Genomic DNA, 144,179 nt, shown 5'->3' with positions numbered 1-144,179 from the left:
CGGGGGCTGTAGCCAATCTCTTCACCCCTCCGCTTTAATAGAAACACATTGATTTTTGTAATGCTGCAACGGCCAGTTCTATTTATCTCCAATTTGTTGCTTTTAAATAAATCTTACCACGAAAGCAAGTTTCCAAGCAGTTGGCCATGCCTAATCTACGCCAATTAGTAGCCCCTAGATCCAGGACACTGAAAGAAAAAACAAATGGGAGATTTTGTACTAAATATAGTAGGATTAAAATTCATCCCTTTAAGGGGCACCTGCGTGGCTTAATGGGTTAAGCATCCGACCTCGGCTCAGGTCATGATCTCGTGGTCTGTACGTTCAAGCCCCACATCGGGCTGTGCCCTGACAGCTCAGAGTCTGGACCCTGCTTCGGATTCTGTGTCTCCCTCTCTCTCTGCCCCTCCCCATCTCTCTTGGTCTCTGTCTCTCAAAACTAAATAAACATTGAAAGAAATCCATCTCTTGAAAACCCACAGCGCAACTGTATCAGAAGGACAGGGCTTGGTGTTCCCAACTGGCCCCGAGCCCGTGACCGCGTGTGCCGGGACGGCCTCGGCGGCTGCTGAAGTCACTTCACGCTCTATGCCCTTCACACAGGCATAGAGGGGGGTGAACTCTAAAATGTGACGAGCTGCAGGCCTCCAAAAAATAAAGCACCCTTTGGGGGACGAAACCATGGTTAAGTTCAACTCCTGAGCATACTGCCTCACCCGTGGCGCCGTCTTCCACAGGGGAGCTGTGATCCCGGTGCCCCAGCAGAGTGTAATTGCAGACAGCTCAGCAGTAGCTCAGCCTGAAGACTTCTCCCGTTACATAAGGGCTCAAGCTCACGGGCGGATGTCAGAAAAGATCCAGTTTGTTTGTCCCTGACATTCGGCGTGCAGGCAACCATCCTAAATGAGCACAGGTCAATGAACTGAGTGTGTACTAACTTCAGAACGTCGTAAAAGAAAAAGGGAGCACATCTGGCTAATAGGCAAAGCTTTTCGATGATGTTCTTTATCTGCAAATTAACTTAATAAAATCATCCCATCATTAAAATTAAGTTATGTTCATGTCTGATTGTTTCTTAATCAGCACTTCAAGAATTCAGCATCTGGCCTCATTATTGCGCGTGACTCTGGTGCACAGATGCGTTCTGAAGCTGAGGGAGCTTGTGATGATAATTATTGGAGTTGTATTATTTCCTATAATAGCTTCAAATGAGGTTTACTGCATGAACATATTCTGTTCATGAAGGCCACACATCTGTATCAATTTCCCAGGGTCTTTAACATTGTTACAATAATGCATTTCATTCCGGCAATTTAAGTGGAGTGACATAGTACTAATAGTAAGCACATATTTACCATGTGTGAGGCGCTTTGCTCGACTTGATCCTCATGACAAATCTTTGAAGTTAGAAAATTATCCTAGTTTCACATAAGGACACTGGGGCACAGAGGAACTCATTAATGCCTCAGTTAATCTGTATGTGTCGGAGCTGGGATTCGAACCCATGAAGACGGACTCCAGAATCTACATTCTTAATCACAGCACTATGCCAGCTCCAAAATCTTAGTAAGAGCCTGTTTGGTGTAGATCTCTGTACGCTAACAGCAATTAGTGTTGAATCAGTTTGGCCGCCGATAATGTTAACACGTTGTCTTTGAACTCGTATCTCATTCTCTACCTTTCCTCTGAGAGCTTATGAACGTTCTGTGATGCAAGCAAGAAAACAAAAACCAGAAAGTTAGTAGCAAAACAGGACTCTGAAACCGTTCGGGTTCATCAGAATGTCTCCATTATTCCCGGTATCTGAACCACAGGACTTTCAGGTTAATCAATAATATCAAACATGCAGTATGGAAGCTTAGGTCATTAAATCACAAGGCCTTTATCAACAATTTGCTTCAGTAGCTATAATTTATAGAATGCTTAATGTGTGCATTAACCATTCTAGTGTCTCCAAGTTCTGTATCAGAAAGCATTTAAATTATGTTATCTCATCTACCTGGACACATGCCATCCCTGAATTATACTTTGATAATAAACCTGCAACCATTATGCAAGGATCATTACAAGAGTGTTCGTTTTCAGTGATGCACTATCTTTGGCACAAATGGAGTAACGCGCCATTCACTATCCACGGCATTGTCTAATATGCCCCTCTCAAACAAGAATCGGTGTTTCAGTATCACTCACATTTGAATTCCAGAAAACACTGGTCTCTGCAGATGTGTTTGCACGTGTAATTTTAGCAGAAAATGGAACCTGTCATCCTTTTTATTCAAATTTTATCAGGATTAGGTTTAACTGCGTGTAATAGAGACCCAAACCACGGAAGCTTAACCTGATGGCTTGTCTTTCCCAGGAGGTAGGCAGCCCGGGGCTGCTTCAGCCACTCAAGGAAGGCAAAGTGGAGGCTGCTATGCAATGGCACACGTGGATTCCAAGACCCCCAAACCCTCTGGTACCGGGGAGAGATAAGAATGAGAGGGGGGAACGGCTGCATTGCTCCCAGGGGACCCAGCACAGTCTGCCCCACGGCCAGACTGTAAACTAGTAATATTTAACTTGCAGTAGGGGCGCCTGGGTGGCGCAGTCGGTTAAGCGTCCGACTTCAGCCAGGTCATGATCTCGCGGTCTGTGAGTTCGAGCCCCGCGTCAGGCTCTGGGCTGATGGTTCGGAGCCTGGAGCCTGTTTCCGATTCTGTGTCTCCCTCTCTCTCTGCCCCTCCCCTGTTCATGCTCTGTCTCTCTCTGTCCCAAAAATAAATAAACGTTGAAAAAAAAAAAAAACTTGCAGGCAAACAATCGAGCGAAGCAGCCCGCTTCTGCCTAACATGATGGGCCATCTCATCCAAAGGCGCCATCTCCAGTTCAGCTACAGTCCCCTTCCCTGTCCTCTAACCTGAAACCAAAGATCAAGCTAACCGCCCCGTCTTATGTAAACCACGGAAAGGGGGAGGGATTTGTCGCTGAGGAGAAAACCAATTTGCTAATGTTGATGCACTAATATATTCCTAACAGGGCAAAGAGCAAAACAGGCAGGCTGGGGAAAGTCTTCATTTCAGAAACTCTTCTCGAAGCCACAGTTGACGTTTACAACTTTCTTATTCCGCCTCCTGTGCTGTGTCCCCTCTGCCTGCTCCCCAGCTTCTCAAGGGTCTGTACTGTGTCGGAACGACCCAAACCTCACTCTCGCAGTGCCTACACTTTGGGGGCTGCCTTCCATTAACGTGAACCTCCGGACACGTGAGTCCCAAGGAAGTTTCCCAGGGGGCGCCCCGAGTTGCCAACATTTCTTACCCTCGTGGTGTGGCAGGACCTTGTTTCCCCTTCGTACTCAGGATCCAGATTCCCCCAATGATCGCAGTCCTTTCGCCCACTGCCCCGGGGACCTAACAAGCCAAAGGCGACCAGGTGGCATTCTCGACTTCCTCCCCAACTGGACCTCTGTTGCATCCCTCGGGAAAAGGTTTCCTCCCTGGGAATCTCTAACTTCTAGACCAGCGGCCCTTAAAGCTGTGGAAACAAGAAACAAACATTTCACAAGTTTTGTGAGGGGGGAAAGGGGTGGGCCCACATCGCATCTATCCCAATTTTTGGTCCCGTGGTGTCTCTCCGCGGGGGAAAAGGGACCGTATGTTGGTTATCGGTACAAGATACTGCATCTTGCAGGACAGGAGGGTTTACGTGCTCCTCCAATACCTGGCGGCTGAACCAGGCAAACCAGGGTGCGTCGACTTCCCTAGATCCTTTATCTTCTGGATGCCACACAAGCAGCCGGTCTCCCACGTTTGTTACTGGCTTAGGCCAACGCGAGTGACACAGAGTTGGCCCGGCTCCGTCTGTCTGTCTCTGGCGTCTTCATCAAGCACAGCTTAAACACATGCAAATGAGCACACACACTTGCAGTGTTTCTGGTGCGAATCCCGAAAGCTACATACTGTCTTTTTCTTTTGAAAGCTCCCCATCCCTCCCCCCACCCCCACTCTCTTTCTCTGGTGGGCCCGCTTTACATATGTTAAATCTGGGAAAAGATGTCATCAAAGGGAGAAAAACAGGTGGGGAAGGAAGAGATGAAAACACTCTTTGACAGTTCACTTCTGTTTTGCAGCTGCGAGGAGAGTCGCGGATTTGAATGACGTCACCTCCCTCAACAAGCTAATTAATTCTCCTTTTAAAACAAAACAAAAAAAAAAAGTCTCCTTCCTTCAATCAGTGTCAACAGCCAATTGCAATCTTTCATCACCCAGTGTAATAACACAAATGTTATCAAGGAAGAAAACAGTTGGACCGACAAGATTAGCAATTCACCCCTTCTTTCTTAATCTTGTAATCACACGGGATGCAGTTTACAATAATATACACCCAAGTTTGCCAGTAAATTACCCCATAGAGGCTGTGCGTAAATTCCCCATCATGTCATGTCTACTTTTGGCACAGAAGCACGTGTCTTCCTGTAGGAGACATGGGATAAATTAAGACCAACTCCTCAGAGAGCTTTTTCCTCATCCATTAACCACTGCGGAAGGTTCTTAATTATGTAAAGAGGGGCCTACTTGGGGGAATATATAACCATGGATGACATTTAGGGGCAACAGAAAACTGAGGCATCTGACAGTGACAGAAGGTATTTCGCCACTGATAAGATTAGCACTTTGCTGTCATGTGCTAGAAGACAAAAGGCTTCTTGCCTTGTTGGGATTAAACATTTGTTGACATGATTTGGGGTTTCCCCCCCCTCTGACATTTTGGCTATCACTGCTCAAAAACCATACTCTCTACCACCCCAGCGGTTGTGAGTGTAATGGGCGTGAATTTTAGACCACAAGCTGCATTGTGAAAGCAATGTCGCTTAGAACTGATCTAAAGAAATTGACTTAAAGAACTGATTCCCAGCCCCATTCCTGTTGGGCTGGTGGGTGTGTCTCATTCTCCATCTTGGTTATGGCTCCTGCATCTCCTTGGGGTTGAACAAAAAGACCCAGGAGGCTTATGTGATGTCTAGAGAATGGATGAGGGGTTCTGATCTCTGTCCATCCTTGGGTGTTGGGGTTCCCAAAGCCCAGTGACCCTGCAGTTCCAGTACCTGCCCTGGACACACTGTCTTCTTTTCCCCTTGGCTATGTTACTCTTAGTATTTCTCGGGGCCAAATGCCTAGATTAACCTCAGGCGGGGGAGCACAGGACCTGGAGGGGTAATGAAGGAAAAGACTGGGAAGGCAGAGGCGAACAAGACTCTGCAAACACCGTGCAAGTGCAGATGCTGTTTCTCCCAGCTTAGGAGAAGAGCGCTTGGTTTAGAGCCCTCTGTCTGCCCGATATTCTCCTAGCTTCCAAGAGAACTCTCACCTTCAACGTCACCTCAATCAGAGCAGAGTCCAGCTAGTGCCCGGTGTGGTCCGGGGGCCCCTCGGCTTCTGCTGCTGCATCCATACTTGACTGTAGACCTTGAAGGAGCATTTCTCCTTCCTGAGCAGCTAGAGGAATTTTAGATCTTTTCTGAGAGCCACACTTCCTTCAGACCCCCTGTATTGGGGAAACTAGAATACAATTCCTACTTTCCCAAAGTCCTCCTCCTCATCATTTCTGCCCAGAAGGACTTGCGATCTGTAACTGTAAAGCCCAGGAACGCATGAAGAAGCCAACCCCACAACCAGCCACCGTTGGGAGTCACACGCTTTCCACACAGGATCAGATCCTAGTTGTGTGAAAGAAACATCAAAATGGATGGGGCGCCTGGGTGGCTTGGTTGGTTAAGCGCCCGACTTCGGCTCAAGTCACGATCCTGTGGTTCGTGGGTTCGAGCCCCGAGGCGGGCTCTCAGTGCTGACAGCTCAGACTGGAGCCTGTTTCAGATTCTGTGTCCCTCTCTCTCTGCCCCTCCCCTGCTCATGCTCTGTTTCTCTCTGTCTCTCAAAAATATATAAATGTTAAAAAAAAAAAAAAAAAAAAAGGAAACATCAAAATGGAGTCAGCATTGCTAAGAGAGCCATTTAAAATGGAGCCAGGAGGCTATTAAGGAAGCCGAGTTTATGCACATCCTCACCTGAAAGAAAAGATAAACTTCAAAATAGAGGTCTCTGCCAAACTGCAAAGATCCCAGGGCACCAGAGGCAATGCTGCCATGTCCAGAAATGAACTTTTCTCTTCTACTTAGAAACAGACTTTTTGCTTAGTGATAGCCCTTAGCAACCAACCATGTAGAGATAAGAATAGATTCAGCTTGTCAACACCAACCGGAATTCCTGACATACAGTTTTACGTGGCTTTAGTGGCTTTAGTGAAAGTCTCCTCGTTGCCTTTATAAGCCCGCCTCTTTTCTCCCTGCTTTGGAACAGATTTTCAACTCCTGCTCATCTGGGTCTCCCAAACTGCAATTCTCGGGCCCCGAATAGAAGCCTTTAGTTTGCCTTCCAGTCTCGCGGCATTTCTTGTTCTACAGCAGTCAACGGGTAATACGACAAAATCAGAATATTTCTTAATGAAAACATATGTCCCCAATCTCCAAATCATCCTTAAGTAGCCAAAACGCCATCACCATAGATAATTTATGGAAGGCACTGCAGAGCTCAGCATGCTTAGTGCCTTGTGTTTGACAATCTCCCACCAGAAATGAATGGAAATATATCTATTTCCAATCAAAGATGCACACGCACCGCATGCTGAGTTCATTTCACACAACTAAGGCATAAATTCCACAAATACACTTTGTGGTGACAGCCTGCAGGCATTCAAAGGCTGGTGAAAAGTATGTTATGTGCCTCTGTGCCTCTGCCATTTCCAGGATCCAGAATGCCTGGGTAGATGTGGCTGGCATGGCCCACCAACCACCTGTCTGCAAGCAGAAATATATGATGAAAAATGAAGTTCAAGAATACGTGATCAATGGCAAGTTATTGATAATGGGCTCCAACGGATTAAAAATTCCTACTGTTTTTAAGTGCATTATTCTAATTAATCGTTGAGTACCATATTTCACAAGTGCAGTGCTTAAACTAGAGCAATACCAAGCTGTTAGAAACTTGGTACTAATTACCACAGTCTAATGCGGTAATCATGCTTACTGGTGATTCTCACCACCCAAGACAACTATTGAAAAATATTGGTATATTTCTTTCCAGTTTTCTCTATGCCTGCATATCATATACCAAAATGAGGATCGCGCTACATATGCAGTTCTGTGTTCTGTGTTATTTATTTAACACTGTTTTGTATGCATTTCTTGTATTTTTTTGGAAACGTGAGTTTTAATGACATCATGACGTTTTATTATGTGGATGTCCCGTAACTATTTGAACAAATCCCTTATTGTTGAACATTTCACATTTATGTTTCCAAACTTCTCAATAGGGACTGTATAAACATCCTTGTACATAAATCTGCCCGCATTAATCAGACTTCTTTCTTAGGATACATTCCTTGAAGCAGATGTATTGGTTCACAGCCTATGAACAGTTTTAGATTCTAAAAGATAAATGGCCAAATTTTTGTGGATCTAGACTGCACATAGTTGATTAGGCAAGGATTTTATAAACCAGCTATTATGTGCTGCAGCACGAGGAATACATTAGTGAAAAAAATCAACAGGGTCTCTCTCCTTAGAGAATTTATAGTTCACTGAAAGAGAGTTTAGATCTAACCTGAGAACTGAAAACAAGAATCTTTGTAGATTTCATGTTAAATTTCATGCAGAATTAAGAACTTGGCAGAAGGAAAAATAAGAACAAAATGAAAACCTTGACGCTCAGAATGCCACTTATGCAAATGACTCTAGCAAATGTTATTAAAATTTGCTAAGCATTATACAGCTGTCAAATTGCCCAAAAATTATGCAATCACCCATAAGTTATGTGTTCAGTTAGTTAAGGTTTTAGAGGAGTATTAGAAATTGGTTTAATCCCAAATGGTACTCAGCGAAATAAAAAAATAATTATTTTACTTCCACAATTTAAGAATGAAAATGAATACCTCACACACGTCCAATAAGTTGTCTAGTTTTCCAAAATGTTATCTAGGAAAAGCTCCCCAAAATGCTAGGAATGGGAAAATTTAAGAGGCAGAGTCTACTGGGAATTTCTGTATAATGTGATGGGTTGAGCTGACATGGACTGTTTCCCCTCTTGTTCCAAACCCATAGATATTTTGGGGAACAGTAACAAGGAAGGAAGGGAGGGAGGGAGGAAAGAGGAAAAGGAGAAAAAGTAGGGTAGAAACGAGGAGGACATGTTTGTAATATATTTAACCGATAATGGATTAATATCCAGCATTTATAAAGAGCTCTTGAAATCCGTAAGGAAAACACAAACAACTGAATAGAAGAACAGATGACATGAACGGTATTTCACAGAATAAAAAAACACCCAATGGCCCCTAGACATGAAAGGATGCTCAATCTCATTCCTAATTAGGGTAATGCATCCTAAAAGCAGAGCGATATATCACGTTACATTTATCAGACTGACATTGAAAAGTCAGAAAAAAGCCAGTGTAGACAAGGATTGGTACAGCTGCAAATTGGTACAGCTGACTTGGAAGATAATTTGGCATTCTCTTTTAAATCTGAAAACGTGTCTATACTAGGACCAGAAATCACTCCTGGCTATACCTATAGAGAAACAGAATAGCTTTCCCTGCCTTTACTGTGTTTCTTTTTCTTTCTTTTATCTGGCTTTCTGAATCAAATATTGATTGGGTTTTTAAGAACCTGCCTCAATTACAAGCAAACAGAGTTCTTCTTGAGGTAAAATTAGTGGCCCAAGCAAAACCTTTATTTAGCAAAACTCATGGTTAGATCAAGAATTTTGCCACAATTTACAAGGACTGCAATTTCAGGGAAAATTAGATTGGATCTTGGCACCTAATCTCAAAGATCCAGTAAATATAGAACTTAAATATTCCACAGTGGCAATTGAGGATATTTTTGACTTTGCATGTGGTAGGAATTACTATTTCTTATAGGAGTTAGAGAATTAGAGGTATGCATTAGGATAACAGAATTTTCAAGAGAACCCTATAAACTAGGGTGAAATTAGATTTGGGGCTTTAATGTCTCGGATTCTAATTTAACATGCTGCAGAATTCACCTCATCAAATTGCTGAACTAATCTCTCATGCCAACAACTGCTTGGGTTAATAAAAAAACCGAGAGCTTTTCACATGTTAATAAATAAGAGAAAATATAAAATCGGAGACCTTTCTCCTCCTTAAATGCAAGCAAGTGGTACGTGACCTTAGCTGAGCCACTGCGATTTGATGGAGGCATTCTAATTAGTGGATCAAATCGCTCTCATTTTACATAGTTCTTGTTCAACAAAACTTGCTGCGTATGCTTTTTTTTTTTTTTTTAAAAAGCAGTGATATACCATAGATTCTGTCTGGTGCTAGGCTGATTATTATACTGAGGAGTTTTTCTTTATGTGTCAATTTCACCATCTTTGTAAACAACTTCATTATCAACATAGCTTGGGATTGGAATGCTTGCATTAATCAGACACTTTAGGTTTTTACACACGACCACTTTTCAAAAAAGTCTGAAAACAAAACCATACGATACCTATGCATTTGGAGATCAAAGCAACATAGATTCAAATATGCAGTGTCTCACCAACACCATTGTGAGAAATCTTTAAGATGTTTAATGGGATTGGGGAGAAGAGACCATCTGATTCGTGTACAGCCAGGGAATTTTATTCTGCCGACTATGCCAACTGGTGAGGAGGAAGAATTTCCTCTGCCCTTCAAGGTCCTTCCGGCTGGATTAAGTATCAGATTGACATGAGACAGATTAACAGATGAAAATCAAATTTAATTTCCTAAGTGCAGGGAATCCACACCGACATGAGATTCCAAAGGCAGTCAGACAGAATGAGGTATATGTGTCATTGTGAACTAAGGAGAAGGGGGCAGAGGTCTGGGACTTTAAAGGGAAGGAATGTAATACACACACAGGAAGATGAAAAGGAATAAATGTTTGATAAACACATGTTTTCTGGGGCATAGACTTTGACCAGACAGGCCTTGCTAGGTTCCTCCCTGTCTGCCATAACCTAGTTTTATATCATAATGTAGTTATCTATGGTAATGGCTGTCTTCCTTGAGCCAGTCCTTTTTTTTTTTTTTTTCAATGTTTATTTATCTTAGAGAGAGACAGAGTGCAAGCGGGGTAGGGGCAGAGAAAGAGGGAGACTCAGAATCCAAAGCAGGCTCCAGGCTCTGAGCTGTCAGTGCAGAGCCACGCGGGGTGGAACCCATGAACCATGACACCATGACCTGAGCTGAAGTTGGACGTTTAACCCACGGAGCCACCCAGGTGCCCCAGAGCAGGTCCTTTACCTAAGTTATTTTTAGGCACTTGAGGGAGAGGTAAAGAGCTTTTGCTGAATCTTCTGGGTTTTGATTGTTTTTAACTCGAAAATAATCTTCATGCCAAAGTGGCCCATCTTGGGGCAGCCTTTCCTTGACCCCTACAAGAGCCAGGTCATTCTCTGGCTCTCATGCTACTTCTCCCCCACCAGGGACTCTGCTTGGCCCCTGCACTGTGAGAGAGCCCCCCTGACCACAGAGTTGTTTGCTGTTTGCTGACTTCCAGTAATGCCCTAGTTTTTATTTTTTCCCCATTCTCTTTTAGTTTTTGGCTTATTCTACTAAAGAGAAAAATATGATGTATATATAAATATATTATAAATATAAATACATATGTGTGTGTTATGTACCAAGATATGTATTATTTTAGTGACTTTTTCTGGACCTATTTTTATTGTTTTGTTTTCTATTTATATTCTTACCCTGTTTTACAACTTATTTAATCCTTGGGTACTTTGTCTTTTAATATTTATCATTACATGTCTTAATGTAACACTTTAAAAACACTTATTTTGAAATCTTATTAAAATTTTTTTCTTTTAGTGTCTCAAATGCTTTTCATTTAACAAGTCCAATGTGAAAATTTGTCTACTATGGTATTTCTTATTTATTCTTTTCTTTTCAATTTGTTTTTCTTCTTCCCAATTTCCTGGTTTTGAAATTCTTGTTCTTAAACTTTTAAGTATCTTCCTAATTTAATTTTTATCCTTCTATATTTAAATTATTTTATTTCTCACATTGTATTAATGGAAGTGGAAAAACTGACCTCACATAACCCACATGTAGAGTGATCATTTAAATTAGTATCTACACTAGGATGATTTGAGAGTGAAAGTGTGCCCCACTTATAATTTTGCTGGGACAATAGGCATAAAGTAAGACTGCCCCAAGCTGAGACACTTGATCACTCAACCCACAAGGGAATTTTTAGGTCTTCCCTACCCCAGCACTCCCAGGCACCATGAAACAGAATAGTATTTCTGGTTTTCCATAATAGAGCCTTCCTATCTTCCAAACTGTCTTACCAAAAATACTTCTAGAAGTAAAAATAGCTATGTTTATAGAGCATTTATCATTCAATAGACATTTTACATGGACAATTCTGGAGGGAACAGGGTGTAAACGTCCCCTGAAGGTAGATATAGCCTCTTTCCAAACTGAGACAGTATAGCTATTCAGTCTGCCCTTCCCCTGCAATGTGGGGTTTTGTGTGCTTCAACACAGTAGTCTCTGATATTCTTCCTGTTCGACTTGGGGCCAGCCTTGCCAACAATGTGATACCACACAAGAGGGAAAAGTCAGAAAAAAAAGTCTACTGGCAATGACTTCTCAATAGTCCTGGCTGACTTGACTTTATATATATGTGTGTGTGTGTGTGTGTGTGTGTGTGTGTGTGTGTGTGTGTGTATAAATACATATATATATACATTTATATGTATATAAATACACACACACACACACACACACACACACACACACACACACACCACCATAGGGAAGTGGCATTGGAGAGGACCCAAACAGGCTGTCCACTTGCTCTTTACCTTCCTCTAATCACATATTCTTGTGTTTATTTGTGGGTTGACTCTCCTCCCTTGTTGACAAAAGGAGTTTCCTGGTACATGCAATTCCTTCCCTTCATTATGAGGGACTTGGAAAAAAAGGACAACATACGACTTAGCCCCAGCAGGGCTTCTTCATAAAATGGGAGAGCTATGTTTCTGAACACCTTCTCTGACAGAATCCTACCTGGAGAGCTGCAGCCCTCTTAGATTGCCAGAAGTGCAGAGGGATCCATTCTACCTCCCCAAACAGATCTTGGCTGCCTCTGAGGAAAAGCTGGTCTCTTACAATAATTATCACTACCATATTTTATTGAATCTAAGATGTTATAAATTATAATATATAACATCATTTTATATTCCACCAAGAAAGAAAAATAATGCTGCCAATTCAACAATGGCATGCCATCAATTTTAAAATGTGCTTTATTTTAAAGATATTAAAATGCAAAAAATGTGCCTCCTAGAATCAATACTTTTTTTGCCTTCAATTTTCCACCACCTGATTATTAATTTTCTTCTAAAACCCACCATGGGGGATTGGGGACTTGAGGCTGGAAACCTGCAGAGTTTTGTACAACTGATTCATTACATCCCTTCACCTTGCCCCCATGCCACTCTCAGTTCTGTGAAGTGACATTTCTCTCAGTCCCTCCATGACTGAGCCTAGCAGTTGAAGAAACAGAGTTGAGTAAATTGTCTAAGGTCAAGATGACTTCACAGGTGAAAAGAAGAGTTAATACCTTTTCTTCTCAAAGTATTCCAAAAAATAGAAAGAAAGGAAGCCTTCCAAATTCATTCTATAAGACCGGCAGGACCCTGATACTAAAACCAGACGACGATACTACAAAAAAGAAAACTACAGGGCAATATCTCTGAATATAGATGCAAAAATCCTCAATAAATTATTAGCAAACTGAATCCAACAATACATTCAAAAAATCATGCACCACAATCAAGTGGGATTTATTCCAGGGTGGCAATGGTGGTTCAAAATTTGCAAAATCAATCAATACAATATATCACATTACAAGAAAAAGGATAAAAACCATATGATCATCTTAATAGATGCAGGCAAAACACTTGACAAGTTACAACATCCATTCATGACAAAAACTCTCAACAAAATAGGCTTAGAGGAAACATATCTCCATTCATACCTACATCCCTTTTCTACAAAAAGAAATACAGAAGTCATCCAAACTGGTAAGGAAGATGTAAAACTTTAGCTATTTGCAGATCACATGATACTATATATAGAAAACCCTAAGAACTTTACTAAAAAACTACTAGAGTAATAAATGAATTCCATGAAGTAGTGGGATACAAAATTAAAATATATAAATCTATTGTATTTCTATACAGTAATAATGAAATGGCAGAAAGAGAAATTAAGAAAACAATCCCAATTACAATTGAGTCAAAAATAATAAAATACCTAAGAATAAACTTAACCAAGGAAGTGAAATACCTGTACTCCAAAAACTAGAAAGCATTGATGAAAGAAATTGAAAATGACACAAATGGGTATTCCTTATTCATGAATTATAAGAATCAATATTGGTAAAATGTCCATACTACCCAAAAGAATACACAGATTTAATGCAATCCCTATCAAAATAACATTTTTCACAGAGCTAGACCAAATAATAGTAAAATTTGTACGGAACCATAAAAGACACCAAATGAATAGCCAAAGCAATAAAGGAGAACAAAGCTGGAGATATCATTATCCCAAATTTCAATATATCCTACAAAGCAGTGGCAATCAAAACAGTATAGTACTGTCACAAAAACAGACACATAGATCAATGGAACATAATAGCAAGTCTACAAATAAACCTATGCTTTTATGGTCAATTCATCTACGACCACGGAGGCAAGAATATGCAATGGGGAGAAGACAGTCTCTTCAACAAATGGTGTTGGGAAAAGTGCTCAGTTATGTGCAGAAGAATGAAAATGGACCACTTTCTTACATTGTACACAAAAATAAACTCAAAATGGATTAAAAATCTAAGCATGAGACCTGAAACATAGAAATATTTTCCTACATATGTCTCCTTAGGCAAGGGAAACAAAAGCAGAATTAAACTATTGAGACAAGCTTTGTACAGTAAAGGAAACCATCAACAACACCAAGAGATGCCTACTGAATGGGAGAGATATTTGCAAATGATATATCTGACAAGGGGTTAATATCCAAAAAACATAAAGAAGTTATACAACACTACAGCAAAAAAGACAATCTGATTAAGAAATGGGCAAAGGACCTGAATAGATATTTTTCTGAGGAAGACATACAGATGACCAACAGACACGTGAAAAGACACTTGACATCACTAAGCACTAGGGAGATGCAAACCAAAATCGCAATGAGACATCACTTTACACCTGCCGGAATGGCCAGAATTAAAAAAAAAAATCATAAAAAAAACCCCAAAAAACGTTGATGAGGATGAGGAGAAAAAGGAACCTTTGTGCACTGTTGGTGGGAATGCAAATTGGTGCAGCCACTTGGAAAACAATATAGAGGTTCTTCAAAACATTAAAAATAGAATCATCGTACGACCTAGTAATTTCACTACTGGGTATTTATACAAAGAAAATGAAAACAAGAACTCAAAAAGATACAGGTGCCCTGTGTTTATTGCAACATTATTCACAACAGCCAAGATACGGAAGCAGCACAAATATCCATTGAAAGATGAATGAAGAAAATGTGGTAATATACATACATATATATGTATATACATATACATACACACACACACATATTACACACACACAACACTCAAATACAGAGCACAGAGCACAAACTGGTGGTTGCCTAAGGGGAGCTAGGTGAGGGAATGGGTGAAATAGATTAAAGGAGATTAAGAGTACACTTATCATGATGAGCACTGAAAAATGTATAGAATTGTTGAATGATTATATTGTACACCTGAAACTAATATAATGCTGTATGGTAATTGTAATACAGTAAAAATATTGCCTGAGGTCAGAACCTAGCAAATGGCCGAATCAGAATTTGAACTCAGGAATTCTGACCGCGGTCTCCCATCACTGTGCCAGAGTGCTTCCCTACATATTTAGACAATGCTTCTACAAATATGTTTTTGTTTGAAGGGGAGGGTGGCACGCGGGCATTATGATTCTGTATTACATAGTCTACACTGGAGGATACCACAAGAAGTAGCTGCGTCACATTCAAGACTATTTAATGCCTGGAAATCTGGAGGATGTGGCCCACGTTTACACAGTGCCCCCTTTGGGAGAAGTGGGGAGAAATGTCTCTGAAGTCTCACTGTACAGAAAAGCTGTGCTCCCCCAGGCAACCATTTGACTTCATCTCAAGGTCACTGCGAATCCTGACACTATGGAAGTGATCAGGCTTCCTTTTTCACAGTGACTACTGGGAAGCTTACTTTTGTGACCCATCTCTAATAATGCGGGCTTGCATTTGATACGTTAAACACGGTCTCTTTTTCTCTTTGCCCTAATATCCTTACTTTTTCATGTTCTGTTGATGGAGTTGCATGGACCACAATTTTCATGGCCTCAAACCTTTTTGGAATGCAGTGGTATACAATACCGACATACATTTTCATGAGCTCTTTAAAAAGGTAATGCTTTCTAGAAATGGAGGTGCAGGTGTCCAGGTTAATACGGCAGCATATAAGCAGCTACCTATTCTAACTTCGCATTCAATGGATTCTGAAAGACAACCCCCTTATAAAATCCAAACAAAACAACAATAACAAAGGTAACTGGCACTAGGAATAAAATCTAAAGGTAAGCCCATATGCCCAAGTCCTGTTCTTATCCACTGCATGCAGCATCCTGGGGAGACCAGAAAGAAAAGAGAAGAGAAAATATACCCTGGGAATAGAATAAATGTTAGCAAAATGTTAACAAGTTCAGTCACCTGTCACCTCTCATTTCTTCTACTGGAATACAGAAATCAAGCAGATTCTTCCATTACTGTAGGACTATTTTCTGAAATATTCCCCTTCCCTCACTTTCCCTTTGGGCTTTTAGTGTAAGAATTCGACAAGGAGAAAATCATCATATACATCAACTGGTAGTAAATACTGAAACTACTGAAAAATCCAGAGAGAAATAAAAGAACATAAATACTGAATATAAGGCCGAAACAACTCTTGAAGATTTATTTGGCAAAAAGAGGGGTCATCGCCTGTAAACTGAGTCCTAATTAAATTTATAATTATGGGGATAGTAAAGGATGGGGCGAGGGGACTAAAAACATTTTAAATTCCACGAATCACATCAGAGTAGTGGAAAACATACCTTCCAAATCACTGCAAACGGAAAGAGCAAAATAAATAGCAAAAGACAGAAACCCACCAGTGAAACAGCAAAAACGCACAGTCTCAAACTCACCATAAAACATATAAAATGAAGTGACAGAAATAGGACTGCATTTATCTGCATTAAAAAGAAATAAAAATAGCTTTGCTTCATAACTGAAGAGGCAGAGACTCCGAATGAGTTAAAGAACATCCAACTGCATGGTTCTTACAACAGTGAGACTAAAATCAAATTACATAGAAAAAAATTAAAAAGTGGAATAAAATGTATCAGGCCAACAAAAATAAGAGGTGGCACCAATATTGTCAAAGGAAAGTTCAAAGCAAAAAGGATTCAACGAAACAAACAAGGATCCCTATATACTGTAACAAGTTGAAACCCGTAATAACATAATAATCCTGAGCGTTTATGAGTTGGTTAACATAACCTCAAAATTTACGTAGCAAAAAACTATTTGCTAAGAAGAGACAGAAATAAAACTACAATGACATGCTAAAATGCCAGTATCATCTATGACAGAGCAAGTTAATAAAGAAGATATATCTTAGTATAAATAATGTAATTAGTAAAATTGAATGTGTAAAGGTACAAAATTTTATACCACAGACTTTCTATTCGATACCATTGATGATTTTTTAATAGTATATTTATTTATTTTTTAATTTACATCCAAGTTAGTTAGCACATAGTGCAATAATGATTTCAGGAGCAGAATCCAGTGATTCATCCCCTACACGTAACACCCAGTGCTCTACCCAACAAATGTCCTCCTTAATGCCCCTTGCCCATTTAGCCCATCCCTCCACCCACAACTCCTCTAGCAACCCTCAGTTTGTTCTCTATATTTAAGTCTCTTATGTTTTGTCCCCTCCCCCCCGTTTGTATATTATTTTTGCTTCGCTTCCCTTCTGTTCATCTGTTTATCTTAAATTCCCCATACGAGTGAAGTCATATGATATTTGTCTTTCTCTAATTTCATTTAGCATAATACACTCTACTTCTATCCACATGGTTGCAAATGCCATGATTTCATTCTTTTTGATGACTAATACTCCATTGTATATATATATATATATATATATATATATATACCACATCTTTATCCATTCATCCATCGATGGACATTTGGGCTCTTTCCTTACTTTGGCTATTGTCAATAGTGCTGCTATAAACATTGGGGTGCATGCGCCCCTTTGAAACAGCACACCTGTATCCTTTGAATAAATACCTGGTGGTGTAATTGCTGGGTCATAGGGTAGTCTTAGTTTTAATTTTTTGAGGAACTTCCATACTGTTTTCCAGAGTGGCTGCACCAGTTTGCATTCCCACCAGCAGTGCCAGAGAGATCCTCTTTCTCCACATCTTCACCAACATCTGTTGTTGCCTGAGTTTAATTTTAGCCATTCTGACTGGTGTGAGGTGGTATCTCATTGTGGTTTTGATTTGTATTTCCCTGATGATGAGTGATGTGGAGCATTTTTTCATGTGTCTGTTAGCCATCTGGATGTTTTCTTTTGAAAACTGTCTACTCATGTCTTTTGCCCACTTCTTCACTGGATTGTTTTTTGGGTGTTGAGTTTGATAAGTTCTTTATAAATTTTGGATACTAGCCCTTTATCTGATATGTCATTTGCAAATATCTTCTCCCATTCCGTTGATTGCCATTTAGTTTTGCTGATTGTTTCCTTCACTGTGCAGAAGGTTTTTACCTTGATGAGGTCTCAATAGTTCATTTTTGCTTTTGTTTCCCTTGCCTCTGGAGATGGAGATATGTGGTGAGTAACAAGTTGCTGCGGCCAAGGTCAAAGTGGTTTTTGCCTGCTTTCTCCTCAGGGATTTTGATGGCTTCCTGTCTTACAGTTAGGTCTTTCATCCATTTTGAGTTTATTTTTGTGTATGGTGTAAGGAAGTGGTCCGGGTTCATTTTTCTGCATGTCGCTGTCCAGTTTTCCCAACACCATTTGCTGAACAGACTGTCTTTATTCCAGTGGATATTCTTTCCTGTTTTGTCAAAGATTAGTTGGCCATACATTTGTGGGCCCATTTCTGGGTTCTCTATTCTGTTCCATTGATCTGAGTGTGTTTTTGTGCCAGTACCATACTGTCTTGATGATTACAGCTTTGTAATACAGCTTGAAGTCCGGGACTGTGATGCCTCCAGCTTTTTCTTTTTCAGGATTGCTTTGGCTATTTGGGGGCTTTTCTGGTTCTATACAAATTTTAGGATTGTTTGTTCTGGCTCTGTGAAGAATGTTGGTGTTATTTGATAGGGATTGCATTGAATATGTAGATTGCTTTGGGTAGCATCGGCATTTTAACAATATTTGTTCTTCTTATCCAGGAGCATAGAATCTTTTTCCATTTTTTGTGTCTCCTTCAATTTCTTTCATAAGCTTTCTATACTTGTCAGTGTGTAGGTTTTTTACCTCTTTGGTTAGGTTTGTTCCTAACCAAATTTATGGCTTCTGATGCAATTGTAAATGGGATCAATTCCTTGATTTCTCTTTCTGCTGCTTCATTATTGGTGTATAGAAATGCAACGGATTTCTGTGCACTGATTTTATATCCTGCAACTTTGCTGAATTCATGGATCAGTTCTAGAAGTTTTTTGGTGGAATCTTTTGGGTTTTCCATATAGAGTATCATGTCATCTGCAAAGAGTGAAAGTTTGACTTCTTTCTTGCTTATTTGGATGCCTTTTATTTCTTTGTGTTTTCTGATTGCTGAGGCTAGGACTTCCAGTACTATGGTGAATAACAGTGGCGAGAGTCGATATCCCTGTTGTGTTCCTAACCTTAGTAGGGGGAAAGCTCTCAGTTTTTACCCATTGAGGATAATATCAGTGGTGAGTCTTTCATGTATGGCTTTTACGAACTTGAGGTGTGATCTTTCTATCCCTACTTTTTTTTGAGGGTTTTATCAAGAAAGGATGCTGCATTTTGTAAAATGCTTTCTGTGTCTACTGAGAGGATCATGTGGTTCTTGTCCTTTCTTTGATCACTGTGATGTATCACACTAATTGATTTGTGGATATTGAACCAGTCATGCATCCCAGGTATAAATCCCAATTGATCACAGTGAATAATTCTTTTAATTCATTGTCGGATCTGGTTGGCTATTATCTTGTTGAGAATTTTTCATCCATGCTCATCAGGTAAATTGGTCTATAGTTCTCCTTTTTAGTGGGGACTTTGTCTGGTTTTGGAATCAAGGTAATGCTAGCCTCATAGAATGAGTTTGAAAGTTTTCTTCCATTTCTATTTTTTAGAACAGCTTCAAAAGAATAGGAGTTAACTCTTTTTTAAATGTTTAGTAGAATTCCCCTGGAAAGCCATCTGGCCCTGGACTCTTGTTTTTTTGGGAGATTTTTGATCACTAATTCAATTTCTTTACTGGTTATGGGTCTGTTAAAATTCTCTATCTCTTCCTGTTTCAGTTTTGGTAGTTTATATGTTTCTAGGAATTTGTCCATTTCTCCCAGATTGCCCAATTTATTGGCATATAGTTGCTCATAATATTCTCTTATTATTTTTGTATTTCTGCAGTGGTGGTTGTGATCTCCCCTCTTTCATTCTTGATTTTATTTATTTGGGCCCTTTCCTTTTTCTTTTTCATCAAACTGGCTAGGGGTTTATCGATTTTGTTAATTCTTTCAAAGAACCAGCTCCTGGTTTCATTGGTCTGTTCTACTGTGTGTGTGTGTGTGTGTGTGTGTGTGTGTGTGTGTGTGTGTGTGTTTTATTTCGATATCATTGATTTCTGCTCTAATCTTTATTATTTCCTGTCTTCTGGTTTTGGGTTTTATTTGCTGTTCATTTTCAAGTTCTTTAAGGTATAAGGTTAGGTTGTGTGTCTGAGACCTTTCTTCCTTCTGAAGGAAGGCCTGTATTGCTATATACTTCCCTCTTATGACCACCTTTGCTGCGTCCCAGAGGTTTTGGGCTGCCGTGTTATCATCTTCATTGGCTTCCATGTACTTCTTAATTTCCTCTTTAATTTCTTGGTTAACCTATTCATTCTTTAGTAGGATATTCTTTAAGTTCCAAGTGTTTGTTGTTTTTCCAAATTTTTTCTTGTGGTTGATTTTCAGTTTCATAGCGTCTAAAAATACACATGGTATGATCTTGATCTTTTTGAACCTGTTGAGGGTTGATTGGTGACCCAGTATGTGATCTATTCTGGAGAATGTTCCATGTGCACTTGAGAAGAATGTGTATTCTGCTGCTTTAGGATGAAATGTTCTGAATATATCTGTTAAGTCCATCTGGTCCAGTGTGTCATTCAAAGTCATTGCTTCCTTACTGATTTTCTGTTTATATGATCTGTCCATTGCTGTAAGTGGGGTGTTGAAGTCCTCTACTATTATGGTATCATTATCAATGAGCTTCTTTATGTTTGTGATTAATTGATTTATATATTTGGACGTTTCACGTTGGGAGCATAAATGTTTATAACTGTTAGATTTTCTTGGTGGATAGACCCCTCAATGATGATATAATGCCCTTCTTCATCTCTTGTTAGTCTTTATTTTAAAATCTAGATTGTCTGATACAAGTATGACTACTCCGGCTTTCTTTTGGTAACCGTTAGCATGATAGTTCTCCATCCCCTTACTTTCAATCTTAAGGTGACTTTAGGTCTAAAATGGGTCCCTTATGAACAGCATATAGATAGATCTTGTTTTATTATCCATTCTATTAACCTATGCCTTTTGATTGGAACATTTAGATCATTGACATTTACAGTGAGTATTGAAAGATATGAATTTATTGCCATTGTGTTGCCTGTAGAGTTGAAGTTTCTGGTAGTGTTCTCTGGTCCTTGCTTTTGGTCTTTTTTGTTTTGTTTCATCTTTTCTCCTCTCAGAGAGTCCCCCTTAAAATTTCTTGCAGGGCTGACTTAGTGGTCACAAACTCCTTTAGTTTTTGTCTGGGAAACTTTATTTCTCCTTCTAGTCTTAATGACAGTCTTGCTGGATAAAGAATTCTTGGCTGCATATTTTTCCATTTCAGCACATTGAATATATCCTGCCACTCCTTTCTGGCCGGCTAAGTTTCTGTGGATAGGTCTGCTGCAAACCTGATCTGTCTTCCCTTATAGGCTAAGGACTTTTTTTCTCTTGCTGCTTTCATAATTCTTTCCTTGTCTGTGTATTTTGTGAATTTGACTATGATATGCCTTGTTGATGGTTGGTTTTGGTGAATCTAATAGAAGTTCTCTGTGCTTCTTGGATTTTGATGTCTGTGTCTTTCCCCAGGTTAGGAAAGTTTTTCACTATGATTTGCTCACATAAACCTTCCACTCCTTTTCCTTTCTCTTCATCTCCTGGTAGTCCTATGCTTTGGATGTTATCTCTTTTTAGTGAGTCACTGAGTTCTCTAATTCTTATATTGTGCTCTTTGCCTTAGTTTCCCTCTTTTTTCTGCTTCTTTATTCACTATAATTTTGTCTTCCATATCACTGATTTGCTGCTCTGCTTCATCTATCCTTGCCACTGTGGCATTGATTGAAGATTGCATTTCAATTATGGCATTTTTAATTTTGTCCTGACTAGATTTTACTTTTTTTTTAAATTTCTGCATAAAGGGATTCTATGCTTTTTTAAACCCCAGCTAGTATTCTTATTATGATTCTGAATTCTAGTTTAGACATCTTGTTTATATCTGTGTTGATTAAGTCCCTGGCTGTCATTTCTTCTGTTCTTTCTTTTGGAGAGAAGTTCTTTGTTTTGTCATTTTGGAGGAAGAAAAGTAATTAATAAAATAAAAAATGAAATTTAAAAAGATTAAAAACAACAAAAAAATCAAATCAAATACCTAGATCCTAGGTATATTTTGGTCTGGTTGTTAGAAGAAGTTCAACTGAATAGAGAAAAAAGGCAAAGAAAAGAAAATGAAAAAAAGGTAAGAAAACATTTAAAAATTAAGAAAATGTATACAATAAAACAGAATGAAATGAATTGGAGAAGGGAAAATAACATAAAAAATAAATTTCCAAAAAATAATAAAAAATATAGTAAAAACATTTTTAAAAATTTTTTATATAAAAAAGAAAGTAAAAATAATTTTTCTCTTTCTATATCAAAAATAAGAAAAGAAAAAAAAACACAAAACAAACAAAAAACCCCAAATAGATGGCCCAGTGAACAGAATAAAATCTGAATGAAATTACATCCAGTTTTCCCTACAAGTCAAACTATGAAGCACTTTATAGTGTATACACTAAGCAGACGGAGAGACTTGTGGTCCTCTAGGGCTTGGTTGGTGCAGGTGGATGAGGCGTGGTGTAAGGGCTCTGTTCTCCATTAGGTGGTGCTGCTTAGCTTGCTGGGACAGATGGGTGTGGTGCACATGTGCATGTGTGCACATCTGCAGTAGAGGTGAAAATGGCGTCTCCCAGCTTCTCAGTCTCTAGCATCAGAACTCTGTGGTCTCTCCCACAGCAATCAAGCACCCCTTCTGTTTATCTGGCTTCCGTCCACTCCCCACTTTTACACTGCCTGCCTCTAAGCAGTCAGCCTGTCAGGTGGCACCTCCCTTCTGAATTTTATCTCAGATGGGGCTGTGTTTCCAAACTCTTCACTTCTGAGGGCTGTGCAACTTGGGCTCGCTCCAACCCTCTTGGGAAGGGACTCGCTGAGCAATGATGGGACAGGATGCTGCTGGCTTGCCCCCAGGAACATTCCTGCAATCACGCTGCTGTAGAGGCTCAGAGGTTGTGGCTGGATGCTTGCCCCAGAATAAGTTCATGAGATCATGTAGTGGCAGAATTTCAGGGATTAGGGTAAATCACAACACACAACTCAGGTTAAGTTTCACTGCACCCTGGCGATTTTGTTCCAATACCAGCAATCGTGTTCTCAAGGGTCCACTGGGAGCTTTGCCTGTGGGGAGGCCAAAGGGCCTCCACTAACTGCCCTCCTAGCAGGGTAGCAGGGGAACTGCTTCTCCCTGTGTGGCCAGTGGGCCCCTCAGACCTCACTTTCAGCTCCTGGGGATTTGCCTCTCCCACCAGAGCCCTGCCAGGTATTGGGCTGTGGATTTTCTGATGATCTGCCCTGTTTATAGGGTCCTAATGATATTGAAACCCTCTCCTTTCTCCTTTCTCCCTTTCTTGTTCAGGCACTTGTGGGTGCTACCACTCTTTCTCTCCAGCTACTTTTGGGGGGAGTACTTTTCCTGTACTCTCCCGCCTTCTCTGTCCTCCTTCTGCAAATACTGCTCCCCACCCTCCGCAGTTTCTCTCTCTCCCCATTTCTGTGCCATGTACCTGCCGAGTTCTGGGGCTCAAGTTATGCAGATTATTGTGTTAATCCTCAGATCAGTTTTCTAGGTGTGCAATATGGTTTGATGCTGATCTAGCTGCATTTCAGGGATGAGAGAATCAGAGAACTTCCATACTGCTCTGCCATCTTGCCTCCCCGCCCCCCCCCCCCCCCCCGCCAGGCTCATTGATGATTTTTAAAAATTGAGTACATGCCAGGGCATAATGAACGTGGATAAAGTTTGTAAAATATAGTAACATAAAACATATTTTCATTTCTTCATTATAATTCACTGAAACTACAACTTCTAAGGAAAAAAAACCTCTCAAAATAACTGTCAGGCCAATAAAACCCCAAAATGTGATGATAGACCCTTTTGAACTGTACTATTCCATATGATAACCACTAGTCACATGTGGTTATTTACATCTAGATTAACTAAAAGTAAAATTAAAAATTCAGTTCCTTAATCACACTAGCCACATTTTAGTCTTTAACCATATCTTAGTCACTCCATAGCCACATGGAGCAGTGGCTACCATATGGGGCAATGTATATATTTCTGTGCCTTTCCATCATCACAGAAATGCTTTTAGAAAACAGAATTTATGATAATTAATGGAGACCAAATAGTTAATATTTAATAGACATAGCGCTCACAAGAATATAAAACACTAACATCTCAGGATAAAAATGTAACAAAGGCATGAACAATAATTCATAACAAGGAAATACTAACCAAAAATAAGCATACGAAGAATAGTAAACATAATCCAAATAACAAATCATTTGGCAATTATCCAATGAGTAGTGATAAAAAATTACAACACACTTTATACTAATTAGAGTGTGGTAAAACAGTCACTCGTAAATGGATGAAGGCAAATAAAAACTTTTGAGAAAATCATTCCAGAAAGCACCCCCCCCCCCCCATACTCCACAGTCATTCTAGAAATTATCACTCTAGGAGCAGTGGTTCTGAAATCTGGCTCCACCTTAGAACCACACTGGGGACTAAAAAAAACAAAAAAACAAAAAAACAAAAAAAAACAATGCCTGAGCTTCCATACCCACAAATCCTTATTTAAATGACTTGAGATGGAGCCTGGGCATGAGAGGTTTTCAAGCTTATGGCGAGTAAGCAGACCATGGTGTAGAGTTACAGAGATATGGAGTTATATAGAGATATAACCTCAGGGTCTGGGATGTAATAAAAATCTCATTTGAGTGCGAGGCACTTATGCCTACTGTTTGGTTTCCCATTATGAGCTGTACCAGGTAGCCTGTCCATGGAGTCTCTAGTATCCCCATGTGGTGGGAGCTCATCAGGAAAAAAAGACTGTGTGAATGTCAAGGCAGAGAAGGCCTGAGACAGTCCTCTAGCCCCGGAATGACACAAGGAAGAAGCTGGTTTATTACGTGCTTTCATGAACACAACAACGTTACATAAAAAAAGACGGCTGACATACCTGGAGCGGCCAGAATGAAGGGTTTCAGCAGAAGATACAGGCGTGGATGCTGGAGAGCAGGTAACAACCAAGGCTTTCATATTAATGCAGGAAACAGATGCCTCCTCCCATGTCTTGAAACTCTGTAACGTCTGGAAGTGGGATGCAATCCTAGGTTAAAAAAATAAATAAAGGGGCGCCTGGGTGGCTCAGTCGGTTAAGCGTCAGACTTCAGCTAATTATCTCATAGTTCATGGGTTCAAGCCCCGCTTCAGGCTCGGTGCTGATGGCTCAGAGCCTGGAGCCTGCTTCAGATTCTGTGTCTGCCTCTCTCTCTGCCCCTCCCGTGCTCATGCTGTCTCAAAAATAAATAAAAAAAACATTAAAGAAAAATTTAAAATGTTTTAAAATAAATAAATTTTAAAAAAGCAAAAGAGGAGAAATGGAAGTGATTGACAGTGTTCTGATCTGACTGAGAATAAAATAAAATTTCTTTCGCTTTGGATGTGGGCTTAAAATGAAAAGTTTATGGTCTGAGATATTCTTACTCACTACACATTATCTAGTTTACTCATCACAAGAATCCCAAACAGGCGCTCCTGCTTTAAGATGATAATGGTTTGATTCAGATAGAAAATAACTTACATTTCTAACACTTTTTGCTTTATATACTTTGATGTTATGTGATTCAGTTCATAAGGACTCCTGACTGTTATATCTTAGTAATGGGATGCACCTGGTTTAATGTAAAGGGTGTTTTATGTATCATTTAATGATTTTTATCCTGACTTCTTACTTTGATTATAATATATATATTCTGATTATTTTTTTATTTGTGGGATCTTACTTTTGATGCTTCTATAAGCATTTCTTTTATGTACCACTAATTTTTTTTTTTTTTATAGTCAGCAGGTGATCCAGGAAGGGAAGGAGGGAGGGAAGGAAGCGACAAAAACCCAATCACTGTAGGTTTTTTTTTTTTTTAACATCTCAGTAGGAGTAGAAAAAAACTAAAAGGAAATAAATGGTTTGAATAATTGATATCATTAAATTATTAAATCATTAAATCAATAAATGGTTTGAATAATTAATATCATTAAATTAATACATATCTCATTTTTTATACTCTAAAAAGAAAACTTCTTTTCTATACTTCTTCATGGTAAAATTCATAGTAAACCAGGAATTAAATGAGGAATTAAATGAAACATTTTTTCCAAAAAAGTTTATCTGCCAAAAATCTAAAGTAAATCTCATACTTAATTGTGAAACATTAGAAATATATATATTTTAAAACCAGAAGTGAGATTAGAATGCTCACTATCACTGTCTTGTATTCAACATTGTATTGAAGATCCTCTCCAGTGCAGTTTTTTAGAAGAAAAAAGAAATAGAAAGAAGAGAATAATAATAGGAATAGAAAGAAAGGGGGGACAAACGTCATTTTTGATGATGCTATGTGGATGGAAATCCTGAAATAATCTACAAAAGTGTTGTGAGAATAAATACCCATGATTTCTATACACCGTTCACAGAAAATATAATCAAAGGATATTCGAATTACAATAACCAGAAAAAAAAAAAGGTACCTAGGAGTAAATCTCAATCTCACTAAAGATACATGTGTCCTTTAAAGAGAAAATGATACAACTTAAAGAAATTAAAGAAAACCTACACAAATGGAGCATGTTTATAGGCAGAGATATCCAATATCATAAAGAAGACGAGCTTCCTCAAATTTGTGAATGAAGTGTAATCAACTCCAAGCCAGGGCATTTGCAGACTTTGAAAAACAAATTCTAAAATTACTTGGAAAAGCAAAATGCAAAGAACAGCCAAGATAATTTTAAAGAATATGAATATTCTTATTGTCCTACCATGTTGTAAGCCTTATTACAAATATATAGTAAATACAAGAGTAAGTTAGAGCAGAGAGCCCAAAAAGAGACCCAAGCATTTATGAAAACAATATATGAAAGAAATGGTTTTACAGATTAGAGAGAAAAAGGGATGGGACAACTGGGGAAAAAAAAATTCAATCCTACCTCATATCATACACAAAAATCCACTCCATGGAAAGTATAGACCTAAATGGGAAAAGCAAAATTAAAACAAAAAGAATTTAGAAGAATATCTGGGAGATTATGACTATGGGATTGGGAAGGAATCCATAAGATATAAAAATTAAACATGCAGGCCATATAGAAAAACACTGACAAATTCAACCATATTAAAAACCTTTATTCATTAAAAGATACTATTTTAAAATGAAAAGACAAGACATAGCTTTGGAAAAAGACACCTGTAATACACATAGTTAACAGAGAATGAATAACCAGAATTCTGAAATAAATCTTGCAAATTGATAAGAAAAATATAGTAATCCAATTTAAAACAGGCAAAACATAAATAGGCCATTCACAGAAGAGGAGCCATATGGGGCCACTAAACTTACAAAAAATGTTCAACTTCATTAGTAATTGGAGAAATTCAAATTATATACAAAAATGAGTTGACATTAACAGTCAATGGGCTAGCAATAAAAAGACTGTAAATTCCACTTACTAGTGAAGATGCAGGAATATACGAACTCTCTTAGATGTTGGGGAAGGTGCATTAGAGTAACCAACATGGGAGTATCTGGTAAAGTTAAAGATTTGTGGGGCCCCTGGGTGGCGCAGTCGGTTAAGCGTCCGACTTCAGCCAGGTCACGATCTCGCGGTCCGTGAGTTCGAGCCCCGCGTCGGGCTCTGGGCTGATGGCTCGGAGCCTGGAGCCTGTTTCTGATTCTGTGTCTCCCTCTCTCTCTGCCCCTCCCCCGTCCATGCTCTGTCTCTCTCTGTCCCAAAAATAAATAAACATTGAAAAAAAAAAAAAAGATTTGCATGCCATCAGTCAGCAACTCACCTCCTAGACAAGAATGTTTTTAGCAGCATCTTTTGTAATACGGGGGAAAAAAAGAAAAGAAAAGGAAGCAAATTTAGCATTAACAGGGAAATGGATAAACTGGTGTAGTCTTACAGTGGAATATTATACAACAGTCAGAAAAAAATTAAAACTAAAACAATACAATCTACATGGATTAATTCCACACATATAATGTTGAGTAAAAAGTTAATTGCTGAATATATACAGTATAATGTGAAGTGTAAAATCTTAGTGAACAAAAGTATATATTGTTCAGGATAGATACATATGTACAAAAGTCTTTATCAAGTTGAGGAAGGCCTCCTTGATTTCTAGATTTTTACCATAAGAAGGTGCTAGACTTCGTGAAATTTGATTTTTCTCATTTAGCCTCTTATTACAGTGGATTCCATTGGTTGCTTTCAACTACTGAACCAAGCTTGCATTCTTGGGATAAACCCCGCTTGGTCACGGTGTTATCATTCCTTTTATGAATTGCTGAATTTTATTTGCTAATATTTTGTTAAGGATTTTTTCATCTATATTCATGAATATTAGTCTGTGGTTTTCTTTCTTTGTACTGCCTGTCTGATTTGGTACCAGGGTAATAATAGCCTCATAAGTTGGACGCCTCCCTTCCTTTTCTTTTTTCTAGAAAAGACTGCAAAGAATTTGTATGAATTCTTCTGTAAATATTTGGTGGAATTCTCCAATGAAACCCATCTCCAATGAAGCCTGGAGATTTCTCTTTCAAAATTTAGTTATAATTCCTCAATTCAGATTAATTCTTCAATTTCTTTAATGTACTTTTAGGGTTATTCAAATAATCTATCTCCTAGTGTGTGAGCTGTGGTTTGAGGAATTGGTCTGTTTCATTTAAGTTGTCAAATTTATGTTTGTAGAGTTGTTTGTAGTATTATCCTTTTGATGTCTGCAAAGTCTGTGGTTTCATCCCATTTTACTTCCAATATTGGTAATCTGTGTGTGTGTGTGTGTGTGTGTGTTTTGTCAGTTTGACAAGAGTGGGGCTGTCAATTTTACTAATCTTTTCAAAGAACCACCTTTTTATTTTACTAATTTTTCTCTATTGTTTTCTGCTTTCCTTTTCAATTATTTCCGCTCTTATCTTCGTTATTTTCTCCTGCTTACTTTGGGTTTATTTTGCTCTTTTTCTAGATTCTTGAGGTAGGATATTCTTGATTTGAAAATCTTCCTCTTTTCTAATGTATGCATTCAGTGTCATCAATTTCCCTTTCAGCACTGTCTTAGCTGCATCCCACACATCTTGATATGGTGTATTTTCATTTAGTTTGAGGCAGTTTTAAATTTCCTTGAGAGGTTCTCATAGACCCACGGGTTAAAAAGGAGTATGCTGTTTAGTTTCCAGATGTGGGAGATTTTTCTGTTATCTTTCTCTTATTCTAGTTTGATTCTATTGTGATCAGAGAACATACGTTGTAGGATTTCAATTCTTTAAGTTTGTTAAGGTTTCTCTCATTGTTAGGTAATAGACCTCTCTGTCTCTGGTAGAAATCTTTGCTCTGAAGCCTACTTTATGTGATACTAATATCACCACTCCTGCTTCCTTCTGATTAATACTTGCATGATATACACAAACATCCTTTTACTTTTGACTGACTTACCTTGTTAAGTTTCAAGTGAGTTTTTTGTATAGCATATAATGGGGTGATGTTTTTTTAAATCTGTTCTGTCAATCTCTACCTTTAACTGGTTTATTTAGACCATTTACTCTAAAGTTAATTGTTATTACATAAGGGCTTAAGGCTGCTTTTGGTTTTTTGTTTTTGGTTCTCTATTTTCTTTTTCCCACCTTTGTGTTACTAAAATGTCTTAAATTCCATTTTATTTATCTATGGTGCTTCTTGAATGTAACTCACAAAGTAGCTTTATTAGGTAAGTATTAAGTATTACATTATTCATATGACTTACACAGTCTATCAGTGTTAACATTTTAAGAGTTCCAGAGAAATGTAGAATGCTTACCTCCATAGGTCCCTTTACTCCTGTTTATAGTTGCCTTAAATTACACATAACTTCTACATATACTGGGAACCACATCAGATGTTATCATTTTTCCTCAATCATCAAACCTAATTTAGAATACTCAAGATGAGAAGAAACTTCTATTGCATCTATCCTTATTTTTACTCTTTCTATTGTTCCTTTTTCCTTCCTGGCGTTCCAACTTTCCTTTTATCATTTTCATTGTTTCAAGAATTTTCTTTAGCTTTTTTTTTTTAGGATAGGTCTGCTGGCAACATAGTCTCTTCATTTTTCTTCACCTGAGAATGTCTTGATTTCTCTTTCATTCCTAAAGGACATTTTCACTAAATATAGAATTTTAGATTGATGGGTTTTTCCCTTTTAGCACTAGCAAATGTTGCTCCACTTCCATGGTTTCTGGTGGTACCATGATTTCTAATGAGAAATCCACTATTATTTGACTTGTTATTTCCCTATAAGTAAGATATGTTTTCTCTCTCATTGCTTTAAGATATTTTCCTTTGTCCTTAGTTTTCAAAAGTTTTATTATGATGTGCCTTGTTGCAAATTTATTTGGGTTTATCCTGTCTGGGTTTCATCATCTTCTAGAATTTGTAGATTTTTAGCTCTTGCCAAATTCGGGAAATTTTCAGTCATTATTTGTTTGAATACTTTTTTAGCCCCATACTCTTTTTTGCTCCTGAATCTCTAATGACATAAACATTAGATCTTTTCATGTAGTCCTACAGGTCCCTGGGGTTCACTGTATCTTTTAGTCTATTTTCTTCCTGTTGTGCAGATCAGGTAACTTCAATTGCTCTGTCTTCAAGTTCACTGAATGTTTTCCACCTCCATCCTTTCAATTTTACTGTTGAGTCCATCCGGTGAGTTACTGTGTTGTTCAGGTATAAAATTTCCATTTGGTTCTTCTTTATACCTTCCATTTATTTGTTAAGATTTTCTATTTCTTTGCTGAAATAGTCTTTTTCATTTTTTCCAATGTTTATAAGTGCTTCCTTCTTGAAGCAGTTACATGGTAGATGCTTGAAAATCCACCAGATCATTCCAGCGTCTGTTTCACCTTGGCATTCACATATGTGGATTCTCTTTTCTCATTCAGGTTGAAGTTTTCTTGATTCTTGGACATTTGGGACAGTATGTTATGAGAGTCTGGATCTCATTTAAATCTGTCTCAGCAGACCTTCTCTGACACCATGACTCATTCCTGCCAAGTGGACGTGGAAGTCTAAACTCTTTACTTGGCCTCTCTTGACCCTGAGGGTGGAAAAGGGGGAATTATGCCTTATTGATACTGGGGGGGGGGGGGTAGAGGTTTAGGGTACCCACCAGGCCTCCAGTGACACCACCTTGGCTTAGAGGAGGAGGGCACTCTGTACTGTTCTCCACATAGCCTCCTCCACTGATGGCGCAAGAAGACAGATCAGTGGTAAAAGTCCTGGATATCCACAGGACCTTCTCTGATACTATCCTCCTGGGAAGGGAAAGAAGTGCCTCATTACTATAATGTAGGGAATGGAAGTCCAGGCCCCTATATGACCTTCAATGACACTGTGGGAGGTGGCTCTCATTAATATTGGGTAGTCATGCAAGGGCTGGCTGCCCAAAAGAACTTCTCTGACATTATCGCAGCAGGGAGGAGAGGAGCCTCATTATAGCCAGAGAAGCCTTTGCTTACAGGGTAGGGAGTAAGGGTGGGGCCACAGTTTTATCCACGGTGTTAGACTAAAGTAGGCAGTTACTGTCTAAAAGTTTTCTGTCTTGCTAGGCTGCCTGTGTCCTAGTCCTTTAGCTAGAGAGAGGGAACTTTTTGCTGGAGCTTTTGTTGTCTTTACCATTAATGTTTTGGGACTGTAGCTTCTCCAGCACCCAGTTCGGGATATTTGAGCTAAAAAAAGAAAAGAAAAGAAAAGAAAAGAAAAGAAAAGGAAAGAAAAGGAAAAGGAAAAGGAAAAGGAAAAGGAAAAGGAAAAGGAAAAGGAAAAGGAAAAGGAAAAGGAAAGGAAACAGAAAAAAATAAAAGGAAACCCAAGGAACTCACCACTGTGTGTTACTCACGCCCCAAGCTCCGCAGCTCATCTGCCTTCTTCTATCCACCTCTCCATCTCCTAATGTTTGTTTTAGATACAATTTCTAGGATTTGACCGTACTTTGTGGAAGAAATAGGGACAAGTACATCTCTTCCATGTTGTCTGAAATTGGAACTGTTATTTTTATATCTTCTGGTATGTCTAAAATATTTCATAATAACTTTTTAAAAGGTCAGATGATCCTGGTGAACATTAAAATATCCCACTCTCTGCCTCCTTACTTCTTCAGAGAGGACTGACTCCCTTTTCCTGCTCAGCCTGTCCTTTTCTTCACGTTCTGCCCTTCCCTCCCACCCCACTCCTGTCCCTTCCCGCCAAGCCCAAGAAAAGAACTTCAAGCGGCTTCTGTTGAGACTGCTTAGGGCTAGGTGGAAGACAGACGCCAATAGCAAATCATGTCACATCCAAATGTGATAATGGGAGAAAGGGTTATTAAAGGGGGTTTTGATATTTTTAAAAGGGAAGTCATTAGAGGGTTTTGGGTATTTTAAGTATGTAACAATTAGTATAGTACTATATGAAAGCTCCTGTTCCCATGAATCATCATGTACAGAGGATTCAGAGAGGAGACAATATACCAATCCAAAGATGTGTTTCAATGTTTTATGAACCAGGATAATCTTACTGGCACATATCAGCTGAATACTAGCCTTATCTATAAGTACCCAGTGTTTTTTTGTTGTTTTTCTTTTTTTTCTTTCTTACTTTTCTGCAAACAGTAGGTAGTGAAACTATACAGATGATGAAAATTGTTTAGAAATATGTCTAATGACGAGAAGCACATAATCAGAGTCAGGAAAGGGTGAATTAAACAAATATATGATAGTTCTTATTCCTTCATATTGCTAAAGCAAGTCAAGAACCATGAACCATGAAAAAGACATGAATTAATTCCCTTTGAGAGATGCAGTCGATATCCTATTGGTCACAAGTTAAATGGAACTCTACAACACTTTCATAATCAGAAGAACAAAATATTTCAATCCCCCTAGAGTATACACTAATGTTCTAAATGGGCGCATTGAAATTTCAAAAGCAGAATCCCAGTTGGATATATCCAAAAATCACTATGTACATAGCAATGCAGAGATCTTGGGAGATTTTGCCACCTGATGTTTCAGAGCAGGAAGCAGCTGGAGAAATGATTAACAGCTTACGAGAAAAACTGAAATTACATTTCTAAAAGCTAAGAATAATTTACATGGAAAAAAAAGACACTACTCAGAGAATCACAAAAGAAATTGATTGAGAGAATTAAGGCATCCAGAACATTCTTTTGTAGGTAATTGGTTGAGTGGGAAACAGGATCCATGGCCAGGTAAGACAAAGGGATTGGACATGATCAGAACAAGTTTTACGTGTTAAGATCAAATGTCAACCACTGGTCCACTTGCAGCCCTGAGGGATTGGAGGGAGGATGAGTTTGGTGTTGAGACCTGGTTGACTGACAACTGAGGTCATCATGTGTCTTCTGTGTTCGACAGACACTTTTTCACGTGGAAATGACTGTTTATGTAGAACTGTAAAACATTAAGAAAAAAGACAGTACATGTAGTTAACCTCTTGGTACACTAAACAAAAGAAAATAAACATTGCAATGTTGTAAGCACCACAATATTGTTTAGAGTTAATTCAAAACAAACTACAGGGAACAAATGATATCCAAGCAATAAAAAATCAGAGTTTTAACATATACCCTGTGCATGGTTAGACGAGACTGGGGTTGTGTAGACTTGCCCAATGATCAGAAGGTTGCAAAAGTAAGTAATTCCTATGCTACTCTTGTATCCTGCTCATACCCTCTGTAACACTGCCTGGCATCATATTCTTTTACAATCATTCTTAACCAGACTTGGCACAGACATACAAATGCAGACATGCACCTATATACCCTGAAGTCCTTCCTAGTAAAATCTCATATACTGTGCTCTAAGGTTGGTCTGTTCACCAAGGATGAAGACAGCAAGGATGGGCCACGGAGCTAGGTTCCACTGGAGACTGTGGGAAGCAAGAGGACTTCGGAAGAAAGAGACTGAAGGTTGAGCATGGCGGCTGCTGGCCGAGGAAGTCGAATTTTCACTGGGGAGAAGCAGCATAGTGGGGATTGAGAAAGTGAAGCACGGTATTCTACAGAGTGAGAAAAATGGTGTGATCTATACCAAAAGATCAGAAAGACTATCTAGGGGGCATATGGAAGCAATCTGAATCACTGAAGGGAAATGGGCCTTTTTAAGGTATATTCAGAGCAAGAATGGCATGCTCCCTGAGATATTATGTTAGCAGAGGACCAAAAAAAAAAAAAAACAAAAAAACAAAAAAAAAAACCGGAAACCTCTCTCCTTGTTTGCTGTTTCTTCTTCCCCACATACCGCCTCCCCCTCTCTGCCTACGTGGAGGTATTTTTTTAAACTGGAAAGGGTGACAAAAACATCTTAAGAGAAGAAAGGCCCTGAAGAAGAAAGAAGACAGTAGAAGAAGCCTCCTTTCTAAATCAGTTCACATTTCTACACGCAGGTAAGTTGTATCCCACGGTGCTGAAATAACTCCAGAAGTGCTTTTGGAGTGTTTGGTCTCAAAGAATGCACGAACAGTGAGAAAAGTACTGGAGATAAATAACATTGCCATTTTTAAAATGGGAATCAGGATTTATAAACCAGTACACTTGACTTTAAACCTTAAGCAAATTCAAGTTTATGCAAGAAATGGTTGGTGCATTTAGAAAATACCAGAGTGAGTGGTAAGTGTTGGAAGGGATTTGCAAAAAAAAAAAAAATTATTTCAAATTAACTTAATTTCCCTTTTACTTGGGCAGGGGTCAATATATTTATAGCCCATAGGTCTGCAGTGTGTTTTAGCAAATAAAGTTATTGGAACCCAGCCCATGACCATTAGTTTGGTCCATACTGTCCACGGCTGCTCTCACACCACAACGGGAGGGTTTAGTATTTGCAGAAAAGTCTGATCCTTTACAGAAAACTTGCTGACCTCTGAGTTAGAAAACACCACTGAGATAGTCTGTCTTAATTTCTGCAAGGCATATATCAAAGTTTCTCACATAAAGACACTAGAGAGATATGATTAGGAATCACATGCTAAGTAGAATTGAGTCTCCAGAGACTTGTCACAGGGCACTACCCTTGGCCAAGTCCTGGATCCTATTGTTGACAGTGACTATGACAAAGGCACAGATAGCAAACATGCTGGTTTTACAGTAACCCATAAAGTAATAAATATGGAAGATGAATCAATATCCAAAATGATCAAATTAAACTAAAATGTGGGACTGAGACCAAGGTTATAAAAAGATGAAAATAAAAGTTGCATCCACGTAAGAAAAAAATAGATTAGATAGATAGATAGATTAGATGAAGGAAACCTGGTTTGGCAGTTCGTGTGGAGAAGATATGAGAGCTTAAGTGACCCAGAACCAGTCGTGTGATGTATTGCTAAGAAGACCACCCCAGAGAGACAATGGCAAGATGGCAGACGGGGAAGCTCCAGGCCCTTGTTCCCCCATGCATAACACTGACCGACAAAACAAGCGAAAACAACTCTGTAGGAGCTCTGGAAATCAGTGGGAGAGCCGTAGCAAGCCAAGTGAATGCCCAATCAAGAAAAAAGCCGCATTAAAAGCAGGAGGGGGGCACCTAGGTGGCTTATTCGGTTAAGCGTCTGACTCTTACTTTCAGCTCAGGTCATGATCTCAAGTTTTGTGGGATTCTGCTCCGACTTGGGTTCCATGTTGACACCACAGAGCCTGCTTGGGATTCTCTCTCTCCCCCTCTCTTTCTCTCTGCCTGCCCCCACCCAACACACACACACACACACACACACACACACACACACCTCAGTAGGAAATTTCAAGGTTGGTCTGTTTGTTTTAATTCACCTTTGTCCCACCCTCCTCCTGCGAAAAAGAGAGAGTAGAGCAATGTTCTGACCTGTCTGGGTCACCTAACTCGGGTTTCAGAGGGCCGAAAGTGGCACAGCTGGGATCTCACACAGGTGAAGCCACAGGAAGCAGTGGGCATGGCTAGTGAAAACCCACAAGGTGGTCGTGGGGAAGACAGACCCACGTTCGCCTAGCGTAAGAAATTACTACTTGAACGTCTTCCTTAGGCCCCAAGAAGAAGCTGGGGTGAGACTATTAGGGAAATTAAGACGTGAAACAGTACCTGTGTACAGCGGAGAATTGGAAAAAAAGTACACACACTGGTCCGGGAAAGGTACATGCCCGGAAAAGGACTGGAAAGACCATAAGCCTTCACACTGGGCTGACCCCGGGCTCAGAACACGCCCTGCTAATTAGTGACGGTCTCCTCCGGCCCTCAGTGCAAGGTGCAGAGTTGGAGAGGTGGCTGTTTTTTCAAATGCTCAGTTTTCAACCGAAGATCACGTGGCACATAAAGAAAGAGGAAAACATGGCCCATTCAAAGGAACAAAAGAAATCTCCAGAAACCATCCTGCAGAAAATTACCACAATCTTCTGCTCGTGTGTGTACAACGTTATAATCATAATGCCTGGTATCTAGCACTTTACTTCCTTCTCACACCACATCCAGAGGGCTTTCTTCTGGGCTCAGGCAGAACTTGGCCACCTACCCCAGGCTACAAATGGCGGCCCCGTGCCAGCTTGCAGGTCCTCCAGAATCCCCCAGTGTACTCACCGCCCTATCCGCTGCTCACAGAGTATAGCCTTCTATCCCAACACTGGGTTACTCTCTCCCTTTTTCACATCCCCTCTAGCCCTTCAGTCTCCTCGCACTGTTCCGGGTCTTTACTCGCTGTCATTCACGAACATTGCTATGCCCACAGACAAAAAGGCAATGCCCATCTTGTTGGTGCCTGGAGATACCCGTTCACGTGTGTGTCGAGGAACAAGGGGCACAGACGGGGTGACGTGGGTAGGCCAGAGCCTTAAAATCTAAAACCATCAGGATTCTGCCAGGTTCCCAGAGCAGGAGATGGGCCAGCAATCTGAAATCTTCCAGGTTTTTCTTTACCTTCACTGAAAGAGGCCTAAGTCACCAAAGCCCTGCCGCAGAGAGCACAGGCCCCTTGGCCCCAGAAGACCCTTGCGGGCAGTGTACTCTAAGCCCATTCTGAGTAGCCTAAGTAAGTGACCCTGGACATATTCCCGACCTTTCTGAACTTTGTTTCTCATCTCTAACAATGGGAGACAAAAACCCAGTCCACCTCAGAGGAGAGATTCTGGCTTAAAACACTCATTTAATTAAAAAAAAAAAAAGCAGGAAACAATGGGAAATAGATATAATTATAACATTAATATTTATATGAGAACCATATGTAAAATGACTCATACCTTTTAGGGTCTCATCTGCCTCACTTTCGCTTATTCCTGATCCTACGTATGAACAAATGCTGCCCTCTGGAGGCTGAAAAGACATTTTTTTGGACCACGGATAGGCACGAAATAATGTAGAATAGCTCTTGATGATGTGGGACTCCTTGCCACTGAAAAATGAAAAGCGAATGATACCTTTGAGATGAGAAACTACCAAGGGCCATACAATCTATGCCTGCGGCTTCACTGGGTTACCGTTACTGGGTCCTTTCAGTAGTCGGTGCACATCCCTGTCGAGCTAAAGTTTTCAGCGGTATCTGGAACAGGAGGAACTAGATGGCAGCGGACAGAGGAAACACTGTGCGTATTAGCATAAACTTCTCCTACAATCTACAAACATAACCGAACACCTGTTAAGAGCAAGGCATCGTGATGGATGCTGGGGTGTTCACAAGATGAGCAAGACACAGATACTAATTCCTAGGGCTTCGGAATCAAGTGCAGTTTGTATATGGCAGCTCCTGCTACTTCAAGGATAGAGGAGATGAAAGTGTATTAGGGGGGCCTGATCTGGATCACGCAATGGGCACACCCAATGCTAGTTTTGGGGGGCTGTGATTTTGTTGCCCTTTCCGGGATAAGGTTGGGTGGGATTGGGGTGTCCGATGTTCCTGTCTTTGGGCCAGTGCCCATCCTGCCACCAGGTTACCCCCCTTTGGGGTTCACCTGCTTCTCGGCTTCCTCCCAGGGGAGGCAGGTCCATGGAGGGGAGGGGAAGGGCTCAACATGCAGAGCACTGGGACGTAGCTGGGCTTTGCTGCTTTGTTCCCACCAAGATTCATCAGTCTTTCTGAATTTTAAAATTTATCCATTTGTGAATTAGCTTGTCTCCTGTCATTTGTAAACTGTCTTCTCCTCATTGATCTTTGGAGGATCTATCTTCCTGTTTGCCATATCAATTTGCGTGAATTCTACAGATTGAATGTTAACGCTTGTGTTATATTTTAAAGAGTTTGCTGTTTCCCTTTTACATGTGTTTTGGACTTAGAGAAACTTGAAATGTTTATAAAGTCAAAACGTACTCATCTTGTCCTCATTTTTTTTTCTTATTTCTCCAAACACATTTCCTTAACATTTTAAGCAACTTACTACAGCTGACCCTTGAACAATGTGAGGGTTAGGGGTGCTGACCCTCAGTGCAGTCGAAAATCCATGCATAACTTTTAACTCCACAAAAACTTAACTACTCACAGCTTACTGTTGACTGGAAACCTTACTGATAACACCAACAGTTGATGAGCACATTTGTAGTTTTTATGTATTATGAACTGCATTCTTACTCTTCCGAAAAAGGAACATAGAGTAAAGGTTATCAAGAAAATTATGGGGCGCCCGGCCTGGCTCGGTCGGTTAAACATCCGACTTCGGCTCAGGTCATGATCCGCGGTCTGTGAGTTCAAGCCCCACGTCCGGCTCTGTGATGACAGCTCGGAGCCTGAAGCCCGGTTCAAATTCTGTGTCTCCCTCTCTTTCTACCTCTCCCCTGCTTACGTTCTCTCTTAAAAATAAATGTTGAAAAAAATTAAAAAGAAACTAGTAAGAAAGAGAAAACACATTTACAGTGCAGTATACTGTACTGCAAATAATCCATATATAAATGGGCCCATGTAGTTCAAACCTGTGTTGTTCATGGGTCAACTGTATATACATATAATTAAAACTAAGTGATATCATATAGAAGGACTTATAATAAAAAGCGACAATCCAAGCCCTACCTCTCCCGATTCCACTTTTACTCTCCTGAGAGCCAACCATTTCTAACCATGTCTGTTTTTAGATATTCTGACAATAATCTTATTGCTAAATGTTACTGACCTCTTTTGACTTACTGGTTTTAAGCTTATCTTTGGCAGATATGGATTTCTGCTATGATCGGAAAGGATTCAGCTCACTTACTAACACTTCCCCTATTTTCCCCTCAAATAGCTCTATCACTATTTTCACTTCTCCCGTCTGTCAGAACTACATCTCCATGTACTGAATTTAAAATCCCCATTTTCTTGTTCCATCAACAACAGTTGATGCATATTAACTTTCCACCCCACCTCCTCAACTGTCATTAGAGCTCTAGGTTTCACTGCCAATGTTAATGAGATGAAGTTTTGTATTCATAGTTTTGTATTTTTATGATTTAGCCAAAGAACAATTTAAAATGTCGAGGGGAGCCTAGATGGCTCAGTCGGTTAAGCTTCAGACTCTTGATTTAGGCTCAGGTCACGAGTTCATGGTTTGTGGGTTTAAGCCCTGGGTTGATCTCCATGCCAAAAGCATAAGCCTGCTTGGGATTCTCTCTCTCTCCCTCTCTCTGCCCCTCCCCAGCTCATGCTCTCTCTCTCACACACACACACATACACACACACACACACACACACTCTCTCTCTCTCTCTCTCTCTCTCTCTCTCTCTCTCAAAATAAAATAAACTTTAAAAAAAACCCTAAAAAATAAATAAATAAAATGTTGAAAACTAGTAGGTAATTATTTACTGCAGAGCCTGGTAGTTGGCCATGATTATACTTTCTTATCTGCAGTTCCAATGTGATAACTACTATCTTAGCACAGAGTACATTTCTAGGATCAAATGTCAAATTCAGGGTGACCTCCACTCATTCACACATCACATTTAACTTACGTTCACATCTGGTAGTAGCAAAGGCTGACGCAAATTGGGTCTATTCAGGACAAAGCTTGTCATTTAATGAGGGTGTCTCTGTCTACCAGGGTGATATTATGATGGTAGCAGAGATCAAAAGTGTAGAAGCAAGTTTTAATGAGGTGTCCCCAGGAGTTCAAGGCATCCTTCCTAGGAAGCGCAGTCCAATTAGTTGCCTGGGTGTGTCCTTGACCCAGGAGGAAATGTAGTGGGTGACGTAGGCATACTGAGGGACACGTCCAATGTGAGGACACTCATGCTGTCTGTGTTATGTTTGAATGGCAAGCAGAGGCTGTAGCACTTGGGTGGTAGTCCACGGCTGGAATCCAAAATCAGCTTTCCCACCCTGGGCACAGACACCTGCCTTCTGCTTAACCTTTCAAACCACAGCTGGGGCTAGATGGCCCCAACGTTCCCAGGCAGAGACAGTCCAGGACGGAGCAATGTACCTGCAGCCAGAGTTCTGCTTAGAAGTGTTGGGTACTTGTTATCAACAGATAGAAAAGTTGAACTCTTTGTTTGAAGGAGCAGGTCCCTCTTATCAGCTTGGACCGAGTTCTTGGGTTTGTCTTTTTTTGTTAGACAACAGTTTTTGGAATCCCTTCACAGAATACTAGTCCCCCTTCAGGTAGATACCCATGCTCCTACAAGACTTTGTTTTCCGATCTCTTGCTCCCACATAAGGTAACTGAGCTTATCTAAGAAGCACTCCCTAAAGAATTGAGATCAATACTTTTGGATTTCCCAGTGACTGAGCAGTTCTTTCCTCTTGCAGTGGGCAAGTGGCATTATTAACCCTGTTTGGGCGCTTCTGTCTAGAAGTATAATAAACTGAGTATTGTTCTCCTAAATACAATGTTAGATGCATTTAGGTTTTATAGGCTAGATCTTCTATTCCAAACTATAGAAGCATAAAGATATTCTTCCTTATTTTAGGAAAAAAACACAATAATCCATAGATCTTATGGCCAAATCTCTAAAGTAATACAAATGTAGTATGTTGAAGGAAGCACAGAAAGAAAATATCAAGAAACACATCACATGGATTTTTAATACATATCATATTAGTTTGTTAGGGCTGTTGTAACAACATACTGTGAACTGAGTGGCTGAAATGCATTGTCTCACAGTCCTGGAGTCTAAAAGTCTCAAGATCAAGGTATCAATAGGACTGGTTCCTTCTGAGGGCTGTGACAAAGAATTCTAGGCCTTTCTTCTAGCTTCTGGTGGTTTTCTGGCAATCTGGTGTTCCTGGGCTTCTACATCACCCAAGCACTCTTCTGTGTGTACGTCTGTGTCCAAATTTCTCCTTTTTATGTGGCCATATTGTATTAGGGGTCTATCTTACTCTAGTATGACCTTATCTTAACTAATTACATCTTCAACAACCATATTTCCAAGTAAGGTCACATTCTGAGGGGGTTAGGAATCCAGCAGGTAAATTTGGTGGGAGGCAGGACACAATTCAACCCATAACACATGTTTTGGTCTCTTATTTTTGAAAAAGATTATGTGTGCATTTAAAGTACACACCAGGGGCACCTGGGTGGGTCAGTTGGTTAAGCGTCCGACTCTTGATCTCAGCTCAGGTCTTGAGTTGTAAGTTCAACTTACAGGGTTGTAAGTTCAAGCCCCACATTGGGCTCCATGCTGGGCTCCATGTTGGCCATGGAGCTTACTTAAACACAAGTAAACCTTTTAAAAAAAAAAAAAGGGGGGGGGGGTTACAGAGCAAGTTCTGTCTCTCAACAATTACTCTTCCTTTGTATCAAAGAAAGCACTAAATGAAAATGCTTTGAAAGACAGATGTAAAAGAAGTATAAAGAAATATCAGAGTTGAAAGACACGTCTATTACCACAAGTGAACATTCAGACTTGAGGGTAGGCCTGACCCACCCTTTTCACCTGGGGGACAGACGATGAATAAGCCCAGTGTAGCCTGTTAAGTACTCTTTTTCTCTCTCTGTCATGGTCTGAACGTGTCCACTCCCCTCCCTTCAATTCATATGTTGAAATCCTAATGCCAATAAGATGATATTGGGGTGGGGTGGGGGTGGGACCTGCCGGAGTTTGTGAGGAATTGGATCAGAGCCCTTATAAGAAGAGACACAAGAGCTCTTGCTTCCTCTCTCTGCTCTCCACCACGTAAGGAAGAGGCAAGATGGTGGCCATCTGCAAACCAGGAAGAGGACCCTTACCAGAATATGACGATGCTGGTCCCCGATCTCAGACTGCTTAGCACCCAGAAGTGTGAGAAATGAATGTCTGTTGTTCAAGCAACCCAGTCTACAGTAATTTGTTACAGCTGCCTGAACTAAGACCTTCTCTTTCTCACTGGATTCTCATCAACCTAGTGCACTAAAACTTCAGAGCTTGAATAAATCCTCACAGATCAACACTATCAAAGAAAGTTAACTTGCTAATCATAATACTAGGTCCCCAGTATCTAGCGAAATGTATAGGCTTGGAGGAACCATTTAGAAGGGATGGTTGTTTTTCATCATCAAGCTTATGAAAGGACATCCAAATGATACAACAATAGAACTCAGAAATAAAGGAAAACATCACTCATTCTTTAAACTGTCATTCTTATAATGATACATGCCCTTATAAAATATCCTTTGCTGTGGGCAGAGTTTTAAAATAACTTTTTAAAGTTATATTAATACTTCAAAATTGATTAAATGTTCACCATTGAAAATAAGGGAGAAGAACAAAGAAAATAAAAATTGGTCATAATCTCATCACCAGAAGATACTATTCGGATATTTTCAGTATTTTTTTTCCTATACATACGCATGAATATCTTTAAACCTAATTATGTTGGATATACATATGCATTTCAGTTTCAACACTTATTATATCATAGGCACTGATTAGTATTTAACTCCTTATACCTTAACTAACATTTGTTTTAACATGTGAGAAACTTAATTGTGTGTAATGGGCCAATTTTTTCCACTGACGAAATATTTCATCAAATCATCATGGATTCTTAATAGTCTTTTTAGGATATAAATATAAAATACATATCCAGTGCACACAATTTAGAAGGTACAGAAAAAGGATAAGAAGAAAATAAAAATAACTGATAATCTTAGAGAAATATCCACTGTTAATGTTTTAGCTCACTTCGTTCCCATCACATTTCTTGTCTATACATTGCCATGTATTCAGACACTCCAGAGAGACTGCCAAACCCACACACCTCGTCTGAAGAGTTCTCTACTTGGTTCTCTGTCATTGGTCTGTCTGGCCCGGCCACAGAAAATCGGATAAAGGGTGAGTGCTTGATATAGGTGCAACCAATGTGTAGACCAGCTTATTTCCTACAGATCTCTATTCAAGAGTGGCACCCCTGCCAGGTGGTTATTGACCCAACCAGCCAGATCTTTGCTTGGGAAGTTTGGATTCAAGACTGATGGAGAGATGGTCAATTGTAGAAATAGACGTGGCTGAAGCAGCAACTTTATTCTCTCTATTACAGAATATAATAGAATGCTTGCTAAGGCCAAGCATTGAATTCAGTGGGGGAGTGTCTGCTGTGGTCTATATGTAGTCTTCACCCTAACACATATTCAGCTTTTGAACCACACTTTGACACATTAAGCAAAGGAACCCTGAAATGCCCCCCTTTTCTTTTAATGTTAGACATCGGCTGGTAAACATTTCGAAACACAGCACTATATTAATCAGAGATGTTGATTGCAGATTACAAACACCAACTCTGGCTAATTTTAATATTTAAAAGAGAGTTATTGAAAAGCTATTGCATAGTTTATAGACTTAATGGAAAACGGAGAAATCACACCTAAAACCCAGGCAGGAACCAAGGTAAGCCAGGTACCAAGTTCACAGCCAGGTCTCAATATGGGAAGAGATTGGTAGATCATCACTGCTTGCACTCCACAATGGATGCTTGATCTTCCACGACTGGTGTCTTGAATAATCTCTAACTGCCCTGCATCTTTGTGTCACTCCCTTAAGATTTAAAATCCCAGAAAGAAGCTTTTAACCATATGAACACAGGTTATATGCCTGTGTCCTCCCTAGAGGGCCAGGATCTACTCCTCTGAAATTCCAGAGTGGACGGTGGGGGCCTGCTTCCCAGTTTTAGGATTTCTCTGAAGCTTAGGGATGAGTGCCATGATTTTAACTAATCATCAGAAAAGAGCCAATTATATCCAACAAAACTCAACTCACCTCTTTTCAGAATATGGTCCAAAGGGGCTTTTAAAATAATCTTCAGAAAGGTCAAAATTTTTCTGTAATTCGAAAGCTGTAAAATAATGTAGACCATTGATAATAGGTGCTGGTACCAGACCCCTGAAATCAGAAAAAGAAAACCTGCAAGAATTTTGTAATGATACCAAACATATACACATGTAATACCTAAATACTGACCAATGTTATCCACATGAATGCAAATGCTAATAAAATCTATTTGGAACAATGTACTATACCAACTGCAACATTTACTCCAGAGCTTGTCTTAAAACACTAACGTTATTACATTCTGATTTGTAGATTAAGCAAATTTGTATTGTTTTGAATCTTCCTTATCCATTAAGTCACTAATATAGGCAAATTATCTTCCTACTGATAGGACGTATTCTACGTATTCTATTATAAATCCTAGTCCATTTGTTATGTGAGGCCCAGCAATGTATCAACTGCTATTAAAACTGAAATAGATATTTCTGAATTTTGTTTACAATCCAATGCTTTGAAATGATACCAGAATAAAATATCTCTAAAAATGCTAATGTTATAATCTCAACTGAACTTTAGCGAAAAATATTTTTTCATCTCTACTAGCCTGTTTCCCCAGAGTGACTTGAAAGAATCATTAACCATTTTCAGCAAAAAAAATCCCGTCTCTATTCCCCTCAGACTTGCTAAATAGAGTTGCTGTGTGCAAAGTAGGCCAATTGCACATAAATGCATGCAAATTCAAAGCATCTCTCTGTCCTAGTATGACCCATTTGGAGCTCATATTTCAAACTGCTTAGTTGTCTATCCCCAGTGTTTTCATAAGCATGGTCCTGCTGCTGGTCAGAGGTCACACAGACCCCAGTTTTGATGCTCTGGAGGACACTGCCTACCTCCTGGCCATCACCCCCCTGGCCCTTCAGTAGAACTCCATATATACGGCACAGCCAATCTTTTGAACCAGATTATCCAAAGATAGCCTACTAAGATGGAGAAAATTCATCACACTTTTTGGATAGGTAACAAATAGACAAAACTTGGTTTCATTTATATTGGTTGAAGACTTTCCACAGCTTAAAATTATAGACAATGAAAAGAGCTGAAATTGAAAAAAAATTTTTTTAATGGCTTCTTTATTCTGCTTCCTTGAATTGCTGCATTCTAAAAAGCTTTTTTAAATGCTATAATTAAGGTCTTGTCAATGTTCTTACTAACTTGCTGAAAACAGGGACTTCACTTTATTTCTCAAATTTTCTAAAGTGACATAGAAAAGAGAATTCAGAATATCAAAACCTGTAACATTAAGGGGCGCCTGGTAGCTCAGTAGGTCAAGTGTCGGACTTTGGCTCAGGTCATGATCTCAGGCTTGTGAGTTTGAGTTCCTCGTCAGGCTCTGTGCTGACAGCTCAGAGCCTGGAGCTGCTTCAGATTCTGTGTCTCCCTCTCTCTTTTCCCCTACCCCGCTCATGCTCTGTCTTTCTCTCTCTCTCAAAAATAAACAAACATTAAAAAAATTTTTTAAATGAGACTGCCATTACTTAAAAAAAAAAAAAAAAAACAAACCCTGTAACATTAATGAGAAAATTGCAAACATTTTATAGCCATCATATGACCTAGTTATTCATTTTGAGTAAATATTAAAGCCTAAATACGCCTCTTAATACACAACAATTAGTAGTACAGTGATTACTATAGCCATAACGTCACAAAGACTACTATGCAGAATGAACTACATAAAGCCTTTCATATTAAGAACTGAGAATTCATAGATTAATAGAGACAATAATTCCCACCCTCATGGAATTTGCAGTTTAATATGGGGAGGATGCATTAAATAAATGACTTCACAAATAATTAATTACTATTGTTTTGAGAATCGTGATGGACAAGAACAAGATATTCAGCAAGATATAATTAACCTTCAGTCATGAACAGCTTTGGTGAAGGCTGATATATGTATTCAATTCCACCTGAAATACCATTTTTTTAAAAAACCATCAGTTTCTAGGAGCTATGAACATATTACATCTTTTATAAAAATATATAAATGAAAGGAAAATACCACTTATAGAACCAGGTTTACTACTCATTCACCGGATCTACTTTAGTACAGAGGCCCCCCGTTAGGTTGATGATCTGGGATTCATGGGGTCTATTTGGATCCTAGAGAATCAAGGTAAAGATGCCCAGGTGTAAATAAATGTGATAAATCACTACCTTTGAAACAAAACGGTGTGATGAGGAGGTATCTTTCCCATCAGGGCCTGCCGGGCTGTCTCATATTGTCTCTCCATAGAATCTCTTTCCTAGGCAAGAAATATGATGAGAAAAAAATTATACTGCTGGTAAAAATACGTCAGATGGTAAAAGTACCCATAATCACTGTCTTCTTACAAGAGATTGTCAAATATGTGGAAAGAAAAAGGGAAAGAAGGCCTAAATAAACAACTGGTATTGGTTCAGTGGAAAGAAAAAAAAGTTATAAATAAAAAATAGTTTTATGAAGACCACAGTTTAATGTATTGACTTTATTTGATATCTAAATAATAGTGTAGCAATTTCTTATTAATGTTTAAACATATTTTTTTTTATCTTTCCCATGAGATTATCTCTCAAGGATATATATTATTATTGTCTCTTTAGTCTTCCCAGATCTTGGCACACAGAGTAGTTAGCGGATGGGCTAAGTACGACCCTGAAATAGGACAAAGCGAGAGGTCTTTCTCCCATGTTTCACCATCACATCACCATCATTACATACTTAACCACTGGATGGGAATACAAAAACATAAAAGACACAATCTCCACATTCAAAAGATTTATACTTTGGTGGCAAAAGGGGATTTAAAAAGATGGAGAAAAGGGGCTCTTGGGCGGCTCAGTTGGTTAAGTGTCTGACTCTTGATTTCGGCTCCGGTCATGATCTCACGGTTCATGAGTTCAAGCCCTGCATGGGGCTCTGTGCTGACAGTGTGGGTACTGCTTGGGATTCTCTCTCTCCCTCTCTCTCTGCCTCTCCCCCACTCATGCTCTCTTTCTCTCCCTGTCAAAATAAACTTTATTAAAAAAATTAAAAATGAAATAAAAATAAAAAGATGGAGAAAAAAGTTAGCAATGCTGTTTTATAAATAGTACATGTATCTACATACAGATTATCTAACAGAGTGTGATCTTTTTAGCAACTGTCCGTTTACAGGATTTGCTCACTTAAAGCAAATCTGACATATAAAATTCTTAATTTACAGGAAAGATAGATTAGCAGGTGCTTATTTGTTTTACATAAAAGACCCATTTGTAAAGGGATTTATAATAGCATTTGTTTAAACAGCAATCTTCGCTTGCAGAAACTTAATATGAAATAAACCTGTTTCAACTTTAATGTCACTCCCAGCCTCCTCTCTACCTTGATATTTAGTTAAAATCCCATAGGAAATGACAACAAACCAGTATTCCAGTGGAAGAATAACTCCAAAGGCATGGTCGTGAGCCCACACCTCCAGGCTAACACCTAGTTTAGCCTTGGGGGCTAGCATCATATCAAGTGGTTGCATGTGTTTGGGGGAATTCTTCAAGAATCGATTTTTAGGGGTTAAGTTGATGTGATTCTAAAAACACCCTTGAAAACTGTTTAAATAACTCCATAAATACACCTAAATTGTTTCATACTACTATAAAATTACTATATATTGACCAACTTTGCTGTACTATTCACTCTCAGGTTATTTTGTTATTATTTTTCCTCAAATTATCTCTATAGCAGCACATATATTTTCTATTGTGGTTTTGCTTTATACCATCTTTATTTTTTTTTCTATATCAATTAGTGGTTTAAATTATATCATGACTAGGAAGATGACGTACCAGTGGAAGCACAGTTTGGATCTTTCAGAATTCCCACACAAAAACTAGTTACAGCAAGCAGACAGCAAACTAAAAAATATATCAAAATATTTACAAGAAAATTAGGCGGCAAGATACCCCTACAACCCCCAAATAAAGGTGATCATAGCCGCAACACCGCACGGTACCAGTGTCCGTGTGAGAGGAAGCCAAAGGAAGCAACAGGGGGACTAAAAGAGCTGAGAACAGGAGAACTTCAAAATGGTCAAAAGTATTCACTGGAAAGAAAAGCAGCACCATTGGGCGCCACAACTGGAATACAGGGGGGCCCGTTCTCACTCCAGTAGTGGGTAAGGATAAAGGGTCCACAGTGAGTCCTGTAGGAGCTGGATCAACTGTGACTTTTTTGTAATGTTTTTATATGTTTGTGTATTTTTGAGGGAGACAGAGCAAGAGTGGGGGAGGGCAGAAGAGACGGAGACACAGACTCTGAGGCAGGCTCTGGGCTCTGAGCTGTCAGCACAGAGCCCGAGGGGGTGCTCGAACTCACAAATCGTGAGATCATGACCGGAGCCAAAGTCAGATGCTTAACCAACCGAGCCACCCAGGTGCCCTTCAACTGTGACTTCTTGACACTGACCCACTATGGTTCTTTTCTAACACAGGACCCCACACTAAAGAAAAGCTGATGGGAGCAGAATAAAAATTAGTTAGGACAGAGGAAACAGAGACAAAGAAAAGAGAACATCTAGACCAAAGTGGTGGAGGGGAACAGAGCCAGGAAACCCCTGAAAGAAGACTGCTGTATATTTTAACACAACTTGAAAGAACCATGCTTCCTTATAAATGTTTGAGAGAAGTAATTTCCCATAAAAATGAGAAACTTTTGGGACGCCTGGGTGGCTCAGTCAGTTAAGCGTCTGACTTCGGCTCAGGTCGTGATCTCGTGGTTGGTGGGTTTGAGCCCCATGTCAGGCTCTGTGCTGACAGCTCAGAGCCTGAAGCCTGCTTTGGATTCTGTGTCGCCCTCTCTCTCTGCCCCTCCCCTGCTCTAAGCTCTGTCTCTCTCAAAATAAACGTTAAAAAAATTTTTTTAAACTTTCTAGTAAAATCCCAAAGCTATTATTTTAAAAAAGAGAAAATGGAGAATAACACTTCTACATACAAGGAAAGCATGCTCATGAAACAGATAAAGTCTGTAATCTACCATTTCAAAATTAACTAAAAGACATTAAGGAAATGACACAAAACACTAAGGAACAAATAACTTACAAATTTTAAAAATGTTTATTTTGAGGGAGAGGGGCAGAGCAGAGCCTGACGCAGGCCTCGATCTCACGAACCACAAGACCATGACCTGAGCCAAACCACGAGTTGGACACCTAACTGACTGAGCCAGCCAAGAGCCCCACAATTTTTAAAACTTCTAAGTGAGGTGACAGAACTCAAGAAAGAACTAGAAATAGGGGGGGAGAAAAGAGTCACCTAAGAAATGAAAACTAAACCAGAAGGAATATAAGAGTGAATAACAGGCACACATAATGCCTTCAGAGGAACAGAAAGTGAATGAAGGAAATTTTTTAAACTCAAAAAGAAATGAAGAAAGAGGTAAAAAGATTCAAGAGAAGATGACAAATATTAAAGACAGGCAAAGAAGATCCAACATACACACAGTAAGAGCCCTTGAGAAAGAAACCAAAACAAGGAAACCCGTTAGGTCGTAAAAATTACAATTCAAGTCTAAAGTATGACAGATGCTCATCGGCAGGCAATGCTGTCCCCACAGCCCTTTCTGGATCTAGCAGAGAATAAGCCTCGACAACAAAACTAATAAAGACACTGGCCTGAGGCCTAATGGTAAGTATCAAGTGTGCGCATACTTGAGAACTAATACAAAATGAGAATTAAAAGGGAGCGAGCACATGACTGTGCATGAGAGTGTCGCTGTAGCCCCACCATAAACAAACTGGGGTGGAGAACATTTGCAAACAAAATACTTTTTTAAAAAAATTTTTTTTTCAACATTTATTTATTTTTGGGACAGAGAGAGACAGAGCATGAACGGGGGAGGGGCGGAGAGAGAGGGAGACACAGAATCGGAAACAGGCTCCAGGCTCTGAGCCATCAGCCCAGAGCCCGACGCGGGGCTCGAACTCACGGACCGCGAGATCGTGACCTGGCTGAAGTCGGACGCTTAACCGACTGCGCCACCCAGGCGCCCCTGCAAACAAAATACTTTTAACCGTTTTCTGTTTTTATACTGGGGGCTAGTAGCATTGGCATTGTCATCCTGAGACTCTTCTATACGTGATCTAGAAAAAACAAGGGAGAAGTTTAGTGACATTGGAGTTCTATCATCTCCCACATCTTTCAGAATCAGGATTCTCAGTGTGGAAGAAAGATATGTCATAGAGGAGAAGATGAGTAAAAATCCTCACGTCTTGAATCTGAATTGGAAATACTAAGTTGAACTCATGAAATATTTTATCTATCCACAGAAAAGGGCTAGAAACAATGACCACCCCAATAGCAATGAGCACTCTGTTCTTAGCGACTTGTATTACCATCTTCTGCTTAAAGGAACCAGAGCTTCTTGGAGAATAGGGGGGTTACAGGTTGGAGTAGGTAATGAACAAAAGAGCGTAGAATATCTGGTCCTAACAGAAAGCAGGACGGCAACCCAAGTCGACATAGGTCATGTTAAAGGACACAGGAGCCAACCTGAAGAGGCTCACACTGGCCAAAGGGAGGGTAATTTGAGTTTCAATAAGGTTACAAAATGCAGCGGGTGGGTACCATTCAATATGCACAAATCAAGAACAGAATGATCACAAATAATATTTAAAAATTAATTGGTCACCTTCAGAGACTAATTAATAGGAAACCATTATCTTGAAAAAAGCACTTAGACTGCTGATCCTATCTGACCTGTGTCACTTGGTGACCAGGTGGTAGAAGAGAGTAGCATCTCTTTGTAGTACTATTGCATCTGATAAATCCGGTGGATGTGGAAAGCGCTCTTCTTTTGGAGTCAAAACAGACATTGCTAAGCTGTGTGATCTTGGACAAGCTCCCTGAGCTGAGCTTCCTCCCAGTCTCGAAAGGAAGTGGTGTTTAGTGGATGCTGGTGCCCAATATTTTGTCACCACAGATTCCCCTTGTCAATGGCTTTCATACAGTCAGGTACTCTGTAGGACGGGACTGGCCTCGTCTGCCCCACGCGTACATTTGCTAAATGGGCTTTGAGTGAATCAATCATTCAGCAACTTCTTTTCTGGAGAATCGGCTCTCAGTAAGCCAGCCTGCCCCACGAGTGAGGGTGTTCCCTAAGAGAGTCAGAAGACCCGGCTGAAGAAACACACAAGTGAAGGCCACGTGAAGGTTGAAAATCGAGCTGCTTCTTTCTGGAAGGCAAAGATGTCACCACAGTTCCAGAGCAGAAAGTGTTCACCAAGCCATCATAACCTTCACGTATGCGTTCCAGGGAGCCAGCCATGGAAAAGGGGGTTGTGTCCACGAGGGAAAATGAGGTATAGTGTTATCTGACAAAACGCAAGAACTCTGACTTCTGTAATCAATAGTAATAAAGTGAGTCTTGTATAAACAAAAACCTCTCACTGCATAGGGTTTGTTATGTACTTTTTGCAGCAGTAAGAAAAGAGCTGTGCACCTTTTTTTCTTTTTTTTTTGTACTCAAACCTTAAACGAAAATTGTGTTTAAGAAGTAAGGTTGATCAAAATTTTATTTACAGTTCTCCAGGAATCTTTCAGAGAAGTTCAAATTAATATGCTCTGGGAGTCACTCGGAAAAGTAAGTACCATTTAAGTTGAGAAGAGAGAAGAAATAAGGCAACAAGGATTGTATAAGCAAGGAATAAGGAAATAAACTGAATACTTTATTACCATTGAAACTCCTGTGAAATTATGGTTATATTCATTGAAAGCATTTTATATTGATAAGCTATTTAGAGTCACAAGCAAGAAAAATGATGTTAGCAGATGTTTTTCAAACTTGAAGAACAAAGAATACTATTCTTCGACATTTCTTTGCTAACAAAGACAAGCCATTTGGGTCCCAGGGATCCCAGAGATGAGGAACAAAAAACAGCTGTCAATATATTAAGCAGAGGTAATACTGAGACTATCTCCATGCTCCTTTGGCCCATTTTCTACTCAGAGAAAGAAGGCAGTAGTAGAAGGGCTAGAGATACACTGACGAGAAGAGACTAGAGGGGTCTCTACCAGATGGAACATTCGGTAAGCACAGGGATGAGTTCTACTTCATTCTAGTGTCTAGAACAGGGTCTGTTCAAGCAAATACCTGATATGTACTGAAAAGCAAATCCTGATCCTATATACATGGTAGGAATTCGACAGATTCAAGACGTGTGAGAAGAACAGAAGATATATCAGTGAGAAGGAAGGCAGGGGAAGGGAACGCATTAGGGCAGGAAAGGGGAAGGGAAGGGAGCCTTCTGCAAATGGGAACGGACTGGATGGCTAGGACAGCAAAGGCTCTTCCCAGGCTTGCTAAATTCGCAATGACAGACTGAACCCAGCCTCCAACAACTATCACTCAGACTATGGACACTACTTGCACACATGGCCACACTTCCCTCAGCTCATTATTCCCTTTCTCCCAGATCTACATCCAGTGGGACAGGAAAGTAAATCTCAGGTCTTAATCGCTCCCACCCTACTGTGGCCTACTGCTGTGGTCTGGATTCCTCACTCTCTTCAAACCCTTCAGCCTATTGTGCAGTTGGACCTTTGGTTTTGATTGCAGCATCACCCTCGGACTACCCCCTTGTAGACTGCCCTCGATTTTTCAAGCTGCAGGAAATCCCACGCACCCCCAGAGAGGTTAAGTAACTCACTGAGGCTTGTCCAGCTAACGAACAAACAAATGACATTCATTCTACTGCACCAGGTGCCCTCCTAAACCCCACAAGTGCCAGCATCCCTCACATCTTTTTCAACCTTTACCACCTTCTTCCCCCTCCCTAGATAAGCACTCTCCCGACTTTATGGTACCCGCTTTTTTGTTATACTTTTATCACCTAAACACCCTAAGTATTATGGTTTACTATTGCCAATTTTTTTTTTCAAAAAAAACTTTTAATGTTTATTTTTGAGAGACAGAAAGAGCATGAGCAGGGGAGGAGCAGGAAAGAGCGGAAGACACAGAATCTAAAGCAGGCTCCAGGCTCTGAGCTGTTAGCACAGAGCCCAATGCAGGGCTCAAACTCAAGGACCACGAGAACATGATCTGAGCTGAAGTCGGATGCTTAACCAACTGAGCCACTCAGGCACCCCTAGTATTGCCAATTTTTAAAGTATGTATTAATAGAATCATACAGTATGTATTCTTTAGAGTCAACGATTCGTTGGCTCAACAGCATGTTAGCAAGATACATCCATGGAGCAAAGTTGGATCACTTTCATTACTGCACATATTTCACTCTATGAATATTCAAAATTTTATTCGGCCAATCTACTGCTAACGGACACTTGAGCTTCCAGTTTGGAAACTGCTATGCACAAGGGTACCATAAACATTCTTGCACACATCTTCCAGTGCCCACAGCCACACATTTCTTTTGGAATACCACTGCTGAGGCATAGGGTACAAATGCCCACCTATTCTCTAAAGGGTACAAAGTGAACCTTCTATCAGTTGTCTTACAAGAATTTCCACTGCTCCACATCTCAACAGTCAGCTCATAATTTCAGCACTTCTGGTTTATGCATAGTGGTATCTCACTGTGGCTATAATTTGCATTTCCTGATAATGAGGTTGCCTATCTCTTCACCTGATTATTGGCCATCTAGATACTATCCTTTGTGAAGAGATTCTTCCCTGAGCCATTTTTTCTTAATAGTTTATAAAAGTTCTTTATATATTCTAAATAAAAGCCTTTGGCCAGTTTTGGTTATTGCAAATATCATCTCCCTCTGCGTCGTTTGTCTTTTTTTCTCTTTAATACTGTTTTTTTTTAATTAACAAAAGTTTCTAATTTTAATGGTCCTCAACATTTTAAACGTTTAAACTCTTCCTTCGTAATCAGTATTACGTTTAAGGAATCTACACCTGCCTCAAAGTCATAAATATCTTCTTACCTTATCTTCTAGCAATATTATTGCTTTGTCTTTCACATTAACATAGATAATCCACCTTAAATTTTGTAATCACACCTTGTAGTTAGAAACTGTGCTCAAGAAAAGGTGGAGTACTTGAATACAGGGATGAGACAGAAAGGCGTCGTGTGCACGGAGAGTTTGGGTGGGTATGAGCACAGAGGAAGACCACTGTCTTCAACATGAGAGGGAAGGGGCTTCAGAGAAACAGGACCCAGAAAGGAAATTTCCACCTATCCATTACTGTCAAATGGCTCCCTTGACAGTTTCTAAAGGCGAATATGAACACATTATATCTACAGTTAAGAGACACCAAAAAAGCACAAAAATTTCTACTTTTTTTTTTTTTTTGAACAATTTACGATACAGGTTTTTGACAGGAAGTTGCAATTACTTTCTTCAATCCACTAAAAAAGGCTTCAGAAATACATGGAAATTTATGTTGGGAAAGTAAAATGAGGGAAAACAACATCTTCTCCAAAAGGTTACAGTGAAAGGTATGGGAGATCATTTACATGAAAGCCCTTTCCAAATTACAAATGTGTGTAGGGGCTACTTATGTTCTCTAACATAACATGGTAACATCTCTATAGGCTTCTGCTGTCATGTTGCTCCTTTTGCATTGTTAACAGCCGTGCAAAAGGTTAATAACCTAAAATCTGATAAATGCTTACAATTTAAAAATAGCATTGAATTCATAAGCTTTAAAAGAAAATAAGGCACTAAAAATAACTTTAAGCACATTCGCCCGTATATATGACAGCGTAGTTTAGTATTTTGCTAGTATTTCTGAAGAATGTAGCTGTCGGCTGTGGGGGGATGTGATTTGCTTCTTTGTGAAGCTATTGTTACATTGTATCTCTACCAGCTCCCACGGAAAAGATACCAGAAACTCCAGGCTGCAAGGGGTTTGAGCGATGTTACCATCCTGGATCGGTCACTGCCAACCCTCTAACACCATAGATGTTCCAGACCAGACCACGGATGCTCTAGATTACAGGGCTGAATGGTTTCTCAGGGAGGTGACTGCAGGTAAGGAACGACCTGGCTAAAAGTTCACGAGGCTCCTTTTGGCCCCAAGTGGTAGGTAACACCTGCACCCCTTCTCTATGTACCACCACCAAGGTGGCCCCTTCTACCCTCGCATTGCCTTTTTATCATATCCTTCCCTCTCCAGTTTCTCCATACTGTTCATTAATTTCATACTGACATGTTGGCCAGGAATTATAGCTAAGAACACATAGTGTGTGTGTGTGGGGGGGGGGGGGGTGTTCCCCCCGCTCTGTTCTTCTTATCCTCTCTTCTCACTCCTAAATACCTGAGTGCCCCTGACCAGACAAAAGCTATCTTTAATGAAGCCTGAAAGTTTTCTAACAGGTAAAATTCAGACTGGTCGTGTTGAAATAAATCATGAATACCCACTAACTGGCAGAGGGGTGTGAGTTTCTCCTTCGTGTGTGTGGGGTTGTTACAGCAGGACAGCAGAACTGGGATGCGAGCCGGTTGGTGACGCTGCCAGGACATGGACCCATCATGAAGGACTAAGTATGGCCAAGGATTTGTGTTCTAGAGTTTACACTATGGATACGCCATGTCCTGGGGACACAAAGGAGAACATACATTTGAAAATCTAAGCCCCAGGGGTGCCTGGGTGGCTCAGTTGATTGGGCGTCCAACTTCGGCGCAGGTCATGATCTCGCAGATCGTGGGTCTGAGCCCCGTGTCGGGCTCTGTGCTGACAGTTCAGAGCCTGGAGCCTGCTTCAGATTCTGTGTCTCCCTCTCTCTCTCCCCCTTCCCTGTTCGAGCTCTCTCTCTCTCAAAAATAAATATTAAAAAAAAGAAAAGAAAAAAAGAAAATCTAAGCCCCGACAAGCATAAAATCATACTATCCAAGGACAGGATAACAAGGGCAGAGAGAAAAGGGTAGACTGAGCTGAAAGGAGCTGGATTTCCCAGGATGGAAGGATCGAGGCTGGTAGGCTCCTCGTGGAGAGAGAGGAGGTAACTCCTCTTCCCCAATTTTCCAGGATGGGGTAAACCTCAAGATCCTTGAACTTGATCCAAAGGATGGGAGTGATCCCGGCTGCTAATGACTGATATTTGACTTCCCACAGATCCTGGTGAATGGGAACGATTCCAGATCTAATCTATTTTGGATACATATGATGTTTCCTGCACTTAAGTCTCATGACACGAATTCCTCTTTTTTTTTTTTTTTAACTTATTTATTTTTGAGAGACAGAGAGAGACAGAGCACAAGTGGGGGGAGGGGCAGAGAAAGAAGCAGACACAGAATCCGAAGCAGGCTCCAGGCTCCGAGCTGTCAGCACAGAGCCCGACGCGGGGCTCCAACTCATGAACTGCGAGATCACGACCTGAGCCAAAGTCGGATGCTTAACCGACTGAGCCACCCAGGCGCCCCAACGAATTCCTATCATTTATAAATGTTGGGAGTGCACCCACCCTCTGTGCCTTTTAAGAAGCCCTCATCCGTACCTGTGCCTTTTGCCCCGCCCCAGGTGACTGGACAGTTAGGTTCTCTTGCCTTCTACAATACGAATTCAAGAGACAGAGAGAAGTGGCCAGGAATTGTGAGCACACAGCCAAGAGGCCATGGAGAGTCAGGGCTGGTGTGCGTGAGAATGAGTTCATGTTATGTGCGAGGGAAGCCTGAGTGAGTGGAGGAGGCTGGCCAGGAGAGAGAAGACAAAAGGAGAGAGAAATAGGGGCAGAGATGACAGGAACGTGATGCCTCTGGAAGGCGGAGGAACCCCAGCGCCTCACTTTCTAATCCTAGCGCTGGTCGGCTCCTGTGAGGTCTATACCTCATCCATGCTCGTGACGCACTGTGAATCCACTCATTCATGTGTTTTATATGGAACGACCTCTTAGTGAAGCTGACTTGAATGGGTATCTGTGTCTTGTACCCGCAACACTGTCATTTTATGACTTAATCCAAGTAGGCTGCAGAGTTACGCCTGTATACACTGCAGCCTGAGACTTTTCGTCTGAAGTAACCAGTCTGATTCTCTTGACCTGCCCGCGGCTCTGACTTTAGAACGTGATACAATTATTTGCTTAGAACAGCCTAGCCTTGGGGCACTTGGGTGGCTCAGTCAGCTGAGACTCTGACTCTTGATTTTGGCTCAGGTCATGCATGATCTCACGGTTTGTGAGATCGAGCCCTGTGTCGGGCTCTGTGCTACATACAGCCTGCTTGGGATTCTCTGTCTCTCTCTCTCTCTCTGTCTCTCTCTCAAAAGTAAATAAGCAAACACTAAAAAGAGGAAGAGGAAGAACATTTTAGCCTTAAGGAAAAACAAAGTAGGACCTGACAACCAAAAGCCAAGTCCTGTGGAATCGGTGATGACGGCAGTGGCCATGATCTAGGCCTCTTCAGATTCCCAGATTGTCCTATGAAACTATTAGGTGGAAAATGAGCACAACCTAATTTCCATGCAGAGCCAACAACGCACTCCATACTCCCGCACACACTGATTTTTCTGGGTTGTCAAAGAACTGAACTGGGGCAGAGTCACATGACGGGCTTGTGTGCTACAAACTTCTACACCGTGGCCTCCTCTGAAGGCTTGGCGCGACAACACTCAGAAACTTACCCCAACAAGAAAGCGAATTTTCCCTCGAAATGCGTACTTCACCGCGTTTATTCTGTTGCAGTGCTTTTTCTATTCCTGTAACTAGGAGAGCTGAGTTTTGCCTGGGAAGCTGGGGAAAGGTAGTCACCAAAGCCACACTGGATGCCCTTTGTAGAGCCCACGTCTATTCTCACAAGTGTAGAAAGAGGCCAAACATTTGTCTTCAGCCAATACCAGAGAAGAACTTTGGCGAAAGTTGGTCTCAAAATGCCCAATCTCCTCCGGGCCCGACCCGTGTAGTGTTCAGTAGGGGCCCAGCCCCCTCCACCCCTCCACCCCTCCACCCCTCCTTACCACTGGGGTTTTTTTGGCTGAAAGTTTGGCCCACAGTTTCACAAAGTAGTTTCTGTCTGTAGCATCCAGGAAATCACACAAACTGGTGGCAGTGAGCTTGCTAGAAGCCCCTTCAGATTTCAGCTGGGGTGTCTCCACATCTGGGAGAGAAGGAACCAAGGTTTAAAAATCAAAGGCATGAAGTAAGAGAAGGGAACTTTCTGAAGGAAGAGAAATGCCTTATCTCTGGATGGGTCTAAAACACAGCAAAACTGAATATTGAAAGTCTGCGCATTTCAACCTGAAAAGTGAGATAATTACAGATATGTCTTAGAAAACAAGGTAATAGTTATCACTGATTATAATAAAGTCAGGCCACAGCACCTAGTAGACGTGCCTGGGAGTATACTTAGTGCTCATCAATGCAGGCATATAAAGGGCATTGAAGTAAACCTTGGCTCATACAATACCTTCCAGATATGTAACTGAGAAGTCACACTGATAATTACTTTCCATTCAACAAAATTCTTCTAAAGGGCTAGAAGAAAATAAAGCATGCAATGCTGAAAAGAAACTTAAAAAAAAGAATGCAATGGATACTGATGTGGTCACCACTTAACAGAATTTACTCATAAATAATGCTGAAAGTTTCCTTTAAAACATTAGAATGTCCAGCGACCTAGAATATAAAGCTAAAATTTTATTACCACTCATCTATAGAGAGCCTTAGTGTAAGTGCCTTTGGATATATACAAACATGAAAACTTTCAGGAATATTGCCTTAAAAATGCTAAAATAGGGGCACCTGGGTGGCCCAGTTGGTGAAGCGTCTCGACTCTTGGTTTCAGCTCAGGTCATGATCCCACAGTTCATGAGATTGAGCCTCGTGTTGGGCTCTGTGCTGACAGCTCAGAGCCTGCTTGGGACTCTCTGTCTCCCTTCCTCTCTGCCCCTCCCCCACTCATGCTAGCTCGGGCCTGCTCTCTTTCAAAATAGATAAACTTAAAAAAAAGAAAAAAAGAAAAAGCATTATTTTTTTTTTAAATCCTAAAATAAATGATTTCCACATGTCCACCGTCTGCTCTGAGCAGACGTGGGAAGTTCTCCTCACCCAGAGACAACAAAACACTAGATGATGTGCAACAAGAGACTTGTTTTGTACACATAGCGAAGCTGAGAAGCCAAGGAAGAAAAATTTCCTCGTGCTGGAGGTAAAGGTCCCAAGTCAAAAGAGTGGGAATCAATGTCAAGAAGTCGGAGTGCTTCGGGGACTGAGGGAGGCCAGTCCGTGTTCTTGGTGCAGAAGACCTGGGCTCTTTGATAAGGGGGGGAGCTGGAAAGGGGGCATCTGGAAGTTTCGGCCCACAGACCCAGGGACTGTGCTCGGACAGAGAGTCTCGCCTGGACCAGTGTCACCTGGACCGAGGGTGGAAACACCTGGGGGAAATCAGGCCTCTGATCGTGTGTTGTGTTGCATGCTGGTATGGAATCTGAACTCGAACTCCTACCAAATTGTGTGGCTATCGTGTGCCAATAAAATAAGGAAAAAGCTGTTGCAGATGAGTGCAAGTAATCACGTGGGGGACACTCAAGGTCCACACCCCAGCACCTGCCTCGAGTGAGAGAGAGACTCAGGAGGTGCAATGAATGAGCAAGTCTACGCCCAAAGGATTCCAGTCTTCTTCGTTAAATCTTCATGATGGAAAAGCCGTTCGATCCATATTTGTTGAGCATGTGCCAGACAGTGCTCTGGAGGCTGGGGATATAACAGTAGACAGAAGGTCCTGACCTGTGGGAATTACATTCTAATATTGGACACAAATAACACATCAGATAACGTCAGGTGCTAAGAAGTGCAACGAAGCAATGGGAAGCCAGATAAGGGGACAGAGTGAGAGATGGCACGATGGTCACAGAAGTCCTCTCTAGAGGAGCGACATCTGGACAGCGATCTAAAATCACAGGAAAAGCATTCAAGTAGCTGAGGCAAAACCATCTCACATAGAAAGGGGTGCTTTGTATAAGGACCCAGAAGCGTGCTTAACATAATTGAATAACAGTAAAAAAAAAAATCGACATGGCTGAAGCAAGAGGGAGAAAGTGGGGTGGAGAGGTTGGATCCTGTGTTCATTTAAAAGAAAGAGAGCCAGAGCCAGAGAGAAAGAGAGAGAGAGAGCGAGTGAGTGAGCTTGTTCCCTGATGGGACCCTAAGAACAGAGAGCATTGTGGAAAAGACCAGATGAATTTGAGAAAAGTTAAGATAAAAATTAAATAGAAGCTATATTCGTTGAGGTAATTTCCACAAAATTACCATATGTGTGTGTGTGTGTGTGTGTGTGTGTGTGTGTGTGTGCGTGAGAGTGTGTACACACGTACACACAACATACACACAGGCACTTGCTCAAAATACAGTATTAGTGTCAGGGTTCCTTTTTCTATCTTTCTGAGACGGAAGCAATCTGTATTATGGTGTGCGAACAAGTTAAGTTCAATCCGATGATACAATGTAGCTACAATTCCAACAATATAATGGCTTTATGGTTTCTCAATAATCAAACATTTGGGGTAACGATAATGTGTTTACATTCCTATTAAACTACATTGTAATGCCACCACTTTAATGACTTGGAACTCCCATAATGAAGAGTTCCATACAGTTCTTAAAGGAGTTTCTAATGTCTTAAGAGATCCTGCTTCTCAATTTAATATCTATGTGTATATTACCAATGTCATAACACCTTGCAACAACTCTTCTTAACATAATCTTCCTCAAAGTATCTAAATTAAAGACAACCTTGAGGCAACATTAAATCTATATATACAGTCCATAAAAACAACCAAGTTCTTCAGTATAAAGGTTAATTTTAACACCTACAATGAAGCACAACTGAATTCAATGATGCATGACAGATTTTAAAGTTATTTTATGGATTAGTATCATTATTAAATGCAGGAAAATATAAAAGAATTACCCGGAACAACCAGAAGTACATCTCAAATTAATTCTAAGTGGCTTAGACCTTGTATTTAGACTTCTATCCCTTTGCAGTCAAGTGAATTAAAATAATTTGCATAAATTTTAAAAGAAGCATAGAATCCAACCTAAATAACAAATGCGATGGGAGCCATGTACCTCAGAATAAAGCATTTTGAGTATATATTTAGTATCATATCATCCCATAGACTAAACAACGGCTTTTACTGCATAAAAGAGAAAATTAAAAATGTTGATGATCTGACATTACTGGCACAGAGCCATGTCAAGAGTAATAAAATTAGAATGTGGGGATCAGACAGTGAATATTTTGAGAAACAAAAACCCCTATTTTAATGGCCAATTTTTCTACATTCATAAGATTACTTATAGAGCAAAACAACTAAGTCCTTTTCCTGTTCAAAAATATGAGACTAAACACTTTAAATTATAAAGGTTTTAACATTTAAACGAGACCTTTGGGGAAAAAATGAATCAACACTAGAATTTGTCTCCTTTTGGAAACAATTAGAAATGCATGTCTTGGAGGGGCGCCTGGGTGGCTCAGTTGGCTGAGCATCTGACTTCGGCTCAGGTCATGATCTTGTGGTTTGTGGGTTCGAGCCCTGCGTTGGGCTCTGTGCTGACACCTCAGAGCCTGGAGCCTGCTTCAGATTCTGTGTCTCCCTCTCTCTCTGCCCCTCCCCTGCTCATACTCTGTCTCTCCCTTTCTCTCAAAAGTAAATAAACATAAAAAAAATTAAAAAAAAAAAAAAGAAATGTATGTCTTGGAAATAGGCTTTTTTTCCTAAAAAAATTGTTTTTAATGTTTATTTATTTTTGAGACAGAGACAGAGCATGAACAGGGGAAGGGCAGAGAGAGAGGGAGACACAGAATCTGAAACAGGCTCCAGGCTCTGAGCCATCAGCCCAGAGCCCGACGCGGGGCTCGAACTCACGAACCGTGAGATCATGACCCGAGCCGAAGTCGGATGCTCAACTGACTGAGCCACCCAGGTGCCCTGATAGGCTTTAATTTTCAAACAAAAGTTCTCAGCCAGATTTCAGTATCATTCATCTTTTCCCCCCACTCAAATGGGTTTTAAAAAATGTTTATTTAGTAACAGTGAGGGTATTTTTTAACAAGAATAATATATCCCTACCATGATTAAATACATACACATACATAAAATATAAATACTTGTAAAATCACTGTAACAGAGTCTCAATACGTAAATATGTAACCATTAAAAAGGCCAAAACCAAATTAAAGCAAAATAACCTGTGATACAGTATTTATTTATTTTTAATGAGACAGTTACATAATTTGTAGCGGAAAATTAAAGAAAATCTCAGTTCATTAGGAAGTATTATCACAAAAGTAAATGTTCTGAAAAAAGCGATTTTTCTAGGACAGAATTAAATCTTGAAAGTCTTGTCTATCTGTGCTTCCAAGAAAGGAATAAAAGCAACCAAAAGAAAGTCATTTCACACGGTACCCATAATAATTTTCCATAGCAAAATAAGGTTTTATAGTAGGAAGCTACCATCCCAGTCTAAGGAAGTCGAGTAATAATGTTCATGTAAAATGAATATACTTATTAAGATATTCTAACAGTCAAGTGCTCTTTTTTTCAGTTTCCAATCAAAGGAATAATCAGTGACTTAAACAGGGAACGGCTTCTGTATCAGGACAAAGCAAAGTATGTGAATGTGTATTCTCACTCAGAGAGAACGAGGTACAAAATAAAATGTTTCCTTACATTGAACTTCACACTTTCAAACCTCCTCAGTACAGCTGAACTAATGGACTCAGTACTTGCATCCTGTATTTAGAATGTCCTGATTAGAACATAAAACTGGGGTGCCTGGCTGGCTCAGTGGGAAGAGCATGGAACTCTTGATCTCAAGGTTTTGAGCTCCACGTTGGGTGTAGAGCTTACTGAAAGGTAAGTAAATAAACTTAAAATAAAACATAGGACAATAGTACCCTGAATTTCAGGGTTGGTTTTTTTTTTTTAGTTTTTTTAATGTTTATTTATTTTTGACAGAGAGACAGACAGAGCATGAGTGGGGGAGGGGTAGAGAGAGGGAGACACAGAATCCAAAACAGGCTCCAGGCTCCGAGCTGTCAGCACAGAGCCTGACGCGGGGCTTGAACCCACGGACAGCAAGATCATGACCTGAGCTGAAGTCGGGTGCTCAACTGACTGAGCCACCCAGGTGCCCCAAGGTTTTTTTTGTTTTTGTTTTTATTGGATGAGTTTATTGTGGTAAGTTTCAAGAGTGGAAACATGATACATAAGATCTGCATGTGTATAGCGTTTGGGCAAGAGGAAGGAGAAGCAGGAAATAGGAAAGAAACCTTCAGGGAGCTTGCATACACACGAAAGACTTCTCCTTTAAGTATGATGTTTGATGATGAGGATGGTGATGGGACTTCCACCCAACTCCACGCTCCAGCTCCTGTTAAGTGCGAGGTGCTTCCTGAAGGCTCATCCTTGAAGAACAACTCTTTCAAAGATGTTACTTCATTGGTCAATTCCTCTAGGAAAGACTTTTTTTGGGGGGGAGGGTTTTCTTCACTTTACTTTTCTTTGTCCAGGGAAACTGAAGGTCTTTGGATGGAGTAGCTTGTAGAAGTCAGTCTTTGTCTCAACCCACTACAAAAGGCAAACAAAACGCCTACAGTCTGGTAGTCCATTTCTGAGTCAAATAACGTGACAGCATTTACTGTCTAACCAAACTGAAACATAGAATATAAATGGCTTTGATTTTACCAATAAGGAAATAACAATAGTAAAGATAATAGATAACATTTATTAGCAGCGGGTGTTGTATGGAAGCTAATTTGACAATAAAGTTTTTTTTTTAAAGTTCATATCTGATACGAAAAAAAAACATTTATTGAGCATGTACGATGGGCCAGGTGCTATGAAAAGTGTTTCATGTGTGTATCACAAGTAAATTTCATAATAAGCTCAGAACTGGTGTTTCCCTAAACTCACTTCTCCAAGCTGCGTGTTAACACCCATGAATCTCTTGATCTCAGTTACATTTTGCTTCTTCCCAATATTATTCTAATTCTGTTTAAGCTCCTTAATTCGATCAAGGTTGTTTAAAGTTTTTTTTTTAAAGGATTTTCAGAGAAGACCATCCTTTTTGCCAAATATGTCCGCCTACTTTGAACAGTGTTGTTCAATCCAATTCATGATAAAATGCTATTTAAAATGTTCTTCCCGCTTCCATGTTAACACTAACACTCATTCACACTCTTACTATGTGCCAGACGTTGGTTTTCAATATATGAACTCATTCAATCCCCACAATAATCTCGAGGTAGGTAGCGTTACTGTCCCTACATGAGAACTTTGTAACTTGCCCAAGGTCACAACGCTAGATTGTATTAGTGCTGGAATTTCCAACAATTGACTGCTAATGTCGATTTATGAATTCCTAAGGTTACAAACTTAAAAAAAAAAAAAAAAGGCCTCCAGCTTTTGCTTATCTTTCCTGCACTCTCAAAACCAGATTTGGTGGTCTGACATCATTGATCTATCATCAACACAAGGAAATGGTTAGGCTTTTCTCCTCTTTTTTGAATGTCTGGTCAATAAAGAAAAGTGATTTCCAGAATTATGTCTTTCACATTGAACTGAGCTATTAATTAAATTCATTTATGAACACATTGTGCTAGGTAGTATATAAATAGTGCAATTATCTAAAGTGGAATTCGGGGCATCTTTTATGTTAACAAGATGATTTCAGGGTTGCCATGGAGCAAAAGGAAAGGGAGTCAGCTAAGTACTTAGTGCAGAAAACACTATTGATCGAGAGTTTTTTGGAGGTTTTTTTTTTTTTTTTTAAACTTTACCGAAGAATTTATTTTTTTGCACATGAAGTTTGGATAACATTTTCTCTGGGGTCTACTACTGACAAAGACCAAAACTGCCAATACACTGGATCCTTGCTATTGTCCCCGAGAGAATTCCGCAGAAATCATGTCAACCCATCCCACTTCACGGGGAAGCATCTGGTCAACAGCCTCCAGGAACAGCAGTGGCGCAGAGCTCCAGAGACCTCAGGGTTTTCAAAGTGCAGGTTGCAGCCTGAATATAGAATCTATTTAGTAGGTTACATATGACCAGCAGTGTGAAAAGTGAAGACTGGGGCGCCTGGGTGGCACAGTCGGTTAAGCGTCCGACTTCAGCCAGGTCACGATCTCGCGGTCCGTGAGTTCGAGCCCCGCGTCGGGCTCTGGGCTGATGGCTCAGAGCCTGGAGCCTGTTTCCGATTCTGTGTCTCCCTCTCTCTCTGCCCCTCCCCCGTTCATGCTCTGTCTCTCTCTGTCCCAAAAATAAATAAACGTTGGAAAAAAAAAAGTGAAGACTGAGGAGAACAGAAAATATCAGGGTGTATCACTGTAGTGAGGATGTTTTATACTTCTGTCTCCTACGTGCGTCTGTGTGTAGGTCATGATATTGTAAAATCTATTCCCGGTTATGGATTTTGGATCTGAAAGTTTGAAAGCCACTGTTCTAATGAGTACTAACTGCGTGTGATTTCCTAGTAGTAAGCCCTGTATTCAATGAGAGAGACTGCTGGGTTCTTCAGAGCCAGCCAGAAGAGCCAGTTGTAGTAAATGGATCATATCAAAAAGGGAACCTTAGATTTTATCCAGTGCAACTAATCAACCAACATACGGAGGCTTCCTGTACAATTCCCAGCACAGAGCCTGTAAGTTCTAGAGAAAGCCTGTTTGTTCCTTTGCGCATGACTTCTAACTTCTAGAAAGTTCTTCATTACGCCAGATTGAAATAGAACATAAGGTTGCTCTTTCACACGACAGATTTTCATATGTGTGAATTTAATTCTATATAACCTTTTCCGAATAAACACAGGTTCATAGACAATTTAGAAAATAGTAAACAGCATAAATGAGAAAATAAAGGTGACCACTAACCCAACAACCCAGAGCTAACAACTGGAACCATACTGGCTATACCTCCTTAACCTTTCTCCGTAATCTTGGAACAAATATTGCACTCTTCTCTATATTCTTCTGCAACATGATTATGGTGGCAAATAGCATCCTCGCATAAGGCTATTCCAGAACTTTTTTCCATAACTTATTTTTACAAATCTCAAATGACTAGACTATTTCCAGATTTTAGTATAAAGACTATTTCCAGATCTCATTATAAAGACATTAACGATGCTTCTACATCAATTTCTTCCCGATGGTAAGTCTTAGATTAGAATTACGAAGTTAAAGACAGTCAAAATTTAAAGGCTCTGAGGGGCGCCGGGGTGGCTCAATTGGTTAAGTGTCCCAACTTTGGCTCAGGTCATGATCTCATAGTTTGCAAGTTTGGGCCCCGCATCAGGCTCTGTGCTGACAGCTCAGAGCCTGCAGCCTGCTTCAGATTCTGTGTCTCCCTCTCTCTACCCATCCCCCATTCACATGCTGTCTGTCTTTCTCTCTCAAAAATAAACATTAAAAAAAATTAAAGGCTCTGACAGATATTGTAAAACTGCCCCCCCCCAAAAGTTGCACCCATTTACTTTCTCCGTGATGATATGGAAAGTGTGTTTACCCTGTACTTCACCAAGAACAGGCATTAATTTGTTTTCCATCTTTGCCAGTTTGGTATTCCCCCAAAATGTTGTTTTAACTTCTAGAAGGAGTGGAAGCTATATACTTTTTGACATTTATTTTGGCCATTTTTCTTTCCTCTTTTCTGAACTACCCCGTCATACCCTTTGCCCAATTCTCTTTTGAGGCTTGAAAATAACTGATTTAGTTCCTTGCATATTTGCAGACGGTTCTTATGCCCAATGGAACTATTATCTCTGTTGATCTGAATACTAGGTGCCGGACTTCCCTGAAAAAGCTAAAGACTGTATTAGCTAATAGTGACTAATGCTTGCGATGCTTTTGTTTTCCCATAGAGATCATTTTGCCGAGGAATATAGCAAACAGAAGTGATACGAGCTCTGTAAATATAGACGGAACATGACAATTCTTAGACAACTAAAAACCAGAGGTTTCCATTACACTGAGAAAGTCAATACACGCAGTAAAAACCGCTCACCACGGAGGAGTTGATGATCTTTTTGACTCCCTTCCTCGGACTACAAACGCAATGCTGCCCAGCTGCACTGAACTGGGACACTTTTATATACTAACAAAACACAAAACTTAAACCATCATGAACCCCGCGAAGGGAGCTAGAGCTCCTGTAAGTCAAACAAAGGGAAACTTGGCTTCTCATTTCCCTTTAGAACACTAATAAAAATGCAACCCCAGGGGCGCCTGGGTGGCTCAGTCGGTTGAGCGTCCGACTTCGGCTCAGATTATGATCTCACAATTCGTGAGCTGGAACCCCGTGTCGGGCTCTGTGCTGACAGCTCGGAGCCTGGAGCCTGCTTTGGATTCTGTGTCTCCCTCTCTCTTTCTGCTCCTCCCCTGCTTCTCTCTCTCAAAAATAAATAAAGATTAAAAAAAAATAAGAAAAAAAATGCAACCCCAAATGCTTAAGGAGACTCAGAACCAGTAGCCCAAGGAGAAAACCTAGTATTTTTCTCAAGTTCTCACCTAAGTGAGGTATTGGTGGGTGTCTCTGAAATGCCCCACTCACAGCTCATTAAAAAAGGGGTAATTAGGGGCGCCTGGGTGGCGCAGTCGGTTAAGCGTCCGACTTCAGCCAGGTCACGATCTCTCGGTCCGTGAGTTCAAGCCTCGCGTCAGGCTCTGGGCTGATGGCTCGGAGCCTGGAGCCTGTTTCCGATTCTGTGTCTCCCTCTCTCTCTGCCCCTCCCCCGTTCATGCTCTGTCTCTCTCTGTCCCAAAAATAAATAAACGTTGGAAAAAAAATTAAAAAAAAAAGGGGGGTAATTATCCTTTTTTTTCTACCTCCCTTTTACCATCTGTCCTCCTCCTGGATCCAATCCAAATACTTCCTCAATCTGTCCATTCCTGCCACAGTGCCTTATTTCAGGCCCTTACCGCCCTGTTAGGACTATTGCAATAGCTTCCCAGCCGTGCTTCCTACCCTCTGTATTGACTACCTTAAATTTATCCTCTATACCAAGTCTAGACACATGCCTCTAAGATAAAAATTTAACTATTCAACGGCTCCCCCTCGTTAGAAGATCAAGTTTCCAAGCTCGTTAGCGTAGCGCAAAATGCCCTTTGGATCTACCAATACCTACCGCCCTCCTGACATCCAGGTCCTTATAAGAAACGCCGTGCCTGCTCTTACCACCATGCTTAAGCACACGCTGTTCCCTCTTCTAAGAAACCATCGCTCTGTCCCATCAGTCTAATTTTGCAACCTTGATGACTTAGCTGAAAGAGGACCTCCTCTTGGAAGTGTTTTCTGATCCAATTCTCACGTCCCAGGCTGAATCCAGTGTCCTTTCTTGATATCCTTATGACATTCTGGAAAAGTTAATAAATGGGTTTGCCTGTCTATTGGACCCTAAACCTAGCCCAGCATGCTGCGAGGCCTCCTAGTGCCCGGATCACATGGTGTTGTCATTGACCCTCTTAGGTCTCCCTTGACAAAAGAGCTCCTTGAAGTGTCCTTATCATCCCACTATGTCTAGCAACTATCATAGCGTCTGGCACATAGTAGATGCTCGATCAACGTTTTGGATAACTGAACTAAATAAAAGTTATGACATGTTAAAAAAATTCCTTATTACTGTCATCTTTGACAAGCCAGATAAATCAAACGGTAATTATTGGTATAACAGAGGCTTTCCCAAGAGGATTTCTGCATCCTGGATTTTAAAAATATCAATGTCCTCTCCTGAACTTGAAATAATATTTGGCGTGCATACGACAGTGTGGACACGTGCCTCGTGTATATGATAAGAACCATTTCTCCAGGCATTTAGTCCTCAAATTTTTGTATTTTCTAAATACAGGATGCCAAACACAGTTTAGGATGCTGCTACACACATAGTAAGCGCTCATTAAACATCTTTGCAACTTTTTAGGAGCTAAACCTTGGGTTGGCTGCTTTGGTCGCAATTACCGTCTTCTGGGAATGTAGCCTCCGTATACCTGACAGGGGGCGGGAGTGCCTGACGGTTACATGTATGTGACCCTGTCTCTGGCCAGAGTAGATTAATTTAAGAATATTTAATTTAATTCAAGCCAGGCCCATCTGTCTTTCGCTGAATTTTTTTTAAATTTCAGGATTAAGGAACATGTAAATTAATCCTTTTCTAGTAGTGGGAGCTGCCAGATGTAAAACCAGATGTAAAATTCGAGACGGGGGCGCCTGGGTGGCGCAGTCGGTTAAGCGTCCGACTTCGGCCAGGTCACGATCTCGCGGTCCGTGAGTTCGAGCCCCGCGTCAGGCTCTGGGCTGATGGCTCAGAGCCTGGAGCCTGTTTCCGATTCTGTGTCTCCCTCTCTCTCTGCCCCTCCCCCGTTCATGCTCTGTCTCTCTCTGTCCCAAAAATAAATAAACGTTGAAAAAAAAAATCTTTAATAAAAAAAATTCGAGAGGTGTTGGCAGCTATGTTCCCAGCCATGAAACCGAAATGAGAAATGACGACAGTCCAGTCGGTGACAGAAAATACCGGAGATGACAGGAGTCCGGGTTTTTCGATAACTTGTCCCCACTCGAAGGCTCTGGTGCACCTCCGTTCTCCCCACGGTCTGCTGGTAGGAGATATTCCACTCCCTTCCAGTAGATTCCCGTAAGCTGGCTCAGGCTGGATTCCTGTCCCTTGCTGATGGTATGAGTCCTTAAAGAAAAAGTGATTCCCCTGAATGTTCTCCCCAGGAACCCTCTTAACTGATTCAACCGGGTGGTTTGGCATAATGAAGGCAGGGGCTAATTTACACGAGGTTCCTGTTCAGGGAGAGAAGGAAGGTATTCGTTTTGAAATACATTTCAAGCAAAAGTAAGTTTCAGGTAACACAAGCTAACGCAAATCTGAAGCTCTCATCTATCACGGTGTCTTATGCGTAAAGAACTTGCCCCTCTGCCCTTTCGAAGACGCTCACAAGTTAACTGTGGGTTTGGAATCTTTGCGGAAGTGACAAAGACCCAGAAACTGCGAAGGCTCTCTTTCTCGGAGCTCTCCTGCCGGACCCCTCGAACATGCAAGCGGCATGCGAGAATGTTCTCGTCTAGAAGTGAAGTTTCCTAAGGAGTAACACAAAACGTAATGGCCACATGACATTGCTTCAGCCAGAGTCGGCACGCATATTGGAGTTCATAGGAGTGTAGACACAAGGGCTCCCCGCTGACCCTAACCTTCGGGACCAGCTCTCCGGCTGGCACAGGGACACGACTGGCTGGTGGATCCCACTCTAGGGGCTGCCCTTCCGGACTACAACGGCAAGCCACAGGAAAGGCACACAAACGCACAGACTAAGAACCCAGTGGCTGGGACGGTGCTGGAGCCCACCCCCACGCTTACTGAGTGGCTCTGGGGATGGCTTAAACCTTGCTGCTCTGGCTGCCCCGAGCTCGCAGCCTCCCCTTCCGGCTGCCCGGCTCCTCGGCAGACACCCGATTCTGGGCTGCGGCAGAGCTTCTGTCCTTGGGTGCTCCCCCGTGTTTCTCGGTGTGTTTCTCCTTGGCTTGCCGCCTGGAGGCACCATCCCTTTGGACAGAACTCTCTCTGGTCTGACTGGGCCTTCGATGGGCTTGGGTCTCTCTGACAGGCTGCTGGGTGGCGGCCTGCTCTGGGGAGTCCAAAGACGATTCTCTCTTCTGAGATCTTCCCCTCGTATGAACCTCTTCTCTTCTCCCTGGATGCTCCCTGGGAGCAGAATCATCTGGTCTTGACTCTACAGAGGACATTGCACTCCGGAGAGGACCCCTGTGCAGTTGCCTGCCACTGAGGGTGGCTTTATTTCCTTGAGATGATCCTTCAGAATTCTTTTTCAACGATGGCCCTTTTTTGGACCCAGCTACCTTCTGAACCGGGTCATCTGGGGGGAGGCTGGCATGGGCCTTTTCCCTGGAATGATGCACCTTTCCCTGTTTCTCTTCTTGGAACTGGGGATCCGTAGGCAATGGTTCAGCGTGGGGTGGCTCAGGAATTTCTGGCACGTTGACTTTTCTTCTCTGGGCCCCCTGAGGACTCTGAGGAGGGCTAGGGTTCGGGTGATGGGGTACCTTTGGCGGATTCGGCTTACTCTGGGATTCTGGCTGCAAGGCTGTCTGATGGCTTCTAGGAGGTACCTTTTTCGGATGCCCTGGTCCTTTAATTGTCTCTCTTTGGATAGGGAGTTTTTTTTCCCTAGCTCCTGTCCGCTGCACCGGCTCTTGGTTTGGGGGTAAGGCCTGCACATCTGAAATCTTCTTGCTGGAGGAGCGGCCTGCTTTGGGGGCCTGCCTTTCCTTTGCAGGCCTCAAATCACGGTGAGCCCCTGTGTTGTGTGGCAGCTGCTGTTCGGAGAAGGGGGTGGGAATGTGCGGGAGCCTAACCGCCCGAGTCCCCTCTTCCTCGGGGGGATCGGGGGCGGGCTGCGGTGCATGCTCCTGGACGGGGGGACTGATAAGAGGGAGTTTCACCTCCCTGACCTTTTCTTCCTGGACTTGCTGAGGACTGTGGTCCTGATGGGGACTCAGACTTTGTGGTGGTTTGGAATGAGGAGGGCTGATGGGAGGAAGTTTACTGGAGTCTCCTTCCTGAGCTAGTGGAGGCCTCGACGAGGGAGTCACGGTTTGGTCTGAGGCTGTTCTGAAAGCTTCCTCCCTGCTGGGTGAGAGCAGTCTGGGTGTGGGCCTCTGACTCTGGAGCGGGGCGAGGACCCGAGGCTGGGGCAGCCTGGTGGGGGCCAGCCGGCTTCTGGGGAGCAAAGTCATTGGGTTGTCCCTGCCCTGGGTCTGTTCGATGTCTGTTGAGTCCTGAGGATGTGGCACTTCTGGGTAAGGAGTGCTGACCCGAACAAATTCTGCCTTTGGGGATCCCTCCACTGGAGGTTGCTGAGAATCTTCCAGAGGTGGTCCCGGTATTTTGGCCCCCTTAGGGTGGGAAGGGTCTCTCGGAGGCTCATGAGGGGCACCGTCGGGTGGCAGATTGGCTGACTCAGTTTCCTCACCCTGGGTTCTCTGGGGGCTGAGGGATGTTGGGTCAGACTCCTGTAGAGCCTCAGATGGCGGAGGGAGAGCGAGGGTGCCCTCAGCCTCCCCTGACTCCTCATCCTGGTCTGGCGGAGCTCTGTGCGCTGCAGACGGCTCAGGGTGCCGACCCGGGTCAGGGCGCCCTTGGGAAGGAGTGATGGAAGCCTGCCCTACGTAACCTGCTTTCTCCTCAGATGTCCGAGAGTCGTTTTCAGGGAGATTTGTAGTTACGATTTGTGAAGAAGGATCCGATTGTTGAACACCCCCTCCCCTCTGGTCTGGGGATAAGTCTCGGGCCTGCGGGGGAGGCTCGGCACTGACACGGCTGCTGGGAGAGAGCGCTTGGTGGGCGGCTCCCTCCTGAGTCGGCGCTTGGTCCTGGGAGGGAGCGGCGCTCTGATTTTCGGGGGCCTGTGCACGAATCTGCATCCCAGGGTGATGCTCGGTTAACTGGCCATCCGCCTGCAGCTTTGCCAAGCGCCTCGGGGATGGGACCAGGTGGGCGGGCACCCCAGAGGGGGTCTTCTTGCTAGAGGGAGCTCCTGCTTTAATATAAAAAGAAGTTAGCTAAAGGCATCTGAACACATACTAAGTAACCATGCAGCTTTAGAAAGAACAAAGAATATCTTTTCCTTCTCGGATGCGCATAGGCCCTTGGGAAGAATAAAATGACACATCCAGGAGCACTGTCACCGTGCCTTCCCCTTGGGGATACTAGGTGCCTAGACTCCTCTTACGTAGAACCTGGAACCACCGTAGTCAACCGAAATCATGAGCTTCAATAAATAAACATAAAGAGGCTCATTCACGGAACCAAACCTTACATCCAGGGCTGAGAGTGGCAAGAACAATCTTTAAGTGAATGGGATTTAAAATTTTCACCACCTTACGTGCCACTGCTGCTTGTGGGGGCTAGAAACTAGAGGATGGACATCTGAGCCGGGTGAAGTCCCGCTCGTGTCCTTGTCTAATGGCAGTCCCCTTCAGGAAACTGAGCTCCAGGAAGAATGATGTCAGTTTACCAATACCTAGGAGGCACGGGAAGCTGGACGGGCACTTACTTATGACGGAAGCCCTGCCGTAGTCTGGTGGCCCCTGTAACATCCTAGCCCGGTCCCAAGGACATGGCTCCGAAAGGCCACTGGTCAGAGGTGGCACGCCAGTGTGGAACAGCTTTGAAGAAACTAGTCCCCGCTCACTCTGGGGGGAGACCTGATACTCAGAGGCTGCAAACCAAGTCAGACCTCCAAGGCCACCCAGGGTGGTCCATCCCCAGAAGCGAACCAGGCTCCTGGCCACTGTTCCCCTCTCCTCCAAGAAGCAGGATGACAGCTTGGGATACTCTGGGCCCTCACTGAACCTCCTAGTCTGGGCATGTACCCCGTGCCTCCAGTCGAGCCACATCGTCTCTGGAGAGGGGCTGGGGAAGAGTGGGGACAAGGCAAAGCTTGCTTCCTGGTGGGGTTTCCGTGGGGCTGCCCCGCTCATCATTCCCGTCTCCCTAGTTGGTGACAGTTAAAAGTTAAACACAAATTTAGTCAAGAAACAAGGTCAAAAAAATAGAAGAACAGTGGAAATATCTAGAGTTGGCAAAGTCACAGAGACGGAAACAGATCAGAGGTTACCAGGGGCTGGAGACAAGTCATTGCTTAACGGGAATAGACTTTCTGTTCGGGAGGAGTGAAAACTTTTGGAAACAGGTAGCCGTGATGGTGGTTATGAAACACTGCGAATGTAGTCGAGGCCATTAAGTCATACACTTAAAATGGCTAATTTTATGTGTTTTGGGTTTTTTTTTCTTTACCACAAAAAAGTAATTTAAAAAAACAGAAAGATGTAAGAACAGCAAAATCCAATGCTAAAGGCTCTTTCCATTTGTAAGCCCTCCCGGTTTCCCAGGATCAGACATACAAGGATTTTTTCCCCCATTTTTACAATTTAACAACTCACATCATTTGGCAAATGATACCCTGCTCTTTATTAGAGATAAAGGCACCACTTACAGACTAGTAAATTGCTCAATTTCCCCGTTTGACTCATCATCACCATCGTCATTTTCCTCCATCATTAGTCGGAATTCTGAATAATGATTTGCAAATATAATTTTATTTTATGATCTCTATAGCAAGAACTCAGGGTGGCTTTTTAAAAGCTTTATTGGAAGCACCAAATAAATATTCCAGAAATAGGTTGTATAAAGACAAACGGAGGGGAAAGACATCCCTGATACTGAAATGTGAACAGAGTGAGTTTTTCCTCTTTTTATAAAAACTGTATTGTTTGCTCGGGATTTTTTTAGTCTTCATGCTTTAGAAATGAGTATTATCTGAATTACTATAGGGGAAAAAATAAGATAATCTGTACCATGGTTGATAAACATTTTTAATTAATGGTATATCTCAATACCTTGAGGTTTTATAATCACTCTGTAGCTCAAGTTTCTATTTTGTACGTGCATCTAATGGAGAAGCAATGTATTATTGCAATTATCTAAAAATATTTTTCAACTGGTATGATACAGGATTCCTGCTTCCTTGAAAAAAATGCCACTGGCCACCAAATTTCTATTTGTACTGAAGTCTAACATAAAGACAGTCTAAGCTAACTGGGGAAAACCTCAGCAAATTCTAAAATATTCCGTAATATTTTACATAGCTGGCTTTGTTTTTTAGAAATGGGAATTCGGGGCACCTGGGTGGCTCAGTCAGTTGAGCATCCGGCTACTGGTTTTGGCTCAGGTCACAAGCTCATATTCATGAGAACCAAGTCCCTGTCGGGCTTTGCACTGACAGCATCTCCGCCCCTCTCTCTGCTCGCTCGCTCGCTCTCTCTCTCAAAATAAATAAATCTAAAAAAAAGAAATGGCAGTTCGAAGTGATTTCTCTAATCAAATTAATGATCACTGGCAAAATTTTGAATACAAAACTAAGGCTTCCCATTTCTGGTGCAATTTTCTGATCGCTTGGACTGTCTTTCAAAGAATTCTTTTTATTTTCTTACCTTTGACAGCTCAATTATATATTGAAAAATATTCCACTCTACTAAAATGATCTTTTCTTGTAGGGGTCCCATATACATCCACGTAAGTAATGTATGTCTTTACGTAAACCTACCTAAACTACAGAACTTAAAATCAGAGTGACCCAGCTGAGAGCGGAAGCAAGATAGAGGGGTGATCCAGGCCTGTGGCGGTGACCCTGCTGGGGCTCTGGTCCTCCTCAGGGAGTCCTGACGTCATTTCCAGGAGGTTATGGTTGGGCCCCGCTCTCCTGTGGGGAACCTGTGAACGTCTGGCCCGTCTCCACGGCACGCACTTCAGAGCCCAGAAACTCAAAGAGGCCACTGGCTCTCCTCTTGAACCACTAGAGATCCTTTAACAGGTGACTCCTCATTAGAATCTTTAAATACTCACTTGAATAATGTCCGGACTTCACAAAGTCACTTTATGTGCAAGTTTATCCTTTTTTTTTTTTGAAAAGCTTATTTTTGAGAGAGTGTGCTAGCAGGGGAGGAGCCAAGAAAGAGAGAAGGACAGGGGGTGTGAAGCAGGCTCTGCACTGACATCAGAGAGCCCGATGTGGGGCTCGAACTCATGAAACATGAGAGCATGACCTGAGCCGAAGCCAGGTGCTTAACTGACTGAGCCACCAGGCGCTCTGTGTGCAAATCTATCCTTAAACCATAAAGTGAAAAAGGTAACTTCCTCCACAGATTAACTGTTTAAATAAAATGAGGTGTCCGGCTTCTTGACACATTATTTTCCAAAACACTAAACCTGCCAGGAAAACAGGGGTCTACTGAGGCCAGTGAATTGATACATTAATTATAAACCCTCCCATCTACGCTTCATTTAAAAAAATTTTTTTTTAATCTTTATTTATTTTTGAGAGAGAGAGAGAGAGAGACAGAGCGCGAGCAGGGGAGGAACAGAGAGAGAGGAAGACCCAGAATCAGAAGCAGGCTCCAGGCTCTGAACTGTCAGCACAGAGCCCGACGCGGGGCTCGAACCCTTGAACCGAGAGATCATGACCTGAGCCGAAGTCGGACGCTCAACCGACTGAGCCCCCCAGGCGCCCCTCTCCCATCTACTCTTTAAAGCTGAGACTCTATTAGTTGATAACTGAGAGACCCAGTTTCCGTTATTAAATGTATCGGAGAGGGATAACGTTTTAACAAGCTCTGTAATTCATACTTCTCATGAAATCGGACAGGCCTAACCTAATTGGTGCAAATAAATGAAGTTTCATTATACCCTCTACAATGGGAGTCTGTCTTCCCATGCACACATGATCTGGTCCACTGATCCGCAAACGGCACCTGTCCCCGAGAACCGGCGTCCTGGTGGGGGCAGAGATGGGAGCGCTGGAGCCCCACTGGCTGTAGAGGCAGAGTCCCGATCAAGCGCTACAGCTCAGAGGCGCCCTCCGTGCGACTGACTGACAAACACCCTCCCTCAGGTACTCAGAACTGGTCGGGCCGGGGAATGACTTATCTAAATCCCCGAGGGGCTGATTTCAAAGCCAGAACACCAATTTACTAATTTACAATGGGAGATGGGTCTGGCTCCGGGATAGGGTGGGGGTGGGGGGTTCTAACATAGGAGACAGCCCCCCCCCCCCCCCGACAGGGACAGGTCCACCCGGGGGACCGAATTAAAGATCAGAAGGTTGCTGGGTTAGCAAAGATTTAAAGCTGAGAGTATGATTTCCCCAGGAGAAACCTCCAATCCGGCTACCAAAGCCTCACGAGATGTAACGTGCACCTTGCCGGGCACAGCTTTCTAAAGGACCGGTGCCCGATGCGGAGATGGGAGCGGTGCTGGGTGAGCACGCCGACGTGCTCCTAACCGAATGTCCCCTCTTCTAGCCTGGGCACAGCCCTCCGCTCCCCCACTAATGCCTGTCTGCACACAGGGCACACTTCACTCAGCAGTAAGTTGTCCCCTGGTCACCTGTCTCCTCTGAGACACGCGGAGGGACAGCCTCGCTCTGTTTGTTACCTGCCGTTGTTACCAGTTTCACACTGACCTCATTCCAGAATTCCAGGGGGTACCTGACCTGAAATGAGTGTGTAAGATTGCAAAACAGCACAATTAGTTTGAACTCTGGCAAGATCACGGCCTGGCCTGCCTCAACCTAGCCAGGATACAACGTAGCCAGCAAAATCCTAACTGGGCAAGGAGTCACAAAGGCTACAGCACGTGAACACAAAAAGTTGCAGAGTATCTGCCCAGCAAGCAAGGGTCTCACATTAACATTTTACAGTATTTGCTCTGTGAATGCTCCTCAGTCCACTGGGGGAACTTTTTTTATTATTATCACTATGGTGGTACAAACACACAGACATAAAGTTTGCCATCTCAACCATTCGTACCTATAGAGTTCAGCAGTGTTAAGTATATTCACATCGTTGTGCAACCAATCCCCGGAATTCTTTTCATCTTGTGATTGTGAAACTGTGTAGCCGTTCAGCAAGGACACTCCGTTCTCCTCCCTCTCCTGGCCCCTGGCAACCATTCCATTTTCTGTCCTGATGGATTTGACTAGTCTAGGTCCCTCATAAAAGTGACATCAGATAATATTTGTGGTTTTCTGTGACTGGGTTATTTCGCTTATCAGACTGTTCTCAAGATTCATCTCTGTTGTACCAGATGTCAGAATTTCCTTCTTTTTGAGGGCTGAATAGTATTCCATTGTATGTATAAACCACACCGAGGATAGACCCAGAAGTGGAACAGCTACGTCATACGGTAATTCTATTTTCAATGTGTTGAGGAACCATGACATTGTTTTCCATAGGAGCTGTACCATTTTACACTCCCAGTTTCTCCACACCGTTGCCAAGACTTACTTTTCTATCATCTTTTCCTAGTAGCCATCTTGGTGCGGGTGAGGTGGATTAGGGAGAACCTTCCAAATGCACCTCAAAATACTCATGCATCAAAATTCTAAGTTAGGGCTTTAGAATTGCTGGATTCCGAGGAATTGTACTCCTCTACAGCCTATGTCGTTTGCTGCACATGCTCCGTGAGGCAGGTGGGGAGCATTCACTCCGCCTAGCAAGACAGTCCGCCGGAGCTCAGAACAGTGAACCAGCTTGCCCAAGGGAGTGGGCGACCAGCCTCACCCCCTCTGACCACACGCGTCCACCACACTCTCTGGTACGACATTTTGAGGACCGTGGCAACGCAAAGAAGAGGGGAAAGAAATCGACCAGATTGCCACAACGCTCAATACGAACCTGCCAAGCAGAACACCGCCTCAGCTCCCTAAGGGAGTCACACTTCTGGAAGGCTGAGTTCTGAACCCGGAGGCTGATCCTCATGTACCGTGAACCTCTAAGTCACTGGCCAGCATGTCCCTGAAGGACAGTCCCCTGAGTTCCACTATGGCCACTGAGACAAGTAGAGGGACAGACCCGGAGGGCTGATCCACACAGCTCGTTTGTGGGGACAATCACACCGCAGGAAGTGTAGGGATTCAAGAGTTAGAACCAGCTTTAGCCTGGGCGATGAGCACCCACAGAGCAACTCACAGATTTGTTCTCCTCTCCACGAAAACAAAAAGTTCTGGCACAAAAGGGACAGGGTAGTACCTGCGGTTGGAGCCAAATCCTTGGACGTTTCCTCGGACAACCCAAGGTACTCTCTGATGAGACGACTCAGCTTTTGGTAGGCAGCATCCAGATCATCTACAGAAAATGAGAGAAGGTACTTTTAAAGCAACAGAATCATATCTAAACACAGTCAATTTGCCACTGTTGGTGGTAATGATTTTTCAAGCTCCCTCTAACTTTATGACTATTGTCGTAGGCAGGATTCTAAGCCCCTAATGACACGTCCCCTTCATATAACTGCCTCCCGTGAGCAAGGGCAGAACCTGTGAACATGAAGAGATATTACTCCCGTGGTCATGTCGTGTTAAACGGCAAAACAGATTTTTGCAAATGGGATGAAGGTTACTTATCAGCTGAGTTTGGACTAGTCAGAAGGAAGACTACCCAGGTGGACCCACTCTTTTTTTTTTTTTTAATGTTTATTCATTTTTCAAAGACAGAGAGAGCACAAGCAGGGGTGGGGCGGAGAGAGAAGGGGACACAGAATCCGAAGCAGGCTCCAGGCTCTGAGCTGTCAGCACAGAGCCCGATGAGGGGCTCGAACTCACACACCGTGAGATCATGACCTGAACTGAAGTGGGCCGCTTAACCGACTGAGCCACCCAGGCGCCCCGGGCCTACTCTTAATCACATGAGCCTCATAAAGGAAGCCAGTTTCCTAGTGGTAGAAGAGGAAGGCAGAGGCTAGAAGCACGAGGAGAGTTTGATGTGTCATCACTGGCTTGACGACAGAAGGGCCCCGTGTGTAGGACGTGGGAGCAGCCTCGAGGGTGGAGGGCAACCCCTGGCAGAGAGCCCACGAAAGCAGCAGGGCCCCCAGCCCCGCGGCCACAAGGAACGGCAGGCAGTCAGCCAGCAGTGAGATTATACTCCGGAGCAGATCCTCCCCCAGTGACCTTACATTTCAGAAATAAAACCTCGCTGAAAGTCACTGACCTGCATTGATCACTGCGTCGAAATATCCTGGAAACTGCTGATTGATTTTAACATAAAGGTCCACTCTGGAGACAGCAAATTCAATCTCTAAACGACTGAATAATCCTTTTCTCCGCAAGTATCCTTCATATTTTTCCTTGTTCATGGGCACCACCAGGATATATCGAGGCTCAAAATAGGAATATTTCAAACTTCTGACACCCTGTTTGTTTAAAGAAAAGGTAATAAATTAGAAACAGATATACAATTTAGGTATCATTTTGGAGACATCTGACAACGTTGGCATAATAAGTAGTCTTACATTGAAGGACTTATTTGTATTATTAGCTATTATTTTCCTGTAAATGTCTCAAAGTCGGATTATTCCCCTTTGTTCATCAGGGGATGATGTATTGTTATTGGAAATAAAACAGCTCATTCTACCCGATTATCCTTTAACTAACCACCCTAATATACATGATGGTTCAGAAAGAAAATGGCTAGATACAAACAGGTGCATTCACAGCACTGTCGCATCCTCATTTTTTTAAAGATTTCATTTTGAAGTAATCTCCATTCCTAACGTGGGGCTTGAACTTACAACTCTTAAGATCGAGAGTCACACGCTCTAGAGCCTGGGCCAGCCAGGAGCCCCACTGCAATGTATTTCAAGTCTACATTTCCAAGAGCAGCCTTTCAGCGCCAGGAGATAAAGATCTTACTGAGAAAAAAAAAAAAACAAAAAAAAAAAACCGCTACTCTGTTACCTGTGCCTTCGCCTTGGGACCCTTCCTATTCCTAAACCAGCAACCTGGTTGGCTGGTTCCTATTGCATCTCACAGCTTCTACCCAGAGCAAGGGACAGCCAAGCTCAAGCCACCGTGCAGCCAGCAGGTCCCAGGGAGAAGCAGGGCTGGATGGTGACTGAGGCTCCCCGGCTCCAGCAGACTGCGAGCAAATCCTGCAGACTCCCTGAGCACCAGTTTCCTCACAGGTGCAACACAAGAGCCGTTCCAAATGAACTCTGAACTTCCTCCCCCCTCGATCCCATCATCAGTAGTTTAACTCAACGTTCAAAATCTTGGCTTTTAAACATTCAGTGGGGGAAGCAATACAGGCTCTTTAAAAAACAGTTTCTGTAAGCGTCAGTGACAAGAGCAGTTTGGAAAAATGCTTTCCCTCGGGAGCATCAGGGAAATGAGACCTGGTTTATAGAGAGTCGACCTCTTGGAAATGAGTCGGGAGGAAGAGGACAAAACAGAAGCCAGTGCCCAGAGAAGAAGGTAAAGGTCAGCAAGAGGTGCCAGGGAGTTTCTGCCTTGCCCGAGGAAGATGTTTTTGGGAAAAGAGGTCTTTTTTTTTTGCTTATTAGCATTGAAAGAAAGAAAACCTCCTTAAGGATGCAGAAGCAATCAACTGCGGAGAGGTCAGGACTGCAGGCTTTTGCAGCTAGAAAAATTAAAGGGCTGGAAGAAACATGGCCAGTCTCACTGAAGCGAGGCTACAAACCAACACCAGGAGCCAAGAAGGAATCACAGTCCCCCACTCGGCCAAGTCACAAAGGAAACCAGTTCTAGAGAAGGCTCAGCATCCACAGGAAAGGGCTGTCAGACCCGCCCAGATTTTGTTTTCTCTAAGCTTGATCTAAGGGTATCATTTTTGTAACTTTTTTTTTCCTGACTACAAAACTGTTAGACTGCTCAGTGAGCGTACCTTAAATAGACAAGCAATGGCCTTTAAAGATTTCACATGTTTAATAAAGCTATATATACATATTTTTTTTTAATTAACTAATTTATTTGTTTTTTAATTTACATCCAAGTTGGTTAGCATATAATGCAACACCGATTTCAGGAGTAGATTCCTCCGTGCCCTTTACCCATTTAGCCCATCCCCCCTCTCACAACCCCTCTAGCAACCCTCTGTTTGTTCTCTATATTTAAGAATCTCTTATGTTTTGGGGTGCCTGGGTGGCCCAGTCGGTTAAGCATCCGACTTTGCCTCAGGTCATGATCTCACGGTCCGTGAGTTTGAGCCCCACGTCGGGCTCTGTGCTGACAGCTCAGAGCCTGGAGCTTGCTTCGGATTCTATGTCTCCCTCTCTCTCTGTCCCTCCCCCGTTCATGCTGTCTCAAAAATAAATAAACGTGAAAGAAAGAAAGAAAGAAAGAAAGAAAGAAAGAAAGAAAGAAAGAAAGAAAGAAAGAAAGAAAGAAAGAAAGAAAGAAAGAAAGAAAGAAAGAAAGAAAAAGAATCTCATGTTTTGTCTCCCTCCCTATTTTAAAGGTATGTATTTTATTTTTTTTATTTTTTTTAACGTTTATTTATTATTGATAGAGAGATAACAGAGCGTGAGCAGGGGAGGGGTACAGAGAGAGGGAGACACAGAATCCGAAGCAGGCTCCAGGCTCCGAGCTGTCAGCACAGAGCCCGATGCGGGGCTCGAACTCACGAACCGCGAGATCTTGACCTGAGCCGAAGTCGGACGCTCAACCGACTGGGCCACCCAGGCGCCCCAAAAGTTATCTATTTTTAAAACAAATAAGTGAGGTAGTCACGGTTTTACCCTGGATATGGATGGAAAGAAATTTCTGTATATTCCAACTGCAGAAGATCACTGGGGAAGACAGGGTACGGGGGCAGAATCCTGAAATCTGCAAGTCTAAACTGCTCACAGCCTGGAAAGATCGTAACCAGCGAGCAACTGGAGTCACTGCCAGCGTCAGCCACACATCTCCCACAGAGGATCAGAGAGCACGGCCAGCTGCACAGAGCCCCCAGGCAGGTCCGTAGCCTGTGAGAAGGAACTTTCCCTAATAGCACTTGAGATAGAGAGAGACTGCACCCTAGAATAAAAGGGATACTTTAGTGAGGAAATAACTTAGGAAATAAATCCTGAGGGGCACATCTATTCATAGTCTATGTGTGCTATGTCTCGTACTATAACTCCTGTCATCGAATTGTTCATGTCTGGCCTCCCCCATACGAACCATAAGCTTCCCCCCACCCCCGCGCCTGGCAGTGTGCTACCTGCACACCGTAGCCCCCTCCTCAACCCCAAATATATACATACAAACTCACACACACACGTTAAAAATACAGAGTGAAAAAAACACTTACTTCTATTTCCATGTGAACACAGCTTGCTAAACCGTCTCTTGCAATGGCTTCTATGGTGTCCCTACTTAATCCATAGTTGTGATTCCCATAATTAAATGTTAGAATGAACTTCCCCTGAAATTTGAGAGGTACAAAGATTTTCATGTAACAGCTGCCATACTCAACTTTAATATAAATAACATTATTTGATGCCTTACTTTTATATGCTTCCGTAAAACCTATGAATCTTAGCAATTATAGAAGGCTGACGATGGGTTTATGAAATTTAACACCCAAGTGTGGTAGAGAAATTTATACAGAATTCTCAGCTGGCAAAAAAAAAAAAAGAAAAAAAAAAATTAAGTTTCTGGAAATACGGTCATCTGCTGACAAAACATCCAGGGAGAGTAAAGGTCTCACCAAAGCTTACGGTAGAACAGACCATTTTGCTTACTTACCTGCTTCCTTGCCAACTGTGCACCATGAGCTGCCGTTGCTGAGAAAACAAAACTGATAGCCGGCCTTTTGCCTCGGCCACATTGGCTACGCGAACATAGCAGGTACCCCAGAAAAAGCTCCCATTCTCCAAAGCCTTGCATTCCCAGATAAGCCTGAAGGCCATGAATTACAGGGACAACCGAAAACCTTTGCATCCTGAGATAAGCCATGAAAAACAGACCCTTTCTGCTTTTCCATATAAAACATAGCTTTGTATTGAAACTGCCCCAAATGTTATTCAACAGAATTGCTGTGTGCCCTCTAGTCATTTGAGGTTTAAAGGCTGCCTTCTATCTGTATTCTGGAAGCCCAGTTCTTCCCAAAGCTGTACTCCTTTGCAGAACAGTCCAGGTAAAAACAAAAAACAAAAAACAAAAAACAAAAAACATGGCTCTCAAAATTGTCTTTTTTTCTTTGACAATATTAGATTTATTAAACCACTAGGTCTAATCTAAACTGGAAAGCTCATGACCAAAAAAATTAAAACATGAATGATCTTGGCAACTGTGACTCCTCGTGCACAGGATTTTCATATAAATGATGGAAGGAAAATCTGCAAGGCTGAATCCCGTCAATCGAATCCCACTGAAAGGCAGCACCATCAGTAATAACAGTAGCAGAGAGGGGCGCCTGGGTGGCTCCGTCCGTTAAGCGTCCGACTTCAGCTCAGGTCGCGATCTCACGGTCCACAAGTTCAAGCCCAGCGTCGGGCTCTGTGCCGACAGCTCGGAGCTTGGAGCCCGCTTCGGATTCTGTGTCTCCCTCTCTCTCTTCCCCTCCCACACTCCTGCTCTGTCTCTCTCTCCTTCAAAAATAAAAAAAGTTACAAAAAAAGAACGGTAGCAGTGAGGAGTCCTTTACACTACCTGTGCTTCCTGGGCCCGGAGGTTCTGGAGATTGGGGGGGATGGGAGACAGGCTATCCGTTGGAAGTGCATGAGACACAGAGTATCTCCTGGGGTGGGTGGGTCTCTAGTGAATGAGTCTGCTATGGGTGATGAGGAAAATCCACACACCCCATAATCCAAAGAAGTTTATATCATGCATTCTAGAAGTTTACAACTCAACAGTAAATATCCTTGATATTTTACTCCCTCAATGTCATACCTTCTTTGTTCTTTAAAACAACTACTACGTCATCTTTTAATATATATATTGTTATCCAAATAGATAGGATAGATACCTGAATGTCCCATCAGGTATATAATTTGTCTTGTTTACTGTGACTCACCCTGTTTTCAAAATGTGTTCTTGAATCACTCTTCAGATATATACTATGAATTTGTTTACTTGTGTGTACAAGGGCCTCTCTCTGTGAATCCCAAATGTATTTTCTGGAAAAATGCAGAGTCGGAAGGAAGCCGGCACTGTACTTTTATATACAAAACAGGCCCTGTCGAACTTGTTTGTAAAGAACTGAGATGAAGTGGTCCTCCAGCTTCTGGATGGTGATCGTCCATTTCTTTCTGCTCGCGGACATCATCATAAACAGCAACAGTCCTATTGCAGAAGCCTCCTCCAATAATCCTATTTCCACAAGTCAGGGAGTATATCTGCAGGGAAGTGACTGCCTTCATGTGTTTAAAAAAGATTCGCGTGTCCGTAGGCATGTGACACGATGACCCTCGTGTCGGTGCTGGGGGATATGCAGCAGTAAGTATGTGAGAGGGTGTGCGGCTCTGTAGGTCAGAGTGCGTGGTTGTGACTGGCCACAGCAGGTGTCCAAGGCTGGGGCGTGCCACGGTGGGACAGGCTGCGTGGGTGGGCGTGGGGGAGGGTTCTGCGTACAGAAGGCTGCGTGTGTCGGTGTGACTGGCGACGCTGACAACGTGTCACGAGTTTATAACCTGTATGTTTGCCTCTTCATGAAACAGTCTTAAGCTCACTTTCAAGAAAAGGAACTCAAGGGCGCCTGGGGGGCTCAGGTGGTTAAGCATCCAACTTCGGCCCAGGTCCTGATCTCCCGGTCTGTGAGTTTGAGCCCCGCGTCAGGCTCTGTGCTGACAGCTTGGAACCTGGAGCCTGCTTTGGATTCTGTGCCTCCCTCTCTCTCTGCGCGCTCCCCTCCCCCCCCAACTCACGCTCTGTCTCTGTCTCTCAAAAATGAATAAACATTAAAAAATGTTTTAAAAATCAAAAAAAAAGGAGCTCAGAAACAAAATTCAAGTTGAAGAAAATGACATTATATTGAAGTAATATATTTTAGCAGAAGCAGTAAAAACGAGTACTTCTCAAACACACGAGGATTTTGCAGAGGGAGTCAAACCGTACGAGCAAATATGGTGTACAAGTACAGCGATTTCTTAGACTAGGGATTGAACCAGACTTCCTTATTACTGATAGGATAAGGTAATAACATCAGGGAATAACATAAGGGAATAAGGTATATAAATAAGTTATTTATTTATATATATAAGGTTATAAATAAGGTAATAACATCAGGGAAGCAGACGGGGTACTGAAAACAGGTGAACTGAACCAAGAAAAAAATGTCTCAGACTCTAACAAGAGAAACCAACATGAATTTCATGAACTAGCTGCCTTTCAGTCCAAAGAGCCCTAAAAGAATGCTTCTTACTAACGCTACTTACTAATAATGTTTCCTATCTCTATTAAGGCTTTTAGAAATATAAAATCCCAAAGTACTCTTGAAACATTAAACTGAATTACCGAAATACAGCCCAAGGAGAGAAGATTATAAAGAATCTCTAGGATGTTCTTTTGACAAGGTTAGAGGGGAAACGGCCTAGGGATTGTAGGACTTAATCACTTGGGTTTCTCTGTGAACACAAGAAAAAAACATACACTGTGTGTAAAGTTGGCCATTCAAAACTAAACTCGTGGAAACGGCAGATCCCGTGCTTACACGGACCACAATTATGTGCACACAGTATAACGTGGAAGGTCAGGGCTGTATGTGTGCCCTGCTAACTGAATGGGACACACCGTGATGAAATGGTGCTTAGGGTGACGACCACGAGAAAGCCCCAGTTTTAGCAAACAGGAGCGGTCTCTGGACAGAGCACTCCAACACCGAGGGAGGCTCAATTCACAAGTTTCGCACATCAGATCGGGTCTGTGAGAACTGCCTATCTTGAGTGAAGCCTCATCAATAACAGCAGCACCTGATAAACACAGATCGCGAGAACTTTTCGAAGTGCTCTTGTGTTTCCTTAAAATGCCTACTCATGTAGCTTTATTGAAAAGTTACAATATTCCCTCCAAGATCAAAAAATAAAGCAGCACGTGCACAAGGATGTGGAAGTGGTTTAAGAAAAAGAAAAAAAAAAACAATCCAAGGAGAACACCTCTCTCAACAGACACAAAGCGTTTCTCGATTTTATCGCTAGTTCCTAATATTTCTAGCAGAGAACATGCATTTCTTGTGCGGTACAAAGGGGAACATTCTTACCATGTTTACCATTTCATCAAAAACTTCTTGAGAGATAAAATGATAATCGACTCGATCCCCCTCTCCAAAGTAAGGTGGTCTTGTGGTGTGACAGGCCCTGAAAACAGAGGAGATAACCAGTCTACTTCTAGCAGCTTGAGATTCGAAATGGAAAAGGTTTTGGTAAAAGTATGTTTTCAAAAGTTGAAGTTGATCCGTGGATCGTGAATTGGGAAACAACATGGTTGTGAAAACGCTGTGGTTTCGAAGCTCTAGGCTACATTCAGCTGCTCTGACTCTACAGGGATTGTAGAAATGTGAGATCATCAACACCCGATGTTTACTTGTTGTTTACCACCTTGGAACCAGCCCCTCTGCTGTCACACTACTTTCGGCAATAGAACGATGTCTACTGCTCATATATTTCCACCCAAGTGTTTTCGTGTCCTCTCTGTTCTGTGGGCACTTTCGCACTCCCCTCCTCATTCCTCCACCTGGCTAGCCCACTTGTCTTCCAGGACTCAAGTTACATGTCCTCCCCAAGCCCAAAAGCCTTCCCACCCCCTATCGCTGATTACACACCTCTTCTGTACGCGCCCATTACCCTCATTGTCTGCCATCAATTATATCGCACCCAGGTCCCTGTTCAGGACCCCATCGCCTCCGTGCTGCCAGTACTCGATACCAGGGATGAGCCTCGCACGGGAACCCATGAATGGAGTTCTCAGTTCTCTGATCACTGACTGCAACAGCGCCCCCATCCGGTCCCCAGCTCCCACTTACTCTCTGTCACCAAAACTGCCTTCTTTTATCCACATGTCTGGCTTTTCCCTGTCCTTCCCAGCGGGATGTAGGACTCATGAGGACAGACCTTTTCTTGTCCATCTTACGTGCGACTGTATTCCCCATGCCTGGCTCATAGCAGGCATTCACTAGGTATCTATAACATGAATGAGTAAATGAGACCTGTGGAGTGGATAACAGGTGTGATGAACTCTATTTTGCGGAGGACAATAAAAATGGCCAGTCTAAGGCCACAGAGCAGGCCAGTGTCAGTCCCAGAACTAGATGACAGGGTCCCAGCTAGGCCAGGACTCTCGATTTCCTCCCATTCTGACGTCTCGTGTTAAGTTCTGGGAACGCAGGCTGACTTTTATTATCCCGTGGTTTTAAAAGAAGAGATGAAAATAGCTAGACGCTCAACGTGTTATTTCATTTATTCCTCACAAGAAAAACCACGAGGCGGGGATTATTGTTTTCATTTTACAGACGATGAAACTGAGGCACAGCAATTAAGTGAGTGACTAAGTAGCAATGCCAGGATGACTCCCTGTCAATTCCTTTTACGATCATGCTAAGTGGGTAAAGTCACAATCCTCAAAAGCCTCTCCATTACAAAGCCAAAGCCAAGTTTTTATAATTCATCCCACTGTTCCCCTTCCATTATAATCAAGAATTAACTAGACTGGTAAATTTTAAGGTCTTAACATTACATTTAAATTATATATCTGGGAAAGAGAGTATATTCTAAGACTGTCAAAACACCGCGACATTTGTTTTGTTGTGCGAATACACTGGCATCTCTTCACACTCCTCGGCAGGGCCCCGAGACCCTCTGTCTATTGGTGTCCTTGACAGTCAGGAAAGATAAATCAGGGACTTGGCATCCCGTGCTGTACACCCTTAGCATAGCCTTTACCCACCATGCCGGATTTGCATTTTCCAACAAACCGGATTTGCATTTTCCAACAAAGGGCTTGAGCGGCAGGAATTTTTTCAGAATTTCTAAAAGGAAGACACGGCAAAGAAGTCATCTGAAGCTTCTAGGCAGGTAAATAAAGAGAAGGCTTCACTGACGTGGAGCATGCGGATGACAGAGCCTGTATCCGCCGTGAAAACTTCTATTAAGAAGGACCTAAGATGACCTGTGGGTTTTTGAATCCTGTCATCCAATTTTCACATGCAGAAATGTTCGCTGCGAAGCATGCTCCCCAAATGCGAACGAACATCTGAAAAAAGAAATGCTGCAGAGTGAAAGCACGGTTGCACTAAACTTACTTAGCAAAGAAATGATGCCAAATTTTAGACAAAGAAATTTGCTCGGGCCATCACTTTCAGTAGCCTTCTTCTCCACTGTCTAAGGGCAATTCTATTCCATGAGTTTATTATTTACTAATGGATTCACTAGTTAAGTCATGGTGAGCAGTTAACTCATGGTTTGCAAAGGGAGCCACACGAAAAGAACGGAGTTAGACACTGGTCCTGAGGGTTACGAGTGAGGTTAGACATTCGAAAGGCCCGTTCATGGGCCAGCTGTCGTGAAGGATCCTAACAAACCAAGTCTGTGGAGAGGAGATGATCAGGAGGGGAAGGGATCCGCAAGGTCAGACCCAACAATGGAATGGTAAAATATCCAGAGAAAAGTAATAGGAAGAAAAGATGTCTAAGACGAGCTAGCAGTTGGATGAGGAAGCAGAAATGTTTTCAGTTTGATTCAGAAGAACACAGTTTTAGAATCTCAATTCTGGACCAGATTGCCTCAGGAAATAACAAACTTCTTGTTACTGCAAATACTGAGGCAGAGGTTTGGCTGTGAGCACATCTAAACTCAAGCACGTGATAGCATGCCATGTGTTGGTAAGTGAACTCTTTCAAAGGCTACCCACAAAAGCCCAGGTCTCCCTAAGGCATCCGGTAGGAAATTTAAATTGGTCCTAATGCTCAACGCAAATATGCGTCAATTAACTGCTGGACATTTAAAGAGACCATCAGCACATATGATTCCAGCACACGCTGTCTGAGTATCAAATCCCAGGAAGCCACTGTCCTGTCCACTTGCCCGTAACTACACATCACTTCCTAACTCATGCCGTCACCGACCGTTACTGTACCCCAGCTGGTCTCCCTGTATCCAGTCTTCCCTGCCCCACCCTCTGCCAAGCTTCCGGCCGGGCGCACTTTCTGGAACGCAGCGGTCGTCATGACACCCCCTACTTGCAGAGCCTTTACGATCAGACTCCCATCTACTTTTCTGGTCTTCTCTTCTGCCGTCTCCCTCTGTACTTCCAAGTCTTGCCGTATTCCAGAGCGTACTTTCAGTTCAGCGAATGCACCCATCGTTCTTTCTGTCTGGAAGGCACCCGTTCAAGTTCCACATCCCATCTACCTTCTACTCTTCCTATCCCAGAGGCTCTTTACTTCCCTCATCAGAGCACCTGCCAAACTCCCTCGTTAGCCAGCATTTACCTGTCAGAATCCCATGCTAGACTGTAAGCTCCCAGGGCAAGACCACGTCTGTTTGTTTTACAGCTTCCAGCCTGCACATGGCCCGTGCTCAATAAACAAAGATTAGATGAATAAATGAGCCATTCTACTAGTATGTCACATCTGTATAAATAGACATGAGACTAGACTGAATTTAGGTAGCTCATAGATCTCACGTAGCTAAGTAGCTATGGTCTTTTACTTCACTGCGCTCCAGTGCTAAATAAAAATAAAATAAACTTGGTAGTCAACATCATGAAAAAGGTTACAAAAATGGAGATTGCTGTAAATTAGAGGTCTAAGAAAGAAAATAAGGTTTTCCTTTCGTGACTATTCATATCACTTTCAAGGCTTAAATCCGGAAGGTGCCCAGGTGTACTGGCATCGTTTTACGTTTCTCTCATTATTCATTACTCGTCCAGGGAGCCACTGATTTGTGTGGTGACATTAAGGTTGGAAAGAGAGGGATTTTGAAGGCAGTCAATTCATATCTCCAGGCCACGTATAACTAATACAGGTAAAGAAGGAACATGCAACCTATTTCTAAAACCAAGAACAAACGGAAAAATCAAAACCTAAAGCAAGTCCAGAATCTCTCAGCCACACCAACACTTGTTATGTCACGATGTTTTCCTTTTCATATTTTTATATCTGGATATGCAACTTGGTGTGTGAGAATTTCATTGAATGTCTCCGTCATGGGTCAATGTAATGGAAAAAGGAAGACAAAATACCAAGAGACAATGAAATAGAAGGGAAAGAAAAGATTCAGGCAAATGGCAGAGGAAGTGCCTTTGTGAATACTTACGTGTTTCATGATGAAACTGTATTCGTGCCTTTTTTTTCCACGTAATTAAAAATCAATAAAAAATTATGTTGGGTAAAGAATAAAAAGATCTACACAAGAGCAATGACTTGCCCCTGAGGATGTGCTTTGGTTTTATCATTTGGTTTAATTAGAAAGTTGTTGCATATAAAGTAGTACTATCTTACTTTCCCAACAGATGAGATTTCTAGCTATCTACTATCTCTTTTTTTGTAATCCAATGATATGATCTTTGATCCATGCCTGGATGGAATTCTTACAATGATGGGCCATTGAGCGAATGGAAAACAAACATTAAATCAGTCACAAACATGATGGATAAGTATCCTAATAAGTGGAAAACCAGGATTTAATAAAAATGAATAATTAGAAGGCCCATCCAGGCGAGAACACAGAAGCAGACAGGATCACAATCTTGGTGAGGAGTTAACGAACACCTCCAAGAACACATCCGATCCAGCATGACCCACAACGTGTATCACAGACAAATATGAAGGACCTGGCTCCCAACATTCACCACATAATTAAAAGGAAATCTAATCAGAGAAAGCCTTGGTTCCTGGTATTTGGGTTTGATAAAAGGTTCCAGGTTTCATATTGGCACAACAGTCAGGATACATCTTTTCCGCCTCGTTTGACCTTCCATTCATTGTGTTCCACTTATCATTTAAAACAGGTTCGGCACCTCTCTACAGGCAAAATGGCACACTATGCTTTTTTTTTTTTCCTACCGTTAAGTTTTAATTTATTTTTGTTACTTCAGGGTGCTTAAAATATATTAATGAATAAATCATCCTATATATTTGAATCCTCGAGTTGTTCAAATGAGGCATGTAATTTTAGATATCTAAATAAATGGACCTGTTTAAAATAGTATTTACATTGTTCGAACATGTATAGCTTAAGGGAATGGAAGGCATTAGAAAATAATTTGTATGTATTTCTCTGGCTGTCCTAAATATCTTTGCAGCCACCTCCTCCGGACACCGACAAACATTACTAATCTAGAAGTAATTGCTTTGCCATATGTCAAAATGAAGAGGAAACCGGTTTAAAAGACCACAGTGGTTAACTCTGACTCCCGGAAACCTTTAAAAAGTCTGTAAAGCCAGCTGAAGACTTTTTGAATGGTCCTTTTTTTTGGGGGGGGGGGGGGGGGATTGTCCTCTATTTTAACCAGACCATTAGGGAATCACAGAGCAAAACATCTGCTCCAGAAAACTGGAGTGTACTGAATGCTGACCCAGGGGAATGGAAAAATGTTGCCCTTTCTCTTTCCTTCCTCCTGAAATATCCCTCCAAAGAGGAAGATCCGTGGGGAGGGAAGCAAGTGGACGGCAGAGGGTGGGAGCGGCGGTCCCAGGTACACACACCAGCCCACACACCTGGCGGCACGGTCACGTCACATGGTAACAACGTGTTCCAACGCCACCAGGCTTCACCAACAACACGTGTGTTTCCAAACCTTGGAGAGTGATTTCGGCTGCCAGGGAATGAAGTTAAGCGTCTGGGGAAGTGAAGATGCAGAGTGTATGGCGGTGTAATCAACGGCCAAGAAGCTGATACGCCTCCTATAGACCTTTCTGAGCTGGCTTAAAATTAACAGCCGAAATGAGCAAAAGCCTTACCAGCCAATGAACGTTACCATTTCACAGCCTTACCAGCCCACGAACAAACTCACCCGTATCTGAAGTAAGCGCTGAGCTGTCTGCAGAGGCGGTGAGCGAGCTCTCGTTTGCCACAGGCTTCAGGACCGGCCAGCACCAGCATGGGATAAGGGGCGTCCAGGCGAGGAAGAGTGCTGGAACACAGGCAGGCAGTGGGTGAGGGCCTGGGCCAGTCGGATACACACCCAGGGGGCGGGGTCTACACCACAGTCACACTAAAGTCAATGACTGAGCCCTTGCTGCATGCAGGCGCTGGAGAGAAGCCTCGTCCTACTTTCCCGAGCAAGTTGATGATAATATGCCCAAAATAGCATTCACAGTGTAGATAACAAAATCCAAATGTATGTCAGTTTACTTGAACATTTTTTTAATGGTTTTTATATGTTTATTTATTTATTTATTTATTTTTGAGAGAGAGAGAGTGAAGGCACAAGCAGGGGTGGGGCAGAGAGAGACAAAGAATGTGAAGCAGCCTCTAGGCTTTGCATGATCGGTGCAGAGCCTGACGTGGGGCTCGAACCCACAAACCGTGAGATCATGACCTGAGCCGAAGTCGGACACTTAACCAACTGAGCCACCCAGGCGCCCCAATGATATTTATTTTTGAGATGGGGATGAGCAAGGGATGTGGCAGAGAGGGAGACACAGAATCTGAAGCAGGCTCTAGGCTCTGAGCTGTCAGCACAGAGCTCAATGCGGGGCTCGAACCCACGAACCGTGAGATCATGACCTGAGCGGAAGTCAGATGCCTAACCAACTGAGCCACCCAGGCACCCTTTGAACAACATTTTTAAAAGGAAAAAATATGGTAAGATGTATTAGTTCTTGGTTGATAAAAGTATTTCCTCAAGAACTTAAAAACGAAAGTTCTGTGAGAAGTTTTAACATCCATACCTACTGAATTAGAACACAGACATGCAATGAAAATGGTAACAATTAAAATTGACCTGAGCAATCACTATGTGCCAGGCACTATTCTAGGAGTCCTACATACATTACCTTCATGTAATTATTACAGGATGATAATGAAAATATTTCTATCAGTATACCCGCTGCACACAGAAGAAACAGAAGTCCAGAGAGGTTAACTTGCTCAAAGTTAGCAGCTAATAGGTAAGAGCTAATACAGGAATCTGGGCATGGCTTCCGGGCCTGAAAGACTAGAATAAGGAAGAAAATCTCCCGCTACCAGCTGGGCTGAAGTGTGTGAATTCCACTCGTGCCACAACTATAGAAATACAGAATAAAATCGACTTTAAAAATACAAGGCTGAGGTGTGGATTCTATGAAGAAGAATGGAAGTGGTGGCAGCATAATTTTTCAGTGTCTCTGAACATCCACAGAAAAACAGAAAAAAGCTGAGAGCAAACACCCGTGGCTGACATGTATAACAAAACCCGATGAGGAAGTATCTCCATGCACCACAAACCCACAAGCCTTGCACAGCCCTGGAATCTGTGCGGGGGGGGGGGGGGGGGGGGCAAAAGGGCAGCAAATGACAGACCTGAAAGAAAGGGAACCCCAAAAGAGCCAGGGGCATCCACTGCAAAGCAAGCAGGCTGAAACTACGTGAACAAAAATCTGTACATCAATGGTCATAATACCTGGATTTGTAATAGTCCCAAAATGAAATCACCCCATGTTTTTCAGGAGATGGAATGGTTAAACTCACTGTGGTACATCCATGCGAGGAATATGACTCAGCAATAAAAAGGGCTGAACTACTGATATATCCAAGAACTTGGATGAATCTCCAGAAAATAAGGCTAAGTAAAAAATTTTTTAAAAAGCCAGTCTCAAAAGGTTATATACTACATGATTCTATTTGTATAACATTCTTGAAATGACAACAGTACAGAGATGGAGAATAGACCACCGGTTGCCAGGGGTTGGGGGAGATGAGTAGGGAGGTGGCTGAGGCTCTACAAGGGAAGGACAGGGACCCTTGTGACAAAACTCGTCCTTACTGATGCTCATATGATCTACACAGGGGATAAAATTGCATAGAACTAAATGAACACACGAGTCAATGCAAAGCTGGTGAAACGTGATCAGATTCGTGGACTGCATCAATGTCAATTTCCTGGTTTTGATATTCTACTATAGCTAGGCAAGATACCACCATTGGGGGAAACATACAGAATTTCTCTGTATTATCTCTTACAAAATCATGCGAATCTAAAATGACCTCAAGGTAAAATTTTTGTTAATGATCAAAGGGAAAAAAACTGAAAAAGTGACAAATACTGAATATAGGCAAAGGAGATCTTCTTCCTGAAAGAGAAAACCAAAGCAGAGGAACAGAACAAATATTTAAGACTGTAATTCATGAATACTTTCCTGAAATAAAAAACAGTAATAATAATTACAAAACTATACATTGAAAAAATACACAGCATACCTGGGAGTATTAGCCCAAAATGACCAGTAACGAATAACACTAAGACCCAGTCTAGAACATGATCAAACTTTAAAGAAAAAGAAACCTATTCAGCTAGAAAAAGAGAATACCTGACTTACAAGGGAAAGAACACCGTGTATCAGATTTTGATGGCTGTTTTGCATCCCCCCAAAAAAGAGTAACATCTTTAATATATTCAAGGAGAATCGTGTGAGCCATGGATTTTAAACATAGCAAAAATGACTTTCAAGTATGAAGGGCAGAGAATATTATCAACACGCAAGAGTTCGAGGGATACCGATCCATCCCATAGTGCATCCTAAGGAGTCTACAAGCTTCACATGACCAAATACGGGAGGAGACCTCAAAATAAGGACTGGCTGTGAGCAATATACGTGCAGTTATCCCTACACCTGAGACCAAATGACAGCAAAGGAGGAAGTATGGGGTGTGATGGATATACGTTCTGACAATATAAATACGGTACACTATTTTTAAAGCAGGTGATTGACACTTACATAAAATATATACAGTAGGCAAATTCATAAGGCTAGAAAATAGATATGAAGTCTCCGGGGACTGGGGGTAGCAGGTAGCGGGCAGCTACTGCTTAGTGGTTATAGCTTCTGTCTGGGGAGATGAAAAAGTTCTGGAAATAGGCAGAGGTAATGGTTGCACAATAGTGTGAATATAATTCATGCCGCTCAACTGTAACTCTAAAATAGCTAAAATGGCAAATTTTGTTATATATACTTTACCACAAAAAAAATAGGGGGGTGATGGGAAGAGTATAGGTGAAGCGAAGTATGATTTCAATGTTTTCAGTAATCGCATTGGTGGTAGTATTAACACTATACTGCTGTGCTGCAATAGGGGATTTTCAAAAAGTAATTACAGGATATTCTCAATCCATCTTCCTATTGTGTCTCTGGCTTGGGAGGAAAGGATGATACAGATGTGATAGGAGAGAGGATAAGTAAAAGTTCAATCAGGGGCGCCAGGGTGGCTCAGTTGGTGAAGCGTCTTTTGGCTCAGGTTATGATCTTGTGGTTCGTGAGTTTGAGCCCCACGTTGGGCTCTGTGTTGACAGTGAGGAGCCCGAAGCCTGCTTCAAATTCTGTGTCTCCCTCTCTCTGTGCTCCTCCCTTGCTCACGCTCTGTCTCTCTCCCTTTCAAAAATAAATAAAACATTTAAAAATTTTTTGAAAAAAAGCTCAGTCAACAATCATCTTGAAATTGGATTGTATCAGTAGGAATTCCAGAGATATTTGTCATCTATCTGTAAATAGATACAGATAGATCTAGTTCGATATAGACTAGATATAAGCAGATTGAATAGATGTAGAGACATATAAATAGATAAACAGGATAGACAGAATACACCAATAGGCGGATGCATAGATGGGTGGAAGGAAGGAAGGAAGGAAGGAAGGAAGGAAGGAAGGAAGGAAGGAAGGAAGGAAGGAAGGAAAGAAGGAACACCTTCCTAGATCTGTCCGCTAAAAAGCCTAACAACAGGCAACTCAGTAGCAGTGATTATCTCTAGCCACCCAGATTGTGACTGAGAAGTACCTTTTCTCACTAAAACAAACCAGGGCTTCTGGGAGAAGTGGTTGATTGCAGAGTTTGGACAGGGCTTGTACAACACGAGCCTGGAGAACTTTGTCGTAGCAGAGAGCAAGAAAGCTATCAGCGACTACAAGGCTAGAGTCAAGATTCTGCCAGGTAACTTTAATGTTGCATCCTCACCCCAGTCATGCCAGGGGAAGGGACAGTGGCTCCCCAATAATGCAGCGTAAAAGTCCTAAGGTCAAGAGTTAGGGTTCCCTACTGGCCCAGCCTGGGAAGGGCAACGGTAGGCCTGCCCCTGTCTCCATGAGTTTGTCACAGTGAACTCTGCTCCATTCTGGAGCATCTGGGACTGCTTGGCCATTTGCTCTTGTCTATTCGAAAGCCAGAAATGATGAAGAAATACGTGTTTTTCAGACAGTGGCGTAAATTTCTTTGATACATATTTTTATATAAATGTACCCGAAAGCATGAAACAACTAGCAATCTCATAAACTAGGAAAGAAATACAATGAAGACATAAATGCCCTTCTTTTAAATCAAATGTGCCTTTCCAGATGTATGCAAATAAATGATAAATCATTTCACCTAGAGGGCTACCATAAATATATAAAACTGTCAATGTCTATATTATTAAATTACATGTAAAAACTCATGTCCTGGATGCAAAATAAAACATCGTGCTCTCTGTGGGAAACCAATCACGTGAAGTACAGAAGCAAATACCACATAAAGAAGAGAAGCCATGTATAACGAAGAGATTGTTACGAGTATTTTTTAAATGCCTTCGGGTATTGACAGAATTTCTACAGTGTACTTATAGCATAAATGGCCAGCTGCTCCAACAGATTGTTTAAAAAGAAGCAGAGAAACTGTGGCAAATCTGTCTTTGAACTCAGAGGTGAGAGATCTGCTCATGTGCTCTAGCAAGCTGGGTGACTCACAAGTACAGTAGAGTCAGTGTTAAGTCTATCGCAGGTTTCCCCTCAGCTAGCCGGCTTCCTTCGATGGACCCTCCAATAATCTGCATTCACGGATGTCCTCTGACAGGCGTATCTAGCATTCATTCACTCATAGCTAAGGAAAAATTCACAGTGGATAGAAATCATCACGATTCTCTTTTCATGACACATAGGTCTGTGGTTCTGTCCGACGGCAGGAAAGGGGACACATTTTGAAACATCTTGCTTCACTGTCCTCTGTCCTAGGCCAGCCGCCATTCAAGGGGCTAGCTGAGAAAGGGAAGATGAATGCACTCTCCCGCACACTTGGGACAACACCGATGAGCGAACCCCGTACTCAAGCATATGATGACCATCACTCTAACTGAGTCAGCCAAATAAAGACTCTTCTCTCAGAGATGAGGAAGGGGTGAGTCACAGAACAGAGGGCTAAGGCAGATGAGGACGCTGTCCTGAGCTTTCGGCCCTGAGTTTTACCCCGGGGACCCCAAACGAATACCTGTCAAAGATCCTCTGTGGCTGCATCACGCTGTTGAGGACATGGGTCAGGTGATCCTGGGCTGCGACCACTTCTGGGGGAGGGTTGTACCTATTCACTGCCGCAACCTTTTCCAGAATTAGAAATGCAAGAGGAAAAACATGCATTTCTAAAAAGAAGACAAGTCTCAGATTTTAACAAAACATTCTAGACATGCAACCAGGTATGGAAAATAACTCATGCTCACGGACCTTTGTGCTCAGTCTTCACGTCTACTCTAACTTTCCTAAAATCTAAATAATGACAATTATTTTAAAATATGAAACCAGAGGCGCCTGGCTGGCTCAGTTGGTTGAGTGTCCAGCACTTGGTTTCAGTTCAGGGCATGGTCTCGTGGTTTGTGGGTTCAAGTCCCACGTCAGGCTCTGCTCTGACAGCCTGCTTGGGATTTTCTCCTTACCCTCTCTGCCCCTCCCTCACTTGTTCGTTCTTTCTCTCTCTCTCTCTCAAAATACAAAAAATAAATAAATAAACATTTAAAAATAAAATAAAATAAGGAGCTGGAGTCTTTGAGTTCCCTACTTCTTTATGCTTCCTGGTTTGGGAGGGGAGAAAACGAAAACAAAATCTCTAAAGCCTGAGATTACACTTTTAGTGCGAGTTGCAGGAATGAAATACATAGTTCTAGATTCCAGGTCGTGGATACTGCAGGGATGTTTTTCTCATGCCATCTCATCAAGAACTACCTCAAAGATCTCAAATTCTACCCAGATCTCCTCTTCTTTCAGAAAGCGTCCTCTGTTCAAAGATAGGGGTCTTTCCCCCTTATAACGTACACATCTCTATGCTCTGGTCCTTGTCACCCTCAAAATACATTAGCCTCATGTACCACACCTCTACTTAATGCATACTTTCCAACTGCATTCCCTCTGCAAGATGTTAAAGGGAAAATCTAGTAAGTGCCTCTGAGTTTGAGAATAATGATACACTAGCATCCCTAACTATTTTTAACCGCGATTTCAGAAAGGCACTTATGAAATGGAATATCTGGCCCTCTACATATTTATACCTATTTTCATTCTCATCTCAGATTTGCATTTAGTGTAAGAAATCCCTCATTAGTGCAGATTTCAACTGTCACCAGTCACTAAAGCATGACAAAGTACCACCCCAGGTACGGTGGCGGGGAGGCAGGTGCATAGCATTTAAGGTCTGGTTACTCTGGAACTGCGTGTCCAGGGGGATCATGATTTTAAAGGGCAGAATTAAGGGTTTAAAATATCAGGACAGTGACTCACTTGAGTACCTTTTGATTATACGCAGCAGTATAGAATAAATTTCATCATTAAGTGACTGTTGAGAGCAACACAGAATCACACACTCTCCAAAGACGACAGTTATCCAAATTAAGAGACAGCCATCACGCAGCCACGCGCACACGCGGGGCACGGCATCTGTCCCCACCGCCAACCTATTCACTGCAATGGCAGGGCCCTGGCCACAGCTGCTCTGATGCTCACAGCTTTGCAGGGGGTGAAACAAGAGAGTAAGGAACCACTCCCTAAATCAACAGTCAATTCACGTATCATTACGTGTGCCATTTACCGCCGACATTGATCCTGCAGTGGGTAGCAGAGCCTCATAAACACAAGGAATGACATGATTACGTACCTTTTCTTCCACTTTAATTTTCTTCTGATCTAATTCTGTTAATTGTAGGAGCATAAAAATCACGAACAACCAATATTCAGACTTTTCCTATTTAAAATATCAAGAGGAATATTCAGTCGCCTTCCTTTACCACATGAGTTAGCACCAGCATGCTGCTCTCCCAAGTAGGTCTTTGGGCTTCTACCCCACTCCACACACACACACACACACACACACACACACACACGTATCCCTCAAGGTGTCTATAGCTTCACGCTTACCAGTCCCCTTATTAAATGCAGACCGTGCCTTATAGCTTACAAAGCTCTTCAAACGTGCCATCTCATCAATCTCCCTGTGACATAAGCAGGACAGGTATGATCACCTCCATTTCTAGCCAGAAACAAACTAACTAAGCCTCAGAGTGGTGAAGCGTTTCATCTCAGATTTCACGGCCGGAGATTCAAACCCTATCGTCTAACTCCAGGGAGTTTCGTTATTGCAAATGATGAACGTTACTTATGATCACTTTGTCATTTACTTAGTATTATTTTGAATTAATTTATATCATTTGTTATGATTTTGTTTGGCCATCATAAATAATAGTATTTATAGAACAAATTCCTTATTACTCCCAACCATCTGCTGTGTCAGGATTATCTGGCTTTTCAAACATAATTAAAGTTTCGTATCAAGAAGCTACATCTTTGAAGCAAAAGATATTTGTGGGTCACGCATTTCATAGATAAGAATGCACATGAAATGAATCTACAAAGGTATCTTTTCTGTCCTTCAATGTGTGAGCTGGGAGTGGGAGGGCTGTGTATATAAGTGAGTTAATGTGTGTGAAAGGGTTTGTGGTGTTGATTTACGCACACGAACAAATACTCCCCGTGCCTCTGAAACTGGGGCTTGATGGCCACTCTGGAAGTCCCGCTTGTTTCTTAACCAGAGACGCTTTTAGGTTCCCCGCCACTATTCCCATACCAAGGAGTGGATTTACTTTTTAATCTTATTTTTCATTTTCATTTTTGCTTTTATTTTTATTTTTTGCCTGTCTAGACATGTTCAGCATGATACACACAAACGGGAAGGTACTCAGGAGATACATACAAATTCAACAGTCTCTGGAAAGCTCAGTAAAGGGTAGAGGCAGCCAAGTGGAATGAAGGACAAATGGACAAAGAGGGACGGACAGGAGAGCCAGGAGGGAGGATCCACTGATGAAAGAGAGGGGCTTGGAAAATAGCAGTGGAACTTTGAATACCAGAGGGGAAGAATCCCTAGGAAATATAGCATTTCTTCCTATAATCATTTCAGGGCACCACCAACTTCACGACTATATACAGACAAATTACTTTAGGCATCTGGTCTTAGACTTTCTTGCCCCTGTTACAAAGCAGGACCCGGAGCCTGTCTATGCCTCCAGCATCGTGCACTCTATCATGTAAAAGGGCATTGCTCCAATCTTAGTAGCTCTGTCCTGTAACCTTTTATCACCAGCCCGAATGAGTCACATGTGACCACAGCAAGCAAGGAACTAACTCCATGCTCCCCTGTCACTGCCGGTGCTACTCTGCCAAACCCTCCTGTTTCCTGAGCGACAGAGAATGAAGGTAAATGCAGTCTATTCACGTTCCAGATGTTCCTTATCAAAAGTACTTCTTGAAGAATTCCAAGAAGGTCCTCACCCCACCCCACCCCACCCCCATATAAAGATCTCTTACCTGAACTGGATTTCTTAGAAAGTTGACAACTCGAAGGAGAGGTAGATTTTCAATGTAATCTATCTCACCCAGCTCAGCAATCTGTGTAATCAAAGAAACAAAATATTATCAAGAGACTAAGTGTACAACCAATAATATAAAACAGTGTAAGAGAGCTAGTATGGATCCTCTAAATTCAACTTACTTTAGAAACTGCTCTGTTGCTGATCCAATTTCCTAATGCAGAACGAGAAAATTCCTGCAGGCCCCATTCTCTAAATGTGAACGCACAGGGCCACATTTTCTTTTTTCCTCTCTGGCTAAAGAATAGTGTGCTGTTCCTCATCTCAGCCATTATTTATTCTAAGGCAGAAATCACTGAGTAGGCAAAATCAGAGGAACAGTACCAAAAATGCATGCAAGGGCTCCCTGGTTCTCCTCACCCCTACTCCTCCCCAGCCCTCCCTCCCTAGGGCTGCCTCTGCTAGACCGGCCATTTGTGACTGGTGAAGCCTTCTCACTGAATGTGCCCATGTAGCCAGCTCCATTATTTTTCCAATAGGAGAGAGTTATTTTAAGGAAAGATATAAACAGAAAACCGTAAGACACATTTCTCGACATGGGTGTTGACCTTAAAATTTTTTGTTTAAACTGCACCCTTAGGTTTTATACTCTTTTCTGTGTGGGTTACGTTTCACCACTTTTAAAAAGTGAGAGGAAAGGGGTACTTGGATGGCTCAGTTGGTTGAGCGTCCAACTTTCGCTCAGGTCAAGAACTCGTAGTTCTTGAGTTCCAGCCCTATGTCGGGCTCTGGGCTAACAGTTCGGAGCATGGAGCCTGCTTCGGATTCTGTGTCTCCCTCTCTCTCTGTTGCTCCCCTGCTTGTTCTCTCTCTCTCTCTCAAAAATAAAAAATAAAGATTAAAAAAAATTTTTTTAAGTAAGGGGGGAAAAGATTGCTTGACAATCCCTTAATTTGACCAAAGTAGAGCACAGATTGCAGAATTCCTGAATTTCCCACTAAAGACAAAAAGTTTTACTTAAATTTCCTGTAATTAGCATAACTACAATTTTATTTCAAATGTAAACATTAAACTTTAAAAATTACTTAAAAAATTAATAATCACATTTTCATTTCTATTTCTCCCCAAGCCATTTCTGCATGTACGTGAAAGCACCCCAAAGGCAGTCACCAATAATTCCTGAGCTCTCCAAACACAAAATGCTAAAATTAAACTACTCCCAAAGCAAAGTCAGGGGGAAAAAACATAGGCACCATGTTCAAAGGATGCCATTTTGAAAGACATAATATGAAAGGTAAAATCCGAGTTACCATACAGAAGCCACACACACTAATCTGCTGACAGCAGTGTTATGCTATTGGACACAACTCTGTCAATACAATGACTAGATCCGTTAGATTGGCATCTGGATCATCTACAAGACAAAAGGATCATTTTCTAAATATTGTGATATTCAGGAAGGTGGAAAAATACAACTGGTTTACCCTGCTCGGTCAGAACTGTTGAACAGTTGGATTGATTTTCCCGTAGCACACGGCTCTTATGCTTGGACCCGACACAAATGTTAGGTGGAGATGTTTTCCTGCAGTGAACATGTCTCACTAACACGTGCACTTAACACGCACTGCTGATGGGACTGGAAATTGACATGTTCTTCTTAAAAAGGCAAGCTGATATGTTTCACGTGCATAAGCCATGAACCAGCTATCCCACCTCAAGAGGTTTACAGTGAAGATCATCAGACAGGCAAAAATTAGATACAAGAACGTTCAGTCTAACGTTTTTTTAGTAAAAGTTCAAAATTTTCTAAATTCCTAAAAACACTATCATTATGCAATTAAATGAGTCACAGTACAGTCCCATAATGGGAACGCTGTGCACCCACTTGAGATGATGGTGACATCTATGGTGATTGACATGCAAAGACCTTGAAAGGTTGCCAACAACATGAACACCATGATCACAGACTACATAAAATTATATTGTAACTGAACTGTCAGACCAGGGATCACCTGGTCTTTTGAGAGTCAAAGGACAGGGATCCAGCTTCCCCCCTGGTCCTAGGAAGAGGTTGTTAAGGGCACAGGACAGCAAGTATGCAGCAGCCTGTTCCCACACACGCTGAATTAGCAATGTGCAACTGATACTGGTGGTCCTGATGTGCCCTCCCTCTCTCAGTGACCTCACCCCAGAGCAGAACCACCCTCATGTCTTCTCAAATGCCAAGACCCAAGGCTGTGTGTATCATAGACCATTACAGAAGATGTAGGGTACAGCACTCCAAACGACTTAAAGTGAAACATTGCCAGAAAGATTCTATTGTTAAAGGAACATCACCCATCTGCTGCTAAGAATGTCATATCAGCACGGTTGATCCCCAGATTCCAGATGCCCCTCTTCTCCTCGGCCCTGTTGGTTACTCCCCACCCTTAACAGCCTGTCAACTTTGAATTCCAAGGGAAAGCAGTTTAATTAATTCCCATTTGGCCATAGCCTTCTAGGCTATGCTTTCCAAATCCAAGCATCCAGACCTAAAGTTACCTGTTCAGGTTTTTCATAGGTAGATAGATAGATAGACTTGTGAAATAATGACACAAAGACTCAGAGAAGTAAAACAGCATTCCCTACGTAACTCCAAGACCAATGTCTTGCTTCTAGAAGAAAGGACTGAGGTTATAACAGAGTTGACATTTTGGGGATAAGTTTTAAATGGTAGAAATGACATCAAATCTAACAAGGACTAGAGAGAGTGATAAGGGTCCCCCAAGTAACCAGCTGATTATAAACACTGGCAAAGAAAGTTAAAAGAGATGTTGAAATGATTGTGTGAGGGTTTAGCAATGTGTTAGCAGCTAAAACCAAGTAAATAATACTGATGAAAGTGTTAAGGTACAACATCAAATGAATCATATGAGAAGCAACAGCTGTGTTATGTTTCTGTCAAATGATAAATTTTCCATCCCTGACATGGTATTCTCAGTAGTCCTGGAGAAATCTCTGAGGAAATCTTTGGAAGGCTCACAGAACATTTCGAAGCACTGTTGGTTGCTCCCCAACCTGCCTGTGGGGAGCCAGGGAATTGTGTTATTGTTACGGACTCCTTCGTTGCCAAAGGGTTTCCTGCTTTGGGACACATGGCCATTTTTTCTTTAATGGGAGGCTCTCTAACATTTGAAAATTATAAACTCCTTTACTCGCTAAATGATGCCCCCTTTTTTCCTTCAACTTTTTCAAATGTAACTTGAAATGTCTCTTGAAATAGAAGAGAACAATATATTTATTCATGAGGTCGTTCTAGACCAGCACTTTCCAATATGGAAGTTCCTAGCCACACGCGGCTACTTAACACTTGGAAGATGGCTGGGACGAACTGAACTGGACTGTGAGTATAGTATACACACCCGATGTCAAAAACTTAGTATGAAGCAAGGGGTTATAAAACGTCTCATTGATGATTTTTTTTTTTTGTAGATTACATGCTGACACGATATTTTGGAAAAACTGGGCTAAATAACATAAATTATTAAAATTACTTTCACCTGTTTCTTACTTTTTTAGTGTGGCTACTAGAAAATTTAAAATTGCTTGTGTGGCTCACATTTATGGCTTGAATTATATTTCTATCAGAAAGCCCCCTTCTAGAGCACTACACCACGTGCTTTTCTGAAGGAAGGGACGTTAGCATTTCATTTACTGTATTATCTGTCAGGGTTGAGAACACTGAGTCTGGACTCAAACTATTCTATATTTGCATCCTGGCTCTGCTATTTGCTAGATATAGAACGTTGGGCATGTTACTTAACTTCTTTGTGCCCCAGTTTCTTCATCTGTAACATAGTGACAACGATAGGGTTATAATGAGGATTACATGAGATTATATACGAAAAGTGCTTAGAACAGTGCCTTGTGCACAAGTACTCCACAAGTATCTCTAGATTATTTTAGGACTGCAGGATTACTGTTATTACCATTAACCATTACTCCTTTTTCCCGAAGTCTGAGATGCATTTAGTTGGGATTCGATGAATGCATTCCAGCTTTGTAACACTCCTTGGACATACATACGGGAGAGCCATTTTCCCGGCAAGTTCATGAAAAGATACTAGAACCGTACGAGACAGAGATTGTGCTGACTTCGTAGGATATGCAGCATCGTGAACAAAAGTGGAATCAACTTTAGGAGTTGACCAAACAGTTTAATATACAAATCAGGTAAAAATAAGGAGGAACAGTTTTGTCAGTGATTAAAAATCCGCCTTTGCCCAGATCTAAAGATGGCCTTTTCTTGCTGTTTAAACTAACAAGTGATGCAAATTCATCAGACACAACTGGTAAGCACTATCACACCTGAAGACAGCAACGTCTCCACAGCATCACATCTCACCCCAGGAAAGAACAATGTCCTTTCCAGGGTCAGCCAAAGTTTGCATTTTCAAGAAGAAATAAACATTCAACTTCCTTAGGAAGTCTTTCCAAAAAATATGATGAAGTACTCAGTTAAGAATAAAATTGTTTCATAGACCTTACTGCATAAGTGGTCAGATATATTGGGATTACAAGCACAAATGCTTTACTGAAAATAAAGTGTAATTAATTAAGAGTGAAAGCCAATGTACATAACCTGTGAAATAAAGTGGGTGTTCAGCCAGATACGGAAATTTGAGTAAGTCCAATCCTCAACTCCTAGAGATTAGGAACATACACTATTGTTACCAATAGAAGATAGGAATTCACTTCCTGTGCCTCTTCTATTTAAATGACAGGCCCGGGCAACACCAGCCTGAGGCTCTTCTCCTTAATTTTTGTTGATGTTGTTGTTTATTTTTGAAAGAGAGAGAGCACTCGCGGGGGAGGGGCAGGGAGCCGGAGGATCCAAAGCAGGTTCCACGCTGACAGCAGAGAGCCTGACGCGGGGCTGGAACCCACAAACTGCGAGATGATGACCTGGCCTGAAATGGGACACTCGACCGACTGAGCCACCCAGGCGCCCCCTGAGGCTCCTCTCTCGTCCCCAATTTCTCTGCTCTGACATTTCAGACGTTCCCACTGGCGTCCTTCTACACAAAATTTTACACAAACATCTCTGCTTTAGAAAGTCATGTCCACTTGGTTGCAGCTTAAACCCTTAAAACAATGTGATTAGGAATCATCAGATTTTCAAAAATTAAGAATTGTATTTATTACAAACAAACAAAACAGTCCTGCAACTACTGCTCCAGGAGACTTTATAGAATAACTTTTGTTTTTAATATGAAATTTATTGTCAAATTGGTTTCCATACAACACCCAGTGCTCATCCCAACAGGTGCCCTCCTCAATTCCCATCACCCACTTACCCCTCCCTCCCACCCCCATCAACCCTCAGTTTATTCTCAGTTTTTAAGAGTCTCTTATGGCTTGGCTCCCTCCCTCTCTTTTTTTTTACCCCCCTTCCCCTCCCCCATGGTCTTAAGTTTCTCAGGATCCACTTAAGAGTGAAAACACATGGTATCTGTCTTTCTCTGCCTGACTTATTTCACTTAGCGTAACACTCTCCAGTTCCATCCACGTTGCTACAAAAGGCCATATTGCATTCTTTCTCATGCCAAGTAGTATTCCATCGTGTATATAAACCACAATTTCTTTATCCATCCATCAGTTGATGGACATTTAGGCTCTTTCTATAATCTGGCTATTGTTGAAAGTGCTGCTATAAACACTGGGGTACGAGTGCCCCTACGCATCAGCACTCCTGTATCCCTTGGGTAAATTCCTAGCAGCGCTACTGCTGGGTCATAGGGTAGGTCTATTTTTAATTTTTTGAGGAACCTCCACACTGTTTTCCAGAGTGGCTGCACCAATTTGCATTCCCACCAACAGTGCAAGAGGGTTCCCATTTCTCCACATCCTCTCCAGCATCTATAGTCTCCTGATTTGTTCATTTTGGCCCCTCTGACTGGCGTGAGGTGATATCTCAGTGTGGTTTTGATGTGTATTTCCCTGATGAGCAGTGACGTGGAGCATCTTTTCATTTCTAAGCCGGCATTTAAAGTAACAGCCCCTTGAGAAACCAATAACGGGTCCTAATGTGTCCTCTAACACATAGACACTGAAACCGTGACAGTTCAAGTGTGACATTACCTTATTATCCTCGAGGTTGATCACTTCCAGGAAGTCATGGTTTTCTAAGCCCTGGAGGCTACTGATCTGATTGTGGGACAGATCCACGACCTGCAAAGCTTTTAGTTCCTCCAAACCGGTCATCTTCTCAATCTGGTTATTGCTCTAAAATTGGTAAAATACATTCAGTGCCTTAAAAGCTTCAAGTAGGAAAAAGTGCAAGGCCAAGTTTTCATTCTGGATACCGCCTAAATGTCTTAAAGTCAGCAAGCCGTGCTTGTTCCCTTGCCCTCCACCGTTTCTACCAAACACTTCCCTGAACACAGAGGCAAACACCCCAGAAAGAAATCCCAGTTTTTCAGCTGGAAGATTCAGAGTGCAGTATTTTCACTAAAGTTAATGAAAGATGAATGTTCAAAGCAGTAGGAAAGGCAAAACCCTAGGTGGTGTAAGCTTTTAACATTGTTCGCCTAAAGCCTAATGACAGCGTAACTCCACGTTTATCTCCAGAAACAAAATACAGTGCAAATCTTTCATTGCCATCACGTGAAACCACCTGAATAGCGCGATTCCCCCATATACTTGGTTTTCAGAAACATTCTAAATATAATCACTTCATGCCACGAGGGCTGTGGTAGTCCGATTCATGCCTTGAGTTATTCATGCTCTTGTGCTGTGTCCCTCCCCTTGAGTCTAGGCTGGAGCTCTGACTTGCCTTAACCAAAAGAATACAGCAGAAGGGTGCCAGTGCCCAGTTTAAGAATTAAGAAGGCCTGGCCACATCTCCTCTTGTGTCTTGGAAACTGACATGTAAGGACCCCGCTCTGTTTGGGAAAGAATGTGTGGAGAGGTCACACGGAGAAGACGCCGTCACACGGAGAGGGGCCCTAAGACTAAACCGAGAGGCAAATTCCAGCCATCCCAGCATCCCAGCTGAGCCCAGCCCCCAGCCAACCTGCCAGCTGAATGGGGCAAGAAGCAGCAGCAGCAGCAAAAGCACCCTGCTGAACCCAGCTCAGCTTGTAGAACTGCTAGCTAATAAAATTTCTACAGGCCACTACACTGGGGGTGGCTTGTTATCCAGTAATAGATAACTAAACCTAGTTCTTCAATGATTCACACATAGGCATCTTCCCAGACAGTGAGCGTAAAACAAAGCAAGATTCAAAGATCCTCTTTCCCAACCCGCACGCCCCCATAACAACACATTACAGTGGCAACAGTAGTCTGCATTTTCGTGAGCATTTTCCAACATACGATTCCTTGGGTTCCCTAGCCTTAAAGAACATGCCACAGTAAAATTACACTTTTAGTTTGAGAATCATAAAGACACTTTTGAGGTTTCAATTAATACCATATAATGCCCATCTTTAAACTCTTAATACTTTTAACAAGTACATAACTGAAAAATTAAATTATAGCATTCTCTTCCATCTACAATATGTTTCCTGGTACATTTAATAGCAAGAGCTCATTTTCATCCTATCTTTCATAACATTTTATTTCAATAATGAGCAAGATTTGCATTCATTAGTTTAATTCTGTGGCTCTTTATAATATGTTCAGAGAATGTTGATAATCTACAAAGCTGGGTGATAATACACGGGGGGCTCATTAAACTATTCCCCTTTTTCATATATGTTTGAGAAATTCCATAATAAGAAGGGGAAAATACTCATACCCCCATTTGCCTAAGTTAAGCAAAATTTCCTACTGTTCAGAGTTCAAAAAAAGTTCCAGAACGTGTAACAGAAAAGGAAAAGAAAAAATTGCACTGAAGTTAACATAATATCCATACTAATTTAATGTATTGAAATAGGACCTCAATATCCTATTTAAAATATGCCCACATATAAAATTTATATACAATACACTTCTTCCCGAAGAACTTTGAAGTGCTGGAGCTGTGGAAGACAGACTGTGATAATTCTTCACAGCACCTCTGATGGCTTTCAAAGTGGTAAATGCATGGGCACAGGGTAAGGCAGAGAAACGTTTAATTAGCTAGCCTACGGCCACAAAGGAAAGCAGAACTGAGAAATATTCAGGATCACAGAATTTCTGAGTTTAAAGTCGTCTAGTCAAACCCTTTCTCCCATGCTGAAAACAGATACGTCGCCCCTCAAAGTGGACATCCAGTTTTAGCACACGCAGTTCCTTTCGCCTTTTTTTTTTTTAATCGTGATTAGCAGCGGAAAGGGGGCCTTTAGAGAGAAGCTATTTCCTTTAAAAGACGAAATGAGAAATATTCCTCATCTCCCCGGTTTGGAAAGGAAGAAATAAGCGGCTCTTACTAAGACAAAGTGAATTCTAAAGTGTGGAATGCATCGCCCTTACTTGCTAAAAGAAATGGTTGATCGCACAGCCCATAAGTGAACCACATTTTCCCCTTACATTTAGTATAAAAGCTGATGGTAGAGAATTAACAACTGGTTTGTATAGCAAGTTGTTTTTTCTCTCTAAAAAAAAAAAAAAAAAAACAAAAAACGTAAAATGAATTTTTGCCGTAGTAAAGCAATGGTTTTCTCATTCCACAAATTAAAAAACTGTTTTACGCATTAACGTAAACAGACTAAGACTAAACAGAGAGGAAAACTTTGTTTTACGCATTAACAAACTGTTGAAACAAATGTGTATCGTTTTATTTTACATATTTTGTTAACATTTGTAAAAAGAACCCTTGCTATTCTCAAAAATTTTAAGGAAAATGAATGAGGGCATACTTTGTATTTTCTGATTCATCTTGGGTGATGGGGGCGGCAGGGATTGGGAACAATCCCCTTAATTTATTTGTAGAAAAAGTAAGTCTTTTATGTTTTTTTCTAAAAAGTGCTTGAGATGGAATTGCCAAGGTGGATTACTTTACTTGTTGAAACAAACTCTTACGATAAAATTGCTATGTGTTGTTTTGCTTAATCATGGGTTCAGCTCTCCTCCCCTTAAGCACGCCCCCGTATCTCTTTCCACATGGCAAGCTCCACTCAAAGTTAACGGGAATGCGGATACAAAGAGAGATGTACAGAAAGGCTAAGGTTCTTTTTTTTTTCTTTAATCTTTTTTTAATGTTTTTATTTATTTTTGAGACAGAGACAGACAGAGCATGAGCAGGGGAGGGGCAGAGAGAGGGAGACACAGAATCCGAGGCAGGCTCCAGGCTCTGAGTTGTCAGCACAGAGTCCGACGCGGGGCTCGAACTCACGAACCGCGAGATTATGACCTGAGCCAAGCCAGACGCTTAACAGACTAAGCCACCCAGGAGCTCCTCAAATTCATTTTCTTCCATGCTTTGCTAACATGCCTCAGGGGGACATAAAACATAAAATCTTAGGGAAATTATTAAAACTCTCCATGCCTCCGGTCCACTGGTACTAGAACCAGTCCTTGGCCTTCACCTACCTCGCTGTAAGGAGTGAAGGCTCTTGAAAAAGCACTTCATGCTCCAAGCTCGGGGAAAGAAAATTAACACTAGCCAACATCCGCTATCTCTGGTTAAATAAGACAGGTATAGTATATTTTAAATGTCGCAGATAACCCAAGATGTCATTTCAAACAGCAGTTCAACACTCTGCTGTGGTATAGTTCATGTAAGAAATTAATAAGCTACCAGCCTCATGGCTTAAAATCCTCCCTTGCCCACCAAGGGCAAGATATAATAAAAAATAGCAAAGCCATCCAAGGGTAAGAAGTAGGAGAGAGGAAGAAAGGAAGAAGAATCCTAAATAATCCACAAACTGTATTATCAGCTCCCAAATTAGTGAGCTATAGTGTGATTTCAAAAACACTATATGTATCTTTGGAACTCTTATAATTCTGATTTTTAAATACACTATCTGCATTTTCATTCATAGTCACAGAGCACATCATAGAGCTTAAGAAGAATGCTCTCTATGGGAAAACACTTAACAATTTCCAAGTTCTGACTGGAACTGTTCCTTTATTCTCAGCACCAGTTCTGATCTCCTAGAATGGCCAACTAGCATATATTAGTACAAAAGGGTTGCCAAAATTCAGTGCCCAGAGAACATCTTGTGGTTCATTTGAGAGCACTCAAGTATTAATAGCAATAAATATTATGCTTAAATGTGCTTAAATGTTATTTCTTCACGGAGACATTATAAAATGTGTTTTTAAAAGTTGTTCCAAGTATTCCTTTCTTTGTCAGTGTAAAACGTGAATCCTTTAAAAAACTGACTTTGGATGCCAAATTAGAAAATCATTTTACCATAGCATGAAATATTGACCCTACACACATACACAACCACACATAGCACACACACACACACACACACACAGCATGGAAAGGAACACTGAAGACAGTAACATTTCCTGAAGTGATTAGCTCTTTATACATTCGAAAAACCCGAGGTATCATTCATATGCTTAACTGAAACATTAACTAGAACCTTCCATTAAGAACGACTTTTGCTTAGACTCACCAGACAAAGAATTTTGATGGGCAACCTGCCTAAGCCATTAATTGACGTGATCTTGTTCTTAGCCAGACTCAGGTGCATCAGGCCACTGCACATCTCCAGCCCGCTGATTTCCTCTATCTCGTTGTCTATGCACCGTGACTCCGTTTAAGGAAAATGTTATTAGAAACGTTTTGAAGACAAGAATAATCAGTGTCAGTCCATCATTAGAAAAATCAGACAACAGCATGAATAAAGCAGTAACGTATGCTCTATACAGGATGAACACCATATCTTGAAATATATTTTTTTCATGATAGAAGTGAATACTGGCACTTTTTTTTTTTTAAGACACAGCTTTTGAGTGTGCTCAGTTACATTTGCATTCACGCGTGACTCATTTAATCAGTGAGCAAAAACATTTTAGGGTGCTTCGAAGCTGCCTTGGTGGCAGTGTTTGCCCTTGGTTCCTAAGTGGTCTCCATGAGAAACTCATGTGCTTTCCCACAGGCAGGACTTCTGAATACAGGGCACCCTGTGGGCAACACACACCAAGTTATCATCCTCATAACCAGGGTACCAGCCAGAGAGAGGTCATCTGTGGCAAAGGGGTGATAAAGGAACCAGTATCCTGATGCCGACAGGAACAGCCTTTTCTATCCATACTGGCTTCTCCTCTCTCTTTAAAATAAATGAGGCCTAAACTTAGTCTTTATTCCCTCATGTTAAGTTTCTAGTCATTTTAAAGTTTATTTGAGAGAGAGAGAGAGTGAGCAAACAGAAGGAGAGAGAGAATCTCAAGCAGGCTCCCCGTTGTCAGCACAGAGCCGGACATGGGACTCGATCTCACAAACCGTGAGATCATGACCTGAGCCAAGATCAAGAGTTGGATACTCAACCGACTGAGCCGTCCAGGCGCTGCCCCGCCCCACCCCCCAGTCATTTTAAAATTTAATTTCTTTTCTTTTATTCCATCTTTATAGTCACCTAAAATTGCAGTCCCAATGTCACCAATTCTATTCACCTCTCTCTGGTCTCTATTTGGCAAAGTTCCAGGATTTGGTATCATCTCCTCATCAAAGCTCCTGTGTCCCTTCCCAAGTAGCCAAAGACATCACCACTCTCTCAGCCACCTATAATCTTCAGGGCATCCAATCAATCAGCAAGACTTGGCATGTTTTGCCTTTAAACACCTCTTTAATTATCTCCTTCCTTTTCATTCACTCCTCTGCCAACTTAATTCAGCTTTAGCACCGATGGGTACTTCTAACATCCATTTCTTCTGGCCTCAAATCACTTTACACGCTGTAGTCAGGTTAATTTTTTCAAAATATCGATTGGAAATCTTGTTGCAATCAAATTCTCACAGGACAAATTCCAAATTCCTCCCTCTGGCATCTAACACCCCTGACTTTAAGCAAAGCCTATTCCTCCAGTTTCATCTCCATTATAATCCAGTGAGGATTCCCCATTTCTGCCAGGTCGGTCTTGTCAGTAGTTCTGGAATGTATACCAAGGACTTTCTGACATAGTAGTGTATCTTTCACATTGCTTTCCTACCCTTTCTAAATCCTGCCCATTCTTCAGGACTTAATTTCAAATTTCACTTCTTTTCTTCCTTTAACATTTACCTCTTTAGTTTTTTAAAGATTTTTTTTAATGTTTATTCATTTTTGAGAGACAGAGCATGAGTGGGGGAGGGGCAGAGAGAGAGAGAGAGAGAGAGAGAGAGAGAGAGTCACAGAATCTGAAGCAGGCTCCAGGCTCTGAGCTGTCAGCACAGAGCCCGATGTGGGGCTTGAACCCACAAACTGTGAGATCATGACCTGATCTGAAGTCAGACACTGACTGAGCCACCCAGGCGCCCCTTAAGTATTTCTTTTTGAAAGATCACCTTATCTTCTTATTTCTTACATATGTACAAATGATAGGCTAGGAGAATATATTTGCAACATGTATAGTAGATGAGGGATTACTATTCAGAATACATAAAGAATGACAGTAACTTAATAGAAAGAGAGAAAAAGACAGAACCACCCAATAGAAAATGAGAAAGAATACGTTGAGAAAATTCCCAACAGAGCATATCCAAGTGGCTGATAAACACGGGAAAAGACACTCTGCTTCACCCTTAACCAGGAGAATGCAAATCAAGATGCCATTTTCACATATCAGTTTAGCCAGGATTTGAAAGGTTCTCAAGAACAGATTCTTTCCTACTCCTGAGGCTTTATTATACTAGAGCCACTTTGGAAGAAACCTGGGAGTATTGCTGCAATTGTAAAGTTGTCACAGTAATTTCAATTCTTGATAGCCACTCTAGACAGACCATTTCTTCCTCGAAGCCTCTTCTGGTCAACTTCCAACCCCCCCCCCCCAAGTATTTTCTTCCATTAATTGAAGAATCAAAGAATTTTTTAAAGGGGAAGGAAGGGATCATTAAGTATCAAAAAAACGTTATTTTGCCTCATAATTCTTTGTAGTTATCTTAACTCTACTAGTTACTCGTTATGTGACTTCTCTATGCTCAGAGTTTTCATCGGTAATGTGGGAATAACACCAGGTTGCTAGGAAAACCAAAAGTTTGATTACGGGAAAAAATCAGAAAGTATATATGAATGAAGTTCACAAACCATAAAGTATCTCATAATTATAAGGCATTGTTATCATTACCAAATTACAAGCACATGAGGCCAAGGAATCACATCCTCTACCCGTTGGCCAATGGCACAAAATGTAAGATTCAAGGCCAGGATCTTTTCTGAAAAGACCTAGGCTAGAGAAAGAGGCAAATTGGAAACTAGAAGCAATGGGCAGAAAATATTGCCAAATGAACCAGAAATTCCTAATTTTTCTTCATTGGTTCCAGATTCAATCCTTGAGCTGAAGTGTAGTTTTGCTGGTCATCAAATATGCATTTTCAAATCTTCTTTCATAAAGCTTCCTACCAGAATAGCTCCACAAATAAACATTTATGCTCCCAAACACCATGCCCTTTCTGCTTCCATGTTCTTTGGGCTGTTTAATCATTCTAGAGCTAGAACAAAGACCAGATTTTCACAGATACAGATGGTAACAAAGGACGTGAAATGGGGAAACAAGAGATTAAACTCACACACAGCTATAAACGAAATAAAATATCCTCGGAGTAGTGATCTTTGGAAGAAAAATTAGGCAAAGAAAACTTCAAATGACCATCTGTCTCAGTTTAGCAGAGGAAGCAATATAGTCTTTAAGTCCTATGTCAAGGGCACTGGTGTCCTGGTAGCTCTGCTCCAACCAAAATGAAGATACTCTAAATGATGGGGAAGAGTAAAACAAATGCTTGTGGGTAGCTGGGTCAGGAAGCATTCCCGCGGGAAGGACGCAAGGATCGGAAAAGGAGGAAATAGGAATCCTGAAACCATCAAGAGACGGTGGGGGATCGAAAAGGAAAGCCGGTTTATTGTATATACAGTAATTTTCCAAGACACTGGAGACTATCCCCAGTTCTCTTGGTATCATCCGGCTTACTCTCCAGCTTTGACTAACACAACAAATCAATTTTATGAAGTTAGTACTGCAAGGGCCCCAAGGAGGAGGAATACAGATGCCTCACTGCAAATGTGGCCCTGGCTTCTGCAGCTACCGTTGCCATCACTCACAGCCCTGGGACCAAGGCTTGAGGAACTGACTGCACGTCTCTGTTGAAAAATAAGTTCATTTCAGAAAAACTGTCTATTTCCCAACTCTTTAAATTTCAAGGAATTTCAATCACTATAAATTAATCAGGTTCTTGAGTGAAGAGTAGTTTTTACAGTGGCCCAACAGCTCTCCCCACCCCACCTCCGTAATACCACGGTCACATCATCTGTGACCACCAGCAGGGATAATGGTCAATCTATAGGACTGGTCCCTACATAGCTCTGAGTTCGCAGCTTGTTTTCAGGAATATCTTTATCTCTCTAATCTCTCATTTTCTTATTTTAAGGACCTTCGCGAAATGTTACTTGTCCTTCCTCTGAACATTATTCTTTTGTATTCTTTCATGTAGGTCTTGGGACTTTCCAATAAGGAATATAATCTGATAAGTCACTAAGCCATTACAATGAATTAGCTAACTGGCTTTACCCTTTGAGGGATGTTTTAATTTCCAAGGGCCACTACCAAGAGAAAGGGACTCAAAGAACTCAAAATCATTATACTGTATTCCAGCTCTAAAGTTTTACATTTCTGTGAATAAATCTTTTACAGTGGAATTTTAGGTCCTCAGAAACTGAGTGAAGAAACCCAAAGGCACGTAAGCATAACTTTACAGTGAGGGAAAGGCCCCACAATCTATTTTTACATTTTGGTGATGATGTCAGCAGTTTGCAGGGCTTGACATGAATTATTCACCAGTTCAGTATTCGCTCTCATTCATTTGTCTACAATCATAATATATGGTTCTGGTGTACAGAAAACAGTTACTGAGAAATAAGTAGGAAATCCATCACAATTCGCTTAGTAGAGAGAACCGCAATGATGGCTTTAATCAAAACCAATCCTGAAAGATCTATATCACCTTCCCATGTGAAAAATGTTCTTCACTACAGGAGTGAATCTCTCTGTGAAACACACATACACATTAAATGGCTAGAGGATAAAAGTAGTAATTACTCAATGAATTGTAGCCTGGGGGAAACAACAGAATTCAGAAGACTAGTGTCAGTTCGACCACTGACCAAATGATCTGGGGCAAGTCACTGAGCCTCCCTGGGTCTCAGGAAGGGGAACAAGGCACTTTTGCTTAAAACAAAAACTTCCGGGGGCACCTGGGTGGTGCAGTCGGTTAAGCGTCCGACTTCAGCCAGGTCACGATCTCGCGGTCCGTGAGTTCGAGCCCCGCGTCGGGCTCTGGGCTGATGGCTCAGAGCCTGGAGCCTGTTTCCGATTCTGTGTCTCCCTCTCTCTCTGCCCCTCCCCCGTTCATGCTCTGTCTCTCTCTGTCCCAAAAATAAATAAACGTTGAAAAAAAAATTAAAACAAAAACAAAAACAAAAACTTCCGTAAAAGAACAGTTAGTAAGAATCTCTAAAGTCAGTCTGGATCTTAAAATTCTGTGATCACTTTTTAAAAATTCCATGGTTCTACAATCATGAGACAAATTCCAATGAACAATCAGTATTTATAGGTAAAGAACACAGAGCATTCTTTCTCAAGACTGAATACATTGACTTATATCTGCCAACGTTTACCTCTTCTGATTGAGACGATTGGCAATCAACCATCAGTTCACCACATAGGGAATGACAAAATAGCATAAGATAAACTAAAAAGTTGAGGTCTTACAGTTAATAATCCATTTTGAGGCATTAGTATGTTGGCATTACCAGCTTGATTAACCGATTTGTTATTATTAATTTTTTAATGTTTATTTATTTTTGAGAGAGAGAGGTAGAGAGCAGGGGAGGAGCAGAGAGAGAGGGAGGCACAGAGTCTGAAGCAGGCTCCAGGCTCTCAGCTGTCAGCACAGAGCCCGACGCGGGGCTCAAACCCACAAATCGCAAGATCATAACCTGAGCTGAAGTCGGCCACTCAACCGACTGAGCCACCCAGGCGCCCCTGATTTGTTCTTATTTTAAATAAGTGCTTTTTAATGTTGGTAATTACAATTTTATTTACATTTTAAACAAAACCATGCTTGTTCCCGTCAAATAGAAAAGACACATTCTCACTAAGGAAGGCTCGAACAAATATAAAAAGCACAAAAAAGAGAAGAGCCAAACTTCTAAAAAGGGCACACGGAATGGCAGCAGGTTAGGAGAGCCTGCCTGCGGGGTACAGCAGGGAGCACTGGCTAGCTCAAAGCTGGGGGGTCTTCGAGGGCATTCCTCAGTCCAGCAATAGCAGCATCACCTGAGAAGTTGTTAGAAATGCAAATTGTCAGCCACCACCCCAGACCCCCTCAGCCAGAAGTTCTGAGGGTGCAGGCCAGCAAGAGGTGCTTTAACAAGCCCTCCAGGGGATGCCGATACAGCTCGGGTTTGAAGCTTGGCAAACAGCTATTTTCAAAGAAATTAATAATCTTCAGATTTAAAACATGTTTGATGGACACAGGTACAGCATTTGCCCCCACATGGCCTGTTTATATTTATTTTTAAAAATCTAATGAACACTTTTTTTTGAGAGTGAGTGATCAGGGGAGGGGCAGAGGGAGAGGAAGAGGAAGAGAGAATCTCCAGCAGGCTCCAAGCTCAGCTAGGAGCCCCGATGCAGGGCTTGATCTCACAAACTGTGAGATCGTGACCTGAGCTGAAATCAAGAGATGCTTGACTCACTGAGCCATCCAGGCGTGCCAAAAATCTGATGAACACTCTTGAAATCACCCCCACCCCCACCTCCAGCCCAAGAAGTAGAACATGAGCCATAATCTCCCTCTGCATGCCTCTCCTGTTGTACCCGCTGCCCCCCTCTTGGAGACCACCACTGTGCAAACTATTTCCTCTTCCTTTTCCCCTTTGGTTTTACACGAAAATTGTACTTAATTTTATTAAGATGCATCCCTATTGTTGCATGGAGATCTATTTGATTTTCAGCACTATATGATATGCTAGGATGAGTATAACATAATTTGTACTTTCTCTTATCAATGAGCATCTGGGCTGTTTCAATTTTTTGCTATTGCAAGCAGTGTTGCTCTGAGCCTTCTTATTCAAGCCTCCAGATACACGCGTGCTCAACTGCCCACACGTAGGATTGAAAGCGCCAGGCCATGGGAATTCGATGTTCAACTTTATAAAAAGAGTATAAAATTGCTTTCCAAAGCAGAACTAATTTCATACCCAAAGGAAGAAAAAAAAAAAAAAAAGATCCTTTTGACCTACATGTTCTCCGACACTTGATATTTTTAGATTTCTTAAATTTTATCAATTGAATGAATATGGTATCTCAGGTGGTCTTGGGATGCATTTCTCTGAACACAAACGAGGCTGACAACTAGTCATATGTTTATTAGCCTTATCTGATTCATTTTCTGTCAAGTTCTTTTTATACATCTTCTCCAGTTTTCCGATCTGGAAACATGGAATATATTTCTCTTTAGTTAGGTCTTTAATGCTCTTCAATAAAGTTTTATTATATTTCCCCCCCACAGGTCTTAGTCATTGTTAATAAGATTCATTTTTATTGCTCTTGTAAATGGCGTCTCTCTTTTAAGCTGTGTTTTCTAATTGCTTGCGATGTAGAGAAATGCAATTCACTTCTGTCTATTGAAGTCACATCCAACTGCTTTGCTGAACTCTCGAAACTATTATTTCTAGTAGTTTATTACCAGTTAGTTTTGATATTCTCTATGGACAATCATATCATTTGCAAAAAAAATGACTTTCATCTTCTCCTTCCAATCTTTACACTTTCAGGTTTTTTCCTCTTGCTTTAGAGTGCTAACTAAAACCTCCAAAACAATGATGGATAGAAGTGGCGACAGTGGTGATCTTTGGCTTGCTCCCAATTTTAAAGAATGCTTAGAACATGTCCCCAGTCAGGACAAAATTTGTTTCAAATATTTTTGTAGACATTACCAAGTTGAGGAAACTCCCCATTACTAGCTTACTAAGAGTATTTTATTGCAAATTAGATTTTATTAAATTTTCTGTATCTATTGGAGTTTCTATATCTACTGATCATATGGTTGATTTCTCTTAATCTGTTAATGTAGTTACTGACATTTATGGCCTCTCTAATATTAAACTATCCTTATATTCATGAGATAAACCAAACTTGGGCATGGTATATTAACTTTTCTCAAATACTGTCAGATTCAGTTGCCAGCATTTGTTTAGGATTTTTATATCTAGATCATGAGTGAAATGAGTCTGCCCTTTTCCTTTCCCTTATTCTTCTTTGTCTGCTTTTGGATATCAAAGTAATCTCATTAGAATCAATTGTGAAAATGCCTTCTATCCTTAACCTTGAAAGAATGTGTTCATTATTGGAAGATTGGTTCTTAAAAATTTGGGTCTGGTGGATTTTTTTAATATGAGGGTTTTAATTTAGTTAATTTATAATGAACTGCATTTATAATTACAGGACTACACAGGGTTTCTATTTCCAAATCAGCATTTTGGTGATTTTTCTAGAAATTTTTCCACTACATCTAAGTATTCAAATGTACTGGCATTAAAAAAGTTGTTTAACAATTCTTTTCTATTATAAGGCTTTTCATTCTTTTCAAAACTCTAATCACATATACAGTATGACACATTTTAACAGAACAAAAGAGGCATATTTGGTACTGTTTAAAAAACTAGCTTGTCTTTTCAAAATGGTAAGCTAAAAAGTTTATTTCGTTAATAGTTTACGAAGAGTAGCTTGTTTTGATTACTTGCATTTGCATTTTAAAAAACACAGGTGAGGGGTGCCTGGGTGGCTCAGTCAGTCACATGTCTGACTCTTGATTTCAGCTCAGGTCACGATCTCATGGTTCAGTTTGTGGGATTGAGCCCCACATCGGGCTCCGTGCTGACAGCACAGAGCCAGCTTGGGATTCTCTCTCTCCCTCCCTCTCTGCTGCTCGCTCTCAAAATAAATACATAAACTTAAAAAACCCACAGGTGAGAAATGACACCATGTGACATTTTAATTATGTGTCCATGTTCTGAATTTCAATTGGTTCTAATGTAATAATTACAGCTTTTTATACTTTGGAGATAAGCCTGAATTGCTACATCTAAAGTCAAGTTTAAAGAACAAAAACAAAAAACAAACTCTAATTCCTTTCTTCTAATTCCTTTCTTCATCAGTTTTAGGTTCGTCATAATAGTTTAATAGTTTAGTTTTTTACAAGGAAAGATAAATGTATATAGAACTTAAGACTTTCATGATAGAAATGTTTCAAACTGCACGCTCTATTTTGAGCCCACAGAGCCCAGACTGTCAACTGACAGAGCTCATTCAGGGTACCCTGAAGATTAGACAGAACTCTGGAAGCTCACTCCCTTCTGGCTGGGATGAGTTTGGGGGGAAGCCGGCTTCTAGACCAGTCCTTCCCAACGTTAATGTGCACTCGCATCACCTGGGGGTCTTGTTAAAAATGCAGAGTCTCATTTCAGGGGTCTGGGGCAGAGTCCCAGAGCCTGCATTTCTAAGAAGTTCCAGGCAATGCTGATTTTGAGGCCACCAGTCTTCCTGGAGCAGTGTTCTTCGAGGTGGCCTGAGTGGATTTCTGAGCCAGGTGGCTTCTGGACCGTCTGCCTCTACCTCCCTGCAAATTCAGTATGTACGACTGTCATACGTCAAGTGGAAGTTCTACGGCCAGGTGCTGCTCGTGTGTACTACTTGTAGTTTGCCATCAAAACATTTCATTTTGATCATTTTCTCATTAGGCTACATTCAAGAGAACTTGCCCTCTTCAAGAGCACCATCTAAATGCCCACTAACAGTTCATTCTCACACCCCAGTTCTAAAGAACGTGGTGCTACGTTTTAAGTGTCCCATCATACGTGAAAAAGGGTTTTGTTTTTGTTTCCAACAAAATACGTCTTCAAGAAAACACATCTTCTGTTCTCCCCACGTCTCGGTCTCATTACAAGTGTAGTGTTCTAACTGCTGCCCTGTCCCTGGAATGAGGCACCCAAGGGCAATCAATCCATTCCCCGCTCGACCCTGAAAAATCCTCAGGTGGCTAGAAAGATACTGAGAAAGAGAAGTCGCTGCTCCCTTCTCAGAAAACATCAGTCTCTGGTGTAAAGAGGCTGAAGCTCATTAAACTCACAGATCCCCAATTAACCCCTTAGGCTGTCGAGGCTGGAGTGGGCCTGCTTTAAGGTATTTGCTCTGTTTGCACGGGAGCCTGACTCATGCAAAAGAGACGTTCCTGAGGCTGTTTGCTCATCAAAAGTTGTTGGTTTTGCTTTTAAAAAAAAAAAAAATGAAAGTATATTTTAAATGCACTAGAGAAGCTTGCTATTCAAAGGGAGCTTACTATAAATGCTTTCGTAAAATAAAAAATCACTTATATTCCTTTTGGTCATGGCTGGATTTTCAGATATTGAATTTAAATAAATGAGGGCCCAAGTTTAAGTAAATTTGAAGAGTTAGTTAAAACAGAACTTCTTGGAGCACCTGGGTGGCTCCGTCAGTTGAGCATCCGACTTTGGCTCAGCTCATGACCTCATGGTTCATGGGTTCGAGCCCCACATCGGGCTCTGTGCTGACCGCTCAGAGCCTGGAGCCTGCTTCAGATTCTGTGTCCCCCTTGCTCTCTGCCCCTCCCCTGCTCGCGTGCACGTGAGTGCACGCACACTCACGCTCTCTCTCTCTCAAGAATAGACAAACATTAAAAAAGGAAAAAAAAAAACAGAACTTCTTATCTGGTTCTAGAAAAATAAACCTATGTTTATCAGAAGAATAACTGTCTTACTTAGCTTTTTGGGTGTAAGATGCTCTTGACAAGTCTGGCTTACGATCTTACTCCTTGGTAAATACACTATCTTTCTTCCTTTTGTGAATATCACTTCTTAACCACTCAGGTGCGTCAGCCATCTCTAGCAAATTCTGCCACCACTTCACGTCATCCAAGTATACGCTTATTAATGGGCCTATGACGCCCCAATTTCCCCTTTGTACATTCAAAGGATACTGTCCAAAATGAGTTTAGTGAGAGCCTGGTAAGCCGACAAATCACACATTTCAGAAATTTGGTTGCAGGAAAAATCCACCTTCTGATGAGAAAAAGAGAACGGGATGTCAAAGTTTTTTTTTTCGTTCACTTAACCACAACAATTCATCGCACAAGAAAAATACCTTTCTGGGTGCGGGGTTAGAGTTTAGAGCTGAAAATACGCCACGGCTAACACAGCTATTTCCTTACCAGATCCTCGTCTGCTCACTCTGAGAGGTACTGGGGAGGAGCCCCTTCCCTGTGGCCAGTGCAGACACCGCGACAACCCAGACGTTTTTGATTCCTGACGTTCCTCTCTCCCTTTCCAGCAGTTACTTCAAACTTTCTTAATCTCCCTTGAAGACTCCCCTCGATTTCACTCTTACCACCTCATCTTTCATTTTGTCTACTGCCCAGGAAGCTGAGCTCACTGAGCTCACATTCTTATCTTCCCTGTGCCTTTTCTACTCCGCGCAAGTGCCAGAAAAATCTTTCCCATTCATCCCTCAGGGCTACATCTCATCCACTTAACACCCTTTCTCAAAATTGACTATTTCAGGAAAGCATTTTCGGCAACATCAGTCGTTCCTGTTCAAAAACCAGGAGACTGAAAAAAACGTGCAAGGACTTTGTTTAACTTCTCACCCACTAGCAAAAGATGAACAAAAATGATTAAGAAATAAAACTTTTCAAAACACTGATCTCACCCCCAAACAAGTACTAAGATTATTTTATCAATGTATTAAATACGAAATGCTTTAAATATTAAAACTTTTCCATACTGAATACCAAAAAACATGTTGGAAACACAAGTGGCAGAAGAAAACGGATCAAGTCAATTACAGGCACTATGGCAACAGGACCACATAGTCGGTAAAACACAAATGTGCGGACCATGTGAAGAAATAGTAACGTGCAAACAAAATGCTGTTAGCATGAAAAAACAAACAAGCAATGGGAACACCACGTTGTATGCATCCATACATTCCAACTAGGTAAAAGGCAGACCATGACCAAAGAAAGAAGTCATTGTGGCATGATGGAATGAAGTTCCATATCCACTTTTGTCTTCTGTCTAGTTGTGATGGACTTGACATAAACATAATGATCTAGGCTTTCTTGTAATTAATGCTTTTTATTAACACCGTTCTTCTCGTGCCACAGCTGCGCCTGCTCATCTCTAACTCTACCCCTGTGGGGGTGATACGCCAATATTGTGCCCTCTATGCGGCTATGATGCCAGCCTGGCTGAGAGACCTTAAAGGGCCCTGAGATCGCGGACTCCCCCTGGGAGTTCCAATGGACCTGAAGTCTTGCCTAAAGTCCCATCCGTCAAATGAACCTTGTGTACCTGCTAAAAGCAAAAGCATTCTGGGAAATACCAAGAGCGTTTGAGAACAAGCCTCTGTTCTTCAGAGGTATGCCTTCTTGGCTGGTGGCACAAGGCTCACAGATATTAAGTGGAAAGGAAGCAGAGCTTTTCAAGGGGGTGGCCTGTTGAACACAGGCCTGACTTACTGGGAAAGCACAGGGAGGATTACATAAGATAATGTACTGAAAACACAGGAAGGCCGTGGTCATTGTCCCCAGGCTCACACAGAGTTCGTGTGGGGCTGAAGCACCCCGCCAGGGCAGTCTGGCAATTTGCAGGCACCTAAAGTTACCAATAGATTAGCTCGTTACTCTTGGGGAGCTCGGAACCTTACAGATGGGGTATCTGAGATGCTTTTGTTCATTCGTGAAGCCTCCTTGGGGGAGGAGGAGGTAAGGATGTGAATGGAAGAACTTCCAAGGAAGTTTTTCTCGGGGATGGTGTCACGCTGTTGCCATGACTAAGTGGCCTGGGGCTTAGGACAAAGCAGAAGGGGGCAGCAAAGGAGGGAAAAGAAAACAGCCCTGCAAATACAATTCGCGATAACCTGGAGACCGTGTGGCCCCACACCGAGTACAAACAGGTACCTCGTGTGGCTTATTTGGACAAAGCCACGGTGAGTGATTGGCAATCACTCTAATTTCGAAGGAGGAAAAAAAAAAACCCACTACTGATAAAAATGGAGTGAACAGAAGAAAAATTAAGAAAAGTGTCTCACTGGCAATACAGGTGATGTGAGGTTCTTGATTTCACACAAATTTTCTTATTTGTGCAAGCTCTGGCAGAATACGTGGGATCTAAGGCAATTCGGTTTGTAAATAAAATAAAATAGATAATAAAAGGCAATAATTGATGCCCATTCCTTAAACTACTTAATGAAATATTTTAGTCTACTAGATTATTAATCCCAAACTTGTAGCAATGGTTCCCAAATTTGCCGGTACATTAGAGCCACCTGGGGTTGTTTTAAAAATTCCACGTCTGGGGGGCACCTGGGTGGCTCTGTCAGTCAAGCATCCCACTCTCAATTTTGGCTCAGGCCTTGAGATAGAGCCCTGACTGGAGCCTCATGTTGAACTCAGAGCTGAGGGTGGAGCCTGCTTGGGGTTCGGTCTCTGCCCCGCCCCTTCTCATTTTCTCCTTCTCTCTCTCAAAAATAAACATTAAAAATAATAATGTTTATTTATTTTGAGAGAGAGAGAGACAGAGCATAAGTGGGGGAGGGGCAGAGAGAGAGGGAGACACAGAATCCGAAGCAGGCTCCAGGCTCCGAGTGGTCGGCACAGAGCCCGATGTGGGGCTCGAACCCATGAACCGTGAGATCATGACCTGAGCCAAAGTTGGACGCTTCACTGACTGAGCCATGCAGGCCCCAAATAAACTTTAAAAAAACAATGAAATAAAATTGGTGACAGTTAATAATTAAAAAAACAAAAAAAAAAAAATTCCAGGCCTGGGCCTTACCTTGGACCTCTTGAATCAGACTTTCTGGCACTGAGATCCAGCCATTAGTTTTGAGAAGTCCCCAGGGGACTGCAATGTGCAGAAAAGTCTGGGAACCACCAGTCTGTAACCTCTCTGCTGAAGTGTGGCCCATGGACCCCCAGCAGGGGCATCGCCTGAGGCGGTTGTTAAACACCCCAGTCTCAGGCCTGACTTGGGATGTCCTGGCTCAGAATCCCTAGTTTCACGAGAGCCCCAGGTGGTCTGTGTGCACATGAATGCACGAGACACGGCAGGGAACAGGCTGCTCACAGGGTTAAGTTCAGTGTCAGGTGCAGGAGCAACCTCAGAGACGGATGCAGATCTGAAATCATCGCTCAAAAAAAAAAAAAAAAAAAAAAAAAGAAAAGAGAAAAAGAAAACGGGGGGGGGGGGGGGGGAGGTTGGATCAATAAGGAGGCAAAATTTGAGCTCCCAAGGAAATTTTTACAGATTTTCCAGGTATAAAATTTTATACTATGTTAAAAATACACAAATAATTGCCAGTATTTGAATGTGGGGGAGAGACCGAAGGAAGTCCGTTGCTTCAGCCTGAACACTATGCTTTAGCAAAGCTTCCTAAAGAGATTATCTGCAGACAGACCACCTTCCTTTTCCATAAATAAGTGATACACACATCCCCTTTTATTTCATTTCAGGCCTTTATACGATTTACTCCCATATCTTATGCTCTCAAAATTCCCGATTTACTCCCATATCTTATGCTCTCAAAATTCCCTATTTTAGTGCTGTTTTGCTTGTGAATGTCCTTTGCAGACCAGTTAACGTATGTAATTAATGTATTGATAAAACTCTACCTTGAGATTTTTGGGCGGCTTGAAATTGAAGAACGTAGTCAGTTTGTTGTGAGAAGCATTAAGTTCTAGAAGGTAAGGCATACAACTCACACAGGACAAATCTGAGGGGAAAAACAAATACAGAACAAGATAAGCCAATAAAATAAAAATTAGACTACGCCGTTAAAAACAGCATGTGTTACATCAGAACATTTTTTAATTACACCAGTTGCAGGCACTAAATTATTCCAAACAAGTGAAATGGAGAAAAATAGAAATGTGTGAAACACACCAAGGGTAGAAAGCTCTCCATGAGCTCCTAATTTGAACCTTCCTCCCCAGGGCCTCCCCACCACTCCCATCCCCCTTTTCAAGTGACCAGTGCACCTTCCATGTCCCAGCCCGCTCTCCCGTGCACTAACAGCCAAATGCTTCAAAAAGTACCAGCCTTGGAGCCAAGGACAAGAAACGAAAGCCTTAGATAATCCTCTTGATATTAGCCCCTAAGTAACTGAATTAAGTCTTTTCAGAAAGACCGAAAATGCCCCAGTTAGAGAACTTTCTTTGATACAAATTCAATTTTGTTGTAGTTGGACTGAATCCTAAACCTCATTAATTTGAAGTGATTTCAATTATTGCTATTATTTTACTTGGACTCTGGCTTGGTTTGGAAGCAGGTCAGAGTTTTCCATTTTATCCCAAGCAAAGACTCTAAACCTCGAATACCAAGTAAAGGGTTGGGCTCCAAGGCTGGTACACATAAAACACAAAAACGGTGACGTGCTGTGCGGCCTTTCTCTGCCCCTTTAGGGCAGAGGCTCGCTTCTGGGCAGCAGGAGTTAGAAAAAGACACAGAAGACTCCTAGGAGGAGGATTTAGCAGGAACACCTGTTTCCACCTGAAAACAGTCATAATAACAGCATCCCCTGCTCTTTCTCTCTTTTCATTCTATGTCACAGGAGCAGCTATTAGGATCCCTCAGAGGAAGGCCCCTGGTGGGAGGATGGAGCCCCCACACCTGAAGCTGAGCCCACTGCTTCGCCCTGTCACCAGGTGGCAGACACACCCAGAGAAGGGGGCAAGGCCAGCAGCGAGGGCCCTGCCCAGGGGCGGGTGAAGCAGGCACCATGAGCGACAGCCACCCGGCCCGCCCCTTTCGCAAGATCCCCACCAAATTCTACTTCATTCCTCTGCTCTAAGTCACACCCTTTGTTAGCCTGTCTTTATGGAATTGTTCTCGGACAGACAAATACACTGAGACTTTAACATTTTGGTGGCAACTGATGCCGTGAAGGAAGGCCGCCTGGAAAAGGACACCGGAGAAACGGCCATTACTTCGCAAGTCTTGCCCATTTGTCCTTCTGAGCTCAGCTCCATGTCTAGCAGTCAGTAGTGGCCTCAACACTACTACGGTCCAGCAGCCCCCGAACCTCCCTGGAGCTGATCTTTCTGTGGGCAGGTAGGTGCCGCACGGAGGAGCTGTCTTAAGCAGAAGCAGCAGCTACCACGCAGGTGGAGATAAGGAAACGGCGAGTACGTCTCACGCTTTATGCACCACCAAAGCCTTCAAATCACTCTGACAGGGAAAAAAAAATGCATGGTCTAGGTTGCTGGGCTTCTGACCCACGCAGGCCCAATGATCCCCACTCGGTGCAGTGACCCCCGTGTCCACCAGATGGCAGGAGTTCCTTGCGTCTACGACGGTGGTTCTCAAAGTGTGGTCGCGGATGGGAAACATCCGCTTCCCCAGGGAACTAATTTAGAAATGCAAATCCTCAAGTCCCACCCCAGAGCTACAGAATCAGAAACTGAGGGTGGGGCACAGCCATCGGCGTTTTAACAGGCCCCCCAGGTGACTCTGATGCAAGTTGAAATCTGGTCTACATCATAAAGGTTCAGAAAGCTGCGCCTTACAGTTGGTTCCCAAACACTTGATGAGCTACAAAAATGGGCCGTAAAAGATGAAAGAAGACTGATGGGAGGAAAGCGCCATTCGCAACTGTGGATGCCAAGATATGAAGCCCCCATGGCTACACGGGGCAATTCCTTATCCAGGAAAGGAAACCAACCTTGGAGTGGTGGGGGGCGGGGCAGCTCCTGCCAGAACCGCAGAGAACTGTTTCCCAAGATTGGATACTTAGATTTGCTTTAAGATAACCCTGGGGAGGGACCCCTAGGGTGGCTCAGCCGACTCCTCCTGATCTCTGCTCAGGTCCTGCTCTTTGCTTCAGGGAAGGAGCCCTGGCCAGGCACTTCACTGACAGTGGGGAGCCTGCTTGAGATTCTCTCTCTCCTCTCTCTCTGCCCCTCCCCTGTTGGTGCACTACGTGCACGCTCGCGCTCTCTCTCTCGCTCTCTCTCTCAAAATAAATAAATAAATAAATAAATAAATAAATAAATAAATAAATAAATAAATAAATAAATAAACAAACAAACATTTAAAAAATAAATAAAACATTAAAAAAAAAACTACAATAGCCCCGGGGAAGGTGGAGAGAGAGGTATAGGTGAAACCAGCCGGGCCATGAGCCAATAAGTGTGGAATCTTGAATGTTCATTACAATAGTCTCCGATTGCACTTTTGTAATTTTCCATTAAAAAAAAAAAAAGATTTAAAACAACTAGAAAAAAAGTAATAAGTCTTTCAAAACAGTAGCATTTGAGGAATAAACAATGCTGGAATACTTCTTAGCCACTGAAAAGCAAGGCTGAATTTTAATTATTGCTGTCACAGGAGGGGAAGAAATCAGACACGAGCCAGGGAAAACCGCATCAGCAACACTTAACTGTCACAATAAAGGCCAAAGAAGCGAGTGGAAAGACGATCAGTGAAGAAAACAGGTTCGAAGTAACAACTGCTGACTTCCATCGAAGTGTAAGCCAACAGACACTGGCCACTTCGGCTTCAAATAAGACCCGAGAATTAGAAATAAGAATCAAGTTCCGAAGAAGATGTGACTAATTTCATTAAATGTGAGCAAGAGGTCACAACAAATACGTGACAGGGAACTACAAATGGTGGGAGTTGAAAGAGTCAACCACATGTATAGAGACAGCAGAAAAAGGGAGGAAAAAATAAATGTGTGAATCCCTGGTGCTCAAATAAGAACAGAGGTAACTGGCCAGAATTAAAACGTAGAAAGGCAAAATAAAGAAAAGAATCCATTAAAGGGGGAAAAAAAGGGGGGGGGGACGGTGGGGACCAATTCATCTGCATTGAATAAACTAATAGTGGGAAAGACAAGGGAATCATCAAATATTCAGGAAGCATTTAAGAAGTAATGAGCCATCTCTTTCAAGGAAAAAACAAAGCAAACATTCAGTGGGCTACTCTTCAACATCACTGAGTGCATTTCAACGGTAGCATAACGTAATGTTTGCTGACCGGTGCCTCTTTCTTTACTCATCAGTCATGGTGACTTTTTTTTATATGCCAAGGAGAGCATCAATATGCAAATGGCTCCACAATAGCATTTACATCAAGTTTGGTGGAATTAAACCATATCAGGTACCGCAAAGCTTCCATTTGGAAATAACTGAATGATCCATCAATCTACTAGAATGAAAATTACATACCTTCAATTTTATTTAGCGAAAGATCCAACTTTTGTAGGTGAACATATTCACAGAGAATGCTAATGTCAATTAAACCACAACCCTGAGAAAAGAAAAGGAAAAACGCTTTAATGTTGCTTTAACAGGTTAGTCTTCAGCCTTCTCATGACACGTAGAAATAATAGATGACAGAAAGAAATCCACAATTTCTTTCAAAAGTGTAGTAATTAAATGAAAGAACTAAATCTGAAGCCGACTACTAACAGGATCTCAAAGCAGACTACAGACTCCTTTTAAAAATGCATTTCTCTGAAGCAGAACGTAGCTTGGAAAATTAGTGGTATTAGCAAGAACAAATACAACATGAAAAGGCAAATTAAAGCAGTGTCACATAGACCTTTAGAGCAGAGTTTTATTATTAAAAAACAGAAACAAAACCAAACCAAAAAAAAACACATCACGTAATAGCAGTAAGGCCAAAGCCTTTCTCTAGTAGAAGGCAGATGCCTGGAATTTAAATGAAATGCTAAAGAGATCTCCTGAGTAATCAGGAGATCATTAATGACATTATCACCTACACTTAGGGTCCTCCTATTCAAAGCTCCTCCTTCACAGTGATCTCCTCTGTTCAAATAAAACTGAGATCCATAGGGCAGACTATTCCCAATTTGGAGATGAGGAATATGAGGGACAGAGAGGGATGGAAATAATCTAAAATCACACAGCAAGTTAGCATCAAAGTAGCTGATCCAAGTCTCCTGAATCCTTCTCCAGGATTCTTTCCACAAAATCTTGCTTCTAGAGAACTTCAAGGTAGAGTGGAGGGGAATGTGGTCCCTTGGAACAGACTCTTATTACTGGTTTATGTTGCAGTGTCAGAATCAGAAAAAGCCAGCCAGTGAAGTATCCTGATAAGCAAGTTCTCTAATAGAATGATAAAAATGTTCAATGAAGGTGTAATAAATATGTACTGAAGGGGCGCCTGGGTGGCTTAGTCGGTTGAGCGTCCGACTTCGGCCCAGGTCATGATCTCACGATTTGTGGGTTCGAGCCCCGCATCGGGCTCTGTGCTGACAGCTCAGAGCCTGGAGCCTGCTTTGGATTCTGTGTCTCCCTCTTTCTCTGCCTCTCCCCTACTTGTTCTCTCTCTCTCCCATGCTCTGTCTCTGAAAAATCAATAAAAACGTTTTTAAACATTTTTTTAAAAATATGTACTGAAAACCTACCAGGTACAAGGCATTGTGCACAATGAGAAATACAGTGCAATGGTGGAGTAGACCTATACGATGCCCCTAAGAAACTCAGGACTTTGGGAGGAAAGCCTATGTACATAAGTAATAAGAAAAATTAAACAATAACATGTAACTTAAGATATAAGGGGGGGATCACTAAACCAGGAAACCCTAAAAAAGTGTATTCAGTGAGGCAGGTTATGAAGGCAAAGTAATTCAACATGTAATATCTCAAATGTAAGGAGGTCAGCGGCAAAGTAAGTTAAGTGTCAGTCCATCTTGCTGAAATAAATTTCAAAGGATTGCTTTTTTTCTTTCTTTTTTTTTTTTTTTGGTAGATCAATTTAAGTCATAGCACTACATACATAAGTAGAATACTGATTGAAATGGACTTGTATGGGGATATATTGGATGCTGGAATGATCTACCACCCCGATGCCTAACATAGGGCAATGCACATAGGATGCTCCCTGTAAGTTATTGCCTAACTGTCTGAGTCATCCACAAAATGTTATAAAGTGAAAAGAGTAAAAGATTACAGCCTTAATAGGCTGTCCTCGAAGGATAGGCAATAGAATCGGCACGGAAGAAACGAGCTTAACATTTCTTGGATAGTTTACTAGTTCAAATCCAAGACAGAACAAGATTGCGACCGTATATGCTTTGTTTGCCGTGATTTATATTTAGCCAAATTATGGTACAATAGCAAAATTTCAGTGTGCTTTTTTTCACCTATATATCTGCATTTATTGTGTGGATCTCCAAGGAATATTTAATACTTTACAATATAAGGAAGCAAAAAGAGTTAAATTATTTCTCTAGGACTATAAAGAAACAAAAGGAAGAGTCTGTACTTTGCTCTTACAGCTTCTCTTATGATAAAAGTGCCAAGATTATGTGTTAGTAGTGATATCTTGAAAATTGATGAATAACAGTATGTCTGGAAAGTGAGTTATAGCTCAAAGCTACTTGTTTCTTGATATGCTTGGGAGTGGGAGCGGAAAGTCAATACCAAAATACTTTGTTCCCTTGGATTTAGATATTAATTTTAGTCCTGGCACTGATCAGAGAGAAAATTCTTAAAGAATTTTTGATTGGTTTCACAGAGTTAAATTCAACTTCTGGAAAGAAAGCATTGATTACTATAATATAGACTACTTAAGATAAAAGCAAGAGTCTAAAGGGAATGGAAACAAAGGAATTCAGGGCCTGATTACTGGATTGCCCAGGGCTCTTTGATGCCTAACATTACAGAAATAACTCTTCTTGTCAGTCTCCATCAAATGCAAGACTCTGAGATCTAGGGCCACCCCAAAAGCTATGAGTATCAGGAAAAATAGATATGGTCCAACCAGTATCAAGACGCAGCCAACCCATGGTGATCTTGTCATACTCACTGATAAAGTTAGATTGAGGTAGACCTGCTCAGTGCCAGAACCTGAGCGCCCCAACTGGTGAAGGGCGTTGGCCACGACCTCCTCTCTCAGGACCCCATCAAATTCCTCCTGCAAAAAAAACCCACAAACAAACAAACACCAGAGAGGACAAAGGACTTCCATTAGAAAAGAACAATCCACGTCCTTATAGACAGCACTTACCTTGTATATTACATACTCAGGAGCTGACCCCTCCAAAATTTACCAGCCCTGAAGAAAATTCTGTGTTGAGGACACATACATAGGACATATAATTAAATAAATATCTATCTAATCCGTGCTTCCATTGCCACTGCATTTTCAGGCGGTCACTTGCTTTAGGTATTCACAGTGAAGGAACACAATGGCAGTGGAAGCGTCACCATTAGTGGTGATAGCTACGTTGATTGCTTCTCGGTTCCAGGCGCTAAGAGCTCTCAGTAAGCAACTCATTGAATCCTCTTGACAACCCTGAGGTAGGTACTCTTAGTTCCATTTTACAGGTGAAGAAACTAAGGCTTCCAGGGGTTAACTTGCCTGAAACCACATAGCTAGTATATGACAGAAACAGAGGACAAACTTGAATCTGTCTGACTCCAGGGCAATTCCAACCGCCGTACTAGACTGCTTGCCTACACCCAAAAGGATGGTTACATCCAAATTAAGGCAATTACTTAAAAAAAAAATTTTTTTTAATGTTTATTTTTGAGAGAGAGAGAGAGAGGGAGCGCGAGCGCATGTGAGACACAGAATCCGAAGCAGGTTCCAGGCTCTGCAGAGCCTGACTCAGGGCTCAAACCCAGGAGCTGTGAGATTATGACCTGAGCTGAAGTTGGATGCTTAACCAACTGAGCCACCCAGGCGCCCCAAGGCAATTACTCTTCTAAATCTGGTATTCTTGCTGGAAAAAATAGGTTCTTGATTTGCTTTCTATTAGCTAATTTTGCCAGATTCATACAATTTACAAGATTTATTCAAAGGGTAATAATCATTTCCATAAGGAGGTTGGCCCTTGGTCCATAGAAAGCCATGAACCAGTGGTGACTCCACATGCCCTCTCCCCCGCACCACCCCCCGCCAAAAAAAAAACAAACAGAAGAGACAACAGGTAGATCAGTGCTATGTTTGAACTGACTTCGACTCTACAATGACCAACACTTTAACACTAACACCAGCATGAGGACACAAAATCCAGTAATCCCATCAATCACACCAAGATAACTAACCATGACCAGCATGGGGACCATGATGGCAAAACACCCTTTCCAGCTCTGCACTCATTCAGGAATCAACAATGATGCTCAGGCCGCTGGTACTGAGGTGCAACTACATAGGTGTATGCTTGTATGCTACTAAAAAGAGTTTCTCCCCTGCCCCCAGCCCATTTCCACTAGCCCAGAGGAGCAAATATCACTCATATGAAGATAGGGCACAGGCTTTGGGGCTGGGCAGGCTTGGCTTGAACCCCAGATCTGCCATTTTGAATTTACAACTTTGCCCATATTCTTCATCTATAAATAGGAAATTTGATTACCTTCTCTCAATGTTTTAGGGAAAATGAAAAAAAAAAATAGTGCATATAAAGCTCTTAGTGCCTTGCCTAGAACTGTAGAAGTGTTCCCAATAAATGAGTTGTTTCTACTAATTGATGAAGTTAGAAATTCCACATCTTCATGTTTCATTCTTCCTTACCCATCAACCTGTTTACAAATGGAGGAAAGACACTCACTTTTCTTTTTTTTAATTTAAATTTTAGATAGTTAACATACCATGCAATAGTGGTTTCAGGAGAATTCAGTGATTCATCACTTGCATATAACACCCAGTGCTCGTCACAACAGACACTCACTTTTCTAAATAAAGTTCCAACTTCTTATATAAAGCCTGAGTAGGATTAGAGGTGGGGGTGTTACCTTCCCTCCAAAACTTTCCATCTAAACCTCTTATGTTTACCTGACCCACCCCTCTTTTTCCTGGATGTGAAAAGATATTACACCTCTGACTGATAGGAGGTAAATGTCTGTTTTTCAACATAGCCACTGATACAGAGACTGGCCACACCGTCAGCATGTTCCCAGATTCCCATAGCAAGCCTCCCCATGGCAACCCCCTCACACCTTCTTTGAGGTTCCTGCCATTTATCAGTATCACACCTTTCCCTTCTGATCTTGGGTCATTTTCAGACCTTTACAAGCCCTACCTTTATCTTGGATGGCTTCAGAATGCCTGAGGATGGCCATTCACCCCTACTACTCCCAAGCACATGCACGTACACATGTTTCCTTCTCAACTCCAGGCACTTTAAATGATCTCTATGCAAATTCTGCCACTCGCTCCCATGGCCATGCCCCGGACTGGGCCATGCCCAGTTAGTCATCATGCTAAACTGTTCCACCTTAGAAACCTCAGACCCTAGTACCCTACTCTGTGATCCTACAACTACCTGTCCTTCCACCTTTCCAACACCCACTCCCCCTGTTCTGTGAGGATGTCAAGATCTCCAGTTTGTTCCTCTTTCCCTTCCTCAGAGTCTATCTGTCCCCTCCTCCTCCCTTCTCTACTTGGTATGCCATGGGCAATTTCAGTGTCTCTCTACCCTCAAGTCTCTGACTGCTTGTCCCTTGACTGAAACTACCGTGTACACGCCCAAACCTGAATCAAGTTCACAATCAACTACTGCGCTGAGGCGGGACGGTGTCATGTTCATCATTCATTTGGGATAAAAATCTTTATAGCAGGCCAGGCACATGCCAGCCAGGATGCTGGGCTCAGTGGACAGAATTATGAATAAGACATAGTGCCTATCCTTAAGGGATTTACAATTCAATCTGGGAGCCAGACAAGTACACAAGCAATTTCAATAGTTTGATAAATATTACAATACAAGTGAGCAGGGTGCTTTGACTATAAGCAGGGCATCCATTTTATGTCAGTTCTAGTGGGGATTAGGAGGTTAGCAAAGGCTTGCTGGGGGAGAAAGCAATGAGGTTGAGACCCAAGTAACTGAGTTGTTCTGGCGAAGCGGAAGAAAGGGCAGGAAGGAGGACCAGGAAGGGTACTGCAGGCAAAAGGGGCAACGTGTACAAAATTCCAAAGGCAAAGGTGTGCATGGCCCACTGGGAAACGACGAGAAGCTCAAAACAGCTGAAGCATAAAGTGGGAGGAGGAATACAGTGCGTGGTAGCTGGTGGGCGCTCAAACATGGCTAAGTGAATTCATAAACCTCTCCTGCCTTTGAGCTGAGTGGGCTGGGAGAGGCCTCACAACCATGCATGCTGGTACCACTGCAGAGTCAACTTTTAGCTTGGCCTGGTGCTGTTCCAGTCCCCTGCTCTGTATCAGCTGCCTTCTACCTCTGACCTTGGCTACCGAGTCTTCATCCACTCCTCCAGCCTTCAGATGCCTCTACTCCTGAGTCCCTGCTCTCAGCAGGTGCACTTCTCCTCCGCTTCCAACGCAAAGCAGAAGCAGTCAGGCATCAACCCCCTCAGCGTTCTGCACCTGTTCCTGGGCAGTGTTCTGCCCTTCACTGGGGTCTCAGAGGCAGACTGCTTTCTTGTCCACACTCAGGGCCCCCGCCTCCTGTTTCCTCAGGGACCTGGCTCAGGGACCAGCCACTTACCTGGGCCCGGGCCCTGTCACTTCTCCAGCTGTACAAGTCTATGAGTCTCTTCAATCCTACACACTGCTTTAGCTACAGTTTCCCTAAATAACCAAGCTAGAGCAGAATTGCTTTTTCATCCTTTAGTGCCCCCTTGCTCACCCCCCGTCACTCTTCAACTCCCTTCAGGTGGGCTTCTGCCTTCACCACATTACAAAAGCACATGAGCCAAGGTCTCCAGCTGCCCTCAAATGGGCAAAGCCAATGAGCACTTGTTAGACCCCTTCCCACTTAACCTACTGGCAGCACAACTCATTTCCAACGTCTTGAGACTCTTTCTTGCCTTGGTTTCCCATCACACAGCTCTTCTTCTCCTTCTCCTTCTCTTACCATTTCTTTCCAGCTTCCTTCCCTGATTCCTCTTCATCTGCTGGCGACTTAAATACCTATACCCCCTGGGGGTCTTCCCTTGGCCCTCATCTCCTCTTTCTAGATGGCCTCACAGACTCCAGTGCTGAGTATCTCAGGTCTCCTACCCTTAGGCCCCCTCCCCTGATTTCCAGACTCATGTGATTCATAAAAACAACCCATTCATGCACAGCTGCACCTGTCCCCGTTTCCTATTGTGGTCAGTGGCCTTAACACACCCCCAGACCATGCCATAGACCTAACAGTCATCCTAGACTCACAATATTTAATAAATATTTTAAATGTCTTCATTTTAAGCTCCCTTTCCATCCCCACTCCCACTGCTTTGATCCAGACTTTTGTTTCTCCTCCATAGACATTGCTAGAGCCTTCTCATTGACATCCCTGTCTCCAGTCCTACCATCAGGGCAGTTCTAATCAATCTAATCTAATCTAATCAGGGAGGCTCCTCTCTGCTCAGACACCCAAGTCTACAGTCTGTAAAACAGCATAAAACCCTCCACAATCTGACCCCCACCTCAGCTGCTCTCACCTGTAAATCATCAGTAGGAACAGCTGCCATCTCGCTGCCCACACAACCCCATCCACCAAGACAAGGGTCTGCTTCCCTCGAAGTCTCCCATGATCCCTGCCATCCAGCTGTCATCTGTACACAGCTCTGTGGATAACACTCGAGATGCTGAAGAGCTGTGACTTACATTCTTATCTGACTTTGAGGGGAGGGACCACGGATGTCCTCAATTATGTTCTCATCTTCTGTCTTTACTATTGCTATTATGCATTACCTCTATAATTTTTAGGAACCTACTCTTCATCAGACACTGTATCAAGAGTTTTAACAGACTTTCTTATTCAATTCGCTATTTATAACTGCCCCATGAGTAGGTATCATTTACCCACAGTTACTAGCAGAGTGCTTTCCATGCATCAGACACCTGTCGTGGGCCCAGATGCTTCTGCCCTATATAGTCAAAGTGTGCTTCCTACGTAGCAATCTTTCAGTGAATGTGTGTTCAAAGTCAGCTAAATTAACCAAATCACTTAATGAGCTATACTTAGCAGATAAAAAACATGTGCATTATGACTTGTATCAGTAACAGTAAAAATAATGTATTTTTAAGTATTTACACACATAGGTTCTTGTTTAATTCTCACATCTCCTGTGAGGTAGGTATTATTAGAATTCCCAGATTACAGATGAGACATAGAGGTGAAATAAATTGCTCAAAATCTCAAAACCAACCGAAGGCTGTACATAAATCTTCGACTGCAAAGGCAGTATTCTGAACAGCCTGTCTGGGCTACCTCCTTACCTCCTTAAGTTCACCAGGGCTCCGGAGACTAATCACATTATAGGCACTCAAGAACCGCTGGGACCATCACAGCATTATAAACCTTAACCAGGCTAGGAGATGGACATAAATCTCTGAACATGAAAGTCTAAATCTTTGCTTTTATAAGCTTTCAGTTTATTCGGCATATTAAAACTTATTCGATGCCATAAAATGCTAAAACAGGATGTAAGAACACAAAATAAATATTAATACTTAGAATATGAGTGGAGGAAATAATAAACTTTTCCACACACAGCCTACAAGCCAGGAATAACCAGTTCAAGTCAACCCCCACTATGGTTTGTTAATGGCATACTGAAGACAGATTAACACCGGCACTAATGAACCCCACAGCCCAAGAGCATGCGTTAATTAGAATAATAAAGTAAACCGGTGATCCACCTGCGAATTCCTTTGGGGGAAGCTGGTAGAAACCATGCAAACATCTCAAAGTTGTAAAAACACTGCTACAGTTTTGCAATAGACAGGGTGAAGGGTAGCGAAGTACATCACCAAAGGATGAATAAAATAAGAAATAATTTTCTATTGCCCACTTTAAGAAAAACTAATTGTGTAACAAGCCCATATAGGTGGAGGTAGAAGAAGAGGAGAGTCTAAATGGGAGGTAAGGGCAGGAAAACGGGCCAAATGTTGAAAGTGGGCAAAAGGATGTTACAAAAGAAGGGCGCCTAAGTAGGAAAAGAGTGAAGTTCATTAATGGCAGGACTGGAATAACAAGGGACCGCGCAAATTACAGAGGCGTGAATGGGAAGAAAGAGGACAAATGGGAAAAGGAGTCTGTGAAAGAGAACAGGAGTAACAAAGAAACACATGCTAAGAAAATGGGCAAAGATGAGAAGTGGTGAAGCCAGAATGTCACATAATGTCACAGGGGATACTGGAAACATTCTATTTCTCTGTATTCCATCTACTTTGGAAAAGAATTTGGAGCAGTTTAGACTATGAAGGAAGAGGAAAGGGGAGAGGAAAGACCTAAAAAAAAAAAAACTATTAAAATTAAGAAAAATACTGATTCTGAGTTTCCTAGCAGCCAAGACAAAGAGGAAAATCCAATCGTGTATTCAAAGCAAGCCAATCAATTTGTGTTTTTGAAGGAAAGCAAACAATGTATTAGAGACCAAAGGAAGGAAGTGATAAGAGGTAGGAAGGGACCAACTCCCCACTCCTCCCACCCCTGCAAAAAAACCCAAAACCTAGGCCAGGGGGTAAAAAAGGAAGAGGATGATGATGAGTGTAGGAAAGAAGTAGAATTGGGTAATGTTTAGAAAAGGTATTGTAGAAAAGAGAGAATTTATATTAAGGTGAAGGCAATTAATGTGAACGTCAGGCAATACAGATGGGAAATTAAGAAACATTCCCCACCTGTGAAAATACTACCACAGTGAGCCGGCTGCTCGAACATTCTAAGGGTCTTTCTCTGGTGGGTGGATGGGTGGGTGTGCGTGTCTTGCATAATGCATTATATACCCCTGGCAGAAGCAATACATTAAACTTCTAAGTCACTTAATGTTTGAGTTCGCGCTTATCAGATTACATCACGAGAGTAATTTTTTGTTTCCTCGAGGAAGGAGGGTGAAGGGACTACAAGCTGGAGAGTGTTGGAGCACTTCACAAAAGTCACAGAAAAGGGTGTAGGGGATGTCAAACACGAACTCTGCCTCTTCACCATACTGTCGAAGCACAACTTTTAAAAGCTAAATGTAGAACTCCGATACAAATAGGTGGAAACTTTTCCATGAGGACGCTGTGTAACTTGACTCTTAAGAAACCAAAGGTGCTACTGAGAAATAAAGGAGACGCGGGGAAATATTCCAGGCCAAGAGTGAGGAGGGAAGAAAGGGGCGGGAGCTTAGGCGCGGGACATTGCCGCCTGAGTAGCAGGGCCGGACGCCTGGAGAAGGGAGCGAGCGGGGGAGGGGACGGGGGGAAAGCACACCTCCAAATTCAGCATCTCGGACTCTGAGGACTCCTCGGATTCCACTTCGCTCTCGCCCTCGTCCCCGCAGTCCTGTCCGTCCGCGTCCGACTCCACAGAGCGGTGAACGAGCTGCGGGAGCAGGTAGGACGAGGCTCTGTGGAAAGTACCTTTCCGTCTCTGCCCCATGGGGGAAGAAGACCAGCAAGACTGACGCTCTTTTTCTGAGCGCGACAGTATCGACTGGGCTCCACGTCGTGAACTACCCTGGAGAGAGGAAGGCATCGGCCACTGGGGATCGCTCCCGGCGGTCGCCATCTTGTTTACCGGGTTGCCTAGGAGACTGCCGCCAGGGGAGGAGGAGCCGCAAGGGATTCTGGGCTGTAATCTCCGCTCCTCCGCGCGTCCTCGCTTAAGGTCTGCGCCGTCCCTGGAGCTTGACTTTTTCTTTGGTTTTTGTTTAGTTCGTTCGGTCGCTGGCTTTGTTTCTTTTTGCTTGTCTTTCTCATTTTCACCTTTTTTCTCCGCACCCCTTTGGTCTCCAGTTGTTTTCTCCTGGCCTGGTGGCCCCTCTTAGGGAATTTTCATCCCCCCCCTAAGATCACCTGTGAGCCTCCTTCCCGCACCTGCCTCATTCACAAAGGCTCTTTCCGCGGAGTGGTACTTTGAAAGTGTTAGTCTGATCCTCTCTGTTGGAAAGCTAATTAACACTGAAATTTTACTCTATGCGGACCGCGGTGTTAAGAGACGAGGTCGTGCATAAATGAAATACAAGACATGGTTCCTGTCCTTCTTACTTAATTGCGGGTAATAAAGAGAAACTACCAGACGAGGACTGAGGGCTGATTTGCAATTAATTTACATTACCCGCCCCCCTGCCCCCAAATGATAAGCCATGTCCTTGGGGAGAAACACGGGTTATGGTCTAACAATCCAAAGAAGAAAAAAAAAACGATTGTCAAATTGACACTGTATCTGAAAGCCTCTGAAAAGCTATTAGCATCCCATAAATAATTGTATTAGTCAAGTGACCTGCATTGGTAATTATTTTTATCTTGTTGCATAGGTTCCCTGTGCAGTTTCATAAACTACTCTTGCAAGATTACAAAGCATGATTTTATGCTAGTGTGATTTTATGTGACCCAAATCCCATAGCCTTGAGCTCCACAAAGTAGACACTCTATGGAAAAGCAGAATGAAAATTATAGTAACTATTATTGCCATAGCGATGACAATAGAAATCCTTGCAGGCAAGTCGCCCTCATCTTCCTGGCCTTACAGGGCCTTTTCTCCATGCTTCAGTGAAAGCAGTTGCAAATACAAAATGATCCTGTCAATGGCTGTCAGGGGAGAAGGAGAAAAAATCCTTATGGACACCATCCATTGACTATTATCTTTCTCAGTGCTTGAGGGACCGTTAAAACTGACATAAAGCTTTCAGAATTACCTTCCTTCATTATCTTGCTAGTCATAAATGTAAAGGCCACAATGAAAGTATCTCTTTTTGCTTGGCTCATCTCGCTGCTTGCTTATTTCTTTTTCCAGGGGGTAGAGACTCCTCCAAGGGATTTTTTCTTCACTGTCACCCCCGCAGGACCTGGCTCTAGGTAACTGACATAGGGAAGAAGGGGGCAGAAAGTATAAAAATGGAAACCCAGTGTAGTTTTGGTTTCTTAAAATAACTTAATCAGCATTTCTAGCAAAGCAAGATTTGCCAGTGTTAATCTATTGAGGACAATGCCTTAAGACAGAGTTAGGACCTGTCAAAGAATAATTTTCAAAAAACATAATTCTCATACAAAAAACTGAATGAAACAGGGGAAAGATTTTATTCAGCTCATTAAGTAATGAGAAAACCAGTATGATGGTTACAGGGTATTCAGAATACACAAAGAAAGGCATTCTGAAATAAGTTCACTAAGTTAAAGGGGGGAAAAATACTGGTTAATGCCCTGCAGGATTTAAGACTATACCTTTGGAATCAGGTATTTCTAAGTGCTTTCTTTTCGCCTTCACATTTACCCTATGTCTATCCCCATTTGACAGATGAGGTAACTGAGGCCCAGAGAAGTTAAGTGACTGGCCCAAATTCAAGTGGTGGTGCTAAGATCCAAACCCAGAATGTTCAATTACCATTAGTGCAGATGGATAATGTGAGTCAAGGTAAAGGGACACAAGAGGTGTCAGAAGCATCAGTTAATGTTCTTAAGGATAAATAAAAGAATTCACTCAAAAGACCCTTTCATATATAATCATAGCATGTCAGAACTAAAAATAATTTAAAAGCTTATCTTATTGAATTTTCCCTTTTTTTAAAAAAATGTTTTTTATTTATTTTTGAGAGACAGAGAGAGAGAGAGAGAGAGAGAGAGAGAGAGAGAGAGACAGAGCATGAGCAGGGGAGGGGCAAAGAGAGAGAGAGACACAGACTCTGAAGCAGGATCCAGGCTCTGAGCTGTCAGCACAGAGCCTGACGCGGGGCTCAAACTCACAGGCTGTGAGATCATGACCTGAGCCAAAGTCGGGCGCTTAACCAACTGAGCCACCCAGGCCCCCCTGAATTTTCCCTTTTATAGAAGAAGGAATTGATGGCCCACCAGAGACAAAAACTTGCCCCAAATCACCTGACTTGTTAGCAGCTGAGCAGGAATTTGGACTTCTCGTTGAGTTTGGACTTCTCGTTAATCAATCTTTGCTCTTGCTACTTCACCAAAATGCTCCCTAAGCTGGAATTGTATGAAAAGAATCCCTACTTTGGGATTCTGGGCATCAAAAAAGAAGGCATGGGGCACCTGGGTGGCTCAGTCGGTTAAGCGTCCGACTTCAGCTCAGGTCACGATCTCGCGGTCTGTGAGTTCGAGCCCCGTGTCGGGCTCTGGGCTGATGGCTCAGAGCCTGGAGCCTGCTTCCGATTCTGTGTCTCCCTCTCTCTCTGACCCTCCCCCATTCATGCTCTGTCTCTCTCTGTCTCAAAAATAAATAAAAAAACGTTAAAAAATTAAAAAAAAAAAAAGAAGGCATTATCTCTATAAAAGTTGTGTTACCAGGTAGAGAAGACAGAATTAGGCAGAGGGAGAAGAGGTGAGGGCAGGGAGTATTTTGTCTAATCTCTTACTAGCATAAAACATCAGTAATTGCTTCCATTTATGCAGGGCTTACGGTAAACGAGGCCTATGCTCTGTGCTATACATATCTCAGTTTATTATTCCAATTGCTCTCTGGAACAGGAATAGATACCCCCATTTTACAAGGGGAAGAATGATGCTCCAAAACGCCAAGCAAATTGCACAGTCACACGGCTTGTGTCTACACTAAGATTCCAACTCAAGTCTTACTGGATCCCAAGCCTCTGATCTTAACCATTAGTATTCTGCCTTCTCGGAAGTATGAATTAGTTTCTCAGGAAGTAATTGTCAGGTACAGAGAGCCTGGCCTTGGTGAGATACTGAAAATTTTAGTGCATGCGCATACGTGTGTGTGTTGGGGGCCAGGCAGGAAGACCCTAGGGTTCTGGGACCAGGGAAGTAGAGTGGGGTGGGCAGGAAATGGATATAATAATCCAGGAGAGGAGGGTCTTCTGTGATAGCCCTGGATCCTTTCCACTGTGGATGAGAGGAAGGAGAAAGTGAAGTAGTATCACCATGGTGCTGAACGGCACCTCTCTTGAGGACATACAGAATAGGCTACTGGGAGGGCAGAATCAAAGCGGTCAAGAGCTGTAGTCTGAAAGAAGGTGCTAATTAGAGCTTTAGCTACTAGGTAGCTTTGCCCCAATAATATTATTTACCCTTACTCTTAACTTTTCTGTGTGGCACAGGGGTCTCCCCCAGTCTGGAGCCAGCATGCTAACGTAATTGACAATAATAAGAAAAGGCAGGGACAGACTCTCTGTTTCCTGTATTTAGGGAGAGTACATTCCCAGGAGTACAGATGTCAGACAAAGCAAGGAATGTGTGCCTCTATCCCCTTCATGTACCCAATTTTGCACCCCCTTCCCAATTTTGTGTGATGAAAAACAGGCTGGACAGTGCTCCTCAGGAATCTGAGATGGCAGCACCTTGAACTCATGGTGCTTTTTATGGAATACTTAAATTCTTACAGAATATCATGAAATGGGAGGATAGGCCATAAGAGGCACCATTGCTATGACAATAACAATGAAAACATAAGCACAACGAATGTTTATGAGTACTTACTATGTGCCAGGTATCCTTATAAGTGCTTTATATATATTAACTCATTAAATCCCTGTAAGGACCTTACAAAGTAGAGATTAATATTATCCCCATATTATAGATGAGTAATATAGGCTAGAGAGGTTATAACTCACTCAACCTACTTTGTCACACAGTTGCAAAGCTAGGACTCCAAAGGACACAGCTTGGTTTCCCAGCCCACATCCTTAATCAAAACACTATACTTCCATTCAACCACTTTAGTAAAAGCTTGTGGGGATGTTATGGATTGAATTTTTGTGCCCTCCCCTTCCCCCACCCAACTTCAAATGTTGAAATCTAATCTCCAATGTGATGGTATAACGAGGTGTGACAGAGAGAGACAGAGGTGATTAGGTCATAAAAGTGGAGTTCTCTTGAATGGGATTACAAGAGGCCAGAGAGCTAGCTTCCACTGTC

General features: G+C 42.0%; 1 protein-coding gene across 5 annotated transcripts; it reads right to left on the bottom strand.

Moving 5' to 3' along the window:
• Positions 1–33,205: 33,205 nt before the first annotated feature.
• Positions 33,206–140,135, bottom strand: LRGUK (leucine rich repeats and guanylate kinase domain containing). 5 transcript variants are annotated; one of them, XM_023250584.2, is made up of 20 exons: positions 139,567–139,913; positions 132,228–132,335; positions 129,620–129,701; positions 126,065–126,165; positions 122,372–122,453; positions 111,796–111,920; positions 107,381–107,524; positions 101,259–101,339; positions 99,553–99,639; positions 97,903–98,009; positions 92,486–92,605; positions 86,736–86,832; positions 82,848–82,961; positions 79,749–79,950; positions 78,792–78,887; positions 58,143–58,282; positions 46,430–46,518; positions 44,204–44,326; positions 37,308–37,459; positions 33,206–33,504 (listed from the first exon to the last, which is right to left on the bottom strand). In XM_023250584.2, exons 1-20 carry the CDS (start codon positions 139,861–139,863, stop codon positions 33,359–33,361), a joined length of 2,493 nt encoding a protein of 830 aa, XP_023106352.2. In that variant the 5' UTR covers positions 139,864–139,913; the 3' UTR covers positions 33,206–33,358. The 5 variants fall into 5 exon arrangements, with proteins under 5 accessions (XP_023106352.2, XP_044908711.1, XP_023106349.2 ...); XM_023250581.2 differs by lacking the exons at positions 33,206–33,504; positions 37,308–37,459; positions 44,204–44,326; positions 46,430–46,518; positions 58,143–58,282 and adding an exon at positions 67,935–72,742 and having other exon boundaries at positions 139,567–140,105; XM_023250582.2 differs by lacking the exons at positions 33,206–33,504; positions 37,308–37,459; positions 44,204–44,326; positions 46,430–46,518; positions 58,143–58,282 and adding an exon at positions 67,936–72,739 and having other exon boundaries at positions 139,567–140,131.
• Positions 140,136–144,179: the final 4,044 nt, after the last annotated feature.

The sequence above is a fragment of the Felis catus genome, chromosome A2, assembly GCF_018350175.1.
Source record: "Felis catus isolate Fca126 chromosome A2, F.catus_Fca126_mat1.0, whole genome shotgun sequence".
In the NCBI taxonomy this organism is placed as follows: Eukaryota; Metazoa; Chordata; class Mammalia; order Carnivora; family Felidae; genus Felis; species Felis catus.
This window is presented reverse-complemented; position numbering and strand designations above follow the sequence as displayed.

Bases quoted from the DNA above. Each gene is read 5' to 3' on its own strand.
- LRGUK (XM_023250581.2), bottom strand. From the start codon at position 139,863: ATGGCGACCGCCGGGAGCGATCCCCAGTGGCCGATGCCTTCCTCTCTC. The intron at 129,702-132,227 runs GTGAGTATGACA...TTCTTTTCTCAG, and splicing joins ACCTCAATCTAACTTTATCA to GGTTGTGGTTTAATTGACAT. The intron at 99,640-101,258 runs GTAAGAGATCTT...TATTTTAAATAG, and splicing joins TTCTAAGAAATCCAGTTCAG to GAAAAGTCTGAATATTGGTT.